The sequence below is a fragment of the Nannobrachium achirus genome (assembly GCF_963921795.1).
Source record: "Nannobrachium achirus genome assembly, chromosome: 10".
In the NCBI taxonomy this organism is placed as follows: Eukaryota; Metazoa; Chordata; class Actinopteri; order Myctophiformes; family Myctophidae; genus Nannobrachium; species Nannobrachium achirus.
The window spans coordinates 7,339,115-7,476,622 of record NC_137819.1 but is presented as its reverse complement, the minus strand read 5'-3'; the positions used below and the strand labels follow the sequence as shown (position 1 = coordinate 7,476,622).

Here is a 137,508-nt window from a genome sequence, read left to right as displayed (position 1 = left end):
CTTACAAAGCTGCATAAAGCAGCCTTGTTACCGCTGACCTTGAGGTATTTCCTGTAGTTGGGAACATTGGCTAGTTTTGTCAATGTGTTCGGTGAGCTTAATAAAAGCTTTGTCATAGATACTGGTCTTCTGTTCTGATTCTTTTTTTCGTCTGGCAGCTGCTATATTTAGTTCAGAGATGTAGTGTTTCAGGCAGCTTTTATGATATTTGGCATCATATGCAAAGAGATCCGGATAGGAGAGCATCCGTAGATTTACAACTTCATCAAGCCTTTCTGATGCTGCATGAAGGACCTTGTCTCGGGTACTCTGACCTGTACCAGTCATAATAGCTGTCAGAGGTTCTGGTCTTGATCTGTCTCTCCCACAAATAAAACAATCCCTTCGTATATCAAACGATATTGTATCAACCCTACTCAGTCTTCCTGATGAGACTGATGCAGGTGCACTCTCACTTTCAACATCTGTAACTTGTTGCTCACTGATATTGGTCTTACTGGAGTACTTTGCTCTACATGATACATGATATGATACCTTTATTTTGAATGAAAGTATATCATCTGTATATGGAGACAGAGTTTTGTGAACATCATCATTTCTCTGTTGAGCAACATTTAGAATACGTTGAAGGCCTTCTGCTGTGGGCTTTTTTACATAAGGATCTTGTTTCTTCCCTTTTTCTAAATGTTTACCACAGATGATACAACAATTTGGATCCACTGTTTGTAGGCCTACATCACTCTCCATTCTGGAAAAAGTGGAAAAAAGGGGGGAAAAACAAACACACTTCAGAATTTTTACAATATATATGTTGTTGGCAACTTGCACTATTTACAGTAGTGTTACCAGTGATACAAATTAAGGCACTGTTCTATTTTGGTGAAACAGTCCATTGTGAATGTATATGCTAATACACTGGTTCCCAAACACTGCTGGGACCCATTTAAGAAGATGTGAAAACAGCAGATCTACAAGCTCACAACACGGCGCGAAGCGAAACGTTGTGAGCTTGTAGTTCTGCTGTTTTCACAAGTTTGGGTCCTGGGCAAATGTCTAATTTCTCTTTTGGGTCACAAGCTTCCGAACGGCAACATGACTGGTGTCTTGCACGCGCACCTTCGCGCGCGTGCAAGACACCAGTCATGTTGCCATACCTTAGCAACAGGGTATGGAAGCTGCATAGACCTGCCATACCCAATTGACGCCTATTGATTTATTGATTTTGTACTATTTTTAATACTATACTATAATATTCAATCAATCAATCAAAACTGATTTGTCTGGTTTCTCCAACACTCTGAGACTCCTAGATTGGATCCCTCATATACTCTGCACACCCCATAACCCAAACTGCACATACTGTAATTCGGAGCACATTATGTTCGAACGGGCAAAGACTAGTTTCATTCTAATTATGTCATTTCTAACTTCCTCCCTCCGCCCCTCCACTCTCTCGTTGTATCTGTGTCTATCTCCCTTCCTCATCCTCCAGGAGTTGAAGGCCAGTGATGAGAACATATTCAGAGAGCTAATGACTTTAATAGATGACACCACAAGGGGTCGCCCAGAAACCTGCACGCAGTGGAGTGACAGTCTCAGCCAGGAGGTAGGCCCCTATAATAACACTTAACTGTCTGGCGCAGTAACATCAAACTGTTTCAAAACAAGCCACAACTTAACTTTGGCTGTGCTTGTTTACAAGTGATATAGAGTCAGTCTAACATTTGATTCTGTGGTCCGTTAGCTAAAGTATGTCACTTGTACCATAGGAACAATGATTTCATAACTAAGGAGTCACAACTTAACAGTACACATGCACATGCATGTGCGGGAGTATATTATCACATTAATCAAAGTGGGCTTGAATGCTCTCTCTGCATCGGTGTGTGTGTGTGTGTGTGTGTGTGTGTGTGTGTGTGTGTGTGTGTGTGTGTGTGTGTGTGTGTGTGTGTGTGTGTGTGTGTGTGTGTGTGTGTGTGTGTGTGTGTGTGTGTCTCTCTCTCTCACTATTAAATCTTCATTTATCAATCTGAAACAGAAACCAACGCAGATTTGAATACAGAATTTGGGGTATGGGTGGGTTCAAAGTGTGTGAGGGGAATCACTCACGGTCTTTAAAGCACTAATATAGACAAGGCAGAATTTCTGAAAATGTGCTTGTATAAAGTCCCGAAGGCATTTTGCGAATATTTATTATATACAACTGTTCTAGGGGTATTAAGGGATGCTGAATCCAAATTTGCTGTATATAATGCTCAAATATGTTCCTAAATGGCTCAAAATTGAGAAATCCAACATGGCCGCCACTGCAAGGCTGAAATCTATTTAAGTGAAAATCTTTTTGACTAAACAAGGTAGAAACTTGAACTAAATGTGTTTTTCTAGGTTAGCCTACATGGGGAATTTGAAATTCTATCCTGATTTTAGATCAGACGTGAATAATTGTCTTGAAATTCATACATGTATAGCAGAAAAGGTTCGTTATTGATGCATAATTCGTCAAACAGAAACAAAAGCAGGATTAACCATGGTTTTATTCATCAAAACTCTTTTGATTTCGATTTTTCTATCAACAAGTCATATATGCAAATTATATATAGTCCTTAATATGAAGGTAGGCTACATTAATTTAGCCTATTTGCAGTGATCAATATTTCGAGCAGATCTCATAGGTATCTTGCAGCTGCATGCATCCAATTCCACTTTTCCTGAATAGAATAGAATGGATTATATATATTATTGTATAATATAATATAATATAATATAAATATAATATAATATATTTTACCATATCAATACAAGTAAATGTACATGGAAATACTTCTTACTGTAAACCTTACTGTGGCAGCTTATTCACAGTCTTCCTCAGTGTTCCGGCAAGTGTTGAGTTGCATGCTTCCATACATGCCATATGACTCTTTATGGATAGAATAGAAGAGAAGGGGATACAACGTTTATAGCCAGCACAAGTACATCAGGGTAGGGTTCATCAATCTGTCAACATATAAGAGTCTAGAGTATGCAGTCTAGTAGGCTGATATTCTCTAAAATTATCAAATCCCATTAGTACAATCTATTATACATACATACCTGCAGCTGCAGCGTTGGCTGAGGCACTCCTTTGTACACCCACATGAAGTGAACTCCCTGCAGGCTTTGGGCATAGGTGGCAGACAGAGTAGCCGTGGCACTAACTGGCCTTCCTTGATCATCCATCCCATTTCCTCCACTGGAGGAAGATCAGGGTGTGGCAGGTGAGCTTGATTCCTTATATAGTAAGGGCACCTGACAGGTGACCAGCTTCGCAGCGAGTCGTCCACAGAAGCCTACATACGCTGCCTGCACCTTGGATGTCGCTGCATAGAGTGTCAGTGGAATGCATAAAATTATGTTTTACATTTCTGTAAAATGTTTGTATTGCTCCCCCTTCATTCAATTATACCTAAGACATGAATCATAAATCCGTAAGATGTATGATTCGTGTCCTACCTGAGAGTACACAATGCCTCGTAGTGTGAAGCGTTTGTGCTTGTAGATCGACTTTTTTCTCTAGTTTAAATCATTTTTAAAATGATAACTACAAAACAAACTGTTTTGCACATACAAGATTTCCACCCAAAAACAACAATTTGTATAATTGCAGTGGACTGCTGGGATGGCCCTGACGGACCAGTCATCTACCACGGAGGGACCCGCACATCTAGAATCCAGTTTGCAGACGTGGTCAAAGCCATCAGCGAGCATGCCTTCATCACCTCAAAGTTAGTGTCAGAATAAATCTCAACTTCTGATATCGTCACCACCACCGATCTTCGCCCTCAAGCACGTGTGCGGACACACGCACACGCACACACACACACACACACACACACACACACACACACGCACACACACACACACACACACACACACACACACACACACACACACACACTAAAGACTTGTTTATTGTCATTCTTATGTTGTACCACAGTTACCCAGTGATCCTGTCCATAGAGCAGCACTGTAACACAAAGCAACAGTCTCAGATGGCTGCTGTCTGTAAGGAGGTGTTCGGAGAGAAGCTGCCGACTGAACCTGTGGAAATAAAGGCTGAACAACTTCCGTCTCCAACACAACTCATGGGCAAGATTATCATCAAGGTACAGTCTCATTGGCCACAGCACCTTGCACCATTCGTCTTGGTGTGTTAATTCTGTGGTTTTATTTTGAACTCAATTCTTGGATTAGCAGTTCAAAAGGAATATACTGTAGACAGACTCTGTAGCGACAATGGAGATACCAGAGGTACCGTACACACTCACACTCACAGTCTCTCTTTCTCTCTCACACACGCACGCACGCACACACACTCACTCCCACGTCTCTCACAGCCAGTCAGTCACAAACAGGAAAAACACAAGCTTCGAAAGCCACAACGGTGACCTGGCAATAGATAACAATAGCAGCAAATACATTCTATTCTATTCTATTCTATTCTATTCTATTCTATTCTATTCTATTCTATTCTAATGTTCTGTTGTCTTTCAGCACAAGAAACTAAATGAGTCCAAGAAGGAAGACAAGGATACTGAAGAGCAGGTGCTGTAAAACAGTGATCTTTCATCACCTCTGAACCCCAAAGTATTTAAACTCCTGGCTTCATTCAGTTCAGTTGTCATCACCTTTCCTACAGTAAAGGTGACGAGTCTTTAGTAAGGTGGATGGAATACATTCGTATTTTTAGACTAAAATGAATGACTTGGTCTCTCAAATCCAGCCCAGAAATCCAACATTGCTCAGTGTGAAAACTGAGTTTGTGAGATTTAGTCTGGCTGTTCAACACTTTCCCACTTAAAGGGAAATATATAATGAGCATTTCTATTCTGGTGTTATGATCTCTTGCAGCACATCTCATGCACCAGGGAGACTGGGACGCAAGCAAGGATGTTACACAAACAGGGCGACCTGCATATCTGGGATCCCATAGACCAGGTACTGTAAAACAATGGCCTCAATGACTGTTTTCATCAGCACATACTGTACAGTATAGTCCTTACTTAGCCAGGTGGATGGAATCAACTATTATGTGCAAGTAGGTTATTGGATGCTCAGATGATGGTTTGTCAAACATAATAAAATATCATATACCGGTACAAATTAAGATATTTCTGGTTGCAGGAAGATTACTGCAGGTCCATTTGCACTGCTGTAGCATCCAGGATTTAGATATAAACATGTCCTGTATTGATTGATTGATTTATACTTTATTATCAGTTTGCAAAAAAAAAGAAAAGGAAAGCACTGGAAAGTACAGTTCAATAGAAGGTCTGCAAAGAGGAAACCCAAACCCAAGAAAGCACTATGGCTTGTTTCCATGGGGGTCCTTTGTACTCAATTCATAGAAAATCTAAAATTAACTGTAATGAATTAAAAGTAAGTTGTGTAACTAAAGTGTGCAATGCAAGGACTGACTTCACCCTGGTGCTTGTGCAGAGAAAACGGGGATTGCTGTAGTCACAGACATTAGTAGGTGACCAACTCTGGCGTAACTAGCAATCAATAGCATGAAAATAGACAATCTAAAATTAGACTTGTACAGTGATGTTAATAGGTTTTTAATGTAATGAGTCCCGGGACCCCAGAAGAGTTTTTCGGATGAGTCCCAGGGATATTTTATGGGTCCCAAAAAAATTCAACGCCGCGGAGATGGGTATCGTTCACCTCTGAATCGATACGATACCTTTTTCGATACCTGGGAATCGATACGATACCTTTTTCGATACCGTTTTCGATACTTTTTTATGTATTATTATTATTATTACTACCCTTATTATTACCATTATTATTATTATTATTAACTTTTTTCTATAGGCTATTTTACACACCACAATAGGTTATTAAGGCCGTCTAAAGACTGAGCTTGTAGATCGGCTATTTTCAAAATGTTTGCCTATTTCTTATATTTATTTTACAATTTGGCTAATGTTTGAACTTAGAACTAGGATTTCTAAATACACTAGGCTACAGACACGCATTTAATTATATTTATATCACTGGGACCCCAATTTATATTAGGCCTACATTTTAAAAAACTAGAGTAGGCCTACAAATGGAACAGGTCCATTTGGTTCCATTTGTTCACCGAGTAACAGACCCATTAAGTTTCCAAAAGATTCCCTTTTACTTTGCTATTAGCAATATAAAACGTTTTTATATTCAGCAAAATGTCAGTAATGGTATTGTCTGCCTCTCATTATTGTCAAGGAAGAAAGTACCGCATGTCGCTGCCTTGCTTAAGTTTCATCAAGGCAAAAAAAAGCACCCTAAGGGGGTCATTACATGAGGTCGATTTTTTTGTAGACGATAGTTTTTACTATTGATTCGGCCATTTTGACACACGGAGACGCGGTTTCATGACCCTAACCGATACTTTTCCGAATTCGGCTCTGAAAGTGCATTTCTTCATGCACTTCATGATTAATTCTTCATGCACCGCGCCACATCACAGACGCAGCGGACTTCAGGTAATGAGTGAGTTATTGTAATATGCTGAGTCTTGCTGACAGACAGACAGACAGACAGACAGACAGACAGACAGACAGACAGACAGACAGAATAAACATAACTGTCCAGTCAGTCAGAAACCATCACAAAAACTTCCTCCATATCCTCGCTCCCTCTCCTCCAGTCAAAGAAATCATGTCGCTTTTTTCTCTCCAGTGCGTCTAGCCTCCTCTTAAGGCACGCATGTTGCTTCCAAACTAGGCAATTTACTTAAAGCCATAACGGAAGGCTATGATTGTGACTTCCAGTGAAATAACAGACTGCCAGTGGCGTATGGCGTCAGTTCATTAATTTATTCCGTTAGTTTATTTTGCAACGGCGACGGCACATCATCCTCCATTGCGCCGCATCCCAGTGCAGTGCGTCAGTTCAGTAAGAGCTAAGGTATGGCAACATGACTGTTGTCTGGTCTTGCACGTGCAAGGCACGCATGCAAGACAGTCATGTTGCCAATACTTAGCAACAGGCATGATGAATGTATTTTAAGAAGTACATTTTATTATTTTCCCTTGTAATCAAGGTATGGTAGACTACCATACCCATATGTGCCTCTGTAGGCTATACTCCGTTAGTTGCCTCGCATGGTGCGTTATACTTCTGTGTTGCAGCTAGAAGACAGAACTCACTTAATATAGCCCATCCCCGTAGATAATGTCCAGAAATATGCTCCATAGGCTATAAATGTTCCGACCTTCATCTTCCAGGTGACTTTTGTTGGTGTTTCACTTCACCTGCTAAAAACCTCCTTTTGCGGGACTCATTGAATATGCGAACAGATGATAATAATATGGATTTGGGAGCATAGCCTAATTACAAAGCATGTCTCATTAAAAACAATATAGGCCTATATTTTATAGTTGAAGGGTAAATACACAGTATAGGCCTATGTAGGCTGGGAACATGACACATTTTGCTTGAATTCATGCGTTGTCAACTTGTAGTATAAACACAGAAAAACGAACCAACAACAAGGTGTAAACGCGACGTTTTTTGGGTAATAAATCCAAAACGAGACCGGCAGCGTTTCCAATCGTCCTGGTATAAAGACCCCCTTAGACACACACCAAAAGTTGTGTGTGCGGGGGAAAGAGGAGGGGCAGCCACCGTTGCACAGAAATCACTTTCACTTTCAGCTTATGACAAACGGCAGCTTTTAATCAATGCACAAGGATTTAAGGACATTATATTTATAATGATTACAAGAACATTCACTACCTGTAGCTATGGAGTAGGCCTACTCCGTTGGAACCTACTCTGTTGGAACGGAAATAAACTTGTACGTGCTGTTAGACAGACAGTTGGCTCCTCTCCTCTCCGCAGGTTTAATAGGAAGCAAAGACAGACACCACGGTTTGATTTGATCATTGCGTAGTCAATTATGAAGGGATTTCAAAAATTTAAACGTCTCCATATTGCTTGGGAAGTCTACTTAGCAGAACATCGCGGCCTTTGCGATTCGCTAATCGCTAATGTTTTTCTTTTACCGCGATGCGGTAAATTATGGATTAATAATGGAGGCGCGTCCCCGGGACCCCAGAAACAAGACGTGAATGCGTCTCTGGGCGACATGAACGCGTATTTGACGCGGGACGCGCACGTAATGACATCACTGCTTGTAAATTGCAATGTTCAATGTAACGTGTTGAGGCTGTCACTTGGCCACATTGTGTTAGAGAGGAAGTAAAAACTTGGCAGTTGGCACCATGCCCTAAATATACACATTTTTAACCGTAATGTGCAACAGGCCTATGTAGGGGGAAGGTACATTGTTTATAGCGAGCATCATTACATTATCACCAAGGATTTCAACATTTACTGTGTACCTATCTTTATGTTTCATAAAAAAAAATCACCAATAGCAATAAGACTGCTTCACGATCAACTAGAATGCAGACTGATGCGTATTGTAGCGTAGTGTAGTTAGTGTATTGTCTTGTCGATCCCATACGCCGGACGGACAGCCTGTGCCCAATGGCTAGTTAGTAGTTCCATAGCATTGTGGAGTCAGTGGGTCAGATTAAGGGTTCACAAAAATAACATAGCCCAGCTGGCAGCGTGCACAAGACATTTGATTCCGACCAGTGTGGTGGTTTGCAAGAATATTTGCAGACAGCTAATCTTGCAAGCTCTATACGAGCACAATTGGTTTGGGGGAGGGAAGGGTGATCTTTTTTCACTGACTGAACTCCTACAGGCTCTACTCGTCTCTGTTCAACACTGTGGCTCCTCTGGGTGGGGGCTTCTCTCTGACAATAACCACTAAATTGGGAGAAAATAATTGTAGCAAATACTGTATATTTAAAACCTTGAATAGAAAGAAATATCTTTTTGCTTTTATGCAGCTTTTTCTTTTAACATATTGACATCAAATCTGGACTGAAATGTTACGACCACAGTTCTACTCAGGGATTCATTATAGCTCTTTCTTGTTGCAGCTCTTTCTTGTTTCAAATATCTTTTAATTATTTTTTTTATTTTCAATAATAGTCACCAATAAGAAGACAGTAAAACAGTGGAAATTTCAAACACAAGAAAAGGAAAAAGACACATGCAAACCTCCACTCTTTCACTTCATTTCTTAGTAATCTTTTAATGTTCCAACGGTGGGTTATCATTCATTCACAGCATCATATACTACTAAAGTATGGGTTTCTCTTGCAGCTGTTGTAGTCGGGTGAAGGGGTTTAAGAAATCTATAGAAAGTGGGCAGTGAAGCCAAAACAGTTTGATAATAACCACAGCAATAACAGAATGAAACAAGTGAGGCTTCTGTATTTCCTCTGCAGCGGTGGAACACACACTACTGTATCATCTCAAATGGAAAACTGTATTATGCAGAGGAGGAGGACAAACAGGAAGACCCCAGAGAGGTAAAGCAGTGAGGGAAATATCTCATCTTTCATCATATTGGATCAATTATCAAAGATCTTTTCTTCACAGCAAATTCCTGAGTGTCTGTTTAATTGTTACGCTTTCAGAGTAAAACTAAAACACCATCCTCCTTCCTATCTCGTATACATTTCAGCGCCACCACTCGGAGCCGTGGTTCCACGGCCGCGTACCAGAGGGCAGGCAGAGGGCTGACGGCTGAGAGGCTGCTCCACAAGTCTGGTGGCAGAGATGGAACCTTCTTGGTCCGAGAGAGTGACATATCTGTCTCAGACTACACTCTCTCATTCTGGTACCAAGTCTGCACAATAACATATTTCATCAACAAACAGGGCCATATTAATGCCAAACTGGGCCCTATAGGCACAGGCCGATTATTTGTGTTCATACATGTTCCCATAGGCGCAGTGGGCGTGTCCATCACTGTCGTATTCACTCTGGTCCAGAGGGATACAACCTGGCGCCTAAACGCTACTTCCCAGACATCTACACTCTGATCCAGCATTATCAAGACATCCCCATGTTGTACCCAGAGTTCCAACTGTGTCTCACAGATGCCATGCCTCAGTCTGATCCTCATCTGAAAGAGGGGTAAGTCTTACGTAACCACACGCACATGAACTGGCAACGAAGGCAATTGCGTTGGCTACTCTTTATTGTCTCCACCAGCCGAAGGCATGGGGGAGAGTATGTTTTCCCCTCCGTCCGTCCGTGTGTCCGTCCGTGCGTCCGTCCGTCCGTGCATCCTCGCAGTTTGTGAGCACCTAATCTCAGTCGCCGTTGGCCCGGACGCTGCCAAAGTGAGCACACACACTCCCTGGATGCCAATCTAGAACCTCTGCCCTAAACTTTTCAAATGGGCCTTTTCTAGCGCCACCTAGTGGCCGATGTTCGCAAAACACATTTCGGTGCACTACTCTTACAGATTTTGGCCAAAAATCCTACAAATCGGTGGGCAGTATCTCGACAGTCATGTGATCGACACGGATCTGTCCGATTTTGCATATTCCATCCTGATTGGCTAAGATTGGCTTCCAAAGTTTGTAGGATTGAGCCGTTTTGAACAAAATGCCTCAAATCCCAAACGCAAAGTGCAATCATCATGAAATCGCGCACACACGTTCCCACTAGGCCGAGGAAGAAATGCCACTTATTTTTTTTTAAATCAGCCTCATGGTGGCGCTATAACAGGCCGATTTGTGGTTTTACCTATAACTCCACCGATCAGTTTCAAACTTTGTAAGCGCACTCCCTAGAGAGGCTAAGGATAAACCTTTGCCCTGCATTTTTCACATCAGCCTTTTATAGCGCCACCTTTGGGCCGACTTATGTAAAACACATTTTTGGATATTACTCCTTGAGATTTTATCCAAAAATCATGCAAATCGGTACACAGTTTCTCTATAGTCATGTGATCAAGTCCGATCCGTCTGATATTTCATATTCCATCCTTATTGGCTAATATTAGCTTCCAAAGTTTGCAGGATTGCTCCGTTTTTTAACAAAATGCCTCAAATCATCAACGCAGCTTGCGATTACCGTGACATTTGCCACACATATTCCCACTAGGTCAAGGAACAAATGCTACCTTTTTAACATTGGCCTGTTATAGCGCCACCAGCAGGTAGACTTTAGCAAAACACATTTTTGGAACACAATGCTTCAAATCATGCATGCAGCGTCCGATTGCCATGAAAGATCTAAGGTGAAGAACATATGCCACCCTTTTTACATTGGCCTATTATACAGTAGCACCACCAGGACGCCTGGCCTGGTGGAGACCTGTGCTCGGAAGAGCACTGCTTCTAGTTTGCTCATCAGCTGATGTGGTGGGTGTTGGGGTGGGTGGGTGAGGGTGAGAAAGCTATCTGTGTAAGAATGTATCTGTATCCCTGTCCTGTATGTATGTATGTCTGCTGTTCATATTTTTGTCTCCACCAGCCGAAGGCTGAGGGAGAGTATGTTTTCCCCTCTGTCCGTCCGTCCGTCCGTCCGTCCGTGCGTGCGTGCGTCCGTGCGTGCGTCCGTGCGTCCTCGCAGTTTGTGAGCAGCTAATCTCAGTCACCCTTGTCCTGATCGCTGCCAAACTGAGCACACACACTCCCTGGATGCCAATCTAGAACCTCTGCCCCACATTTTTCAAATCAGCCTCATGGTGGCGCTATAACAGGCCGATTTGTGTGGCCTGGTTGTTACCAGCTAATCTCCGGCGCCGTTGGCCCGATCGCTGCCAAACTGAGCACACACACTCCCTGGATGCTAATTCAGAACCTCTGCCCCACATTCTTTAAATCAGCCTCATGGTGGCGCTATAACAGGCCCATTTGTGTGGCCTGGTGGAGACCTGTGCTCGGAAGAGCACTGCTTCTAGTTTTTGTATGTCATGTTCCTATGGGTCCCTCTTGAAAATGAGATGCTAAAATCTTACAAATCTTACAAACTGATCTACACACGCACGCACGCACGCACGCACGCACGCACTCACTCCCCACCAGTGACTCATTTTCATCACACATAAACTCTCACATGCAAAACCTCATATCTCTGCTGTCGGGCCGAAACGTCCTAACTCCAAAATGTAAATTTTCGGGAAAATGAGCTCAATTGGAGTTATATTATATTGACCGAAGGGCTTTTTACTACTTCTCATTGGTTGGTTCAATATTATTTTAACCAACACTCAGATGTAAAGGGTGTTCAATAGCCCTGATTCAAAAACGTAAAAAATCGAGTTAAGAGGTTTTGGCCAGACAGTGACGATATAGGATAATATAACAGTCATACACACTCTCGCATACAAAACTGTATTTAGTGTTTCTGGTTTTGCAGTTGGTTCTACAGTAACCTTACCTGAGCAGAGGCCAGGCGGAGGAATACCTGATGACAATCCCCAGAGATGGAGCTTTCCTCATCAGACAGAGGGAGGGAGAGACAGACTCCTTCGCCATCACCTTCAGGTACAGTCAGTGGTACATTATTATGACACAATACATTCAACCCCGAGAACCTTTTGACTCTGTCAGTAGATGACACACATTCACAGTGTGTGCAGCTCATACTATACTATACTGTACTATATAACCTATTTAAATCCCTTTTCAGCTGGCCTTTAATTTATTGGAATCTCCTCCCAGTACAAAAAATAACTTTTTAAAATACCTTTAACCACTTAAGCTCTATTCAATTCCATACAATATGTTGGATATTCAAAAAATAGCTGATCTATAAGCTTACAACACATTGCATTGTGAGCGATCTTCTAAAAATGTTGCAAAGTTTGGGGACATTTTCGCCTGTAATGACATGCCCAAAATATTACCTTATTGTATTGATGTACTGTATGTATTACCTTGCTTATTGAAAGTCGCTATCTGGATTAAGAGCATCTGCTAAATGCCTAAACTGTAAAATAGGTACCATGCATGCCATGGTTAAGGTGGTTAAATATCACCACTAGAACCGTAACTAACCATAAGTTACAGTTAGAGTTATATTCAAGTCATATTTCTACTCTTGTTGCTGGTTGTCCCTCAGAGGAGAAGCTATCCAGAAAGAGGACACCATTTACCGCCTGGGCTCCACCATGGAGTTTGACAGTCTGGTGGAGCTGGTCTAATATTTCAGGAAAAGGCCACTGTACCGCGAAACCAAACTACGTTACCCAGTCACCCCTGCACTGGTGGAGCGCTTCAGCACGGTAAGTGGAGTATGCAGGAGGAGGGAGGATGCATGCTAGACACAGTTTGAGGAACTACTTGGCCTATTTCTCACCTAAATGCATTAGTCATTTAAAAACAAGCTGCTAGAGATGATTATCGGGTGTAACTTCTCCTTCTTGTCTGTGTGAACTCCCCAGCCGGGCACAGCTGCTCATACACATTATAGCTGTCATAACACATTATAAAGCAATCGTAAAACACTATAAACTTTCATAATGATTTATAAGGTCAAGTTTCATAAAAAAGGGAAATAAGCTGTATGTGAACTCCCCTGCGGGGCACAGCTGTTCACATTGAATAGTGGAGCTCTCGCACAACTTACTATTTTATTAATTTATTATGAATTTCACTCATAATAACTCAGGCACTCACATTTTATTGCATTTGGGCAAATGTCCGCACTGCAGACCTCTCACCCACAACTGCTGATGTGAATTCATTCAGTGTAACTCTGTCTCTGTAGGAGAAGGACTGTGCTTCTCTCTATGACACAGCATACTGTATGTGGCCCCCGATGAGTCCGAGCCGTCAATGGTATGTACACAACAGTGACTGATGGTGCTGCACCATGCACTTAATTATACATTTCTATACTCCTCTATACTTTCGCTAACGATGAGTGTGTGTGTGTGTGTGTGTGTGTGTGTGTGTGTGTGTGTGTGTGTGTGTGTGTGTGTGTGTGTGTGTGTGTTTGTGTGTGTGTGTGTGCCGTGTTCTAGTCTCCAAATACTTTCAGAGCCCTGTACTCCTATCAGGCCCAGAGGTCAGATGAGCTCAGCTTCAGGAAATGAGATCTGATACACAACGTGTCCAAAGACACTGAAGGATGGTGAGGCCTCACATACCGTACTCACACAGCAAAACACTATATTCCAGTAGTACTGAGATCTTTTCAAAGTCTTTGCTGACCATGTCATGATGCTTGCGCATCTTGACTGCTCGACCTCTGAGTCAAGGTTTCACCCTTGCCCAATTGTAAAATTTAAGTTAAATATTTAAAAAATTACAAAACATATGTGAAAGATTGGTGTCTTAGCGGCCTACTAACATCGCACACAAAAGTTTTGGCATCGATCGTTCCGGCAGTTTGTGAGACTCACAGAACACTCACAAAGTACAATATAGGCGGCCCGCCTGCCTACTGCAGAGACATGGCATGAAAATAAACGCATGAAGATGTCGGACATCCTCACTGCCAATACCTTATTATCTTGACATGAGTTGCTCTTCATGTGCTGGCAGAGCGTCCGTCACTTCAGAGCAGCACCAGTATAGTCTGAGACCAATGTCATTTTCAGGTTTCTGATCGGGTCAGGAGCTGAAATACCTTGACGTCATGTTGTAGTTTAAAGGACAACTCCGCCCTAAATCACTTCTAGTCTCATTTTCCTACTTATATTGATCCAAAATGACTGTCCATGGGGTCTATTAGGCAGAAATGCCCCTGTTGTCCAGTGGAACAACAGGGGCCCCCAGCGGAACCCAGCAGCCCTCATAGCATAGAGTGGAGCCTATTATACGCCTATCGCTTTTACACTATTTGTTGTGGTCAAAGGTATTTTTATTTTTCATGAATGTGGTACTAGTTGTCATTTCTAACACATCCATGTCCCACACAAGCCATCACACTCTGCTAAACAGATGTTATGCTTTTATGTGTTTTGCCAAGTCCCGGAAAAGATTTGATTGGCACTTGTGCCGAATGCTCACCCCAAAACATTATTTATGAGATTGTGGTGGCTTGAGTGGGACAACCAAAGCTTGGATGTGTTTGTAATGACAACTAGTAACACATTCATGAAAAAGAAAATCACTGTTGTTGACCCCAACAAACAGTGTAAAAGCGATAAGCTTATAGGGTCCACTCTATGCTATGACAGCTGCTGCGTTTTGCTGGGGAAACTGGACAACAGGGGAATTTTTGCCTAATAGACCCCATGGACGTTAATTTGGGATTAATATAAGTAGGAAAATGAGCCTAGAAGTGATTTAGGGCGGAGTTGTCCTTTAATGTTGTAGTCATCAGGCGAACCACTCCCATCGAACTACGTAAAGGAAGTGTCCAACAATGCCATGTCTGAGACTAAACAAAAGGTATACTGTACATTGGAACTTAATTGATAGATTGATATGAATTTAACTACACCCGCCTTAACCTCTTAAGCCCAATTTTATATTTTGTTGATCTACAATCTCACAATGTGTTACATCACGACACATAAGCCTGTAACAAACATATTGACATGTTTGTGCTGTGTAATTAAACCAGGAAGATGATAACCCACTGAGTACGCTCTGTCAAGGTGTGGTGGACATCACTAAGTGTAAGGTCCAACGTGTACCCAACTGTGAGTATCTGTCTCAGTATGTCATACATATTACTGTATGAACATTATCTACATTATGTCCATTCCTTCCTTCCTTCCTTCCTTCTCTCTCCAGTGAAGAACAGGAAGGATCATGTGATGACTCTGCAGGACTTGGAGAATGACAGTCTGCAGTTTGACTTGGCAGCAGACTCAGTGGAGGAGCTTTATGAATGGTACCAGTCTGGTACCATTCCTATGAGCAGCAGCTAATACGTGAAAATGAGGCTAGTATTTAATATCATTCCTATGACCAGCAGTTAATATGTGAACATGAAGCTAGTATTTATCATTCCTATGACCAACAGTTAATATGTGTAGTATATGTGGCTAGTATTACATATCCTATCATTTGTGGCATTTTTGCTGACATTTGAATTCACATGTTTTTGCGTCTTTATATTGATTTTAGCCAAACGGTGGAATGAACTCCCCATTGCGATTATAACTGCAGACTCCCTCCATGCCTTCTGCCGTAATCTGAAGACTCACCTCTTCAGACTCCACCTTAGCCCATAGCACTTACTGTAGCACTTGCCATAGCCTTGATGACCTTGCAGGTTTATGCAAAGGCTTAATGTAATTAGATAGCATGTTATGTAGACCAGGAACGTGCAGAGAATGTTAGAGAGGCAGGGGCTGACATTTCTAAAAGGGCCTTGTGGTGAAAATATCGAAAATAGCAGACCTCCAATCTCACAACTCAGCGCGACGCGTTGTGAGCTTGGAGGTCGGCTATTTTCGGTGTTTGATACCACCTGAACTAAGCATAATCAAGTCAATACTGGAGATTTTGCGTAATGGCATGGATTTCTAGAGGGCAATTCTTTCAGCATAAGATGCTGCATTCAAGTTCATGAGAGTTTGGAGAAGGCAATTCTCTTGAATGCTGCCTTCAGGTATGGCATGGAAAGAGGGCATTTGCATTTCTTTCACCATAGTAAAAACTGCATTCATGGTCTGGAGAGGGCACCTTTTAAAGACGTATAAAAGGGCAGGGGCTCAAGCCCCCTTTGATGTCTATGTGTGCACGTGCCTGATGTAGACTGACCTGCAGGCTGGAACGCCATTGTTGACATGGCATCCTATAGTGTGTCAAATTGATTTACTGATTACTGATGTTTTGGTTATTCTACTGTTAGACAGATAGATAATCCTAGATTAATATTTCTATGCATTTTTATGTTTTGCCAATAATGCTCATTATGTATTTGTAGCCTACTTAGTCATTTTGACAGTAGGCTAATATAGCTAATATAGACTTTTAATATATTGTCACTGTCGGGCAGAAACCTTGTATCTCCAAGTTTCAAATTTGTATGTTTTTTTTTCGCGAAGTAAAGCCCTGCTTCATCATACAGGACTGACGCACAAAAGTAGTGTAAAAAAAGCAGATCTACAAGCACACAACGCCTCGCGGTGCGGTGCTTGTAGATCGGCTGTTTTCACTAGTTTAGTTCATTTTGTAAATAATAAATACAAAACGAAGTTTTGGACATACAAGGTTTCCACCCGACAAAGACGATATATAAGGCTTTTATATATTTTTTGCGGCTCCAGACAGATTTGTTTTTAGTTTCTTTGGTCCAATATGTCTCTTTCAACATTTTGGGTTGCCGACCCCTGGTTTAGGTGGTCGGACCAAAGGGAGTTCGAACCAAGGACATGTTACCGTCTGGCCACACATGGGAACAGCTGGAGAACCTGGCCCAGGACCGGGATGCCTGGAGAGCTCTTGTTCGTGGCCTATATGCCCAAAGTTGGGTGATAGGCGCAAGTAAGTAAGTAATAGATCCTTCCTGCTTGCTTGGGGGATGAATAGAATCTTGACCGTCAGGTCAAAATGTGTGTCAGACCCTGTGTCTAGGTGAGACATGAGCTATGAGGCTTTGACAGGATCTAAATGTCTAAAAGAGCACGGAGACAAAATACAGCCACCCCAATTGTATAAGTCAACATACTCTATTCTACAATACAGATTAGACAAAATGTAAGTTACATTGTGAGAGAGAAGAGAAGTACAAATCGTCATGTTTCCCACTCAAAACCTTCTGTCTCTGCACATTTATCAGCAAGTTAACACCCGCAAGCTGTGACAAGGCCGTCAAACAGACAAACAGACCAGTAACACTGTCTGTGACAGATGTTTTCAACTGGAGGAGATGCTGAGGTCAGCACTGTGAGAGAGGCGGGCTGCTGTGTGTGTTTGTGTGTGCACGCGTGCGTGCGTAGTTTGCAGGCAATGCCCGGTGCGAATTGACGCGTTTTTACCTCTTTATATTGATTTTGTCCAAACGGTGGAATGAACTCCCCATTGCAATTATAACTGCAGACTCCCTCCCTGTCTTCCGCCGTAGTCTGAAGACTCACCTCTTCAGACTCAACTCTTCAGACTCAACTCTTCAGACTCCACCTTAGCCCATAGCACTTACTGTAGCACTTTCATGCTATAGCCTTGATGACCTTGCAGGTTTATGCAAAGGCTTAATGTAATTAGATAGCATGTTATGTAGACAAGGGACGTGCAGAGAATGTTAGAGAGGCAGGGGTTGACATTTCTAAAAGGGCCTTGTGGTAAAAATATTGAAAATAGCAGACCTCCAATCTCACAACGCAGCGCGACGCGTTGTGAGCTTGGAGGTCGGCTATTTTCGGTGTTTGATACCACACTGAACTGAGCATAATCAAGTCAATACTGGAGATTTTGCGTAATGGCATGGATTTCTAGAGGGCAATTCTTTTAGCATAAGATGCTGCATTCAAGTTCATGAGAGTTTGGAGAAGGCAATTCTCTTGAATGCTGCCTTCAGGTATGGCATGGAAAGAGGGCATCCCATAGTGTGTCAAATTGATTTACTGATTACTGATGTTTTGGTTATTCTACTGTTAGACAGATAGATAATCCTAGATTAATATTTCTATGCATTTTTATGTATTGCCAATAATGCTCATTATGTATTTGTAGCCTACTTAGTCATTTTGACAGTAGGCTAATATAGCTAATATAGACTTTCAATATATTGTCACTGTCGGGCAGAAACCTTGTATCTCCAAGTTTCAAATTTGTATTTTTTTTTTTTTTTTTTCGCAAAGTAAAGCCCTGCTTCATCATACAGGACTGACGCACAAAAGTAGTGAAAACAGCAGATCTACAAGCACACAACGCTTCACGGTGCAAGGCGTTGTGTGCTTGTAGATCGGCTGTTTTCACTAGTTTAGTTCATTTTGTAAATAATAAATACAAAACGAAGTTTTGGACATACAAGGTTTCCACCCGACAAAGAGACGATATACCAGTATAAGGCTTTTATATTTTTTTGCTCCAGACAGATTTGTTTTTAGTTTCTTTGGTCCAATATGTCTCTTTCAACATTTTGGGTTGCCGACCCCTGGTTTAGGTGGTCGGACCAAAGGGAGTTCGAACCAAAGACATGTTACCGTCTGGCCACACATGGGAACAGCTGGAGAACCTGGCCCAGGACCGGGATGCCTGGAGAGCTCTTGTTCGTGGCCTATATGCCCAAAGTTGGGTGATAGGCGCAAGTAAGTAAGTAATAGATCCTTCCTGCTTGCTTGGGGGATGAATAGAATCTTGACCGTCAGGTCAAAATGTGTGTCAGACCCCTAGGTGAGACATGAGCTATGAGGCTTTGACAGGATCTAAATGTCTAAAAGAGCAGGGAGACAAAATACAGCCACCCCAATTGTATAAGTCAACATACTCTATTCTACAATACAGATTAGACAAAATGTAAGTTACATTGTGAGAGAGAGGAGAAGTACAAATCGTCATGTTTCCCACTCAAAACCTTCTGTCTCTGCACATTTATCAGCAAGTTAACACCCGCAAGCTGTGACAAGGCCGTCAAACAGACAAACAGACCAGTAACACTGTCTGTGACCGCTGTTTTCAACTGGAGGAGATGCTGAGGTCAGCACTGTGAGAGAGGCGGGCTGCTGTGTGTGTTTGTGTGTGCGCGCATGCGTGCGTGTGTGTGTGTGTTTGTGTGTGTGTGTGTGTGTGTGTGTGTATAAAAAAAAACTTTCGACTTTCCCACAAGAGAAGAGAAGACTCAAGAGAACGCACGGCTGTATCGATACAGCGGCAGCAGGTGAGAATTTAAACCATTTTCAAATATTCAAGATCACTGTGTTTTAAAAAAAAATGTATATAAGCCTATTTGTGACGTGACGACATTAAAAATGATCACTGTACACCAGGGGTCGGCAACCTTTTTGACATGAAGTGCCATGTTTTTATTGTCTTCATAGTCAGAGTGCCATATCAACATCAGGTTTAATTATGTCGCCATTTCCAACATATTTTGATTGTCAATCAAATATTTCCAACCGATTTCTTTTCTTCTTCTGAAAAAAATTCTTTCAAATTGGAACATTGTAAGGATCATTCGATGGAGCGATAACCCACCTATCTCCTAAACCCCCTACCCAGTCAGAGTTCAGAGTTTTGAATGAATGTGGAATTATCTGCAGGATGTTATTACGTACAGATGTATTTTAATTTACTACATTTCTTTAATACATTTTATTTTGCACCAAATATCCTCTCTCTCACTCTTGTGCCAGTGTGCCAGTGTTTACCCTCCTCTGTGCCACCCGTGCCCAGGGGCGTCACACCAAATTCTGGGCCCTGGGTACAAGGATTCACTGTGGGCCCCCCATGAATGTTAACTATTGAAAAATAGCAGATATACAAGCTCACAGCGCGGCACCGAGTGCCGCGCTGCGAGCTTGTAGATCTGTAGTTTTGAAAAATCGTGAAAATGTGTGCCAAGAAACCTATGTTTCCATGTCAGTGATGCTCAAACTTTTTCATGTGAAGGACCCCCATCTCAAAATATTTAGTTCCAGGGACCCCCCAGTAGCAAAATTTGAGTTACAAATGTTCACTTAAAAAATACATATATTCAAAGATTTACGCACATTTTCACGACTTTTCAAATATAGCAGATCTACAAGCTCGCAGCGCGGCACTCGGTGCCGCGCTGTGAGCTTGTATATCTGCTATTTTTCAATAGCTAAAGTTACTAGGGCCCCTCCACCTTGGGCCCTGGTAACTCAGTCCCACTTTCCTACCCCTTGTGACGCCCCTGCCCGTGCCCATGGTTGTCTACCCCTGCTGTACACTAGAAGTGAGCATACACAGCCAATGCCAGACGAAAAAATATTCTTTCATATCGCCAGAAAAAAAAAGATCCAAAATGTTTATAACAATATATTACTATTGACATAAAACCTGTGTTTTTTTATTTTATTTTTTGTTATTTTGAGTACGTCACGATACCATTTGACTTAGGCCAAAAAAATGCCTATTTTGGTCCAAGTCACTATCTTGAAATAGGTCATTATAAAGGGTCGGGAATAGCATGATCCTGTTTATAGGTGATTTTACCAGAGATGGTCTATGGCATGAGGAGCTGAGCTGATTTAGGCTAAAATACAATTTTCCTCAGAAAATGACTTAGGCCACACCACACCTCTGATCAGTGGTTTGACTCATGTCACCCATGTAAATGACCTTGTCTCATTTCACCCATGTAAATGGCCTTTTAGAATGGTATGTCATATTATTACGGTATATGCCAGTGGTTCTCTTCCAGTGGTTCTCCCCCCCCCCCCCCCCCCCCCACCCTGACGTGCACTAAGAGTTGAGGCAGTACATTTTGTATAACACGGTTCTATTTTGCTATTTTCACAATTTCTGCCTTAATATTTGACAATTTGGCCACGTTGTGACGTGTTGTGAGCTTGTAGATTTGCTATTTTTGGTGAAGAGAGTTGGTGTGGAAAAAGAACACACCAAGTACAGTACAACTCAGGTCCAATTCACAAAGTCTGGAGGGCCTAAGTGGTTAAACTGAAGTGATATTGATGAATTCCAAATAGTATAGTATTCTGCGGCACCCTAGGGTGCCACGGGAAACCCTGGGTTATGTCCTTCATTTCCTATCATGTTACTTGACAAATGTGTTCATGGCAAAGACTTGGGGCCCTATTTTCGTCCGTGCTAAACCCCTTGTCCCTAAACCCCTTTTCCTTTTTTACTGTTTTGAAAAACATTTGAAAATACTTAGGAGTCCACTAATACTAGTGGTTCTCAAATGTTTTATTTTCAAGGACTCCCATAACACTGAGAGTGGACATTTGTACACTCTCAGAGTTACAGACCTGTAAGGGTCCATTTGGTTCCATTTGTACACTCTCAGAGTTACAGACCTGTAAGGGTCCATTTGGTTCCATTTGTGCACTCTCAGAGTTACAGACCTGTAACAAAAACAAACTACGTATTCATATCACAATGCATAAATAAATTAAGTAAACACCACAACTGCATCCATTCAACTGACAATGACCTGCCAAACACTTTACAGCTCACAATTATTTAATTCAAGAGAACAGATCAATTTCAGCTACTAAACCCCAACTGGACATGACATTCTGAAGCAGATACAAGGCATAATCTTATCAATACATTTTAAACAAAGCAAGTGGCTTTAAATAAAGAAGTAATCAGAAATAATACTGCTAGGTTTAGGCATTTGGCTCCATTTGTACACTCATTGTTACAGAGGGCTATCTCTTTATGTTTATTGTCTTCTCATTTTATTTGTGGCAAAAACATATTTTTTTTACAGAAATTTCCACCACAAGCCAACATGGTGATGACCCCTGTACTTGACTATTAACGCCTTAAGCCCTATCTATACTTCGTTGTACGGCAGTGTCGCACCGCAAAAATAGCTGGTTTGCGAGCTCACACCACCCTATGAGCTTGTAGATATGCTAATTTCACTTCTTTTTTCGTGTTTTTTTTTTCCTTCTTTTTTTTGCCTATTCATGACCAAAATAGGGAAGCCAAGTTGACTGTGGTTAAGGTTGTTGGAAGTTAGAAGAGTTAGACGAACCTTTACTGAGGATGCAAATAATATCCAGGGCACCAGCAGACCCTCCCCCCCCCATCGAACCCTACCCTCAACAGCAGGCTTTTCCTTCAGGCATAATGTGGGACAGCTACTAGTCCTGAGGCCAGGTGCAGCATGATACTACCAGTAAGAAACCTAAGACTAAAATATATATATATATATATATATATATATACACATATATATACACACACACACACACACACACACACACACACACACACACACACACACACACACACACACACACACACACACACACACACAGTATATATAAATATATATATATATATATATATATATATATATATATATATATATATATATATGTGTGTGTGTATATGTCCATACCCACACATACATGCATATACCTACATGTAAACATACACGTACATGCATGCCCCTACACACCCACAGTCCCACACACATGAGAGAATGAAATAACAAGGCAAAAAGAAAAATAATAATCATATTAACCATCTATGACATCTGACATCATACATAAAATCCCTTTTATGCCCATATACGGATATCCCTGTCTGTAGAACCAGCCACACAGATATGGGCTGTCTTGGCCATCTGTCTTGGCCATACATGGATTCTGTTAGTGTGGTATGTGGCCGATGTCTCCAATCCACATATGGGCATTCTCATATGAAGTCCTGTTAGATATGGACGTAATATTGATGACCATCAGGGATCTCCATATAAGGGCATAAAGGGGATTATGTTAGTGTGGTTCCCCTGTCATCTCAGTGATGTCAGAGTGTCAAACCAAGCGTTAGAGGTGACACAGAGAAAATATGTGACCGTTTTCATACTAAACTGCGACCTATGGTCGCAATTATACAGAAGAGCATTAAAACCTTTGCAATTAGAAATGCACATCTGACCCGGATCGCTAGCCTTGCGGTCCTGGCACCTTTAGGCTCATGAGTGCAGTTCCCGATGACCTTTGCTGTGTGTCTCTCCCCTCTCTCCCCCTCTATCTTGTCTACCTTCACTTAAAAAAAATCGATCAATAAATGCAAAAAGCCCCAAATAAATCTTGCCGTTAATCGAAAGTGGTCAATCATTCACGTAAAATAGATCTACAACGTCACGTTGCCATCTGTTGTGATGATCTCAACTAAGAAATTTGGTGCAGCAGGAAAAAAGGAAGGGACCAAGTATTGACCCCTGGGGGACGCCGTCAATGAAATGTATAGGGTTTAAAAGGTTAATCTGATTATACGTCGCAATATATGAAAGTAGAAAAGCATATCTTTACTAATCTCTTTTTGCCTCCCCCTTCTCATCATGTCTTACTCTTTCTGTCTTCATCCTTCAGTCTCTCCCTCTCTCCTGACCTCCTCCTCCTGCGTGCAGCAGAGATGGCGGCTTATCGGGGCCAGCAGGAGAACCTGACAGAAGAAGAGATCATGGAGTACCTGGAGAAGGGTACAAAGATGGTCGTGTTACACCAGAACAAGAAACCAGAGTCTCTCACTGTGATGGTGATCAAGGAGACCAGACAGGTGGCCAGGAGACTCACCCCAGACGAAGAAGTTCCGGAGAAGTTCCGCGTGTTCCGTGAGTAGGCCTACAGCGTAAACATGTGTGGCTCAGGGATGCTATATATATTTTTTATATCTTAACCCATTTAGACCTGGAAAGCATCTGTGTCACTTTAGATTTTAACCACTTTATCCATTATTTTATACAGCTTTTCAAAAATAGCGATATACAAGCATCGACAAGACAAACAGACACCAGACCTGACGAACATTTGTAACTCAAATCTTTGCTTCTGGGGGTCCCTGCAAAAACATAGTTTGTGATGTGTGTCCGCGGCCAAATTCATATAACAACTCATTCATAGAAACCATATAAGCATAAGGATTTCAAAAGACATTTGTAGAATCAGCCACAGGTTTTAAATTGGAAAATCTTGAATGGGGAAAAGATACAAATTCACTGCAAATCTTTTCTCTAAACATACGGTACATATATATATATATATATATATATATATATATATATATATATCATCTTGTTTCACATCGTCTTCCTGTTTCAGTCGACGTGTTTGAGATCAGGGAGATTCGTCCAGGAAAGAACTCAAAAGACTTTGAAGACAGCAGGGAAAAAACCAAGGGATGGAATGAAGACAAATGTTTCACAATCCTCTATGGCTCAGAGTTTGTACTGAACACACTGAGTATTAGAGGTGGGTATACTTTAGGCTACATCCTTAAATGTACTACCATAGTACAGTAGAGAGAGAGATGAAACTGTCATGCAGACATCAAAACCTGCTTTTTAAAATTATTTTATTTGTTTGATCTTCATCAGGGCAGGGCTTTACATTTTTGCTAACCTATTAATTTGATTATGAAATGCTGGTGAAATATCTGTGATTTTTGCAGCCCTTTCGCTGGAGGATGCTGACAAATGGGTGAAGGGACTGGAGTTACTGAGACGAAAGACACTGGAGGCCCCTACTCCACTCATCATAGAGAGGTAAGGAGACACTGGAGGCCCCTACTCCACTCATCATAGAGAGGTAAGGAGACACTGGAGGCCCCTACTCCACTCATCATAGAGAGGTAAGGAGACACTGGTGGCCCCTACTCCACTCATCATAGAGAGGTAAAGAGATAGAGGTCCCTACTGCACTCATCATAGAGAGGTAAAGAGGCACTGGTGGCAGGGACATGCTGGGCCCCTGATTCAGCCCGGGAAAAAGAGTTGGAGAGGCCCTCATTTTTTTATTTATTTTTTTATATTTCGTCGTTGTCGGGTGGAAACCTTGTACGTCCAAAACCGTTTGTTTTGTATTTATCATTTTAAAAATTATTTAAACTAGTGAAAACAGCCGATCTACAAGCACACAACGCATTGCACCGCAAGGCGTTGTGTGCTTGTAGATCTGCTGTTTTCACTACTTTTGTGCGATGGCCTTGCCCTTGTATGATGAAGCAGGGCTTTGCTTTGCGATAAATAAATTACAAATTTGAAACTTGGAGATGGTTTCTGCCCGACAGTGACGATTTTCTTTGTTGGCCGCCCAGCCCCCAAAATGGAACGAAGGCCGACATTTTATTTTATTTTTTTTCCCCAATGGCCAGCACGTCCCTGACTGGTGGCCCCTACTCCACTCATCATAAAGAGGTACTTGTGTACACATGCTAATGCTAGTGAACATGCAATGAATGCCATGGTTATCTTACCAAACACTTACTGTAATTCTGTATCTCTAGCTGGTTGTGGAAACAGATGTATTCTGTCAGCAAGACCAAGAAGGACAGGTAGGGTATCATGTTTTGTCTCTGACATACCAGCATCTATCAATACATGTCATTGTCTAGTCCAGTGGTTCTCAACCTTTTTTGTCTCAGGTCGCCCCTGTAAATAACTTTTTCATCCAAGGCACAGCTGAATTACACTGTTATTTTAGAGAACCTTACATTTATGTTTATTATTGTTATGGTACGTAAATATGTAAAGCTTTCCCCCTAAGATACAGTATGTGTCATGAAGACATTTGAGAGAATAGTAGTTTGAAAATTGAAAATAATGTCATACTTGACGTTTAACCACATTCAACTCCAGCATCCCTATTCTGGGTGGAAAACAGAACACATACAGAGAGACAGAGACAGAGAGACAGAAACAGAGGGCAACACCTCACTCCAGGGGGCCACATTGCATATACCGTCGAAGATCTGCGACACATTTGAGCTTGTAGATCAGCTATTTTGCTTTATTTGAAATGGAATCATGAAGTATTTTAAGCATTTTTTTTATTGGAATCCTGAAGACATTTATCATTTAATTTCCAATGCATTTATATGTTCTGGACATAAAAAAGACAATAACTTAATACTAGTCATTAAAAGCAATTAAAGCAGGTCATGTTTGCATGTTTGGAATTGTAACAGCTTAAATCAATAATATATCAGTATCCTGATATTAACCTGTGGGCCACATTAAGTGAAGGTGGGGGCCGCATGTGGCTACCGGGCTGCCAGTTGCCCATGTATGGTATAGAGAGACAGAAACAGATTGACATACATACAGAGACAGATAGCAACGATCGAAGTGATTGGTCCTCTCTAAAGCTCATTAATAATTAATTAATTTATGTCTGCGTCTCAGTGGAAACCTGCCTACCAGTGATGTCATCGGTAGGCAGGTTTGGTCATTTCAAACATTATTATTTTTGAGCGGTGCTGGCCGCTCCAAGGATATGTGACTTTTTTCATAATAAATATTTTGTCACTGTCGGGCAGAAACCTTGTACCTCCAAGATTCAAATTTGTATGTTTTTTTTAATCTTTGTAAATTAAAGCCCTACATCATACAAAAGTGTTGCACAAATGTAGTGAAAATAGCAGATCTACAAGCACACAATGCCTTGTGCTGCATGCTTGTAGATTGGCTATTTTCAATAGTATGTTTTGGACATACAAGGTTACCACCCGACAACGACGATTTGATACACTGTCCATGTGTATAGCATGACCCCTAACGCAAGGTGTCTAAGCCGTCAGATAGACAGATATACAGATAAGGCTGGATGATATTAGGATAACCTTCGATATTTGATAACGTTGTTGAATACCTCGATATCGATATTACTCGCGATAGTAAAAACAATTGCATTATATCGTTTTTAATGTTTTTCTGCTTTTGGTCCACTGCCTGCCTAACCCAGATAATGAATAGCATATCCATGCATGCACACTGCACAGTACACATAGAATAAAGACATTAAATGCCTTATTTCCATTTTCCAACAATGGTTTTATTGAAATAACCCCACCTGGTTATAGATGGACTGCTTTTTTGCATACATACACCAATAGCTCATTTCAAGCCGTCTTCGTCGGTATGTATACCTCACATGTTGATACCTCAATGAAGGTACATTTTCGATATATTGCTCAGCATATACAGACCATGACAAAGGGGCCATATACGACAGAGCTCAGCCATAGAATAGAATATTTAAATTCAGTCTCTTCCTTCTTACTAGAGCTGCAGGTTATTAACAAAACATGTCTGTCACGCTACAGCATCAGCTTGAAGGAGCTGAAGTCACTGTGCCCTCAGCTGAACTACAAGGTCCCTGACGTAAAGTTCCTCAAACGTCAATTCCAGGTATGGTCTTCCTTGTCTTAAACTTGATGATTTTTCACTTAGGATTATTCATAGAATAACAGAAAAACGATTACCCTATAATCCCGCAAGGCCAAGTGTAGCTTTTTGGCAACATTTTTATTTTATCAAAAAGAATTGTTTAAATAATTAGTTTCCTGTTCTTTTTTCACATTAACATCACCATTGGATCCTATTGTTTAGTTTTACAATGCCATTGGCCACGATATTTGCATATAGCGGTAAATAACCCCCACAGAGGCTGACATTCACACCCCCCACAGAGGCCGACATTCCAAAGTCTAGACGAACAACATCTCACTTTTTCACTGAAGCTATCCCTCGCAAAAACATAAGTAAAATGTCTGTAGTAATTTTTTTGGTGATCATTAGAATGTCTAGAACATGTACATATGTTATTATTGTGAAAAATATCCCCAAAATGTAAATTAGATGATTTATGGCTATAAAACCTTACAACATTTTTTTCAAACATTATATTTTCCTCTGATTAGGATTTCTACAACACCATCTGATTAAAAAATAAAAAAATAAATATTGTCAAGTAGAAATTAATTCAGGTCTTGCGGGGATAAAGAGGAGAAATGACTGTCCTCATACCGTACAAGAGAAAGTACAAAAGACATATAGACCTACTATCAATTACACACCCCATATAGCCTCGAATTCATGGCGATTTTTATGTTTTTGTCACATTCCTGAGCCAATCCTTTTTAAATGTTGATCTTCAATAGGAGACTCAGTGGAGGGCTCTATTTTGATTGTCTTAAGTACCAACTCTTATGCCTTAACTTAAAGGCCTGTCCATACTGTCTCCAACCACCAAACTTTTCTTCTGAAAGTTCGGGTCAACAAAAGTTCGGTGGTCGGACAGTTTACAGTTACAGTTTAGGCATTTAGCAGACGCTTTTAATCCAAAGCGACTTACAATAAGCAGATAACATCACAATAATAAACAAGATAATATGTCAGAACATCAACAATATAACAAATGCAAATGGATATTTATCTAGAAAAAACACAGTATAATCAAAGTTCTAAAAACCTAAAGACAAAAAACTAATGCTAACTAGCTTCATGTATGGTCACTGACTTTTCTGTAGTGCTATGGGTTTAGGTGGAGTCTGAAAAGGTGAGTCTTCAGTCCACGGCGAAAGCTAGCGAGTGAGTCCGTCGTTCTAAGTGCGACAGGGAGTTTATTCCACAACTTGGGGGCCAGGAGGGCAAACTGTCTCGGACGAGTGGATTTTTGCCCTGGAGTTTTTAGCGAGGGTTCTGTCAGCATCCCTGTGTTGGCTGATCTAAGTGAGCGGGTGGGGGTGTAGGGGTTGATCAGGTTTTGGAGGTATGGAGGAGCCATACCTTTGGCTGCTTTGAAGGTCAGCATCAGTGTTTTGTATTCAGTGCGGGCCGCAACCGGGAGCCAGTGGAGGCTGCGGAGAAGGGGAGAGACATGTGAGAACTTAGGCTGGTTGAAGACCAGTCGTGCCGCGGCATTTTGGATCAGTTGGAGAGGTTTAAGTGCACATGCCGGGAGACCAGTGAGGAGAGAGTTACAATAGTCAAGCTTTGATATGACAGATGTCTGAATGAGGAGCTGGGCTGCCTCCTGGGTGAGGAAGGGTCTGACCTTACGGATGTTATAGAGTGTGAACCTACAGGACCGGGTGACTGATGCAATGTGTGCCTTGAATGATAGCTGGCTGTCCAGGACCACACCAAGGTTTCTAGCAGTAGGAACTGAAGTCACCAATGCATTATCTATGGAAATAGTGAGATCTTGCATGGGGCAAGACTTAGCTGGGAAGAAGAGTAGCTCTGTCTTGTCCGGGTTCAGCTTAAGGTGGTGGGCTGACATCCACTGTGAGATGTCGGCCAGACATGCAGCAATGCGTTCTTCCACCTGGGTGGCAGAAGGGGGGAAGGACAAAAACAGTTGAGTGTCATCAGCGTAGCAGTGATAGGATAGATTGTGAGCAGATATTACAGCACCAAGGGATTTGGTGTACAGGGAGAAAAGCAGAGGGCCAAGTACGGATCCCTGGGGGACTCCCGTGTGGAGGGTTCGGGGGGATGAAAGCAAACCTTTCCATGAGACCTGGTAGGTCCGGTCCGACAGGTAGGAGGCAAACCACTTTAGTGCCGTCCCGGTGATGCCTAGGTCAGCAAGGGTGTCCAGGAGCAGCTGGTGATTCACTGTGTCGAATGCTGCTGATAGATCCAGAAGAATCAGGACTGCAGAGTGGGAGGCCGCCTGGGCAGCATGGAGTGCTTCTGTGACTGCTAGGAGTGCCGTTTCTGTAGAATGGGCCGGTTTAAAACCTGACTGGTTGGGATCCAGCAGGTTGTTCTGTGAGAGATGGAGAGAAAGCTGGTTAGAGACCACACGTTCAAGGGTTTTTGAAAGAAATGAGAGGAGGGATACCGGTCTGTAGTTCTTGACGTCCGAGGGGTCAAGAGTTGGTTTTTTGAGGAGTGGTGATACTCTGGCTGCCTTGAAGGCAGCTGGGACACAGCCTGAGGTTACAGAACTGTTGATGATGGCGGTTATGAAGGGGAGTAGGTCAGGTGCGATCGTCTGGAAGAGTGGAGAAGGGATTGGATCCAGGGCACAGGTGGTAGGTCTAGAGGAAGTCACTAGTTTTATGACGTCATCTGCAGAGAGAGGGGAGAAGGAGGACAGACATGTTATGTTAGGGATACAATTCTGTGTGTTAGAACCTGTATTCTGGGGGAGATGGGAGAATGAACTACTGATATCATCAACCTTCTTTTCAAAGTAGGTGACAAAATCATCCGCTGAGAGGGATGACGGAGGGGGGGGAGGAGGGGGTTTGAGGAGAGTTGAGAAGGTGCTAAACAGTTTCCTAGGGTTTGAGGTACATGATTGAATCTTTGTGTGGTAGAATGATGATTTTGCAGTGGAGAGTGCGACTGAGAAACCTGACAGGAGTCCATGGAAGTGAGCTAGGTCCTCTGGTCGCTTCGACTTGTGCCACTTCCTCTCTGCCGCCCTGAGAGGTGTTCGCTCAGTTCTGAGGGTTTCAGATAGCCACGGAGCCGGTGGATTTGAGCGTGCTGGCCTGGTCGAGAGAGGGCAGTGCCGATCGAACGCTGAGGAGACAGAGGAGAGAAAGGAAGAGGTTAGAGTGTCAGGAGGGAGAGAGGGAATGGCATCTGGGGTTGGGAGGGAGGAGAGGATGGAGGAGGAGAGAGTTGAGGGATCCAGGGTCTTCAGGTTGCGTCGTGTGGTGACAGTCCGAGGGTGGGTCTGTTTAGATCTGCGGATAGAGAGGGAGAGGGAGAAGGTTATGAAGCAGTGATCTGAGTATTTCATAGGGGTAACAGTAAGGTTAGATGGGGAGCAGGCTCGGGAGAACACAAGGTCCAATACATTCCCTGCCTTATGGGTGGGAGGGGAAGGGGTAAGGGACAGGTCAAATGACGACAATAGGGATGTAACGGGAAGACGCTTCTCTGCAGTTGGTAGGTTGAAATCACCCAGTAGGATCAGCGGTGTTCCGTCCTCAGGAAATGAGCTGATCAGAGAGTCCAGTTCTTCCAGAAAATCCCCGAGGGTCCCTGGGGGGCGATAAAGTACAATGATGGTGAGAGGTACAGGTTGTGTTATTGAAATAGCATGACATTCAAATGTGGACAGAGCAAGGTGAGTGAGGTTTAACACACGGGCATCCCATTTGGGAGCCATTAGAATACCGGTGCCACCCCCCGTACAGCCCGTTAGGCGGGGACTGTGTGTAAATTTATGAGCCACCGAAAGGGCAGCAGGAGTCGCCGTGTTTTCTGGGGCTATCCAGGTTTCAGTCAGAGCAAGAAACTGACGGAGACAGTATGACCAGGCCTATAAGTTAAGGCATAAGAGCTGGTACTTAAGACAATCAAAATACAGCTTTGAGTCTGCCGGTCATCAAATTATTGTCTCATCAATGCAACAAAAACAAAACAATACGTCACTTTTTTGGGTGAACTACTCCTTCAGTGCACATCTCTGTGACTTTCTTACGGTTTCTGTTGATTGGGATGTGAGATTCAGACTACAATAAATGGGAAATTGTGTTGATATGTATCGATAAAAAAATAAACAGTTGGGCATATTGTATTCAACGATAGCTTTAAGACAAGATCACACATGTTCACGCCTACAAGCAGACAGAAGTCTCACGTTGGTCAAAAAGAAAGTCTGGACGCTTGATCAATCTATTGTAAACCTTTTTGCATGTAACTGTGCTGTATGTGCAATTGTGCATATCGTGTATGAAAACTCTTTTGTTTCCCCCCTGTTGCTTTCACAGGTAGTGAGAGCAACAAAAGACAAGATAAATTGTGAGCAGTTTCACATGGTGTACAACCTCATCATGTTTGAAGAACAGAAAAGGGTGAGGGAGTGCTGCTGTTTTAAGAAAACACTGAACATTCCAATTCTTCTTAAACACTGAACATTCCAATTCCTCTTGCCATGCCATGCCATGTATCATTAACTCTATCATTCTTCCATCTCAGATCCTTGAGGAGTTTAAATTCATCAAGGGGTAAGCCTCTCATAATAAATGCAGATTTATTTTGTGGTTTTCAATTGCTTTGCAAGTTTAATAGTTTTACCTTGGGGCTATTAGGATAGTTGTACCTTATAATTCTTATTTTTGAACACAGAATATTTCATTATATTTATCTCGATTGGACATGTTGATATCATATATTGTGTCCATGGTGGTCTCACTGTATAATGTGTATATTGGATCTTCTCTGTCTTGCAGCACGAATTATCCTGTTTATCCTGAATCTGAAGTTTTGCTCCGTGACTTCCAAGCGTTTCTACATCAGCAGAGGGTAAAGGAACCATCTGTTCTGTTGTATTTAAACCCTATACTTATATTTGACTGGATTCCCAAGGGCTCACTTTTTTTGGGCCAAATTTAGCCTAGGGTGGTACCTGGCAGACATATGAGACAGCCGTTCTCCCAATCTCTCTCTCTCTCTCTCTCTCTCTCTCACTCTCTCTCTCTCTCTCTCTCTCTCTCTCTCTCTCTCTCTCTCTCTCTCTCGTTGTTTCCTTTCCTCTCTCATCCTCAGGAGTCGTGGGCCGGTGATGATGACAAAGTCAGAGAGAAAACCCAAGAAAGACCCAGGAAAGACCTGACTGTCAGTGAGGTGATTTATTTTGTATTAACTTTCTTTTTGTATTCACTTTTTTTTATTGCTGTGTGTGTGTGTGTGTGTGTGTGTGTGTGTGTGTGTGTGTGTGTGTGTGTGTGTGTGTGTGTGTGTGTGTGTGTGTGTGTGTGTGTGTGTGTGTGTGTGTGTGTGTGTGTGTGTGTGTGTGTGCGCGTGCGTGCGTGCGTGCGTGCGTGCGTGTGTGTGCGTGCGCGTGTGCATGTGCGTGTGTGTTTGTTAAAGACATGGTAACTCATAAATCTTATCATGGACAACATTAGTGAGGACCAATTATGAAGATGAAAAACTGGGTGTAGTGCTCATTTTAGAGGCCTGTCCCCTTGAATTTATAGGACCGTGGATAAATGCAATAAGGCAAAGAAGAGAAACTTTCTCTGTCCGTGAATGGTTGTCTACCTCTTTCTGTCTGTCTCTGTCTCTCTCTCAAGCACTGTCAAAGTTGACTCCAGTCTTCTCTATCACTCACAGTTCTTAAGTTTCCTGTTTTCCAAGGAGAACTCCATTTGGGACGAGAAGTTCTCAGAGATCAACAACCAGGGCATGAACAAACCTCTGTCTCATTACTGGATAAACTCCTCGCACAACACGTCAGTACAGACGTCACACACACACACACGCACGCACGTACACACACACGTACACGCACACACAAATCCTAGACATATTATACGGTACAGTTTCCTTTTTATGAGAAATTATTGAGAAATCTAACCTCAATTGAACATGTCTGTCTTCAAGGTACCTGACAGGTGACCAGTTTGCCAGCAAGTCGTCCACAGAAGCCTACGTACGCTGCCTGCGCCTCGGATGTCGCTGCATAGAGTGTCAGTGGAAGGGTTAAAATACAGTATCAGGAAATCGTTTTGTGTTTCTCTCCCGGTGTACAGTTATATCTACCAGCCAGTAACATGAATTAACAAACAATTAAAGCTGAAATCAGTAAGACTGATTTGAACAGGTATATCCCCAGTATATTTCAAGGTATAGTTCCCCAGTATATTTCAGTGCCTCCCCCCCACCCCCCGCCCCCCCCGCTGCACAGAGGCAGCCAGACAGAAATATCAGCTTCAGGCAATGCCTGCCCTATGCTAATGAACAACAAAATCCCTGTTGAAATTCCTGTTTCTTGTGAAAAATAATTGCTGGAAAACTTGCAAACACTGTCACTCTCTATTTTAACATGACAGAGTCAAATGTCATTTTTATTTATACCAACAATACCAACAATGCCTTGCCGATGTCAGTCGAACTTTGGCTCGGCCTAGGACTTCGGCGCTGGGGTCCTGCGCTTGCGAATGACGTCGCACAGTATGGCCGAAAACAGCAGACCTACTAGCTCACAACGCACAAACTACAAATGGAACAAAATGATTCCATTTGTACACTCTCAGAGTTACAGACCCATAAGGGGCCATTTGGAACCGCCTCAAGGTCACTTTGAGACCCACTAGTGTACAGTATAACAGAGTGTGTTTCCAGTGAGCCAACATGCACATACAAGGGAAATCGCGCTCTTTCGAACGACCATCATTTCGACCGGAGGGTTAGCGACTCACTCCACGGAGGTTAGGGTTAGGGTGAGGGTTAGAGTCGGGTGTCGAAAAGATGAGATGTAGTAACAGCGACACGCTCCCGCACATACATCATCAGCAGCACCCTGACTTGACCAGAATGGAACAGAGCCTTTGTTACTATTGGTAATCTGAGTCCCCAGAAGTTCTTAGTATCATTGGTAACACCTTTCATGGAAGTAAGGAAGAGGCTAATTATTTTTCCAACATGGCTGCTGTGCATAAGGCCCATTGAGTTCATTTGAGCAACTGGCCCGGCAGGAGTCACCACATCGAACCCTTATCTTTGTGGTGTGGTGCAGTAACTTTACCCCTGTGCCATGCTCACAACCTGCATGCTGATATAAAATGTATTTATGCTTCCAAATATGTTTTTTTGTGACCGAAGGTCGCATTATACCCTGAAAAACCTTGTCGCTTGTCTGACCTCTGTCCGTCCGTACAGGTAGTGATGTCAGTGTGATGTCACGTGTTTTTCAGTACAGGAAGTGATGTCACGTGACATCACTTTTATGCCCATATATGAGTCATTCTGTACCACATCACTGTGACTCACTGTCACTCTGTGCCACATCACTGCTCTGAAGCTGATTGCATGGCAAAGCGAAAGTTGATCACAGTGATGTGGTACAGAATTACTCATATATGGGCATAAAAGGGATGTCACGTGACATTGTACAGAAAATGGAGGCCGAAAATGAGAATGTTAGGTTACCCCCTTATGCCCATATATGGTGATCCACAGGCATCAAACCAAGGCCCTAACTCACCAAGGCCCTGCTTGCTTTTTATGCCCATATTGTATGTATATGGATACATATTATTATTAATAAAGGATAAAATAAAATAAAAAGTTCATATATGGTCATTCCCAGAATTGGCGTGAGGTCGCATGTCACCCTGAGGTCGCAAGTCACCCTGAGGTGTCTTACTAGTATACTAGACATTGGATTGCATGATTTGAAGTATCCTTTGTATAATTGCAGTGGACTGCTGGAATGGCCCTGGTGTGGAGCCAGTCATCTACCATGGACACACCCCCACGTCTAGAATCCAGTTTGCAGATGTGGTCAGAGCCATCAACGAGCATGCCTTCATCACCTCACAGTTGGTGTCAGAATAAGCCTCTCTCAACTTCAGATATTGTCACCAGTACACTGGAAACAATAATAAGCCCCTTGGACTTTTTGTGTTATCCTTCTAGCATAACCTTTGAACATATACTACCTGTACGTTAACACACTTGTTAATAAAGTAATCAGTCATTCAATGAAACCACCATTCATTGCCCCCTAGGGGTACACATAGGTACTACAAGGGGTAGCCTACTTGAGGGAAAATGGAAAATGTATTTTACTGTTTTGTTTAATGATAAAACATTGACTTATGTATGTGAACGTGCTGCTCCATAAAGCTTTAAACCACATTAAGTACGAATTATTGTTATTGAATAGATTAGAATAGAAAACAGGCTACTTACTTTTATTTTCAATATATTGACATAAAAACTGGACTTTTGATGTCAGTATTTTCTTGTCAAAATGTTGTCGATTAAAGGGGTTACTTGGATTCAGCAATCAGGAAAAGAACCACTGCTCTAACACATGCCTGTGGGCGCACACGCATGCGCACACACACATGCGCGCGCGCACACACACACTAAATAATTGGTTGTTGTTATTCTTATGTCATACCACAGTTACCCAGTGATCCTGTCCATTGAGCAGCACTGCGGCGAAGAGCAGCAGTCTCAGATGGCTAAGATCTTTAAGGAGGAGTTCGGGGAGAAGCTGCTGACCGAACCTGTGGAAGAAAATGCCAAACAACTTCCCTCTCCAACACAACTCATGGACAAGATTATCATCAAGGTACACAGTCTATCTCAGTTTAAGCCTGGGATCAATACCATTTTCGGGTTTCCGATCCGGTCGGGAGTGGAAATAACTTTTTGTAGTTTTTACGTATTTTTTTAGTCAGGTGGCCGGAACCACCGGTGCCGTGCACCTCCAGAATGATTCCCCTGTAACTTGTAGCGCGACTAGTGAGAATAAACAAATTGATTTGCATTATGTGGGGAACAAAAACAATGCAACGCCAACCGGAACTAACCACCGGAACCACAGCTTTTTTAGAACAAGTTTAGAACGGGGAGTAACAATAAACACTAGCCATGGGGAAAATGGAAAATAATCTTAGTAATAGTGATGTGGTGCGAGAGTGCGGTCTAGCCAACACCAACTCAGGACTCCTGGATTGCTGTCCTCCACTGCTCCACACTCTCCTATCCACCTGGTGTTGTTAGCTACGCTGTCACGTCGCAGTGCTTCAATACGTAGGTGGTGCGCTTCTTGCCGTTCCTGATTTATATCGTGATTCTTAATAATACTGCAATTTCCTCCCACCCTCAGGTTACTTTTTATACTATTTATACTATACTATTTTAAACGACTAAGCAATATAAACAATGAAAAGTTGAATGATACAACCAGATAATGTCAGTCAGTCTTTCCGACATGAAAAAAAAAAGATTCAGTACTTAAAATCGGAAAAAAATGTGGCATTTTAAATTGCGATATTTGAGTGAATCGGTTATTTATTTCCCACTCCTCCTAACATACACACGCACGCACACAGGAAAGCACAAGATTCTCTACCCCAACTCCTGTCATGGTGGCCTAGTGGCAAGAGTTAACAGTAAAACCAAAGAACTTGTGATGTTCTGTGTTTGTCTTGCAGCACAAGACAAAGAAGGAAGACGACAGTGGCTCAGCAGCATCCGCCTCCCAGCAACACTCGGCTGCACGTCAGCAAGGCGCTGAGGCCCATGAGGAGGTTGGTGCCTTGCAAAATCCCCTGGCTTCATTTTGTACCTGTTCTGCTGTATTTAGTCCAGGGGTAGGCAACCTAGGCACGGGTGCCAACATTGGCACAGGGTGAGGGTGATCACTGGCACACTGGCATATATGTGAAAGAGAGTTGTGAAAGTTAAGTCCTAACTCTGGCTTGGAAGGGAGTGTGAGAGAAGTTATTGCCACATGCAATGGCAAAACACTTATTGTAATCCGCCATACATAGTTAATAAAAATAATAATGATGCTCATTGTGAAAACTGAGTGTGGCTCTGGGAGTTTTTAAGTTGGCTTTGCGACAACTGCGCCCACTTGCTTATGGTGTGCATTTTGAGTACTTGATGTAGAAAGGGGGTCTAAAATCTCTCTATGTCTGTTGTTCTCTTGCAGGACAACACAAAGAGCATGAAGACTGGTAACCTGCATATCTGGGATCCCATAGAAGAGGTACTGCATAGCACGGCTCGGGACCCATCTCACTGGCTCATTTGTATGGGCCTTAAGTAACTCTACGTTTTTGACGGTCACTTATCTCCGATTAGGGAGTCTTACTGGTTTTCACAGTACAAAATGTTGAGAACCACTGCGCTAACGAAGTGAAACAAGTGCATTTTCTGTCTATGCATTTTAATCTGTGTTGGATTTTCTTTGCAGCGGTGGAACACACACTACTGCATCATCTCAAATCAAAAACTGTATTATGCAGAGGAGGAGGACCAACCGGAAGACCCCAGAGAGGTAAACTTTCATCATAATTTGACTTTTTGGGTATCAGCACTATACATCTGATTTGTCCTGATTTCTTTTTACCACCATAAAAAAGGGCAGATCTACAAGCCCACAATGCGTTATAGGGCTTAAGTGTTTAAATAAATACATTCAAGTAAGATATTCTCAAAAAGAAACTTTACTCAAATCTGTCACTTTTTGAAAAAAAAGAAAAAGAAAGTCAAAATTGATAAGTCGGCATCGGACTCCAAATTCTGGCATTTGTCGGGCTGTACTTTCATCATAAGTTCAATTAGCAATTGTCTTTTCTTCACAGCAAATTCCAGAGTGCTTGTTTAATTGCTACCGAAGGTCGCAGTTTACTATGAAAAAACGTCACAGCTTGTTCATGTTCGCCCGTTGTTTTACGGTCTATGGGTTTGTCGCTCGGTCTGATATCACTGTGATGTCAGGGGAACCACTCTAACAGAATGAGTTTGCCACTCTGCTCTGACATCATTCTCTGGCTTCACTGTGAAGTCACACTAACAGAATCCATTTCATGCCCATATATTTAGTTCCCTGATGTCATCAATATTAATGATGCCCTGTGATGCCAGGGGGAACAAATACCTTTTATGCCCATATATGGAGATGCCAGGGGAACAAATCACTTTTATGCCTATGGGGCTTTTAAGCCGTGACATCATTTTGTAGTCAGACCTCCAAACAGATTTATTATCAATATCTGTCCCTCGCTATTTCAACAGATCCGAAACAAAAATATCGACTAAAGTATTAATTCTACCACTTTCCTTTCAACAACAAAGAGAAGAAAAATTAGTAAATAGTAAAAATAGTAAAAAGATTCACGGAAACTGGGGGCAAAAGTTCTCCTCTGCTTACAAAATGATGTCAGACTTAACAGCCCCATAGAGATCCCTGATGTCCACATCACTATGGCGCTTGTCGCACTGAGGTGTCTTACTAGTTATTATATACTGTATGTATAATTATAGTAAATCATCTGTGTTGCACTTATACTGACGCAATGATCCATCCTAAACCCTTCTTATTCCACACATCTTCTTTCACAAACCAGTTCAACTTCTTATTTTCTTATTTCCCTTATTTCACCTCCCGTTCACGTCTTGCCATTATCCCCTCCTCCTTTCTATGTCTTACCTAAATTTCAGCGCCACCATTCGGAGCCGTGGTTCCACGGCCGTGTACCAAACGGCAGGCAGAGGGCTGAGAGGCTGCTCCATGAGTTAAGTGGCAGAGATGGAACCTTCTTGGTCCGAGAGAGTGAAACATCTGTCAGAGACTGCAGTCTCTCCTTCTGGTACTATGTCTACTTGATTCATTTTTATAGTGTAACTTGAACTGAATATTAAGGAGTGCACGCTGATATGATATGTTTACCAAACAACATGAATCCAGGTACAATGTACAATTTAGCAGGCGCTCTTAATCCAGAGCGGTTTACAATAAGCAAGATACATCAACATCAATACATCAATGCATAGAAATAGCAACCTTGGTAGACCAAACACCTATTCAGTAAAAACTTTCTTTAAAAACCCAGAAAAAAAGGTTACAACTTTTTAATTTACTAAACATTATGGCTTATTAGCAGAAAATAACCTGTGCAGGCTGTGTTACCAATGGTGTATATAATAAGTAGTTTGGGAGGGGCTTATTGTCGGTATCAGCCAATAACATGTGGGAGTTTGTCCCCGCTACACTGTTAAAAACATTACACGTGAGCTACTTAATAAAACTAGAAAATATTGTTCCTTCGAAACAATTGTGGGCTCGCTTCAAGCCAGAAAACAATGCCTATAAAAGTACAAAATGTCAAGATCGCAGGCAGTGCTCACTTTGACGTTACTGACGTCAAAGATTGGTCCATTTTGTTCCAAAAATGTGTTGTGCAAAAGTTGACCCGCTGGTGGCGCTATAACAGGCCAATGTAAGAAGGGTGGTATCTGTTCCTTGACCTATTGGGAATGTGCTTGCAAGATTTCACGCACATTGCAGGCTGTGTTCATGATTTGAGGTGTTTTTGGCTTTGGCCACTTTATCGCTGCTTGCAGCTATATTTATTATTATTATTATTATTATTTGTGCGTGTGCACTTCATAGTTACATTAGATAAAGGTCCTTAGATTGTGTGTAGAATGTTTCATGCAAATTCCTAAAAAAATCCTAACGGGTTTAAGCGTTTCACAAACTGCTCAAAATGATATAGCGCCCCCCTTTGGCCAATTGGAGTAAGATTGGTTTTAGTGATATTTGGACTAACACTACATTTTTGCCAAATGCCATGAACATGTTACTTTGCATGTATGATTTAGAGGCAGAAGAATAATTTGCATAAAACTGCAATATTCATTGAATTATTAAAAAAGCATGTTTCAATTTAAAAAAAAAATCCGATCTGACAGATCTTTAGATATTGGTCCAAAGTTCATGTAAAAAAAGTTTTGTGGACGTGACGCGAAAATTCCAAATAAAAGCGGGTTTAAGCGTTTTACAAACTGCTCAAAATGGCGGAAAATCTAAGGGCGGAGCTTACTTAACAAAGACACAGATGTCTTCCGCTTGAGTCAAAGCACGCGTGTAAGCAAGTTGCATGTCTTCAAACAAAACGAGGCATGACTTATGCCCCTTTAAAGTTTGAATTTTCAAACGCTTCGTATAGCGCCCCCCCCCTTTGGCCGATTGGAATAAAATTGGTTTCAGTGATACTTTGACTAACCCTCTACATCTTTGCCAAATGCCATGAATGTGTAACTTTGCATGTATGATTTAGAGGCCGAAGAATAATTTGCATAAAACCGCAATAACGATTGAATTATTAAAAAAAAATATTTCACTTTGAAAGAAATCCGACCAGCCAGTTTGACCGTATAGGTCCAAAGTTCATGTGAAAAAAAGTTTTGTGCGCGTAACGCAAAAATCCCAGGAGGAGATAGATTTTTACAGTTTTTCATATAATTCAAAATTCTGGGGGATCTAAAGGTCAGAGGTTAAAAGTCAGAGCGTAAAAGTTGTTCGGCATGAGGAGACGCATACGTGTATACAGGTTTCATGGCTGTACCTCAAACAGAGCATGAGCTCTATCTGTTCAAAGTTCGCACTTTCGAAGGCTTCCTACAGCGCCACCATTTGGCCGATTGCTGTAAAAAATAATAGAACACTTCGCCACTGTAAGCTGAACACATTGATGTTTTTATTTTCATTTTCTGTCTAAGTATGTAGGAGTAGAAAGGAACCGAAGTTTTGAGGAGATCTGTTGACTGACTGACTGCTATGCCTGCCTGATAGATAAATAATGACAATATCTAAAGTGTGCTCGCCTTACAGGCGAGCCCACAATGATGGCAACTATTTACAATCAATTTAGTCGGGGGATATCTTAAAAAGTCCTGGAATAAATTCCTTACCAAAACATTTCTTCACCAATGTGTTTGTAAAGGTGTCTAGTAACACATCTCACAAAGACTGAAATTCAGTTTCCCTAGGAAAATCTTTGACAGCTAGGGCAATTCTGGGTCTCATTCACTCACTACACACTACTATACGGGAAAAAATCACTCCCAAAAATATGCTTTAAGTGGGATGTGAGGGGTCTAACTAGGTGTTTTTAATTATTCTGAATCCATTGCAAGCATTTGTTTTGCACAAAAAAACATTAATTGGGCTAAAAACAGCCCATAAAATGATGGTTTAGTGATGAGTCATCACTTTTCACAGTGGTATGGGGATCCATTTCTAGCCCAAGGAATGTTTTTGGTGCAAAACAAAAGCTTGCAATGGATTCAGAATAATTAAAAACACCTAGTTAGACCCCTCGCATCCCACTTAAAGCATATTTATTGGGAGTGATTTTTCCCCCTATAGTGTATATAGTGAGTGAATGAGACCCAGAATTACCCTAGCTGTCAAAGATTTTCCTAGGGAAACTGAATTTCAGTCTTGGTGAGATGTGTTACTAGACACCTTTACAAACACATTGGTGAAGATTTTTTTTGGTAAGGAATTTATTCCAGGATTTGACACTATTTCTAAAGATATCCCCCGACTAATTTCATTGAGTAAATATTATTGGCTTGTAATTACGTAAATATAACTCATATTAGATCATTTAATGTAATGCATTTAATATGAGTAATTTAAACTGAAAATAACTACATTAACACTTAAGCAAAAATATTGTGATCATACTAATCAAAAATATTGAGTTAACCTACCTCTGTGAGTAGTACTAATACAATTTAAGTTAGTTCAACACATTTAACAGTTTTACTGCCAGATTTATTATTTATTTATTGGGGCTGGTGCCAGCAAAAAGCAGCTTACCTTTGCAATGTTATAGAAAAAGATCTATTGATTATTTCCAAACGATTTTTTTTCATTGGACCTATTATATGTTTACTTAGCCAAGCTGGCGGCAGAGGGCAGCCTTATGCAAACAATGGATGTGAAATGGCCCTCCCCTATTTCCGTTGTTCAGAGCATAGACGTGCATAATCTAGATCAGGTCCACAGAGAACAGCCAGGAAGTGAATTGGACATCATTGATGTTTACGTGTGGTGGAGATTTGAAAGCAGCATTACGGGAGATGTTTTTACTGTACACACCCGCGCAACCCCTCATCAGCTTACAGTCATCAAACAAGGTAAAAGAACGAGCGTTCGTATTGGCTTTGAGCCGCGTTCAGAATTGGGACGAGCGTTAACTTTCGAAGCGGTAAAATAGTTAATATTTAAACTAACATAAAAGCTAAAATTGGAATGATACAGAAAAGATTAGCATGGTTCAATGAAGAGATGGACGTGCTAATCTCCTCTGAATCATTCTAATTTGACTAATGTCAATTGTCAACAGCATTATAAGAATAGTTACTAATCTGTCTGTATTAATCCAATTTGGGAAATGTCAACATTATTGAACATAATTATGTTCAATTTCTATACAATAATGTGAGCATTATATAATTGGAACATTACATAGAAGATTAGCATGGCCAGCTCCCAGTACATGCCAATGTACCAGACGACGCACCCAAGCCTAACTGGCGCCATGATACTCATCCGCTGAGTTGGCGGTGTCCGGGATCTATCTATCTATCCCACGGACTCGTGCTCCAAAGGCAAGAGCTCTACTGACTGAGCTACCTGGACACATCACTGGTGTGATGAGGGAATTGAATTAGTATGTGTGTCTGATATGTTACATTTATTTGTGTTCATATATCCATAGGCGCAGTGGGCGTGTCCATCACTGTCGTATTCAATCTGGTCCAGAGGGCTACAACTTAACGTCTCAACGCCACTTCTCAGACATCTACACTCTGATCCAGCATTATCAAGACATCCCCATGGTGTACCCAGAGTTCCAACTGTGTCTCACAGATGCCATGCCTCAGCCTGACCCACACCTGAAAGAGGGGTAAGTCAAACAGTAGTTAACCGCACGCACAGGCCATGGTGAGTCCGGCTTTGTCGAGCTTCTACAGTATACGGTCGCTTCACCCATTTTTTACTCTGTAAAGCTGCTATGTGACATTAAAGCTGACTCTGATTCTGGTTTGACAGTTGGTTCTACAGTGACCTGAGCAGAGGCCAGGCGGAGGAATACCTGATGACAATCCCCAGAGATGGAGCTTTCCTCATCAGACAGAAAGAGGGAGAGCCAGTCTCCTTCGCCATCACCTTCAGGTACAGTCAGTAAGGCCTCCACATGTGGCGAGGTTAAAAAGTATTAAAAATAGAAGTTGCCAACAACGCCACCTGGAGGTTATGAGCCCAGGAACTCACTTAAAATCTCAATAATTTACAAAAGGCAAACAGGTTCTTTAAAACAGGGTTGAGCAGAGTTAAAAACAACAAACCAAGGCTTACAAAATACAAGGTTTATTACAACAAATCACAAGTGTATTAAAACAATGAACCAGCTTCTTGACTTCCCATTAGTGTAAAATCCCATGTAGTGCGTTTAAAAAGGCAACAGTCCTTCAGTCTCCCCCAGACTCTCAACAGGTCTCCTTTATGGGGTCAAACAAAAATAATCCAAATCAGTTTACACCGTTTTACAAATTATACACACCATCCACAATCACTGCACACAAATAATAAGAACTCAAGTAGTTTTAAAAAGTAAAAGTAATAAAAACATGCAATGATCTATAAAAACGTGCAAATCAAAGTTAAGACAGTGTTTCGATGACTTGATTAAATGTCCCAAATGGAGCCCTTTCAGTGAGCAATACCACTAACTAGAAGAAGTGCTCTTCCGAGCACATGTCTCCACCAGGCCACGCGTCCTGGTGGTGCTATAATAGGCAAATGTAAAAAGGGTGGCATGTGTTCTTCACCAATCTTAGACCTTTCATGGCGCCACCATGAGGCTGATTTGAACATTTTGTAGTGTAATTTCTTCCTTGGCCTTTTGCGAATGTGCGTGCACAATTTCATTACAATTGCACGCTGTGTTTGATTTGAGGCATTTTGTTCGAAACGGATCAATCCTGCAAAGTTTGGAGGCCAATCTTAGCCAATCAGGATGGAATGTTAAATATGGGTCAGATCCGTCTTGATCATATGACTGTAGAGATACTGTGTACTGATTTGTGTTAATTGTGGGTAAAATCTGAAGGAGTAATATCTAAAAATGTGTCTTACATAAGTCGGTCTCCTGGTGGCGCTATATAAAAGGCTGATGTGAAAAATGCAAGGAAATGTTTTTTCCTTGGCCTATAGGGAGTGCGCTTACAAAGTTTGAAACTGATCGGTGGAGTTATAGGTAAAACCACAAATTGGCCTGCCACCATGAGGCTGATTTCCGAAATTTGATGTGGCATTTCTTCCTCGTCCTAGTGGGAACGTGTGTGTGCGATTGCGTGATAATTGCACTCTGCGTTTGTGATTTGAGGCATTGTGTCCAAAATGGACCAATCTTACAAACTTTGAAAGCCAATATCAGCCAATCAGGATGGAATATGGACAATCAGACAGATCTGTGTCGATCAAATGACTGTAGAGATACTGTCTACCGATTTGCGTGATTTTTGGACAAAATCTGTAGGAGTAGTGTACAGAAATGTGTTTTGCAAACATCGGCCTCATGGTGGCGCTAGAACAGGGCCATCTGAAAAATGTGGGCCAGAGGTTCTGAATTGGCATCCAGGGAGTGTGTGTGCTCATTTTGGCAGCGACCGGGCCAACGGCGCCGGAGATTAGCAGTACATCAACTTGGAGGACGGACGGACGGACGCACGGACGCACGCACGGACAGGGGCGAAAACATACTCTCCCTCAGCCTTCGGCTGGTGGAGACAATTAAAAGGATAACACTAAAATGACAAAAATTACTAAAAACAGCACAGCAAGCACCGAATGTAGATTGCAGAGTCATAGAGGGGCACTTAGCTCGTAAGAGGGGCAAGTCTTGACTTGGCCCCTCTGCTGAGTTGATTTGGCTTCCCCTCTTTCACTCTGGTCGCCCATCCTGGGGAAATGGCACCACCGCTGCCGTCTTTTTAAAATATATATATTTTTCAACAGGATTTAAAATGAGCTAAATCTGGGAAAAATATTAAACCCTAGTCTGTGATGAATCTGATGATGATCCAGCCAGGGACTGTGAATAGAACTTTCTGTTAGTAAAATCCATCAAAAGTACTGTACAACACAACGGAAAACTATTGCGACGTGACCGCAAGTTAACTTGTGGTTATAACGACACGTTGAGGGACAGTTGTTTACTAAATGGTTTTTGGATGTCAATGTGCCTGTTTTCAGCTGTTTTTTTGTGTCATGACTCCATGGTTTTCGCCCGAACCCGAAATGCTTCTATAGTTTAGCTTTTAATTTAGCTGGTGGTGGATAAAGCTTTCCCTCCTCTTTCTGCTGCCGTGCTGCGGGTGTTGTGTTGTAACTTGATCTGACATAATCGCTGTGTGCTATATGGGTAGCGGGGGTGGGCCATGGGGCGGGTGCACAGATCGGTGAACCAATAGGATATCCCGGTTGTTTTCAGCAGATAATTTGAATCCGCCCCTCTAGACCAAAATCAGCCTGCCATAGGGCAGGCTAGTGGTATATATTATTATGCCATAATGCATTCAACCCTGAGAACCTTTTGAGTCAGTAGATGACACACATTGACAGTGTGTGTAGCTCATAGAACTATAACCCTCTTAATTGATATGGATCTCCTCCCACTACAAAGCTGAACTCTTCTAATACGATCCCTCAGGTCTTCTAGTGCTGACCTGCTCGAAGTGCCTAGAATGACATACAACAAAATACAGTGAAACAGCATTCTGCTTCTACGGGCTGGCGGCTTATAATACTGTGTAAGACTCTGTGGACAGCTCTAACGCACAGCTCATTACCTATGTCCGCCAGGCCGAAAAGGCATGTCCGAGCCCGAGACTATGATTTCGCCCCTGTCCATCCATCTGTCAGTTCGTCAGTCCATCAGTGTGTGTGTCCTTCTGTCTGTTTGTGGACAGCTAATCTCCGGCACAGATGGCAGCAAAACCGTGCAAACACACTCCCTGGGTGGCAGAGCTGAACCTCTGCCCCCAATTTTTCACATGGGCCTGTTATAGCGCCACCAGGAGGTGGATTTGTGCAAAACACATTTTTGGTCATTGCTCCTACAGATTTTTTATAAAAATCATACAAATCTGTACACAGTATCTCTATAGTCATTAAACAAAACGGGTCTGTCCGATTTTTCATATTGCCCTTCATTTTTCAGATCTTCTTTTAGTCCAGTCATTTTAGGGTTAGACCTAGAACAAATTGCAATAGTAGCAAACTCAACTGATTTTGTATCCTCATTATGTCCTTAGTGAGGGAAAAAAAGTCCCAAGGAATCCCACCGGGGCAAAGTTTTGAAAACGACCTATCTACCTTCACTTACTATACACTACAATATAAAGGAAAAAATTACTGGAAAAAAATCTGCTTTAAGTGGGATATGAGGGGTCAAACTAGGGCTTTTTAATTATTCTGAATCCATTGCAAGCATTTGTTTTGCATGAAAAACATTCCTTGGGCTAAAAACGGACCCCAAAAGACTGAAAATTGATGAAAATTGATGAAAATTCACATTTGAGTGGCCATTTCTGGCCCAAGGAATGTTTTTCGTGCAAAACAAATGATTGCAATGGATTCAGAATAATTAAAAACCCCTAGTTTGACCCCTCATATCCCACTTAAAGCAGATTTTTTTTCAGTATTTTTTTCCTTTATATTGTAGTGTATAGTAAGTGAAGGTAGATAGGTCGTTTTCAAAACTTTGCCCCGGTGGGATTCCTTGGGACTTTTTTTTCCCTCACTAAGGACATATTGAGGATACAAAATCAGTTGAGTTTGCTACTATTGCAATTTGTTCCAGGTTTGGCCTAATTTTGGCCTAAAATGACTGGACTATTTTTATAGTGCCACCAGGAGGCCAACTTATGTAAAACACATTCTTTGCTATTACTCCATCAGATTTTCCCCAACAATCACGCAAATCACTACACAGAATCTCTATAGTCATGTGATCAAGATGTCTGATATATCACACATATTCCCACTGGGTCAAAGAACACATGCCACCCTTTTCACATTGGCCTATTATAGCGCCACCAATACACCTGACCTGGCGGAGACCTGTGCTCGGAAGTGCATTGTTTCTAGTTATTATTATTTTTTGCATCGTATTGAAGCTTTGAATTCATGGTGATTTTTCTTGTTTTTGTTACATTCCTAAAAATGTTTCCTCACTCACTTGTCCCTCAGAGGAGAAGCTAAGGTGAAACACTGTCGCATCCAGAAAGAGGACACCATTTACCGCCTGGGCTCCACCATGGAGTTTGACAGCCTGGTGGAGCTGGTCAACTATTTCAGGAAAAAGCCACTGTACCGCAAAACCAAACTACGTTACCCAGTCACCCCTGAGCTGGTGGAGCGCTTCAGCAAGGTGAGAGAGCATGCAGGTGTGCAGGGAGGGAAGACACTCAGACACGCCCACTAACTAACTGCTTGTATAACTCTGTCTCTGTAGGAGAAGGAATGTGCTTCTCTCTATGGCGACAACTTATATGTGGACCCCAATGAGACCAAGGCTGATCCATCCATGGTATGTACACAACAGTGACTGCTTATTAATTATGTGTATGTATTCTCCTCTATTCTTTTTCCTTAATGATAGATGGTGTGTGTGTGTGTGTGTGTGTGTGTGTGTGTGTGTGTGTGTGTGTGTGTGTGTGTGTGTGTGTGTGTGTGTGTGTGTGTGTGTGTGTGTGGGTGCGTGCGTGCGTGCGTGCGTGTGTTTGCGTTCTAGACTCCAAATACTTTCAGAGCCCTGTACTCCTACCAGGCCAAGAATCCAGATGAGCTCAGCTTCAGTGTAGGAGATCTGATACACAACATGTCCAAAGACACTGGATTTGAAGGATGGTGAGGCCATCCTACACATGACACAGTATAGCACTGTATTCCAGTATAAGTACCAAAACTTTTTTATAGATCTTTGCTGACCATGTCATCATGATGCTTGACTGTTGTACACGGCTGTTTATTCTGCAGTGATGCTCGACCTCTTGAGTTAGTTGCCTGCGTCTTGTGACAGTTGTGTATAACGTGACTACAGGCGATAACAACAGTTCAGATGTTCCATTAACCATGATAGTTTGTTATCATTGAGCCAGGTGCAGATCATATTGAGTTCAGAGCTAAATGCCTTTTCAACCTGCAATTTGTCCCTGTCATAGGAGAGCCGAGTATCCGCGAACAGGAACAGATTGTGAGCTTGTAGATCAGCTATTCTCGGTTATCAGTCATTTTAAGATAAAAGTGTATTTGAAGTGATCAACCAGCATTATAATGTTTAGAAACATCTTCCATAAACATGAATGGTTTCAGAAATGTCATAAAAAGCAAAGGTTAACCCCTCAGATCTGTGATTTCTGTTTGGCTGTTGAACAGCAGCAACATAGGTTTGGAATGATAATACCTAAACATCACCATTAAACTTTCAGTCATGATATTATGGGTGTGTTCGGAAATGCTCACTCAACGCACTGGTGTGCCATGTTGTCGTTTGTTTATTCAGTGCACTCAGTGTGGTATCGTTCGAATATCCAGTGCGCTGCTCCCCCCCCCCCCCCCCCCCCAATTGGAGTAGGAATAACAAAATGCACTATTTGCGTCTTGATTGGTCCTTTGGGCTTTATTGTTACACACACATCAACAGTAAACTAACAGCAGGTAGGCCACTGTTATGAATTAAATTACCTTTCAATAGCAACGTTACGTTAGTAACTGCTGCTTTTCAGAAGGTTCTCCTTCAGAGTTCAGAGTGAAAAAGCACACCACTACCTCTTAACTGGTCGTTCGTAAATAAGCCACACTGAATGCACTCACTACACTGGGCACACATTTCCGAACGCACCCTTTATTTTGCTTTATTCCATTCACACGCCTCTCTACTCTCCTACTCTCTGCAGGTGGAAAGGGGACTGTCACGGAAAGCTGCAGCGTTTTTTCCCATCGGCCTACGCACAGAAGGTATACATTAGAACTTTTCATTTTCTTTTTTTAATTATTCAATTTCTTTTTAAGCAACCTTCATTTGATGTAATGTGTGCTGTGTGGTGCAACAGGAACAGGACAACCCCTTGGGTACGCGCTGCAAAGGTGTGGTCGACATCACAAAGTGCAAGGTCCAGAGCGATAAGCAAGGTAATACATCAGTACATCCACATCAATACATCAAATGGAAAGAAATAGTAGGCAAATCTAAGAAAACAGGCAGACCGAGCACTTATTCAGTAAACTTAATCACAAATTATAATGTAAAAATGTAAAATGCGATCCAAATTACTTGTGGTCATTGTGGTTATTTCTTCAGCTTCAAAGTTAGTATTTTTTTATTGGATTGTGTTTACACAACGTCCTGAGACCAACCAAACCGCTGTTTTGACCTCACAGGCACCCTTACTTGTCAAACCGACCCCTCCCTCCCCTCCCTTTCTAGCCTCTCCTCTCCCTGCTCTGGTGCAGAGCAGAAGTCGTTTGACAAGTAAGGGTGCCTGTGAGGTCAAAACAGCGGTTTGGTTGGTCTCAGGACGTTGTGTAAACACAATCAAATAAAAAAATACTAACTTTGAAGCTGAAGAAATAACCGCACTAGTATAAAGTCTATCTACTCTGTTAGTTATGAGAGGGCCCGCAAAATCTAGCAACAAGGGCAGCCAAAATCTAGCAACAGGGGCAGCTATGAAAAAAATCGACTAAAGCAGGTATAAAGGGGTATGATAAAAGACAGATTTAACCCTATACTATGTGTTTTGGTCTGGATAAAACCAGACGCTCCAAACCTTCAGAGTATGACTCTCTCCTTGCCAGTATCTCTCAGTAACATGGCATGATTCATAGCAGCCCGTGGTTTATGGGGAATAGCAATGATTGCTTTATTTTTTGTGTAACCACTCAAACGCACACTGCGCCGTCACCATAGAGAGTTTAGGTTTAAATGAATATATTTCATTTGTGATGATGGCTGGTGTGGTGTCAACTCAACTCATGTAGGCTGCGAGCTTACTTTACGGAATAAATGGTAATGGTTCCACAGTGAACCAAAATGCTGCTGGGCTTGCGTGTGTGCGTGCGTGTGTGGTCTGTGTGGGACGCGGACATGGGAGTGAACTTGAAGCGTGCAAAGTAAACTCTTCTATTGGCTTTTCTTTTGTTGTTAGGTCGTATTCGGGTTGTTCTAGACATAAAATCGGGGCGCTACGGGAATAATTAAGGGCGTGTTATTTAAATTCACCCGGCATGCTGGGATCATATGTACGCCAGGTAGCATTATTTCATAAATGCCACTGCAACGTTGGCCCACACAAATTTGAGAAAGAAAATAGGCTGCTTTTTACACTCCATTGATAAATGAGGGCCTTTAGTTTTTAAAAGTGGACATATTTGCTTTTCCTCAATTCATTCCTTCCTTCCTTCCTTCCTTCCTTCTCTCTCCAGTGAAGAACGGGAAGGATCATGTGATGACTCTGCAGGACTTGAAGAATAACAGTCTGCAGTTTGACTTGGCAGCAGACTCAGTGGAGGAGCTTTATGAATGGTACAATGCGGCCTGGTCCCATTCTGATGACTTTCAGATCAACCAGCAGTTACCACACAAACCAGAGGCTAGTATTTTATTTTACACCATGCACAAATACACCCATGTACTGACGTCCACAATCACAACACCAGAGGGAGCTCCTCTAATGACGTTCAACCCAGATGTGGCTCAAACAAGGGGTTAAATTTGTTCTACTGCTATGCCACACACATGTGAAATGCCCTACTGTACCAACGGTCTTAAAAAAAAGTCTCTCTCCTTCAAAACCGCTCTAAAAGAGCACTTACTGGTGGCTGCAATTCTGAACTGGCCCCTGTAAGAAATCAAAGCCTATACCACCCCCTGACTGAAATGTACTTTCCTGTGGTTGTTTTTGCAAACTGTTAATAAAGTAATCAATCCATCAATCCATCAAGTAGCAAGTCTGTTTGATGACATAATGTATCATTAGGGGGAAAGATTGACATAATTGGCATAAATGTAAGGCGCTGTAAAGTAATGTAATTCAGGGGTGCTGTGGATGAAAAATAGGGGGGGCACTATATGCAAAAGGTTTAATCATAAATTGCAGAAACATGATTTTACCGATCTTCACCAGATTAGGTACACATGATCTCGGGAGCGATGTGACAGTGAGTGTAAAACGGGTTACAGATATACAGTAATGCATACACAACTAGAATGAGGGGCTTATTTTAACAAACAAATATGACAATCAACTGAAGTATATTTTAGACTATGAGTTTAACTATTTCTCAACCGTGTTGCTTGGAGAGAAGATAAGCAGAGAGGCAGGCAATTGCAGGCAGGCAGGAACGCAGACGGAGCAGAGATGGTTCAGAGTTTCCAGCCAGGTTTGTTTATTGTAGGATGCGTGAAGCCATGGTACAGAGCCAACCATCGGCCCTTCGGCGTCCGGCGGAGAAGACCCCAAATACATTATTTTGCTCAGTCTTTATACATTTCTAAGACACATTCTGTCGTTCTATTGGTCCAGACCTCCAGACATGTTGATTAGATTGGCATCTCCTCAATACACTTGTGGCCTTGTGGCAGATGGCCCTGTTGACTGTAAACAACCTATCAATAGCTAATCAGAGCAGGTGACATTCTACAGTACAGAAAGACAGGGACCTGTGACTTTGCCCCACCCAGGAGCCCTGGGGGGTGAATGTAAATAAGCTCCCTTTGTTGCAGCAAGAGACAGACCTGATTGAGTTAACCAGCCTCCTGTTTCACTGCTGACAAATGTACAGATACAGTACACAATATGTGAATATGGTTTCATAATATACGACACAACCTCACATTTTAACATGTTTAGGGGCCACTATTGACAGGGTGCCACAGATGCGAGAAGTTTAACCATAAACGCTTCTACTTTTCCTTGCAGATTCCTCTGGTCCCGACAACTGTGGCCAAAACTTGCACCGTAACGTATTCATATCGTATCTGTAATGTAAACTGTAATTCATGTTGTACATTAATTGGTCATCTGTTATTGATTCCAATGTAGTGATCCTGTTCACAGTTTTTTGTTTTGTGTATTCCTATTCTTATTTAAATATCATGTTTTCCTTTCAACAGAACAAAGGAAAATCAAGTTTGAAGGAAAAGTTTAGTCGACTTAAAGGTAGTGTCAGACGAAGTCATGGCAGTGTTGAGGTGATTTAGTTTTTATTGAGCTGCTTTTTATTTCCTCATTGCATGTTGCTAGTATGCAGTATATCTTTCTCTATGCAGTTTCATGCAGCTGTCAGAGCTGTTTTAATTACAGGAAGTGATTGCTTTTGTTCTCTCCAATTTCAGACCGTTTCCAGTGATATGTCGGGTCTGGCGGTCTATTGTCAGTCCCGGGGATCCAAGGGATTGGATTGGGAGAAATTTGGTAAAGCACACGCAAGCATGCACACACACACACACACACACACACACACACACACACACACACACACACACACACACACACACACACACACACACACACACACACACAAAGCAGACTTACTATAAGAAAGGACAGCACAATGTATTACATCATAGGTATGCCGACGAACTAAACCGAACCTTAACTATAACCCTAACCTCAGTAAAAATATGCCTAAACCTAACCCTAGCCTCAGTAACCGTGACGTGGGTGATTATCTATCCTGCCGACGCTGGTGAGTATCTAACCTGCCGACGCGGGTGATTATCTAACCTGCCGACGCGGGTGATTATCTAACCTGCCGACGCTACTTGGAACAACGGACCGGCGGAACAATGAGCGGACCCCCTAGGATGATAGGTAAACCAAGAACCTATCATCGGTCTAACAGTAGAATAACTAAGGTATCATTACTGTATAACACCCAATTAATTTTATTACTGCAATCTGATAAATATGATGATGGCATTCAATGGAAGGCTTTTTTTTGGTAAATAAAACACAAAATAGACATGACTTGAGCAATCTGAACCTGAGACAATGGCAGAAAATGAACTCTCAAAGCCATGACTCTGTGGCTTAACTTTTACTCAGTAGTGGAAAAGTAAAGGTTGCAATACTGCAATGAAGAGCTAGCCTACTCTGTTACAAGTAGAAGTCCTGTATTCAACATTTACTCGAGTAAAATAATAAGTATTGGTATCAAATGTATTGTTTTGGTATGAAAGCCAGCATTCTTAATCCTATATCATACAAAACAAACCGTGTGTAAATTGGTCCAGAACTCACGAGTTGGGTTGCTTTTCATGGGGAAATCTCGCTTTTGTGAACGACCATCATTTCGACCGGAGGGTTAGCGACTCACTCCACGGAGGTTAAGGTGAGGGTTAGAGTCGCGTGTCGAAAAGATGAGATGTAGTAACACCGACACGCTCCCGCTTTTCATGGCTCAATAAGTTTGGTTTATACTTCGATGTATGGCGGTATCACGCATCCAACATTGGCGATCTGCAAGCCCAGTTGTGTGCTTGTAAATCGCAGATACCGTCGTTCGTCGAAGCATAAATCAGTATAGACATAACAGGCATAGAAGGAGGAAGGGAAGCTCACCAGTTGTAATGAGCTGCAGCAGTCAGTGCAGTATAGGGTTGCCAACTCAAATAAGGGACACTTCGGCGGTCTGCCAAAAATGAGGGGGTTTTGGGGGGGTAAAAAACCCTGAAATGCATAGAAAACAGCATTTTGGCTATAACCCACAATACAAACACAACATGGCTTACATACCTGCATTAGGCTACTACATCACTACAGTTTTTGTTGTTCTGCTGTTATTTTATATATACCACTGCATTGTCTGGGCTCGCTTAGTTGGCAGACAAGATAGGCTACTGTAGTGCTCCCAGGAATACCATCCCATGGCTTATTTTCTGCTTGCTTGCCTGTCTTTTCTCCTTGTTGGTTATCATGGATTCATGTCTGTTTGTACACAATCTTATGTCACACGTGTTTTTAAGACATTAAATAATGTTCTGAGATGAGTACTGTCGCTCGCTCACACACAGGCAACTTGTGGACTGAACCTACAGCCTATGGGATTGATGACTGGTGTGTTCACTGTGTTGCCAAATTTTGCGAGAGGAATAAGCAACCAGATCTATGAAAACAAGGCTTAAATAAGTGAATATAGGCCACGTGAGGTCTTTAAACCTATATACGTTGGATATTTGAAAGTGGCCGAGCCGATCTATAAGCTCACCACCGCATCCACCATTATTTAGCCTACAAGCAACTTTCCATAAAAACAAGCTCAACGTGGCTTATAATAATCAGACATGGCAACACTCACCATGCGTTGTTCCTCCACTATGCAGTCAGTCAGTCACTGAGACTAGTAGGGTCTCATCTTGGTGCATCCAACGGTATGCAAGAATGAAGACCTATGCTTCACATGAGCGTCACATATTGTGAAAACAAATCCCCCCTATGTTTTTATTACATTTTTTGTGCCCCGGGCCACAAGTGGCCGCTAGAGTGCCAGAAATCTCTCTATAGACCTTCGCTCTAGTTTCCGTCGACACTGTCCCAAGTGCCTTGGGATTTCACTCCAGCCAATGCTATGTGGGACGAGAGGAGGAAGCTAGCTGACACGTAGCCAAAATGCTAACCCCTTTAGAAGCCCGATCTAAAGCTATTTCAGTCGCAAAAAACTTTCTCTTTGGGTCTGGGAACACAATCCGGAGAAAATCCTGTCTAAAGATGTGATTTATTATTGGAGTGGGCGGCGCGATGCGGCCGTTAGCGCGACTACGGCCCGTGTATGGCCGAGTGTTGGCCCGGACCATGGATGGACGTTTAGACCGGGGCTTCGTTGAGGCCTCCGATTAAATAATTAATTTTATTAAATATCCCGGACTACTTCGGGATAGGCACCCCGGAATACGTCGCGCCGCCGACAGTATAGATTGAGGTTTTTTTGGGGGGCTCTAAACTTTATTTTAAACCATTTTCAATGGAGTAAATCGTGGGACCATCTAGCGTCTCTCGTTGGTAAGCGCTGGACGAGCAAGGACCACCCACGTTGCTCCAAGCAGCTCGGGGTAAGTAAAATAGCAAATAAAATATTGTATTGGATTGAAATAAAGCCAAACTTGTTCGGGATAGGCACAAAAAGGGTTAATAAATATATATAAATATCAGTAGCGAGGGAATCCCGGGACCCCCCCCAAAGGAGCGGTGGTCCGCGATAGGCACCGCGGGTGGTTGGCCGCCCTGCGTCGCCGGCGGCCGTCCCTCGCCGCCGGCGACGGACCCCGCAGGGCGGCCAACACACAGACCTCCGCTGCCCTTGCCGCCGGACCCCCGCTGTGGTCGCCCCATGGTCGCCCCCCCCCCCCCCCCCCCCCCCCCCCGCTGTGGGGGGGGGGGGGGGGGGGGGCTCTCGCGGACCACCGCTCCTCTGGGGGTTCCCCAGGATTCCCTCGCCACTGATATTTATTATTAAAAGTTATTTTTTAATTATTAAGAAACATTTTATTTTTCTGGAATGGTATTTTACAGGTTTCAATAAAGGTTTGAAGAGGAATTTTCTGCAATAAGAATTAATGCAATACTGATATTTATTATTACAATTTAGCTTTCATTAAAGAAACATTTTTGTATAGTTTCAGTGTTCGATAAAGCTTATTCAAAGCCAAAAGCCAATCACAACATCGTACTGCCGATTGCAGAAAACGGAAGTGACGTAGGCGAGAAAATATGGCAAGCCCATCTGGAACGTACACCGGTTTGGGAACCACTGCCCTATAGATCATATTAATCAAGAACAATCTAACAACAAATAGTTAATATGATGGTGGAGCAAGCACTGCACAGATAGCAAGTCGTTGTACACAGTAAGGTTGCAACCTAACTTACCTTGAATATCGTTACCATGGATGTAGCCCTTCTATTTAATCATTTTGGGGATGTTGATGTTGTCATCTGCCCATTTGTCGATTTGGTCAAAAGAAATCATATTTTCAGCTCATATTTTGGGACCATCGCTCCATTGTTCACAATGGTTTGTAATGCAGGCTGGCTGCTATCCCAGGAAGTCATGTGATCCAAGATGGCCGCGGTGTGAATATGGTCTATAGGATCCCAGGTCAACAATGACCTGGCATCAGTATACTGTAACATGCTATCTAAATTACATTTTTGCCTTTGCATAAGCCTGCAAGGTGGTTGAGGCCAGGGCAAGTGCCATGGGCTAAGGTGGAGTCTGACACATATATGGTCTCATTCACAGTAGTGACAAATGACACCCACAAAGAGGTCCGCTCCTTCTCAGAGAGTGCGATTCCAGGGAATCCAGGCCTCCTGCAGAGAAAGTCCAAAGACCTAGAAAAGGTCCAGAAAGGCTTCCTACAGTACAACCACACAGGGCTGAGTAGGACCTACCCTAGAGGAGATCGTGTGGACTCCTCCAACTATGACCCTTACCCTAAGTGGGCCGCTGGCTGTCACATGGTGGCGCTGAACTTCCAGACTGCAGGTCAGTGCATGGGCTCTTATCCACTCAGGCCAGGGGTCTGTAAACATAGACGGACGTACACGGACAAATGTGTCCGTGTACGTCCGTCTATGTTTCATGTTTGCTCGTGCAGTATGTTTACGTGTTGGTATGTACATGTCTCAATGTGTATAGTCCACAGTTGTGAATTGTTTTAAACTGCAAATAAAGTATTCTATCTGCCTGTCTCTCTGTCTCTATCTCATATTTATCTATCGTATGTCTAGATAAACCCACCCAGCTAAACAGCGCCCTCTTCAGTCTGAATAAACCCACCCAGCTAAACAGCGCCCTCTTCAGTCTGAATGCATGCACAGGATATGTTCTGCAGCCGGAGTTGATGCGTAAAGATTACAAACCCAAACCTAACCCCCAGGATGAAAAGGTGGTCAAGCATGTCATCATCATCAAGGTAGGTGCTCCCCACGGAAGTACTCACGGACAGGGGCTGTTGTCAATATGATTTTTTTTTAGTTAATTTAAAGGAATTATGACATGCTGTTTTACCAATCATAAAAGACTTTGTCCTGGTCCTGGTTTATTAAAATGCTGAAAACTCGTCGTTAATCGTTAAGCAAACAGCCGTCAGTGACGGGGCCCCACCCATTTCACTGAACTCTTTGGATCCCATGGCGACGCGTCTACGCAGCAGACGTAGTAGACGCTACGTGGAAAAGTAGCCTCTGCCGTTGTAGAGACGGCCGCGACGGCGGCAGGTTTAATTTATATCGAGCGCTGATAATTTCCGGTTACCGTTGTCATCTGCCGTAGCAGCTAGCCCAACGCTTAAATAGCCTATTCTGCGACTGCTCCCCCCTGCAGGTGCTTGGAGCCCGGCACCTTCCCAAGCTGAACCGAAACATCACCTGCCCTTTCGTAGAGATCGAATTGTGTGGACACGGACTGGCTGACCTCAATTCGAGGAACTTCAAGACTGTCGTCTTTCGTAAGTTTGCGGGAATGTTTGGAAGAATGGCGTGTTTAAAGGGAAGGTTGTATGTATGTGACGTAAGAGAGAGGCAGCGAGAGGGAGAGGAGAAGGGAGGAAGACAGTGAGAGGGCGGGGTGTGAGAATGAGGGAGGGAGAAAGCCTAGTTAATAAAACAAAGAGTCTGGTGATGATGACTGATGATGCAGAAAAATCTCTGCTGTATTTTATAGAACTACTTACTGCATAATTGTTTATTAGCACAACGCCTTTTGCCGTAGCTTCATCAGGTGCTATACATGTATAGCACGCTACATGCGTTATCGTTTTCAGCTTGTTTTAGAATGAGGCTGCTTTAATTTTGAAGAATGTTTTACTTCCATTTTGGTGTGTGTTTCCCAGCTGATAACGGTCTGAATCCAGTGTGGGAGGCTTCTACAGAGTTTGACGTGTTTGAGCCAGAGCTGACCTTCCTACGTTTTGTGGTCAGTGAAGAGGACATGTTCTCTGACCCTTACTTCCTCGCTCAGGCCACCTTTCCTTTAAGAGGCCTCCGCACAGGTAGGACACGGACACACACACACACACACACACACACACACACACACACACACACACACACACACACACACACACACACACACACACACACACACACACACACACACACAAACAATTAGCTCTATGCACAGCAGCCATATTGGAAAGGAATTGGAACTCTTCCTTACTCGTGACTTCCTGGGATAGCAGCCTGCATTACAAACCACTGTGAACAATTGAGCGATGGTCCCAAAATATGAGTTCTGTTCAACCAATTTCTTTTGACCAAATCGACAAATGGGCAGATGACAACATCAACATCACCAAAAAGATTAAATAGAAGGGTATACATCCACAATATTCATGGTAGTTAGGTTGCAGTGTTATTCTGTACAAAGACATGCTATTAGTGCAGACTAATGCCTGCTCTGCCATCATAGTTAATATTACTGTATCGTGATTTTTGCATATTAATCAGAAACAATCTAACAACAAATAGTTAATGGAGCAAGCACTGCACAGATAGCAAGTATTTGTACACAGTAAGGTTGCAACCTAACTACCATGAATATTGTGGATGTACCCTTCTATTTAATCCTTTTGGGGATTAGCGGGGGCAGATAAATGCATTTTTGCACTAAAATACTTCAGAAGTGGAAAGAAACCTAAAACTTTTCACAAGTACTCCTTAGGGGTTGTTCCTATGATAAAACACATTAGACACTGAAAAATCAAAATGGCTGCCATGTTTCCAAGATGGCTGCCTCTGAACAGTACGCCAGCCAGTTAATGTCCGATTTTCATAATATTAGAGTTGTTTTGTAGGTTTTAAAACATCCTGAGTTCATTTATTACACTTTTAAAGCAGCCAGAATAACTTTTCTGACTTTTGGTTGGGGTCTTTCCTCACCTGGGACCCCCCAAACAGACCCCTGAGCCTATCTCAGTAATCGCATTGCTCCTGCTCCAGAGCAATGTTAAATTAGATCATAACTGAAGCATTAAAGTTGTTGTAACTGGGCTCTGAAAGCAAAAATTAGTAGTAGCAAATACCCAGGGGTCTTCCACAGGGGGTCCGGGACCCCGAGGGGGTCCTCAGAGTTACTACAGGGGGCCTGCCGAATCTTGATGGGGAAGTTCTTTTCTTTTTTTTAACTGTTTTAATTAGTATTCTCAGTATTATTTATTACATTTTTGTGTTAGACAGACAGGTTCACAGGTGTTACTGCAGGGATTGCAAGAATTAAGGTATTGCAAAATCTCACTTTGGGCGCGCAGTCTAACATGTCCATTTATTACGCTGCACCCACATTGACAACACAACACACACACACCTCTTTGTTATCATCACCCCAAAAAAACCCGCACCCTATCCTCTTAAAGAGCTCACGGTCAATTGTACACAAAGAAATTCACTATTCATGTCCTCCCTAATAGTGTTGACAGTTTCCACTATAGCATTTGCAGGGAGGAGAGTGCAAGGCAGGTTATTGTTTGAGCAGCTGCACCGTCCCTTGTAACCTGCTTTGCAGCCACATTTGATGAGCTCAAGTACTGCCTTTGCAGCAGGGAGGGCAAGAAACCTGACTGTTCATACCCTCCACTCTCTGAATTCCATCTATTTTTTTCAATTGATGGAAGCTCAGGGCAATGTGTCAGGTATGACAAAGTAGGCATCATAATAGGATACCTTCATCAAGGGACATGATTTTGAGGAAGTGCAAAGCACTGCAAACACATGAAGAGGCTGATACCCCGATTCCTTATCAAGTCCTTGCCTCCGGTACAAAAAAAGGAAATTTATATATTCGAGTGAGTTCAAGTTATTGGATGTTACAAATGTCAAGGGTTCCTTTGCGTACATAGTTTTTCAGGTGCTGACTGGGGAGTAACATTTGTTGGAATCACCAAAAAGACATCAATGCCTACTTGATGATGATGATGATGACCAAGCCATTAACTGCTTCAAGGACCTTGGCAAGGTCATTGGCCATTCCTCTTGAGCTTATAAATGATGAGCTTCCATCAACATTGCAGTCGGAACATTTTGCATGCCATGTTTACAGTTCAAAAGGTCCAACAACCCTGGGATTACTCAGATGGGAACTATTTCTGTCAAAGAACTTGGAGGGTGAGATGCTACCTCCAACTCGTGCTGCACTGCTACCACATTACCTCCGCGCCAACTCTGTCACAATGCAGGATAAATCATACCTGACCATACCATACCCTGTGCTTCCACCAATCGAAGAAAATAGAGGAATTCAGAGAGTGGAGGGTATATTCCAGTCAGGTTTCTTGCTCTCCCTGCTCCAAAGGCAGTACTTGAGCTCATCAAATGTGTCTGCAAAGCAGGTTGTAAGGGACGGTGCAGCTGCTCAAATAACCTGCCTTTCACTCTATGCTATGGTGGAGACTGTGTCAACACTATTAGGTTGGACATTGAAGATGATGATGATGAAGACGAATATATTCTGCATGTCTGAAATTACTGTATTGTAGTGAATCTCTTTGGGCGTAATTGACCATGGGCTCTAATAAGGTGAGGGTTTTGGGGTGACAATAACAAAGAGGTGTGTGTGTGTGTGTGTGTGTGTGTGTGTGTGTGTGTGTGTGTGTGTGTGTGTGTGTGTGTGTGTGTGTGTGTGTGTGTGTGTGCGTGCGTGCGTGCGTGCGTGCGTGCGTGCGTGCGTGCGTGCGGTCAGTGTGAGTGCAGTGCAATAAATGGAAATGTTGTTCTGCGCCCAAAGTGAAAAGTTGCAATACCTTCATTATTGCAATCCCTGCAGTAACAGCTGTCAACCATAACTGTTTAACATTTTTTTTTTATAAATAATACTGAGAATACTAATAAACCATCAAAGTACAATACATAAAACCAGGATACATAAAAACATTCGAAGTTTCAAAAAAAAAAATTGAGATTTGGCAGGCCCCCTGTAGTAGCTCTGAGGATCCCCCCAGGGGTCCCTGACCCCCCGTGGAAGACCTCTGTTATTTGCTACTAGTCATTTTTTATTTCAGAGCATATTTCAGATCTAATTTAACATTGTTCTGGAGCAGGAGCAGAGCGATTACTGAAATAGGCTCAGGGGTCTGTCTGGGGGGTCCCAGGTGAGGAAAGACCCCAACCAAAAGTCAGAAAGGTTATTCTGGCTGCTTTAAAAGTGTAATAAATGAACTCAGGATGTTTTAAAACCTACAAAACAACTTTAATATTATGAAAATTCGATATTAACTGGCTGGCGTCCTGTAAAACATATCCGAAAAGGCGGCCATCTTTAAAACTGGCGGCCATTTTGAAAATTAAGTGTCTAATGTGATTTTTCTAAAGAATGACCCAAGAGGTACACTCTGTAAAATTTTGGTGCTTCTTTCCAGAACTGAAGTATTGTTCTCCTTAACTGCCCCGCTAGATGTTGATGTTGTCATCTGCCCATTTGTCAATTTGGTCAAAAGAAATTGGTTGAATAGAACTCATATTTTGGGACCATCGCTCCATTGTTCACATTAGTTTGTAATGCAAGCTGCTATCCCAGGAAGTCATGTGATCCAAGATGGCCGCGGTGTGAATATGGTCTATATCAGCACCCTGACTCTGTTTGACCAGAATGGAACAGAGCAATTAGTATCATTGGTAACACCTGGGAAGGCATTAAGGAAGAGGACCGATTTCTTTATGGCTGCTGTGCCACTCTGGTACAGCGTGTTTATTGTTTCATGTTATTGACAGGTTATCGTTCAGTGCCGCTGAAGAATGGCTACAGTGAAAGCTTAGAGCTGGCCTCTCTGTTGGTCCACATCGACATAACCCCCGACCTTGAAGCGGCACGGACTCAGCCTTGTACAGTAAGTTACAGTTTGATATAAAACAAAAAACGACGCGTCAACTGCGTCGTGGGCACTGGGAGACATCCAAGAGTTTGACTTGTGGGCACGTTGTGGACTTGTGGGCATCCAATGTGTTTTAAAATTGATATAGTAACTATTTAGCAAAGAAATTAAACGTGTCAATAGTGAATGTTTTTAAGGGAAAAATCTACCAAATACATGGACATAATATTTCAACACATGGACAAACCCTCACCTTGACATGAACACAGAGATTACACACGTTTATCGATAGACCAAGAGTAGCTATATGGAATGGAAAAGTAATTAAACCCATCTTTTTCATTTTCCTTCTTAAAATTGCTAAATATAAGGCACAAATACGTTTTGTAGTTTCCTGACAATCAATTATTTGCACTGCAAAACGATTCGATACTGATTATGTGCATTGTAAAACGATACAGATACGATACAAAGCCAAAACGGTACGATATATGCATTTGCATATTGATATAGTAGATCATTGCAAATTAAAAACGATTTTTCGATTCAGTTACTATATGGTTACACTCCTACGTGGCGCCCTCACGCCTGCAAACACACTGGAAAATCACATACCAACAACAACACCAAGCAGCCTTCTCCTCCGCTGTGTGCAGTTCTAGTGGTTTATAAACATTTTAACCACTTCTTGGTTCTCAACCTTTTTAGTCCTTTTCAGACCCCTCCAAAATAATCCTATTGGATTTGAGGTTTAGAACTGGGGACCCCCCACCCTAACATTCACTTGGAATTGTAGGAGTTGAGGCATTATTTTGTTTGACTCGTTTCCTCAGATAAATATTATTAAAATACTAGACTTTTGAGGCGATCAAGCTGAGGCAGTGGGTCAAGTAGTGGAATAGCCTAAAGTACCATAATATTACCAAATAGTAATTACCATTCTGCGTATTAAAAGCCCAGTGGCGAAGTGTGCTATTATTTTTTACAGCAATCGGCCAAATGGTGGCGCTGTAGGAAGCCTTCAAAAGTGTGAACTTTGAACAGATAGAGCTCATGCTCTGTTTGAGGTACAGCCATGGAACCTGTATACACGTATGCGTCTCCTCATGCCGAACAACTTTTACGCTCTGACTTTTAACCTCTGACCTTTAGATCCCCCAGAATTTGGAATTATATGAAAAACAGTAAAAATCTATCTCCTCCTGGGATTTTTGCATTACGCGCACAAAACTTTTTTCACATGAACTTTGGACCAATACGGTCAAACTGTCTGGTCGGATTTCTTTTAAAGTGAAATATATTTTTTTAATAATTCAATCAATATTGCGGTTTTATGCAAATTATTCTTCGGCCTCTAAATCATACATGCAAAGTTACACGTTCATGGCATTTGGCAAAGATGTAGAGGGTTAGTCAAAGTATCACTGAAACCAATTTTATTCCAATCGGCCAAAGGGGGGCGCTATACGAAGTGTTTGAAAATTCAAACTTTAAACGGGCATAAGTCATGCCTCGTTTCGTTTGAAGACATGCAACTTGCTTACACGCGTGCTTTGACTCAAGCGGAAGACATCTGTGTCTTTGTTAAGAAAGCTCCGCCCTTAGATCTTCCGCCATTTTGAGCAGTTTGTAAAACGCTTAAACCCGCTTTTATTCTGGAATTTTCGCGTCACGTCCACAAAACTTTTTTTACATGAACTTCGGACCAATATCTAAAGATCTGTCAGATCTGATAAAAAAAAATTGAAACATGCTTTTTTAATAATTCAATGAATATTGCAGTTTTATGCAAATTATTCTTCTGCCTCTAAATCATACATGCAAAGTAACATGTTCATGGCATTTGGCAAAGATGTAGAGTGTTAGTCCAAATATCACTAAAACCAATCTTACTCCAATTGGCCAAAGGGGGGCGCTATATCATTTTGAGCAGTTTGTGAAACGCTTAAATCCGTTTTTAGCAATTTGCATGAAACATTCTACACACAATCTAAGGACCTTTATCTAATATGCCTATGAAGTGCACACACACAAAAAAAAAAAAAAAAAAAAATATAGCTGCAAGCAGCGATAAAGTGGCCAAAGCCAAAAACACCTCAAATCATGAACACAGCCTGCAATGTGCGTGAAATTCCCAATAGGTCAAGGAACAGATACCACCCTTCTTACATTGGCCTGTTATAGCGCCACCAGCGGGTCAACTTTTGCGCAAACACATTTTTGGAACAAAATGGACCAATCTTTGACGTCAGTAACGTCAAAGAGAGCACTGCCTGCGATCTTGACATTTTGTACTTTTATAGCCATTGTTTTCTGGCTTGAAGCGAGCCCACAATTGTTTCGAAGGAACAATATTTTCTAGTTTGCTATTTATTCCTATATCTCCACACTGGCCTGGGAACGCTTCGGTATACTCCCGGAAGGAGTGGAGGAAGTTGCTCAGGATAGGGAACTCTGGAAATCCCAGTTGGAACTGTTACCCCCGCGACCCGATTCCGGATATGCGGTTGAAGATGGATGGATGGATGGATGGATTCCATACTGATTAGGTTTGGTGTAAGTGTCGTGTGTGTCAGAGGTTGCATTATAATATCACTGCAAAGCTCTCTCTCTCTTTGTCCCTCTTTCTCTTGAGCTGCATTTTATGGATGAAAAGGTGCTATATAAATAAGGTTTATTATTATTATTATTAAATAAAGTTGTATTATTATTCTGTCTCCCTCCCTCTCTCTCACAAACATACATGCTGCGTCACTGGCGTGGCTGCTGTTAGGTTCTAACTTTAAGTTACACCTATTTCCTGTTAATAATAACCTGTGTAAAATGCGCTGCATTGGGTGGTAAACGAGAGACACTTTATTGTGAAGGTAAGACCGGAAGATACTGGCAAGTTATTGCCAGTTGGGAGTTTGTTGGGAGTTTGTCCTATTTCAGAAAGAGAGAGAGATGCACGCGGTAGCCTAGGCTGATTGCTGATTTTTGGTGCCGTACAGCAGGGTTTCCCAAAGTGGGTGCCGTCTAGGGGTGCCTCAGAATAATTTGATAATATTTGGAATTCATCAATATTACTACATCAATATCGCTTCAGAAGGTTTAACCACTTAAACCCTCTATGCTTAGTAAAACAGACCTGATCTGGACTTCCCCCAGAACAGGGATGCTGAATGGTATCGTATCACCATGAATGAACCAATATCGTCCATGTATCGTGATGCGTATCGTTGTTAAAATGTATCGTTAAACTCCTAGTGCCACGTGATCACAACATCCCGGTATCGGGTAGGTAACTGAATTGGGTAGGCTCCCAACTCCGGTGTAACAGTGTGGCAGGTGATCAGTCCTAGCTAGGGATGTGAATCTCGACCACTGAGGCGATACGATACGGACCTCGATACACTGCCAGCGATACGATATAATTGCGATACATTGAAATCCTGCCGATACGATACATCGCAATCCACCCCTGTTCCCGATACGATGCGATACGATTCACGATTCACCACGATTCAAGCCCAAATCTCCAAATTTACAAAACATGGCGACTAAAAATGTATGAAATTTAAATTCAAGGCAATTTATTGTTTCACTGTATGTACTAGGCTCTGGCTAACAACCCAACATAGGCCTATAGTATTCTGGGAGAACACAAAGCTGCTGGCTATTGTAGAATTGTTTCATAACTAATCATAATGGAAGGCCTATGTCATTATTAGTAGGCCTATTATGTCTTCAACTGGGAGTCAGGGACCCCAATCCAGGGTTATTACAGGGGGCCTGCCAAATATTTGTGTGATACAGTAGGCTATAATACCTAGCCTACAGCGAGGGTCCCTGCTTGATCTCTGTCTGAGCTAAGGGGTCCTTGAGCTCACAGCGCGTTGCATCCACGACGCATTGTGAGCTTGTAGGTCTGCTATTTTAGTTGCGACACCCTTGTACTGCGATGTATAAATTAGGCTTCTCTCCCAGAGCAGAACTAGCAGCAGAGGAAGTGAGAGAGTTGCTTGCATCAACAGTTGCTGTTGTACAAGTTGTAGAACAGTGACAAATACTTTGTTTTAAACGCAAGCAGTAGTCCTACAACACCCAGCAACATTGTTGTTGTGTGTGTGCAGTTAATATAGCGCAGAAGATGATCTCAATCAATTGTCCGTCGGAGATTCGCTAAGAAACGGCTGTTGATTACATATCACTCGATCAGCCTGTGCTACTCTGTGACAACAATCAGCGCAGCGGACTTGGATGTTATAAAGCTAAGTACTGTACAACTAATCTTGCATCTTTTTAACCCGTGGGGCTGTTAGTTTGTCAGTGTTGATTCACTCGCATTTCGCTTCACTGTCTGTCTCCCTAGTTGCCTGCATGCAGAGTGCAGATGTTGTCCGTCTGTCCGAGTCGCAGCTCGCGTTAAAGACTGGCTTTTGGGGAGGGGGTTGAACGGCTGATGATGGTGCATTCATGGCGCCTCGGAAACACAGGATAGAATGAAATACTATATGGAAGAACCGATACAATCGCGGAATTTACCGATCCAGACACTCACGGTACGATCCATCACGATTTCGGCCGACTATTGTACCGGTACACACTGAATGAACCGATTCAACCGTATCGCGGACGTTTGTATCGCGATTACGATCCGTACCGGTATATCTTCGCATCCCTAGCCAATGAACTGCTGCAAGACTAGTCAGTCGGTTGGTGCATCGAGGATGGGCGTTTGGGATTGTAAGTAAGGATGTATGTCGCTGGACGTTCTGAGTATACAGGCACCACTCTTTTTAACTAACATGCCTTAATGAGCTATTGGATACTCTCAATTTCCCCGGGAGATTAATAAGGTATCTGTGTCTGTCTGTCTGAAAGACAGACATGGCTAATAAAAAACTAGAAAGTTCTGGGAAATTGCAAGAATGGGGTTACTCTATAAAGGTGACGTCACCAAGAATGCTGCTTCCTCATTGGCTAAAAGTTACTTGATTGCTGCTTCCTCATTGGCCAAAAGTTACTCTATAAAGTTAGTAGAGAACAATAGTGTGTTGCCTATAGCAACATGCACACTAATTAGAAAAGTGTGCTCCTCGGAGCACAGATCTCCACCAGGCCGGTTTGCCTACCCAGTGCTGTCTGTCATGGAGTGCAGCTGTCAGGACATGTCTGATGAAGCTGTGGGGGAAAATAAACTCCTCCCAGAGTGGACAGGGAAACAGGTGGGAAACTGCAAAACGTGTGACATCATGGCTCATTTGTAGCATTGGTGGTGCCTTTGGCTCTGTTGTTTAGAGGCCCCTGAATGTCATCGTATTTAAATCTGGGGTAGATGGGATGATGCATTCATGATTTCAGACATGTAAAAGACCTTTGTAAAAGAGACCCCTTCTGCAAACCGTGGAAGCCAATTCTAGACGGTTGGAATAGGATAAGAAAAATCTGTAAGAAACATTTTCATCACATGACTCCATAGTAGAAAAATGTTGACACATTTATGCGTGTTTCTTCGCATGTCGGGACAAAAGCTGCGTCCTAACAAACCGAACCAGTTTGTGCTCTGTCAGGAGAACGGTGAGCAGCACGACCAGTAAACATCCCGCTCCCACGGCCACGTGGACCAGCCTCAACAGCCATCCGCTGCCGTCGTGGCAAAACAGACCCTCGGAGACGGCGGTGACGGCTGTTCCGACTCCGAGCACCAGGAGCAGGGCCGGGCCGGGCCGCAGGCCCCGCAGGGGCCTCCACCGACTCCCCCGGAAGTAGCGGTGGATGTAGACCAGGCTGTGCAGGATCCGGAGGCCCACGTTGAGACAGTTGGCCAGGATGAAGCCGAGGCCTCCCGCCCACCGGGTCAGAACGTAGGAGAGCGACAGGAAGGAGCCGGACAGGCCCAGCATCACCAGGTTGTACCGCTCCACCTCCTCCTGGCTCATGGCGGCGAACACGAAGCACTCGCTCACGCCGTTGACCGCCAGCAGGAGCACGTAGCCGCAGTAGCATCGCAGCAGAGCGGGCCCCGCCCCGCCGCTCAGCAGGGCGCCTCCGTAGACGTCCAGGGCCAGGCGGGAGTACGCGTAGCCAAACGCCGGGACGATCAGGCCGATCACGAGCACCAGCTTCAGCAGGCACTCCAGCACCTCCGCCGCGACGGCGACCTCCTCCTGCTTCTGCGCCTTGACGTTGCGTCCTCTCACGAGCACTTTGGCGAAGAACACGTAGAAGCTGTCCTCGATGGGCTGGAAGACGAAGCGGGCCACCGCAGAGCCCAGGTTGTTGACGATGTCGTAGACGCCCTGGTCCCCGAAGCTGAGGACACTCAGAAAGGTCATGACGTAGCGCTCGCCCTCCGTCAGGATCTGCTTCAGGAAGGACTGCTTGAAGAAGCTCCACGTCAGCCTGGCCATCGTCCGGTCGATCAGGGGCTCCCCTTTGTTTCTGCGCGGCAGCAAGTCTCTGACGTTGTGCACGGGAAAGAGCTTCTTGTTGGCGCTGTCGGAGCCCAGGAACCATATAAAGTAGACGGCGTAGCACAACACCAGGAACCCCGTGTACGCAAACTGGGCAGCGGCGAAGATATAAAGCCCCCACTCAGGAGCGGTAAACACCAGAACCACGGTCAGGACGCACTTGGTGATCATGGCCAAGCTCTCCGCCACCACCTTCAGCTTGACGAACATGTGTATCTGGGCCAGAACGCGCAGGGGCTCCACCAGCAGCTCCTGCACGGCGGCCAAGGCAAAGATCCCCACGGCGGGGCCGTAGTACGGGATGGCCCGGGGATCCGGGACCTCCAGGAGCCACAGCCACACGCACACCAGGAGGGAGGCCCACAGCACGCCCAGGGGCAGCGGCAGCCACAGCATGTTGATGATCCGCCTCCAGTTGTGGCTCGTCCCCGTGGCCGCGCTCGGACCGGCCCGGCGGAACGCTTCTCTGGAGAGGAAGACGATTGTGGAGTACAGCAGTGTCAGCCTGACGTTGACCACGCCAATCACCTCTTTGGACACGAACCGCAGCGTGAAGGCGTTCAGCAAGAAAGTGAGTGCGCGGAACATGAGCTGCAGCAACGCGTTGTACGATGCGTTGGTGGATGCATTCCTCAGAATGTCTTGGGCGCTCATTTTGACGCTAGTTTGATGTAGGTGTAATTCAGGTAGAGCTGGAACTGACATGTTTCAAGATCTGTTTGCTTGGAGTTGAAAATGTCTGTGAATTCACTTTTCATTCATTGGCCCATCTGGCAGACTTTATGCATAATTTATGCTCCGCCGTTTGATGGTACCACGTGCCTACAACAGACGACATAGAAACTCATAACTTATGGCGTTGTACAATGAAGTATAAATCTGTCTTTCGGGGGAATATAGGGCTGAAACCTGGACCGAATATAAAGTCATATGTCATCAATACACATCATAGATGACTGACGTCGCAGACAGGCCACCTCCGGTCCATGATGCACAGCGGCACCTTTTGAGTGGTGCTCCTGGAAAGAACTAAGCTGACAACATCTGGCTTTGTACGGGCTCTGAAACATTGAAACATTGGTCTATATCTCGCCTACATCTTGGCACAAAGTGCTCAAAGTTTGTTGTACGCCTAGGGTCTCATTGGCCAAGCTTCATGGGGTGCTTAATGAAATGAACTAAATAGCAGCACTCACTTCACACTAGGTGTGATTTCTTTTTTATTATGAAAAATTTAGCCTGCAGAAGTTCTTTTATATACGGAAGGCAGGAAGTGGTGTTGCCAATTAATTAACAAGTTAATTAATTCACACTCCCACAAGAGCCAAACTAAATGCAATATCATTGCATAAATGGTAAATAACATTGTAATAAATGGCATGGTTAATCTAAATACATTGTGTGGTTAATCCTGAGCTGAAGTATTATAATGTTTTATAACATATTTGCTTAGCCAACAAACAAATCCACCTAAAAAACGCTCACAATAACAGTATCGTAGAGAAAAAACATGGGAACTCAGATTATTGTGATATTGTGCACAAATTAGCATTTGTTGAGCTGCAAATTCAGTACCAATTAGACTTAAACCCTCTATATTAAAAGCAATATGTAAAGAGCTACACAAATCAATTCGCAATGCAAAAATAGCCGATCTACGAGCTCACAACGCGTTGCAACGTGACACATTGTGAGCTCATAGATCGGCTATCTTTGGCGAACGTTCCCCCCAGAATAGCGAAGCTGGGGGTTCAAGTGGTTAACAAAAAGTGGCATTTAAAGATTTAAGCATATTTTGATTTATCGCGATTATTTTTGGCACAATAATCGTGACATGTAATGTTCATATCGCCCCATGCATAGTAACATCTTGGCACGAGGCGCACCCATGCCGGCAGACCATAGCTTAGCTTCATGCTCCTGCATGAGCGAGCGTTATGACCTCCAGTATTATTCCCTGCTTTGCAAAAAAGATCTCAGCATTTCCTCCAGGATTCATCTCACTGTTCTCTACTCTCCAACTCTCTGCAGGTGGAAAGGGGACTGTCACAGAGAGCTCCAGCTGCTCTTCCCATCGGCCCACATAGAGGAAGTGTCCAACAACGCCATGGCAGCAGCAGGTATATTATGTATTCTACCACTTTTAAAACAGTGGTAAATCAGTCAACAACCTTGAGTTGGCTCATGGACCCCGCCCACTGAAACAATTCATGATTGTAACTAAAGATCCTTTGCAAGTTATAACTGTGTTTTCTTTCATTTATATGGTAAAAGTGGTAGAAAGCAATTTACCATTCGAGGTGGTGGGTTGTTGGCTTCGCCTCGTGCCACAACCCTGAAACAGTGGTAAATCAGCCAACAACCCACTCCTTCTCATGGTAAATGGCTTACTTAGAACTTGGTACCACCTGGTAAATAAGTAGGCCGAAGTGGTTTATTGTTGGTATCAGCCCAGATGCCAGGTTGAACGTACTTTTAAGGAAATAATGCAAATCCCATCCCTGGGTTACTTGTTGTGTTTGAGTCCTTCAACATTTTATGTCCTGTCCCCCACTTTTGTTTTAGAATAAAAGAGAAGAAAAAATAAACACCACCAGTAAATTCTACCCATGAGAACATCATCACCTGCCCAGTGTGGCTGCATCTCCATCTGAGGCATCTTGTGTCCCCTTCATGATGATGATGAAATGCTATGGTAACATTTAGAACCATGTTGTAGAATCCAGAATATTTTACATTTAAAAGGTGCTGTAAGCTTTTTGTCTTGTTTGTGTTAAAGTAAGCATTAATTAGCTCTACTGTATATTCTAATAGTAATCATTGCTATAGTATTTGAGTATATAAGCTCAGTAATAGGAGTATCTCTGTCTCTTCCGTGCTTTGCTAAACAGAAAATGCATTTTCATGTCGGAGTTTCATCCAATCAGGAGAGAGAACTCATATAAGATACTAGGGCTGCGAATCTTTGGGTATCCCATGATTCGATTCAGAATCGATTCTTGGGGTCACGATTCACGATTTTTTTCGATTCTTTCAAATCCAAACGATTATTTTCCGATTTAAAAACGACTCTCCATTCAAAACGATTCTCTATTCAATTCATATATCAGGATCTACTCCAGTCTGCTGGCATGAAAGCAGAGTACATTTAAGTAGCTTTTATAATTGTAAAGGTTTTATCAACTTATTGCAATAATGTAAACACACAAAGGTAAATCCAAGACATGTCTGATTTCATGCTTGCACACATTTTTTAACTTGTACAAACAAATCATAATATCTAATAAATAATATCTAATCATTTTTGGAAAATGAGAATCGATTATGAATCTTGCCATGTTAGAAACACGATTCGAATTCGAATCGATTGTATCCTGCACCCTTATAAGATACAGGATTTAAAATGTGGAAGTGATGTCCAGTGATGATACAAATAAATGAGCAGACTAAATTGAAACTGGAACTCTATAAATGTGAAGCTTATAATTATAAATTGGTTCTCTCTTTTTATGTTTATTATAGAGGGGAGACCATTGTTTCTGAACAAACTATACTATAGTAATGATGATTAGGTCTACTATCAGAATAGTGAGTTGCATGTACAGTACAGTACAGTATGCCACTGTCACTTGCTGTCAATCGATGTCTGATTCTGGTCTACAGAGAACAATTATTAATACGTTTTTATCAGGTTTTTCTCAGCACTTATATCGTAGGAAGGGAGATATTTCACAGATCAGAAGTTGCTGTATATCCTGTTCTGAATCTGCATTGATAATAATAATAATGTGTCTGTTTAACCCAGGGGTGTCCATACTTTTTTTAAAGAGGGCCACATTGGAAATGTTAAAACACCCAAGGGCCGACTCTATCTCCTGACGTAATGTGCTTTCGGTCGGACCATAACAAAGTCACATATACAGTATATGCATCGCATTTAATCGATTTTATTCAACTATCATCATCATCAATATTTAATATCAATAGTCTTTTGTCATGCAGGTGTCTGCTCCGAACAAAACAAAAATAACTCTGGCTTATTTCACATTACCAAATGTAACCAGACAAATTATAGTCTAAATATTGGTGGGCCATTTATAATACAATTTAGGAATGAAGCCGCGGGCTGCATTATATGTGTCATCGGGCAGCATTTGGCCCCCGGGCCGCACTTTGGACAGCCTTGGTTTAACCTGTCATATATTTTCTTTTTCATCTTTTTTTTAATTAATATTTGTTTTGGGGAATTAAATGCAATGGTACAAACGTTGTTGTATTGTACCACATTGTACGTATTCTTGAAGATATAGATTTAAAATATAGTAGACTGTAAGTGATCGTTGTTGTCGACAATTAATTGAATAAAACAGATCTAAGTAAGGATAACAAATGTAACTAAAAGAGAAAAAGATTTAGACAAAAAAGAGAATGAGAAAGTTAAAAGGGAGAACAAAAAGCGGGAAAAAATGAAGAAAGAGAAAGGGATTTCATTATCTTTTCAATAAAGAATGCTTGTGGTAACTTTTATATTGCATTGTTTCATTACCCATTTGTCTTTCTTTGTTTATCAAGTTGTCACTATATGCCTATAATGTCACTTGATGGTGACATATTAGGCTATTGAGAAGGGAAAAAAAGATCTCACCATCTGGTATGCCAATAGATGTGGACATTCCAATTTAACCACTAGAGCCAAGTGATATATGGCTGTTCAGATAGAGTATAACCCCGGGCCCAAATCCAACTGCCAAGTGAACAGTCAGTCTCCATTAAATGGAGTGGTTTAATAGATGATTATTGCTTTAGATGTAGATATTAGCCTCGTAAAATAGCCTCCAATGGAAGTCTACATTTTCATTTGCCTCCTACTATTTCAGGAGGAGGCTGGTTTACGAGGCTAGTAGGATATCATATGCACTGATTTCAAAGCTATTGAAATACACAAAATATGGACGTGACCTTTGCTTTGGTGATAATTAAATACAAATAGTTTTTGTTCCATGAGTGTGAGCATTGTTACATCCACAAGAGGGCAGCAGTGGTCTAGGTGTAGGATCTGCTTTAGTTTGTGCCATGGTTGGTTTGTAGCTCTGCTATTTTCAAAAGGTTTGTATAGGTTTGTATATGCCTACATTTGGGACTTTCTGCACAGTACCTACTTTTACTTTTAGTAGCCTACTTAAGATATATATATATGTCACGGTTAGATAGAGAAACGGTGAGATAGAGAAACGGGGCGGAACAAGCGGTCGCCACAACAACGTCCTCCAGGCGGCGCGAAGGCCAGCGGACCTTGGTCCTGCTCTTCGCCCCCGAGCGCCGCAGGCGCGAGTGGCCGCGAAGAGCGGGCCAGGGCCGCGCGCGCGAGTTACGAAGCCGTGGTGAATGCAATCGTTATATTTAGCCCACGATAAACGCCCTGTCCAAGTGACTACAATGGAGCTAATGGCTAAGCTAGGCTAAGCTAGGCTAGGCTAGGCTAGGCTAGGCTAGGCTAGGCTAGGCTAGGCTAGTAAATAAAGAAAGAGAGTCGCAAACGAGTGACGTCAGCGCCTTCACTATTGAATGGCTGCGTCGCCATCTGGTGGTGATTAGTGTGTGGTGAACTACAAAACGAGCGCGCTTACCACAGTCTCACTGAGTTACCCAAAATGACTGTAATATATATATATATATATATATATATATGAAAACAAATGACTTTGAATACTAGTATACTATTTGAAATTATTATTATCACCTGCACCTTTTTTCATTCAAATCTGCTGCAGATCATTCCATCTATATTGACATTTCTCTATTATCTTGATCATAGACTGAATGTTCAATATACAGTAGGCCTGTGTGCACACATACACAGACATCTATTAAACTGGGAAAGGATTTGGTTGAGTTTTCTTTGAAAAAGTGAAAAAGTGTTTTTAATGCTTTTATTTAAAAAACTAGACCAGGTCAACCTGGTTGTGCCAGACCCCCTGTCTGTCATCATCATTTATGACATCATGCCTTTTGTAGGCATGTCATCATCATATACCCTTTATATAGAAAAGGGACAGACCGACATTTGCTTATGTAGGCCTACCCATTTCATGGGTCTGGCAACCATTTCATGGGTCTGGCAAAAATACATCTGTAAGTACTACAGCTAATAATTCTCAGGACAAAGATTTTGAATTTGCAAATTAGACAATTAATCTAGATTTAGCAGGCGCAATTTACAGTAAGCAACCAGTCCCTGAATATCAGGGACCTGTGTGTCCACAGGTGAAGAGTCCCAGTTTAACTTCCTCTTAACTTCCCGCGCCAACAGTTCTCTCTGTGCACCAATCAGGCTTCTGCTCCACTTTGACTGACACATTGCACTCCTCGGACAGAGGAGAGGCTTTGCAGCACAGACCTGAGGGACTGTCTTTCTTCAGGATGGATTCAACAGAAAAAGAACTGCTGAACTTCACCTCACATCTACTGTTAACAGCTTTGCAGGCTGCATCTTTAGGAAAGTGAAGAGTTGTGTAGTGGTCTGGTGATGATGGTGGTGGTGGTGGCGGCGTGGTCATCATCATGCGTGTGTTGACAAGCAGACTCTGATGTTGTTCTCCACCGATTTTGTCTGCACATATCCAAATGATTCCAGTCTGTTCTTCAACTGCAGGGAAAAAAAGAAAAATATGTTAAATTTCAAATGAGGTCTTGAATAAAGTCAACTTTATATTTGATATCAAACGGGCATTTCCCTAGGGATGTATTTAGGGTACGTCTCACTGAGAAAAAGCTATACGGGCAGATTAAGGACCAGCTGGAGGATTATACTGTGTATCCACACTGGCCTCGCAATGTTGCCTGGGAATGGGTAATGGTTAAACGATTAGTGGTATTTTGTGTTTTCTTACCTGACTAAAAGTGAGCATCTTTTCTGGAGCGTCTTGTAAGACGAAGGCGACCATTGTCAAGGAGGATTTGCACTGGTTGAAACGTTCTTGCTGAGTTGCACTGGATGGATCTGGACTCATGAGCATCCTCTTGGTGGGTCAAGCAGGAGGTGAAGAGTCCCAGGTGAACTTCATCTTCAGTCCAACTGTTCTCTCTGTGGACCAGTTAGACTTCTGCTCCACTTTGACTGACACACTGGACTCCTCTGACAGAGGAGAGGCTTTGCAGCACAGACCAGAGGGACTTTGTTTCTTCAGGATGGAGTCAACAGAGAAAGAACTGAACTTCGCCTCACATCTACTGTTAACAGCTGTGCCGGCGTCAGGAGAGTAGAAAGTTGTGTAGTGGTCTGGTGGTGGTGGTTTGTTCATCATCTCCTTTCTCCCCATGGAGGACAACTCTGGGAACCACTCCAGAACTCCTTTGAGGTGACGACGCACCATCTTTTCTGTTATTTTACTGTGATCAAGTCTCCAGTTGTTCCTTGGGTCCACTGGGCTCACCTGAACCTGAAAATGAAAGCAACGTCAGTATTTGACTAAGCTTTGTGAAAGTTCAGATATTTACAGATTACATTTTTATTAGTGAAATGCTTATTTGAGGAGTTGTAATTACCTTGACAAAACATGTGTTGGATGACAAACAGAATCGGATGTTGTTCTCAAAGGTTTTTGTCCTCATGGACCCAAATGCTATCAGTCTGTCCATCAACTGGAGAAAAAAAAAGAAATCAAGTTACAAATTAGGTCTGACATACTGTAAGTTAACATTACATTTGATTATGACATGTAAACTGTTAACAGCAGCATTGTCGGTTTCTTACCTGACTAGAGGTGAGCATCCTGTCTGGAGAGTCTTGTAGGACGAAGGCGATCATTGCCAAGTGGGTTTTGCACTTGTTGAAACTTTCTTGTGGTGAGACAGGTGAGGTCCAAGACAGGTGAGATAGGTGAGTTCCAAGGTTTCCAGACATCTTGTTTGCTGTAGATAGAATGAAGTCCCAGACACAGAGCAGTGGTTTGAGAACTTCTCTCAGTCAGTAGCTTGTGCTGAATGAGCAGATGTCCAGGTCTCTGGATATAAACCCTGTTGGAACAATAGGACATTAGAAGGTGTGAATTCCTGGGTTAATGAGGGACCTTTTCAGGATGAGCTATGATGGTCCAGGGCGGAGTCACAATAACAATAGACCATCTCAAATCCTCTGGAGGTACATCTGCAACCTTCGTGTTTATATTTGAACATATTGACAGGTAGAAGTAGAATAATATTCTGAAATATCAATTAGATGGGAAAATCTGTAGATTACTTTGACTTTATTTGTTTAATTGAGATGTACAGTACAGCACATATTGATGATTACAATGAACTATATAGTACTTACTATGTAAAGCTGCTGTGAGGCTTGAGTTGCAAGCCCCCCTCTTTTATTTCCAATACTATATAGCACTTTTCTATTCTGACTGTCCCACTCATTCCATAAAGGTCATACACTAATCATTGATGAATGTCTAAGTGTGTTCTCTACCCTGTGGGTTATCTTGTGAAACATTACTACAGTATGGTCTTAGTTTTAAGACGGCCTCATGCCGTGAGGCGTTGTGAGCTTGCCTGACTGTTGAGTTGCAAGCCTCCCTCTTTTATTTCCAATTAACTACATATCACTATCATTGATTAATGTCTAATTGTGTTCTCTACCCTGTGGTGTATCTTGTGAACTACAGTAGGGTCTTAGTTTTAATTAAATACTACTGTAATGTAATGTACTGTACTGTACTATACATAATACATTGACTTCATTGAATGGTCCATTAGCTAGAGTCCTGGATGAGGTGATAATCACTGGAATGTGTGGACCATTGTTTCATGACATTACTGCTATTAATTAGATATGCATATTATGCACATTACCTACACAGGTATATTATGCACATCACCTGCATTGATAGGCTAAGCTAACACACATTCCAGTTAATGTGTTCATAGAACAATGTTCCACACATTCCAGTGATTATCACCTCATCCAGGACTCACAGTGTTTGTGAAGCTAATGGGCCATTCAATGAAGTCAACACATTTATTATACATTAAATGTCCAGGGGTGCAGTTTGGTAATTGGTAAACTGCATGCAATCATGTTAAAAACCACAAACCAACCTTTGACGTGTATTCATATATGACTGTATGGACTTTATGAATGGAATGAGTGGGTTCTGTGGGACAGTCAGAATGAAAATGTGCTTTATAGTTAATCTGGAAAAAATATATACAATGTTTAGACCGTTGATGTCATTACTCTCAATAGGATATTTGAATAAGGACGTTTGAATACAATAAAAAATGGAAAAGAAAATAAGTTACAATGAAAACAATGTGGTAGTTTGTTCCAGATATGTAGTGCAGTAAAAAAATGGTGCATGATATCGTCACATGATCATAAATGTATTTTATATTGCTTTTTAAACCAACTGAGATATATAGGCCGTGTAATTCATCGAATCTGTAATACATTTTAATCTTCATGTGAGAGTAGGCTGTATTTAATTCTGTTAATATTTCTGTTAGCATTCAGCACTTAATAGGACTATATGAGTATGACTACACATGTGCAGTTTAGCAATTACCAAACACACCCCTGGACATGAGCAACTGCACTTTCGAAAAATGTGCAAGGTTTAATAAACAAACACCTTTAGTGTCTTATGCTGCATTCACACTGAGAGAAGCCAAGCTAATGGTTGGCTTGGTAATTCAATGTAATCTGAAACCATCTTTAAATTACCAAGCCAACCATTAGCTTGGCTTTTCTGTATGTGAATGAGGCATTAGTATGTATGTATGATATATATGATTTTGATGAAGCCACAGGAGAAACTGCAGTTTGAAAGACTCTTTACTAATTGATTGACATGAATAAGAGGTGAAACTCCCTGGAATGTGAACAAAGTTCGTGAAAAGAGCCTCACCACATTCCTGTGTTTCAGGACTCACACCTGCATACCAATAGACACACATGAATAAAATCATTTAGACTTAGTCATATATTGGCTTATCAATGTTCAGCAGTTCAAGAGGTGTGCATTTGATGCAGTTATTGTGCAATGCGTCAAATATTTTCCGTAAACTAAAGCCCTGTTCACCATACAAGACTGTGCAGATCTACAAGCACACAACGTTTAGATCATTTTTAAATTGATAAATACAAAACAAACGGTTTTGGACAATTGGACAATTCCACCCGACAACGACAATTAGCAGTAATGTCTCAGTTGAATGAGACATTACTGCATATAATTATACATCACTGAGAGTCTTCATTGCTTTTAAGAAGACATCAAATTTATCTTTAACATGTACTTAGTGTCCAGTGATAATTCATGTGGGAGGGCAGGGACGTGCTGGGCCCCTGATTCAGCCCGGGAAAAAGAGTTGGAGAGGCCCTCATTGCGCACTATAGAGAGAGATCTCTCTCTATAGCGCTGCTGCTACTCAACGATTTGTGACCACTTTTTGTGGTCACATGTTCAGATACTGGATTCTGATTGGCTTAAAACAGTGGTAAATCAGTCAACAACCTTGAGTTGGCTCATGGACCCCGCCCACTGAAACAATTCATGATTGTAACTAAAGATCCTTGCAAGTTATAACTGTGTTTTCTTTCATTTATATTGTAAAAGTGGTAGAAAAGCAATTTACCATTCGAGGTGGTGGGTTGTTGGCTTCGCCTCGTGCCACAACCCTGAAACAGTGGTAAATCAGCCAACAACCCACTCCTTCTCGTGGTAAATGGCTTACTTAGAACTTGGTACCACCTGGTAAATAAGTAGGCCAAAGTGGTTTATTGTTGGTATCAGCCCAGATGCCAGGTTGAACGTTCTTTTAAGGAAATAATGCAAATCCCATCCCTGGGTTACTTGTTGTGTTTGAGTCCTTCAACATTTTAAGTCCTGTCCCCCACTTTTGTTTTAGAATAAAAGAGAAGAAAAAATAAACACCACCAGTAAATTCTACCCATGAGAACATCATCACCTGCCCAGTGTGGCTGCATCTCCATCTGAGGCATCTTGTGTCCCCTTCATGATGATGATGAAATGCTATGGTAACATTTAGAACCATGTTGTAGAATCCAGAATATTTTACATTTAAAAGGTGCTGTAAGCTTTTTGTCTTGTTTGTGTTAAAGTAAGCATTAATTAGCTCTACTGTATATTCTAATAGTAATAGGAGTATCTCTGTCTCTTCCGTGCTTTGCTAAACAGAAAATGCATTTTCATGTCGGAGTTTCATCCAATCAGGAGAGAGAACTCATATAAGATACTAGGGCTGCGAATCTTTGGGTATCCCATGATTCGATTCAGAATTGATTCTTGGGGTCACGATTCGCGATTTTTTTTCGATTCTTTCAAATCCAAACGATTATTTTCCGATTTAAAAACGACTCTCCATTCAAAACGATTCTCTATTCAATTCATATATCAGGATCTACTCCAGTCTGCTGGCATGAAAGCAGAGTACATTTAAGTAGCTTTTATAATTGTAAAGGTTTTATCAACTTATTGCAATAATGTAAACACACAAAGGTAAATCCAAGACATGTCTGATTTCATGCTTGCACACATTTTTTAACTTGTACAAACAAATCATAATATCTAATAAATAATATCTAATCATTTTTGGAAAATGAGAATCGATTATGAATCTTGCCATGTTAGAAACACGATTCGAATTCGAATCGATTTTATCCTGCACCCCTATAAGATACAGGATTTAAAATGTGGAAGTGATGTCCAGTGATGATACAAATAAATGAGCAGACTAAATTGAAACTGGAACTCTATAAATGTGAAGCTTATAATTATAAATTGGTTCTCTCTTTTTATGTTTATTATAGAGGGGAGACCATTGTTTCTGAACAAACTATACTATAGTAATGATGATTAGGTCTACTATCAGAATAGTGAGTTGCATGTACAGTACAGTACAGTACAGTATGCCACTGTCACTTGCTGTCAATAGATGTCTGATTCTGGTCTACAGAGAACAATTATTAATACGTTTTTATCAGGTTTTTCTCAGCACTTATATCGTAGGAAGGGAGATATTTCACAGATCAGAAGTTGCTGTATATCCTGTTCTGAATCTGCATTGATAATAATAATAATGTGTCTGTTTAACCCAGGGGTGTCCATACTTTTTTTAAAGAGGGCCACATTGGAAATGTTAAAACACCCAAGGGCCGACTCTATCTCATGGATAGAGCCTGCGATCATAGGTTCAGTCAGTTATACCCGAGGGGTCAATGCGGTTGCATTCAGTTCTGGTACAACACTACTACGCCAGTCTTGCGTCACAGGTGACGTGGCAGTCAGCTGATCATTGCCAACCTACTTAAAGCCTGTTCAGTTGTCTCTTCCTCCTGCCTTGCTGATTGGCAGCTGGCACTTGCTTGCCAAGTTGCCATGCCTCATGGTGTGAGGCTGTTTGCTGTGCCTAGCTGGCTGGGTGTTACTGGTTGTTCTGCTGCTTATTGTTGCTTAAATCATGTTCTTGGCTGCTAAGCTAAGAAGCCGTGACTTGGCCAGGTTGTATGGAAAAAATGTTGGGATTGTTTGATTCTGGTAATCGCTGCTGAATTCTAATTATTGCTTCAAGGTTCATGTTGTCATTGCTAATGTTGCTGGTGCCCAGTTGCCCATTCTGCAGTGCTACAGTCTAATGTGGCAGTCGTTTGTTGCTAAAGCTAATTTAAATGTGCTGTGGGCTTTGCTAACGTTGCTAAAGTTAAGCTCAGGAACAGTGGTTGATTGTGGTTGTTATTCTTGTCAGGTTCAAGTTTCATAATTATGAGGATATCATTCCCTCTGGGCTTTGGGAACTTAACCATGTCATTGGTTAGCTGTTCAAGCAACTGTTGGTACTAGCATTGCCGGGCTGCCGGCAGAAAGAGAAGGGAAACTTGTGTATATTGTGGGTTGTTTGTTTATTTCTCACCTTGTTGTTCCATATATTTTATTGAACTGTTTAGCGTTAGCAAGTCGGGTCGTTGCTAAAGTTAGCTCAGAAACCATAGGATTCATCAGGATCAGTGGCTTGTTTGCTAATAGTCTCTGCAGCCATGAGCAATAGCTCATTCCATTCAGTCAGCGTTAGCCAGGAGCTCTCTGCTGTTGATGTAGAGACTGCCAGCTTATACTTGTGTAGTATTTAACAACCCACACGTTGAGCATCCAGCTAGCCAGCGTGAGTTCGCCTCCTAGTAAGGTCATGCTGCGAGACATGCTGCGCATACTGAGCTATGGGTAACGTAGTTCGCTATCTTTCAAACCTCTGCGTTGTTGTTTTTCAGTCTATGGTGTGTTAAGGGGTCTCTACACGAAATAGCCTACTTCCAACAGCTCCAAACTGCTGCCGGTTGTAGTCTGCTGGCATTAGCTGGCAAACTTGGCATAAAAGTCCGGCGACGAACTTTGATTGCATTCATGTGGCAGACACTGCGTGACAGTGTTGCCATGTCTGCTCATTATAAGCGACTTGGTATTGTATTCCTGTGAGGTCTCTAGCTGTGGGTTTCCTTGTTTGGGCTTGGTTCTGGAGGGTAGTTGCTTATTTGGCTCGCTTCATCATTTGTTTTAATTATTTATTAGGAATAGCTTAAGTTATAGAGCTCAAGTGGCGAAACTTTGGGCATAGACTGGTCGCTTGTTTCACTCACAGAATCTGGCAACGGAGATATTCGTTGTGCAGCTTGTTTTAAATGATTTCGTCTCTGTGGGCTGTATTATTGCTTAATGCTTATGTCTCACCTCGGGTTTATATGTTTAATGTATTGTGAAGCCCAAATGCAGTCATGCACTATCTGGCCGTCATGCCAGGCCAGCGCTTATCTTATGTCGATGAGTGGCCGATGTTTTCAAAGTGCTAGTAGTGCTACATCGTAGCTTCAGCTAAAGTGTCCTGCGGCTTCATAGATCATCGTAGTGCTGCTGCTGGTTACTGTAAAAGACAAAGTTCCCGTGAAATGATTTTCTAAAGCTCATTAATCGCTTCCCTTGAGAAGTCTTATAAAGGATGTCTGTCCGTGTTGGCTCTGGATAAAGGATCGCCGCAAGCTCATAGCATAGTGGTTTATGTGCGAGCATTGTTTGCTTCCGCAATCACAAGCTGTCTGACCTATGACGTCATCAGTTGAACTTGCTGGTGCTTTCTGGGAATCGTAGTCTATGCTCTAAATGCACTGGAGTATTGTGCATGCATTCGGTAGCTGTGGCTTTTCATGATTTCCAGGAGTGGAAAGGTGCTCACATTTTGTACTTAAGTGGAAGTATCGGTGCTGCACTGTGGATGTACTCCGTTGCAAGGAGACGTCCAGGATTCAAAATGTACTTGAGTAAAAGTACGGAAGTATTGGCATGAAAGTGTACTTGGGGTACCAAAAGTAAAAGTCTAAATGCTTGAAAATTGCGACGTGTTGTGAGCCAAGGTATAAAATAGGGCTAAGTGGGTTAATGTGTGTTTTGTATATTGTAATTTACACCTGCAAGTAACTAGAGTTTTCAAATAAATGTAGTGGAGTAAAAGTACAATATTTGAATCCAAGGTGTAGTGGAGTAGAAGTTAAAGTATTGGAAATTAGAAATACTCAAGTAAGTACAAATACCTCAAGAGCGTGCTTAGGTACAGTACTTAAGTGGATGTGCTTAGTTACTTGCACCACTGATGATTTCCCTATTCCAAATGGTTGGGGCACTTGGTGGGGGAGCTAATGCTAGCAGTCAGGTTGTTGGTTCATGCCAAGCTAGCTTCCATTTATTTCGGTGCTTGATGTGATAGCTTCTCCGGTGTTGGCTAGTAGCCTTCATGTTTGTCTTCGGATAATCAAGTTAATAATCCTCTCAATTGAGCTGGTATCAAACTCTGCCCTGCGCTCAGTTCAGGTAGCCTACTTGGGTGAATTAATTCTATATTCACAAATGGATAAATAACGAATTACTAAAATAAATAATTCACAAAGTAATTTTAAATAGATAATGGATACATTTAAATGGATATTAAAAAATTACATTTAAGTACATTTATATATTATGGCTATATATACATATATATATATATATATATTTATTATAAAAAATTAAATAAATAAAAAGGAAAATGCGTCGTCATCACCCAGTAGGTTAAGATGCAATGTGCATCAGGTATGCCAATACTGCTTAATGTTTTTAAGTGGTAGGTTATGATACCATGGTGCATCAGGTACACCATGGTGTATGAGGTAAATGTTGGGTTTAAGACGCCAATGGCGCATCAGGTATGCCAATGGGCATAAGGTTAAATGGTATTTAAGATGCCAATGGTGCATAAGGTTAAACGTTAAGATGCCATGGTGCAGCAGGCATGCTAATGTGCATAAGCTTAAATGTTAAGATGCAATAGCGCATCAGTTATGCCATGGTGCATACGATTTACACGGTAGGTTTAGCATAGCATGGGTAATTCACTAAGTAGGATATTTTCTCTATATCAGAATTCTCACCGGGTAAGTGTTTTTGCCGACTGCTCATTTAGATATCCTGCTCAGGCAGGTCTCCCAACATCGTCATCAGAACGGGTTCGCTTGGTTGCCATCATAGATGTTCTGCTCGGGCAGGTCTCTCAACATCGACTGAGAACGGGTTCGCTGGTTGCATCATTTAGTGCTAATCATGGACATCACTCCGTCTTGGTCAGGAGTTGTCAGGATGAGTATGTTCAGTTACTGTTATGCTTACCATGAAAAGCCGGTTGACAGTGGATGTCATGTACCGGTATGTGCGACAAGCCATTCAGAAGTAAACTCCATTGCATGTTACTTACGGAGAGGTGCTCCATTAATAGTCAAGATATAAAAGTCTGTCACGCTGGCTGGAGATGTTGCTGTCTAAATGGGTCGGCGTCAGATCATCGAATGGATGATTATGCGTAGAGTGTTTTAGGAAGGTGTTATCTGGTGGTGATAGGATGATAGTTATATTTATTTTCATTAATCACTGTTCAGTAAAAGCATGGTTAGTACTCGTTGGTTCCAATCTTAGATCTATTCACTCTAATCAATCTTAATGTATTCTTTTATCCAAACTGTCAGCGGAACTGATATGTTAAATATTATCTCAACTTATCAGAATTTAATGAGTTCAAGTGTTGTAATTTAGCTTGAGCGGTTCAAGCAGTATTACTAAATATATGGTGGTAGCTGGGGGAAATCGCGTGCATCAGAGTTACGTTCACTTAAGTCCTAATGCTCCTCTATTCTGGCATTAGAGGGATGGCTGTTGGTGTGGGCAACTAAAGTTATGCCTTAGCGATCCCAGATGGTTGTCGCTGTGTTGGGGGAGAAGTTGGGATCGGCGTAGTATTAGAGGGGAGCTTCACCCCTCATTGAAGGCTCATAAGCTTGCATTCGTCACTGTGTCTCCTAAGAGCAGTGGGACGTCACTGTGTCTCTTAGGAGCAGTGCCTGGCTTACATAGATTTCCACATTATGTTCGTATATCCTAGCAGGATCCAGAAATGCTAGCTGCATTTCGTCACTGTGTCTCCTAAGGAGCAGGGGGATATCTGCTAGGATGACACACGGCTTGTTGCGTCAGCTCACATAGATTTTTCCACATAATGTTAGTATGTCTTATCAGGATCCAGGATGCCAGCTTGCATTCGTCTCTGTGTCTCCATTAGGAGCAGTGGGATATCTGCTAAGACGTGCATGGCTGGTTGCGCCAGTTCACATAGATTTTTCCACATAATGTTAGTATGTCTCAGCTGGATCCAGGATGCTAGCTGCATTCGTCACTGCACCTCCAAGGAGGAGCAGTGGGATATCCGCGGAGATGTCACACGGCTGGTTGCGCCATCTCAAATAGTTCTCCCACATAATGTTAGTATATCCTAGCAGGATCTAGAAATGCTAGCTGCATTTCGGCACTGTCTCCATGCGGAGCAGTGGGATATCAGCTAGGGTGCCAAACGGCGTGGTGTGCCTGGCTCACATAGATTTTACACATAATGTTAGTATATCCTAGCAGGATCCAGAAATGCTAGCTGCACTTCGTCACTGTGTCTCCGTCAAGGAGCAGTGGGACATCTGCTAGGATGAATCGGTAGAGTAATTTCCCGTAGGGCGTTCTTGGTTCTGCGTGTTGGGGGTGTTTATATATATTTATATCTCCCTGCTACTAATGGTTATTGATGTTCTTCTGTGCTGCGCTGAGCAGGGAGAGCAGAGCCTGACGCCAAAATAAATGTGACATATACACACTTGCATTACTCATTCATAATAATAATAAACATTGTTTCAATCCTTATCGTGGGTTATCTGACTGAAATGGATAGAGCCTGCGATCATAGGTTCAGTCAGTTATACCCGAGGGGTCAATGCGGTTGCATTCAGTTCTGGTACAACACTACTACGCCAGTCTTGCGTCACAGGTGACGTGGCAGTCAGCTGATCATTGCCAACCTACTTAAAGCCTGTTCAGTTGTCTCTTCCTCCTGCCTTGCTGATTGGCAGCTGGCACTTGCTTGCCCCCACCGCCTCCCCAGCACCACCAGTAGGCTCTGCTGTTAATTCTGTTCCCCATGGGGGGTGTTTATATATATTTATATCTCCCTGCTACTAATGGTTATTGATGTTCTTCTGTGCTGCGCTGAGCAGGGAGAGCAGAGCCTGACGCCAAAATAAATGTGACATATACACACTTGCATTACTCATTCATAATAATAATAAACATTGTTTCAATCCTTATCGTGGGTTATCTGACTGAACTGACGTAATGTGCTTTCGGTCGGACCATAACAAAGTCACATATACAGTATATGCATCGCATTTAATCGATTTTATTCAACTATCATCATCATCAATATTTAATATCAATAGTCTTTTGTCATGCAGGTGTCTGCTCCGAACAAAACAAAAATAACTCTGGCTTATTTCACATTACCAAATGTAACCAGACAAATTATAGTCTAAATATTGGTGGGCCATTTATAATACAATTTAGGAATGAAGCCGCGGGCTGCATTATATGTGTCATCGGGCAGCATTTGGCCCCCGGGCCGCACTTTGGACAGCCTTGGTTTAACCTGTCATATATTTTCTTTTTCATCTTTTTTTTAATTAATATTTGTTTTGGGGAATTAAATGCAATGGTACAAACGTTGTTGTATTGTACCACATTGTACGTATTCTTGAAGATATAGATTTAAAATATAGTAGACTGTAAGTGATCGTTGTTGTCGACAATTAATTGAATAAAACAGATCTAAGTAAGGATAACAAATGTAACTAAAAGAGAAAAAGATTTAGACAAAAAAGAGAATGAGAAAGTTAAAAGGGAGAACAAAAAGCGGGAAAAAATGAAGAAAGAGAAAGGGATTTCATTATCTTTTCAATAAAGAATGCTTGTGGTAACTTTTATATTGCATTGTTTCATTACCCATTTGTCTTTCTTTGTTTATCAAGTTGTCACTATATGCCTATAATGTCACTTGATGGTGACATATTAGGCTATTGAGAAGGGAAAAAAAGATCTCACCATCTGGTATGCCAATAGATGTGGACATTCCAATTTAACCACTAGAGCCAAGTGATATATGGCTGTTCAGATAGAGTATAACCCCGGGCCCAAATCCAACTGCCAAGTGAACAGTCAGTCTCCATTAAATGGAGTGGTTTAATAGATGATTATTGCTTTAGATGTAGATATTAGCCTTGTAAAACAGCCTCCCCCGGAAGTCTACATTTTCATTTGCTTCCTACTATTTCAGGAGGAGGCTGGTTTACGAGACTAGTAGGATATCATATGCACTGATTTCAAAGCTATTGAAATACACAAAATATGGACGTGACCTTTGCTTTGGTGATAATTAAATACAAATAGTTTTTGTTCCATGAGTGTGAGCATTGTTACATCCACAAGAGGGCAGCAGTGGTCTAGGTTTAGGATCTGCTTTAGTTTGTGCCAAGGTTGGCTGTGGAAGTAGTGGAATGTAACTGAGTACTAGGCTACTCAATTACAGTATTTAAGTACATTTTTGAGGTACATTTTACTTTACCTGATTATTTTATTTGCAATTTTAAACACTTTTACTCCACTACATACATCTCAGAAACAAATAATGTAGGCCTACTTTACTAAACTACAATCTAAACTACTATCTTTTGAAAACTGTATGTATGTATGTATGTATGTATGTATGTATGTATGTATGTATGTATGTATGTATGTATGCATGCATGCATGCATGCATGCATGCATGTATGTATGCATGCATGCAAATGACTTTAGCTATGGCCTATGGCACTCTGAAGGGCAGTGTGCACCCTCTGAATACTAGTATACTATTTGAAATTATTATCACCTGCATCTTTTTTCATTCAAATCTGCTGCAGATCATTCCATCTATATTGACATTTCTCTATTATCTTGATCATAGACTGAATGTTCAATATACAGTAGGTCTGTGTGCACACATACACAGACATCTATTAAACTGGGAAAGGATTTGGTTGAGTTTTCTTTGAAAAAGTGAAAAAGTGTTTTCAATGCTTTTATTTAAAAAAATTACATCTGTAAGTACTACAGCTAATAATTCTCCGGACAAAAATTTTGAACTTGCAAATTAGACATTTACTCTAGATTTAGCAGGCGCAATTTACAGTAAGCAACCAGTCCCTGAATATCAGGGACGTGTGTGTCCACAGGTGAAGAGTCCCAGTTTAACTTCCTCTTCGCGCCAACAGTTCTCTCTGTGCACCAATCAGGCTTCTGCTCCACTTTGACTGACACATTGCACTCCTCTGACAGAGGAGAGGCTTTGCAGCTCAGACCCGAGGGACTGTCTTTCTTCAGGATGGATTCAACAGAGAAAGAACTGCTGAACTTCACCTCACATCTACTGTTAACAGCTTTGCAGGCTGCATCTTTAGGAAAGTGGAGAGTTGTGTAGTGGTCTGGTGATGGTGGTGGTGGTGGTGGCGGCGTGGTCATCATCTCCTTTCTCACTGAAGTCAACTCAGGGAACCACCCCAGAATTCCTTCGAAGTGACGACGCACCATCTTTTCCGTTATTTTGCTGTGATCAAGTTTCCAGTAGTTAGATGAGGACACTGGGCTCAATGAAATCTGAAAATGAAAGAACACTGCTGTTAGAATTAAGTTTGATGAGAGTATGGGTAAATCATATATTTTTAATACCATATGGAATTATCATTTCAAGGAATTTATATATTTACCTTGACAAAACATGCGTGTGTTGACAAGCAGACTCTGATGTTGTTCTCCGCAGATTTTGTCTGCACATATCCAAATGATTCCAGTCTGTTCTTCAACTGCAGGGGAAAAAAGAAAAATAAGTTAAATTTCAAATGAGGTCTTGAATAAAGTCAACTTTACATTGGATATCAAGTGGGGATTTCCCTAGGGATGTATTTAGGGTACGTCTCACTGAGAGAAAGCTACGGGCAGATTAAGGACCAGATGGAGGATTATACTGTGTATCCACACTGGCCTCGCAATGTTGCCTGGGAATGGGTAATAGTTAAACGATTAGTGGTATTTTGTGTTTTCTTACCTGACTAAAAGTGAGCATCTTTTCTGGAGCGTCTTGTAAGACGAAGGCGACCATTGCCAAGGAGGATTTGCACTGGTTGAAACGTTCTTGCTGAGTTGCACTGGATGGATCTGGACTCATGAGCATCCTCTTGGCGGGTCTAGCAGCAGGTGAAGAGTCCCAGGTGAACTCCATCTTCAGTCCAGCCGTTCTCTCTTTCTTCAGGATGGAGTCAACAGCTGAGTAGAGAGTTGTGTAGTGGTCTGGTGGTGGTGGTTTGTTCATCATCTCCTTTCTCCCTATAGAGGACAACTCTGGGAACCACTCCAGAACTCCTTTGAGGTGACGACGCACCATCTTTTCTGTTATTTTGCTGTGATCAAGTCTCCAGTTGTTCCTTGGGTCCACTGGGCTCAAGCGAACCTGAAAATGAAAGCACAGTATAACGTCAGTATTTGACTAAGCTTTGTGAAAGTTCAGATATTTACAGATTACATTTTTATTAGTGAAATGCTTATTTGAGGAATTATAATTACCTTGACAAAACATGTGTTGGATGACAAACATAATCGGATGTTGCTCTCAAAGGTTTTTGTCCTCATGGACCCAAATGCTATCAGTCTGTCCATCAACTGGAGAAAATATAAATAAATCAAGTTACAAATTAGGTCTGAAATACTTTAAGTTATTACATTTGATTATGACATGTAAACTGTTAACAGCAGCATTGTCTGTTTCTTACCTGACTAGAGGTGAGCATCCTGTCTGGAGAGTCTTGTAGGACAAAGGCGATCATTGCCAAGTGGGTTTTGCACTTGTTGAAACTTTCTTGTGGTGAGACAGGTGAGGTCCAAGACAGGTGAGTTCCAAGGTTTCCAGACATCTTGTTTGCTGCAGATAGAATGAAGTCCCAGACACAGAGCAGTGGTTTGAGAACTTCACTCAGTCAGTAGCTTGTGCTGAATGAGCAGATGTCCAGGTCTCTGGATATAAACCCTGTTGGAACAATAGGACATTAGAAGGTGTGCATTCCTGGGTTGAGGGACCTTTTCAGGATGAGCTATGATGGTCCAGGGCGGAGTCAATGATCACAATAACAATAGACCATGTCAGATATATTGAACATATTGACAGGTAGAAGTAGAATAATATTCGGAAATATCAATTAGATTGAACAATCTGTAGATTACTTTGACTTTATTTGTTTAATTGAGATGTACAGTACAGCACATATTGACGATTACAATGAACTATATAGTACTTACTATGTAAAGATATCATGGTAAAAAGGACATCACCGTCTAAACATTTGTGCTGCTGTGAGGCTTGAGTTGCAAGCCTCCCTCTTTTATTTCCAATACTATATAGCACTTTTCTATTCTGACTGTCCCACTCATTCAATAAAGTTCATACACTAATCATATAAGTGTGTTCTCTACCCTGTGGTGTATCTTGTGAAACATTACTACAGTATGGTCTTAGTTTTAAATTAATACTACTGTACTCAGTGATGGGCAAGCTACTTGGAAAATATAGTAAGCTACAATAGTAGTTACTCTTGATTAAATATAGCTCAACTACACTACAAGATATCCCCAGAGAAATGAAGCAAGTTACACTACAAGCTACAGGGCAAAAGTAGCTAGCTACATCAACACTACTTTCTTTTTATTCTTTTTCAAGAACAACTTTCCACCAAACAAATGGGCAGGCAAAAAATGCTCAGTTTGATTTTTTATTATAAAACAGACTGAAACTGGAAACCCTCTGTCTGGCTTTAAATTAAATTGGGGACACCAATGACTGGTCTATTTATTTATTCATTTATTTATTTTGTAACTGTACTGTACTGTTTTGTACTGTACTGTGTACATAATAATTTGACTTCATTGAATGGTCCGTTAGCTTCACCCAACCCTGAGAGTCCTGGATGAGGTGATAATCACTCAGTCACTGTATACAATAATACATTGACTTCATTGAATGGTCCATTAGCTAGAGTCCTATTAGGATGAGGTGATAATCGCTGGAATGTGTGGGCCATTGTTTCACGACATTACTGCAATTAATTAGATATGCATATTATGCACATTACCTACACAGGTATATTATGCACATCACCTGCATTGATAAGCTAACACACATTCCAGTTAATGTGTTCATAGAACAATGGTCCACACATTCCAGTTATTATCACCTCATCCAGGACTCACAGTGTTTATGAAGCTAATGGGCCATTCAATGAAGTCAACACATTTATTATACATTAAATGTCCAGGTGTGCCGTTTGGTAATTGGTAAACTGCACATCCAATCATGTTAAAAACCACAAACCAACCTTTGACGTGCAGTCATAAAGGACTGTATGGACTTTATGAATGGAATGAGTGGGTTCTGTGACTGTGGGACAGTCAGAATGAAAATGTGCTTTATAGTTAATCTGGAAAAAAGATATACAATGTTTATACTGTGATGTCATTACTCTCCTTAATAGGATATTTGAATAAGGACGTTTGAATGCAATAAAAAACGGAAAAGAAAATAAGTTACAATGAAAACAATGTGGTAGTTTGTGGTAGGTGCATGATATTGTCACATGATCATAAATGTATTTTATATTGCTTTTTAAACCAACTGAGATACAGGCCTTGTAATTCATCTAATCTGTAATACATTCTAATCTTCATGTGAGAGTAGGCTGTATTTAATTATGTTAATATTTCTGTTAGAATTCAGTACTTAATAGGCCTATATGAGTATGACTACACATGTGCAGTTTAACAATTACCAAACGCACAATGGGCATGGGCAACTGCACTTTTGAAAATGTGCAATGTTTAATAAACAAACACCTTTAGTGTCTTATGCTGCATTCACACTGAGAGAAGCCAAGCTAATGGTTGGCTTGGTAATTCAATGTAATCTCTATGCAAACCATCTTTAAAAAAGTCCAAGCTTTTTTTCCAGCTTGGAAATGTTAAAAGCTGGTTTGCATAGAGATTACATTGAATTACCAAGCCAACCATTAGCTTGGCTTTTCTGTATGTGAATGAGGCATTAGTATGTATGTATGATACATTTTGATGAAGCCACAGCAGTTTGAAAGACTATTTACTAATTGACATGAATAAGAGGTGAAACTCCCTGGAATGTGAACAAAGTTCATGAAAAGAGCCTCACCACATTCCTGTGTTTCAGGACTCACACATACATGCCAATAGACACACATAAATAAATCATTCAGACTTAGTCATACATTAGCTTATCAATGTTCAGCAGTTCAAGAGGTGTGCAGATGATGCGCACATACAACTGTGCAGGTAATGTGCAATGTGTCAAATATTTTCCGTAAACTAAAGCCCTGCTTCACCATACAAGACTGCGCACAAGACTAGTGAAAATAGCAGATCTACAAGCACACAACGTTTAGATCATTTTTAAAATGATAAATACAAAACAAACGGTTTTGAACAATTGGACAATTCCACCCGACAACGACAATATGCATTTCTAATAAATTAGCAGTACACAATTTGCAGTACACAATATGACTTGAGAGTTCATTCAATATATACTTTGCTTTATCTATGACCATGAATCCATTTCCCCCATCTACACAAAATCTTTCAAAAAAGTAAAAATAAATAAATAAAAATACAAATCTACAAGCTCACAATGCATTGCAACTTGACACTCTGTGACCTTGTAGATTAGTTATTTTATCAGAATCATATGACAGAAATGAGCAGCTATAATTTCATGGGGGATAATCAACTGGAATGATTTAGAGATTAGTTTGGGACTGTGAAATGTAGAGCAACTTATAGATATTGAACCATCTATGTATTACCAGTAAGACTCCCTAATCGGGAGATAAGCTATCTCCACAAATAGGCCAAAAGTTTGTTTTACCAATTATCAAGACATACGGGCAGTTGACAGTTTGCCATGGTTACTCATTGAAGTTGAATCTCCATATATGGAGATAACCTACGCATCACACTAAGTCTGACCTCACCAGCCCATATTTGGGCATGAGCAACTTATGTCTCCATATATGGAGATATGATGACATCACACAGTCCTCAGCCGATGATGTGGCGTGATGTCATACAATACACAAACGAGCCCTACAGTATAAAGGGGCAATTCTTGCCAGGAAATAAGCATTTCTTCGACTCAGACCTTATCGCCAGGGTTGGCTTATAGCAGCTGTCGGTAGGACCATATATGGATTCTGTTAGTGTGGATCTCCTAACAGGGCATCATCTGGGAGACAATCCCTTTTATGCCCATATATGGAGATCCCTAACAGAATCCCTTTCATGCCCATATATGGAGATCCCTAACAGAATCCCTTTTATGCCCATATATGGAGATCCCTAACAGAATCCCTTTTATGCCCATATATGGAGATCCCTAACAGAATCCCTTTTATGCCCATATATGGAGATCCCTAACAGAATCCCTTTTATGCCCATATATGGAGATCCCTAACAGAATCCCTTGTATGCCCATATATGGAGATCCCTAACAGAATCCCTTTTATGCCCATATATGGAGATCCCTAACAGAATCCCTTTTATGCCCATATATTATGGAGAAATCCCTGCTCTGAGTATCTGACATCAGTGTGATGTCACCTGTTTATGCCCATATATGGAGATCCCTGCTCTGCGTATCTGGTTGCTATGGTAAACAGTTGGTTGCTAGGGTAAAAAAACATGGTTGCTATGGTAAACAGTTGGTTGCTAGGGTAAACAGTTGGTTGCTAGGGTAAAACCATGGTTGCTTAGGTGGTTGCTAACGTACACTAACAGACCAGCAACAACAGACTGTTGCCACAGCAACGTACACAAAGGTTTGTGTACACATGTGGTGTGATGTCATACTGATGCGGAGATATGAGCAGGGCAAAGGTGTGACGTGTGACGTGTGACGGACGGACGGACGGACGGACGGACGGACGGACGGACGGCCGGTGGAGGTTTTCATAGTAAACTGCTCCCTGACGGTCGCAATAAAGACCAACCTGAATAACTACATTATTAAAAGTCAGGCACAGGCTTTAAGAAATAAAAGCCCTATATAACATTTAACACGTTTAACATCCCGATATGTTGAAAATGTTCATAATATAACAAATCAACTTTAATTGTTGAGAATCCATCCATTTTACATTTAGCTGTTAATGTCGAAGATGTTTATAATGTTGTCAAATGTCAAATGATAGTCATTGACATGTGTCTAAAGAGTTAAACCCAAAGTTACATAACTTCTTTCTGACCACCATGTTGTCCAGGATACAGTAGTAAAATAGTGTGTGTGCAGGTGATGATCACTACATGCAAAACCCGCCCTTATTGAATGAACATGAACCACTAAAATGAAACATATGCTGTTTATTTAAACACCAACAGAAGATCTGATGATGGTGGATGTATTTTACAAATATATTTTTAGGTTTGGCATTTTACATTTTAGTCATTTATCACATCAGACATAATCTTTTACAGTAAGGGTTAGGGTTAGGGTAGGGTTAACCTTTTAACCTTTACACAAGACTGCATTTTGCCATTTAGTCATATCGTTCTGGGTTGCATAATTTCAATTCAATTCAGTTCTAAACTGAATCCAGTTTCTGTTAAAGTTCCAGAGGAACTGTTGAAAAGGGTTGGTTGTTATTGTGGTCATTGGCTCCACCCTTGCCATCATAGCTCATCTGAAATGAAAAGGTCCCTCATTAACCCAGGAATTCACACCTTCTTAATGTCCTATTGTTCCAACAGGGTTTATATCCAGAGACCTGGACATCTGCTCATTCAGCACAAGCTACTGACTGAGAGAACTTCTCAAACCACTGCTCTGTGTCTGGGACTTCATTCTACAGCAAATATACAAGATGTCTGAAAACCACGGACCTCACCTGTCTCACAGAGTCATTTCACATTGCAAAACCTACTTGGCAATGATCGCGTTCACCCTACAACACTCTCCAGACAAGATGCTCACCTTTACTCAAGTAAGTAACAGTCAGACAATACTGTAACATATTATTACAGTAAAACATTTATTCAGTATTGCATATTTGACCTAAACATGTATTGTCTTATTTCATATCTCATTTGTAAATTCCATTGTTGTTTTTTTTCAGTTGGTGGACAGACTGGAAGGATTTGCTTCTGCGTGGACAAAATCTTTTGAGAACAACATTAAATCATGTTTGTCAGCCTACAAATGTTTTGTCAAGGTAATCCTTCTCATAAGAATTATTTGTTGATACAATTTCAAACCAGGGGACCATATTCACCTGGACACCCAATAAGCCTAATCAAATTCTGACAATGTAGTTTGTTTATTTTGTTTTATTTTCAGGTTACAAATAGCCTGGAGGCAGATGCTACATGGAACTACAAACCCGACTGTTGGAAACTCGATCATAGTAAAATAACAGACAAGATGGTGCATCGTCACTTCAGTGGTCTTCTGGAGTGGTTCCCTGAGCTGATACATAGAAAGGAGATGATGACCACTCCGCCATCACCAGACCACTACACAACTCTCCACTTTTCTGAAGACGAAGCCTGCAAAGCTGTTAACAGTAGATGTGAGGTGAAGTTCAGCAGTTCTTTCTCCATTGAATCCATCCTGAAGAAAGACAGTCCCTCTGGTCTGTGCTGCAAAGCCTCTCCTCTGTCAGAGGAGTCCAAAGTGGAACAGAAGGCTAATTGGTCCACAGAGAGAACTGTTGGACTGAAGAGGAAGTTCACCTGGGACTCTTCACCTGTGGACACACACCCTGTTCAATGTACACGTGACAGTTACACCATCAGCACAACAGGGGGCAGCAGCACAGACCATGGACTCACTGGTAATGATGCTGCTAGACCCATCAAGAGGAAGAGGATGATCCTGATGACCCCGCCAAGTCAGCAAGAAAAGTTCAACCATTGCAAAACCTACCTGGCAATGATCGCCTTCATCCTACAAGACGCCCCAGCAAAGATGCTCACATTTAGTCAGGTAAGAAACACAATCCTACACATTTAACATTTTAAAACATTTTACATTGAATGTAAAGTTGTCTCATTTCAGGCCTGATTTGTAATATCACTTCTTCTTTTCTCCAGGTGATGGGCAGGCTGGAAGCATTTGGGTTGGGGAGGACGAAATCCTTTGAGAACAACATCAGAGTCTGTTTGTCAACCAACAAATGTTTTGTCAAGGTGAACATAAATTCCTCTATAATTATGATATTTCAATGGTGAAATTGTAATGACGACTCATCTCAGTAAGCATACTCAAATTATAAACAACAATTATTTCTTTCTTTTTGCAGATTCCATTGGACACGGATTGTCTCTGGAACTACTGGAAAGTCGATCATAGCAAAATAACACAAAAGATTTTGCGTCGTCACTTCGCAGGAATTCAGGAGTGGTTCCCTGAGTTGACCTTAGTAAAAAAGCAGAGTTTGACCACACCACCATCAGATCACCACACAACTCTCCACTTCCCTGAATATACAGCATCTCAATCTGTTAACAGTAGATGTGAGGTGAAGTTCAGCTGTTCTTTCTCCATTGAATCCATCCTGAATACAGACAATTGACAGTTCTCTGAAAAGGGGGATTCAAAGAGGAGAAAACGCACTGGTGATGATGATGCAACAGAAGACATTTAGCACTGTTCCTTATTTTTATACACTTTTGCCAAATATGGACTCATATATTTGACCATGATAGTTATCATATTTTTCTCTAAGAGTTATTGTATTTTTCTACACATTGAAGATGTTGAGTTTTATTTTATTAATAAAAGCCCTGAAACCTGTTTTCTGTTAATTTCTTTTTCTCTCTCAAACCGTATTCAACGAAATTATTATCAAATCCTTTATACTACCTTTACAATACCATGACATCGTGGGGAGACAGTAGTGACTCCAAAGTCAGATATGTCCCTCCCCAGAATCTATTTAGGACTAGGAGTCAACTGGAGTCAATAAGAATGTTAATTGTGACCGTAGGTCGCATATTACGATGAAAACCGGCACATCCTGTCCGTCAGTAAGTCAGTGAGGGTCAGTGGGTAACGCCTCAATGTCTATAACTGGCCTCTTGTGACATCACATTGTTGACTGAATGACAAAGACAGCCTATTCTGGATATAGCTGACCTGTTCTGACATCACAGTGATGACCAGCTCAGCAGAAGGGTATTATGTCAAAGCACCCATGTGTATGCACCCATGGTTGCTTCTCGCCCTTAGGGTGTCTTACTGGTTTAATATAATTTGAAATCATTCCGACGCAAACACAATGCTTTTTTTCCTTCTATAAAATATAGATTTGTGACTAGGGAGTGCTGCTCGATAGGCCTATAAAAAGATAATAGATATGTAATAACCAGGTAATTCATTGAGGGGTATGGTATGATATGGCAGTGTTGGTGCTTTACGCAGTATACAGTATAAGAACATGTATATGGGTATATACAATCTAGGCTTGTGTGTGCGCTGGTGTATAAGCATGAAGTAGTGTTATATAACTAGGGAATAATTATTATTTATTTTTTATTGTTCATTCACTTTGGACTTTTTTAACTGTTGAGTCCACATGCAGAAAGGATGGGCAAAAATAAGGCTGAAGAAGAGTGAGAGTGAGAGTAGGTTGACTTTCATTTTGTTTATAGTTCTGTTAGAATTCAGTTCTTAATATAGGCCTATTTGACTACAGGGGTCTTCAACGTTTTCAGTCCAAGGACCCCTTAGTTGAGAGAGAGAGATGAGGCAGGGACCCCCACAACCTTTTCAGAGATGCCATAGTTCCATTGTTCGACAGCACAATCATCAGTGTATTTTGGATTCATATCAATTTGTGTTTTCAGATATTTAACTGCTTGAACTGTGAATACTTGACCTCTCACTCTGTACTTAGTCTGCTCTTTTTCCCCTCTACACCAAGCCTCTTTGCTGAAAATAGCTGATCTACAAGCTCACAACGCCTCGCAGCATGAGGCATTGTGAGCTTGGCTGACTGAGTTGCAAGCCTCCCTCTTTTATTTCCAATTAACTATATAGCACTTTTCTATTCTGACTGTCCCACTCATTCCATAAAGTTCATACACTAATCATTGATTAATGTCTAATTGTGTTCTCTACCCTGTGGTGTATCTTGTGAACTACAGTAGGGTCTTAGTTTTAATTAAAATACTACTGTAATGTACTGTACTGTACTATACATATTACATTGACTTCATTGAATGGTCCATTAGCTAGAGTCCTGGATGAGGTGATAATCACTGGAATGTGTGGACCATTGTTTCATGACATTACTGCTATTAATTAGATATGCATATTATGCACATTACATGCACAGGTACATTATGCACATCACCTGCATTGATAGGCTAAGCTAACACACATTCCAGTGATTATCACCTCATCCAGGACTCACAGTGTTTGTGAAGCTAATGGGCCATTCAATTAAGTCAACACATTTATTATACATTAAATGTCCAGGGGTGCCGTTTGGTAATTGGTAAACTGCACATCCAATTATGTGAAAAACCACAAACCAACCTTTGACATGTAGTCATATACTGTATGGACTTTATGAATGGAATGAGTGGGTTCTGTGGGATAGTCAGAATGAAAATGTGCTTTATAGTTAATTGGAAAAAAGATATACAATGTTTAGACTGTGATGTCATTACTCTCCTTAATAGGATATTTGAATAAGGACGTTTTAATGCAATAAAAACGGAAAAGAAAATACAATGAAAACAATGTGGTAGTTTGTTCCAGATATGTAATGCAGTAAAAAAGGTGCATGATATCATCACATGATCATAAATGTATTTTATATTGCTTTTTAAACCAACTGAGATATCATTTCCAAAAAAAAAATCCAAGCTTTTTTTTCCAGCTTGGAAATGTTAAAAGGTGGATTGCATAGAGATTACATTGAATTACCAAGCCAACCATTAGCTTGGCTTTTCTGTATGTGAATGAGGCATTAGTATGTATGTATGATACATTTTCATGAAGCCACAGGAGAAACTGCAGTTTGAAAGACTATTTACTAATTGGCATGAATAAGAGGTGAAACTCCCTGGAATGTGAACAAAGTTTCGTGAAAAGAGCCTCACCACATTCCTGTGTTTCAGGACTCACACATGCATACCAATAGACACACACACACACACACACACACACACACACATATATATATATATATATATATATATGTATATATATATATATGGGTCAGTGACGTGACGCCCCAAAAAACATGTTTTTTAAAAAACTTTAAATAGCAGGCATAAAAATTATTTACTTTTTTTCTGCTCACTCTCAACTTTATGGAAACACATTTTGTTTTTAGATATTTTATTGGAATCAGACTTTATTGAGCAGTTTGTTGTACTTGTGCCTAAAACCGTCATCTGGTGTGACATGACAATAATTGTTCATAAAATGAAAATGGAGTACACCTTTCTTAAGTTACTCACTTTATCAAAGTCCTTTATCATAACTAACCTGTGATCCACTATAGTTTTGTGAAAATTAATTGAATCTGTATATTTTTTTCATAATCAACACTCTGTGTGAGGCCCATGTTGTCGATCTTTCAACATATTTTAATTTTATTCTGACAATAAAGGTATGATTTCTCACTATTTGGAATGTCACACCAGATGACTTAGTGTCACACCAGATGACCATATCTTCATGTGTCAAAGCAAACTGTGTTTTAACCTACCTATTAGTGAGTACTGAACTTTACTGATTGATTAAACAATTACCCAGGAAAAACAGCAACAGTAAAATTGCTTTACATTAAATAACATGGCCTTAATATTTCTGAACAGGATAGTATTGTTGGGCCTTAACATAGGATAACAAAGAATTGTAGTAGTAGATGGATGATGAGGATGTGCACAGGAATGCTACGCACACCTAAGTCTTCTGCCGGCCCACGGCAGAAGGATCTTAAAGAGACAATAAGGTGCATAGCCACACTGGGAGCCAAGGCAACATTTTATTAACACCAATTATTGGAAACAACTCAGCATTCAGGTGTATTACTTTTTTCCGAAGTCTCCTGAACTTGAACACAGCATTTTGAGTTGAACAAATTTATTTACGAATCATGTCGTTACACCACATCTCCACTAGCTAAAGAGTGCTGGGTTGTGCAACTCCGAAAATAGCTGATCTACAAGCTCTCGCAGCACAATGCGTTGAGAGCTTGTAGATCAGCTATTTTCGCTATGTTTGTCTCGGGTCCTACCTTACCTCATTGTCCAGTCCAGTGAGTGAAAGTACAAAAGTATTAGATTAGATTAGAATAGACATTTAGACTGCATTGTACATCAGCCAGTCACATTTGGTGAGGGTATCTAGACATTTAGACTGTATTGTACATCAGCCAGTCACATTTGGTGAGGGTAGCAAACCGTTTGCCCTGTTGCGGTTCTGCTATGCCACAGACAACTTCCTGCTCTTTGTAGAAAATGCAGTCTCGCCCCTTTGACCAGACAAAACCATTTTTCATTTTTCCAAGTTGATTCATGCAGTTTATCTCTAGCCCCTCCTTATTAATGGTAACAATCTGCCCCACATATGGCTTTCCCTCATATTTGATTATGACAAACTGTCCTTGTGTGTATTCATCTGAGGAGGTGTCTGAATCCTCAGCTTGGGCCTCTCCAATAGATGCACTTGTGTCCAGCACCTGAGTAGAAGACCTTCAGGAGGAGACATTTAAATGTAATTTATTTGTCAGGTAGATTGTTTTTAGTAGTAAAATGTAATTACTAGCAAGTCCTCAAGTTTGCCAAGTATGTTATACTCACTGAGCTCCGGAAGCTGTTTTGGGCCTGCAGCTGACCTGGGAAGGGGGCAGTTCCGCAGATGGGCCACCACTTAGTTAAGGAAGAAAAGGAATGAATGGATGACATAAGTTACTTTATTGTCATTAAACAGGTACAATTACAGGTATCATAAAATTGGCAAAGAGAATGATTTAGTTATACTTACTCATCACTTGTCTTGTCACCTGGCACCTCAGCCCTGGAGACTTGGTCGAACTGTAATTTCCGTGGGTTGTGACAGGTGCAGATCTGAGGAAACTGGCAGAAACAACTCAGGTCTCTGTAAACTATCTTTCCCGGGAAGATAGAAAGAACCTGGTGCGTAGTGCTGATGCCAATCACTGGACGCACTGATGGAGGGACCATTTCATCCATGTTGGATATCTTCTCTTCTTCGATCCACATGACAGTGACTTTTTCAGAGGACTTCTGTAAATACTCACACAGATCCCTCGGTGTTTGTAGGTCACTGCCTCCGAGGACATACATGTCTGCCTTACGCTTCAGCACCCCTCCCACACCATCAGGTGCGCCCTTTCCATGGGAACGCTCTGAAAAGTTCCAGGTGACCCTCTTGAATCCCCATGTATAAGGAATGCTGCTCATGAGGAAGCAGTTTGTGCGATTCCGGTACTGGGTTGCTGGCCCATCACTGAGGACATGCAGGGTGTCAATTGCATTGTCTTGTTTTCCTCGGAAATCATCAATAACTGGCTTGATGTGTGCCCACACAGCACGCTCATCATGGCGTAAGGACTGTGAAATGGTGGCATAGCACTGGGAGCCACTGACTGAGTAGGCAACTCCGGTATGCACTGTTGCCTGCTGCCTATTGCCACCAAAATGAAACGCCTGAATCTCTGTGTTTAGTTTACATGCATAGTTCTCAGAAAAGTCTATATGCAAGACCATTTCATTGGGTTGGATGCTCTCCTTGATGTGTCTGAACTGCTTCACCAGATGAAGCCAGTTGAGCTGATGACTTGCAATCGCACTGAGCCTCTGGTTGAACACATCAGTGAGTCCAAATTAATCAATTTATTTGAATTGTGCTAAATCTATAACTAGTAGTCCTACTTTTTTTCCTTCTTTTTTTTTGTTTTGCTGTATCCAAGTAAGGATAAGAACAGCTATGGTTTTGTTTAAATGCCCTTCCTCCATATCCATTCATTCATCACTATACAGTATGTTTGTGTATTTTGGAAATAATAAAATCACATTTTCTGTACCACCCATTTTCTGTTGTCAAGTGTCTTATATTAACTGCTTATAACGGATAGTTATTATAAAGTGTTACCACAATATAAGGTTTAGGTTTCTGTGAAGGGGTTTCTGCTCTGTCTGATGAATTTGCTGTATCACCGAATGAAGCTAAATTAAATTATGTAAAAATGTTTAAAACGTTGTTTTAAACATGTTAAAATGTTTTAAATGGACAAAAGAAACATGGGACTTGTTATTTATTGTTATGTCTGTAGGAAAATACAGTATATATCATCTGGTGTGACAATCAAGTCATCTGGCGTGACAAGCAGATATGTCACACCAGATGACGAAGTGTCACACCAGATGACGTTTTCTGCATTTAGGACTACCTTGAGGCTACCAGGTACACATTAGCATGCTAACAACATGCTAGCTATAAAAAAACAACCTAGATTTACATGTAATTATGACCAAAGTTTCAAATAACTTTTGCTTTATTAATGAAAAAGGTGTCACACCAGATGACATCCAGAAGTGCCACACTTGTCAAAGTTTCAACAAGATGGCATTTCATGAAAATGTTAAAATCATAACTCACCTCAGACACCTGTCTTGCAGTTGTGCTGGGAGTGCTGAATAGCCTTACAGAAGAAGGACCTCTCTAGCCCAGTAGGTGTCCAAATTATTGCCTGTTTAATTTTTCCAAACTAGTGTCACACCAGATGATTTTGGTTTGGGGGACAAAATCTTTTTGATCAGAAATGACTGAAAACATTATTATTTGCCTAAATTCATTTTTAAATGAATTTTAGCAATTCTTTTTCTTAGTTTTATTCAAGTTCCCACTTTGAGAAACAAGGTCGGGACAGTCACACCAGATGACATTTACCATGTTTGGTTGAAGATTCTGAAGAAATGAGGAATGAAATGTTTTAATCTTGAGTAAGTTCACATAAAGCTTAATGTCCTGCACAATATTCAGAAGGTTTTTGACAAATATATTTTTTATTTATACATGTTTGACACCGAGGACAGCGAAAACGCTACGTCACGTCACCCACCCATATATATATATATATATATATATAATTTAGTCATACATTAGCTTATCAATGTTCAGCAGTTCAAGAGGAGTGCAGATGATGCGCACAAACAACTGTGCATGTAATGTGCAATGTGTCAAATATGAATCCACTTCCCCTATCTACACAAAATCTTTCAAAAAAAATAACAAATAAATAAAAATACAAATCTACAAGCTCACAATGCATTGCAACTTGACACACTGTGACCTTGTAGATTAGTTATTCTATCCGAATGTTCACCTCTTATGACAGAAATGAGCAGCTATAATTTCATGGGGGATAATCAACTGGAATGATTTAGAGATTACTTTGGGACTGTGAAATGTAGAGCAACTTATAGATATTGAACCATCTATGTATTATAAAGACCAACCTGAATAACTACATTATTATTATTATTAAAGTCAGACACAGGCTTTAAGAAATAAAAGCCCTATATAACATTTAACACGTTTAACATCCCGATATGTTGAAAATGTTCATAATATAACAAATGATAGTCATTGACATGTGTCTAAAGAGTTAAACCCAACGTTACATAACTTCTTTATGACCACCATGTTGTCCAGGATACAGTAGTAAATTAGTGTGTGTGCAGGTGATGATGACTACATGCAAAACCTGCCCTTATTGAATGAACATGAACCACAAAAATTAAACATATGCTGTTTATTTAAACACCAACAGAAGATCTGATGATGGTGGATGTATTTTACAAATATTTCTAGGTTTGGCATATTACAATTTAGTCATTTATCACATCAGACATAATCATTTACAGTAAGCAAGCTAACCACAACTATAGGATCAACATATTAACCACCTTTCTAAATAATTACAGTAAATAACATTTTAACCTTTACACAAGACTGCATTTTGCCATTTAGTCATATTGTTCTGGGTTAAATAATTTCAATTCAATTCAATTCTAAACTGAATCCAGTTTATGTTAAAGTTGCAGAGGAGCTGTTGAAAAGGGTTGGTTGTTATTGTGGCCATCATAGCTCATCTGAAATGAAAAGGTCCCTCATTAACCCAGGAATTCACACCTTCTAATGTCCTATTGTTCCAACAGGGTTTATATCCAGAGACCTGGACATCTGCTCATTCAGCACAAGCTACTGACTGAGAGAACTTCTCAAACCACTGCTCTGTGTCTGGGACTTCATTCTACAGCAAAGATACAAGATGTCTGAAAACCACGGACCTCGCCTGTCTCACAGAGTCATTTCACATTGCAAAACCTACTTGGCAATGATCGCGTTCACCCTACAACACTCTCCAGACAAGATGCTCACCTTTACTCAAGTAAGTAACAGTCAGACAATACTATAACCTATTATTACAGTAAAACATTAATTCAGTATCGCATATTTTACCTAAACACGTATTGTCTTATTTCATATCTCATTTGTAAATTCCATTGTTTTTTTTTTCAGTTGGTGGACAGACTGGAAGGATTTGCTTCTGCGTGGACAAAATCTTTTGAGAACAACATTAAATCATGTTTGTCAGCCTACAAATGTTTTGTCAAGGTAAATCCTTCTCATAAGAATTATTTGTTGATACAATTTCAAACCAGGGGACCATATTCACCTGGACACCCAATAAGCCTAATCAAATTCTGACAATGCAGTTTGTTTATTTTGTTTTATTTTCAGGTTACTAATACCCTGGAGGCAGATGCTACATGGAACTACAAGCCAGACTGTTGGAAACTCGATCATAGTAAAATAACAGACAAGATGGTGCATCGTCACTTCAGTGGTCTTCTGGAGTGGTTCCCTGAGCTGATACATAGAAAGGAGATGATGACCACTCCGCCATCACCAGACCACTACACAACTCTCCACTCTCCTGAAGATGCAGCCTGCAAAGCTGTTAACAGTAGATGTGAGGTGAAGTTCAGCAGTTCTTTCTCCATTGAATCCATCCTGAAGAAAGACAGTCCCTCTGGTCTGTGCTGCAAAGCCTCTCCTCTGTCAGAGGAGTCCAAAATGGAAAAGAAGGCTAATTGGTCCACAGAGAGGACTGTTGGACTGAAGAGGAAGTTCACCTGGGACTCACCTGTGGACACACACCCTGTTCAATGTACAGGTGACAGTTACACCATTAGCACAACAGGGGGCAGCATCACAGACTATGGACTCACTGGTAATGATGCTGCTAGACCCACCAAGAGGAAGAGGATGATCCTGATGACCCCGCCAAGTCAGCAAGAAAAGTTCAACCATTGCAAAACCTACCTGGCAATGATCGCCTTCATCCTACAAGACGCCCCAGCAAAGATGCTCACATTTAGTCAGGTAAGAAACACAATCCTACACATTTAACCTTTTAAAACATGTTATATTGAATGTAAAGTTGTCTCATTTCAGGCCTGATTTGTAATATCACTTCTTCTTTTCTCCAGGTGATGGGCAGGCTGGAAGCATTTGGGTTGGGGAGGACGAAATCCTTTGAGAACAACATCAGAGTCTGTTTGTCAACCAACAAATGTTTTGTCAAGGTAAATATAAATTCCTCTATAATTATAATATTTCAATCGTGAAATTGTAATGACTACTCATCTCAGTAAGCATACTCAAATTATAAACAACAATTATTTCTTTCTTTTTGCAGATTCCATTGGAAACGGATTGTCTCTGGAACTACTGGAAAGTCGATCATAGTAAAATAACACAAAAGATTTTGCGTCGTCACTTCGCAGGAATTCAGGGGTGGTTCCCTGAGTTGACCTTAGTAAAAAAGCAGAGTTTGACCACACCACCATCAGATCACCACACAACTCTCCACTCCCCTGAATATACAGCATCTCAATCTGTTAACAGTAGATGTGAGGTGAAGTTCAGCTGTTCTTTCTCCATTGAATCCATCCTGAATACAGACAGTTGACAGTTCTCTGAAAAGGGGGATTCAAAGAGGAGAAAACTCACTGGTTATGATGATGATGATGATGATGCAACAACAGAAGACATTTAGCACTGTTCCTTATTTTTATACACTTTTGCCAAATATGGACTCATATATTTGACCATGATAGTTATCATATTTTTCTGTAAGAATTATTGTCTGTATTTTTCTACACATTGAAGATGTTGAGTTTATTTTTTAATAAAAGCCTTGAAACCTGTTTTGCGTTAATTTCTTTTTTTCTCTTAAACCGTATTCAACAAAATTAGTTTCAAATCCTTTATACTACCTTTATTGCGACCGTAGGTCGCACTTACTACAGAAAGCTGCTCGAGGTGTCCGTCTGTCCGTCCGTCCGTCCGTCCGTCCGTCACACACGTCACACGTCACACTTTTGCCCTGCTCATATCTCCGCAACCGTTGCCCCGATCCATGCCAGATTTTGCACACACACTCCTTACCTGCCAAACTACAACCTCCAAGGACCCCCGGAGCTCCAGGGACCCCCAGCTCCCTCGGGGACCCCCAAGTGTAAAAAATGAGCACATGTGCAAAAATTACCAAATGACCACCCAACGGGGCTGCTCACGGGGCATTCCCGGGGACCACCCACTCCTGGTGCTCCAGAACGGATGCAAAAGTGGTGGCGCCCCCAGTGGAGGACCCCCTGCCACTGCAGCTCACATAAAATGCCGTAACTCGGGCTAGGAGCGACCGGGAGAGCCGGGGCCGGTACCTATTCGTCCGCCTTGGCGGCGCGGAGACCCCACCCCTCATTTCTCACATGGCCCTCTAGCGCCACCATGAGGCCGATTCAGATTTTGCCCTAAAATCACAAAAATCACTACACAGTATGTCTACACTCATGTCATCAACATGCTCAGGAAGATTTTGGAAAAACACATTTTTGCTCTATTTGTGGAGATAAGTGACCTACGGTCGCTTATCTCCCGATTAGGGAGTCTTACTGGTAATACCATGAAATCATGGGGGGACGATAGTGACTCCAAAGTCAGATATGTCCCTCCCCAGAATCTATTTAGGACTAGGAGTCAACTGGAGTCGATAAGAATGTTAATTGTGACCGTAGGTCACATATTACGATGAAAGGTATATAATATATATTAGAACTTGAACCACTTGGTAAATAAGTAGGCAGAAGTGGTTTATTGTCGGTATCAGCCCAGATGCCAGGTTGAATGTTTTTTTAAGGAAATAATGCAAATCCCATCCCTGGGTTACTTGTTGTGTTTGAGTCCTTCAACATTTTAAGTCCTGTCCCCCACTTTTGTTTTAGAATAAAAGAGAAGAAAAAATGAACACCACCAGTAAATTCTACCCATGAGATCATCACCTGCCTAGTATATAAGCTCAGTAATAGGAGTATCTCTGTCTCTTCTGTGCTTTGCTAAACAGAAAATGCATTTTCATGTCGGAGTTTCATCCAATCAGGAGAGAGAACTCATATAAGAATCTACGAATCTTTGTGTATCCCATGATTCGATTCAAATCCAAACAATTATTTTCCAATTTAAAAACGACTCTCTATTCAAAACGATTCTCTATTCAATTTAGATTTTGCTACATTTAAGTAGCTTTTATAATTGTAAAGGTTTTATCAACTTATTGCAATAATGTAAACACACAAATGTAAATCCAGGACATGTCTGATTACATGCTTGCACACATTTTTTAACTTAATATCTAATAAATTATCGTAATAAAAAAACATAATAAAAAGATCATAAAATAAAAATCATAATATCTAATAAATAATATCTAATCATTTTTGGAAAATGAGAATCGATTATGAATCTTGCCATGTTAGAAATACGATTCGAATTCGAATCGATTTTTATCCTGCACCCCTATAGGATTTAAAATGTGGACGTGATGTCCAGTGATGATACAAATAAAAGAGCAGACTAAATTGAAACTGGAACTCTATAAATGTGAAGCTTATAATTATAAATGGGTTCTCTCTCTTTTTATGTTTATTATAGAGGGGAGACCATTGTTTCTGAACAAACTATACTATAGTATTGATGATTAGGTCTACTATCAGAATAGTGAGTTGCATGTAGGCCTACAGTACAGTACAGTATGCCACTGTCACTTGCTGTCAATCGATGTCTGATGGTCTACAGAAAACAATTATTAATATGTGTCCTGCTCTGAATCTGCATTGATAATAACAATGTGTCTGTTAACATGTCATATTTTCTTTTTCATCTTTTTTAAAATTAATATTTGTATTTGGGAAATAAATGCAATGGTACAAAGGTTGTACCACATTGTACGTATTCTTGAAGATGTAAGACTGTGTACCACATTGTACGTATTCTTGAAGATGTAAGACTGTAAGTGATCGTTGTTGTCGACAATTAATTAAATAAAACCGATCTAAGTAAGGATAACAAATGTACCAGCTGGTGCTGGTGCTGGTCTTACTGCTGGTCTTGTGCTGGTTTTTCTAGCAGGGGTGTGCTTCTCCGTATGGCCGTCCTGTGTATCTAAAATAGCAGACATACAAGCTCACAGCGCTGCGCGCTGACGTGCTGATATTTTCAATGCGCGTAACCATTGTACTGAGAATATAGAGTAGACTGATCTAATGCGCACAGCGCAGCATGAAGCAGCAGCGGTGAGCTCCGCTGTCTCACTCACAGAACATGATACAAATTTAAAATTATGATAGGTTTTAATGGTTGTAGCTTAACTGCTTTAGACAAATAATTATGTGAATAATAAGATTAAATGATAAAATAGCCTAAGAGGCATTTTCCCAGCCGGCCACGGTGGCCGGTGGACTTTATAATTACCGGCCAATTAAACATTTAACGGGCCAATGGCCGGTAAATACCGGCTAACGGAATCTCTGAGATATATATATAGTCATTTGTGAAAACAAATGACTTTAGCTATGGCCTATGGCAGTCTGAAGGGTGCACCCTCTGAATACTAGTATACTATTTGAAATTATTATTATCACCTGCACCTTTTTCATTCAAATCTGCTGCAGATCATTCCATCTATATTGAATTTCTCTATTATCTTGATCATAGACTGAATATTCAATATACAGTAGGCCTGTGTGCACACATACACAGACATCTATTAAACTGGGAAAGGATTTGGTTGAGTTTTCTTTGAAAAAGTGAAAAAGTGTTTTCAATGCTTTTATTTAAAAAAAAAAATACATCTGTACAGTAAGTACTAAAGCTAACAATTCTCCGGACAAAATGTTGAATTTACAAATTAGACATTTACTCTAGATTTAGCAGGCGCAATTTACAGTAAGCAACCAGTCCCTGAATATCAGGGACGTGTGTGTCCACAGGTGAAGAGTCCCAGTTTAACTTCCTCTTCGCGCCAACAGTTCTCTCTGTGCACCAATCAGGCTTCTGCTCCACTTTGACTGACACATTGCACTCCTCTGACAGAGGAGAGGCTTTGCAGCACAGACCAGAGGGACTGTCTTTCTTCAGGATGGATTCAACTGAAGAACTGCTGAACTTCTCCTCACATCTACTGTTAACAGCTTTGCAGGCTGCATCTTTAGGAAAGTGGAGAGTTGTGTAGTGGTCTGGTGATGGTGGTGGTGGTGGCGTGGTCATCATCTCCTTTCTCACTGAGGTCAACTCAGGGAACCACCCCAGAATTCCTTCGAAGTGACGACGCACCATCTTTTCCGTTATTTTGCTGTGATCAAGTTTCCAGTAGTTAGATGAGGACACTGGACTCAATGAAATCTGAAAATGAAAGAACACTGCTGTTAGAATTAAGTTTGATGAGAGTATGGGTAAATCATATATTTTTAATACCATATGGAATTATCATTTCAAGGAATTTATATATTTACCTTGACAAAACATGCGTGTGTTGACAAGCAGACTCTGATGTTGTTCTCCGCAGATTTTGTCTGCACATATCCAAATGATTCCAGTCTGTTCTTTAACTGCAGGGGGAAAAAGAAAAATAAGTTAAATTTCAAATGAGGTCTTGAATAAAGTCAACTTTACATTGGATATCAAGTGGGGATTTCCCTAGGGATGTATTTAGGGTACGTCTCACTGAGAGAAAGCTACGGGCAGATTAAGGACCAGATGGAGGATTATACTGTGTATCCACACTGGCCTCGCAATGTTGCCTGGGGATGGGTAATGGTTAAACGATTAGTGGTATTTTGTGTTTTCTTACCTGGCGAAAGGTGAGCATCTTTTCTGGAGCGTCTTGTAAAACGAAGGCGACCATTGCCAAGGAGGATTTGCACTGGTTGAAAAGTTCTTGCTGAGTAGCATTGGATTGAGCAGGACTCATGAACATCCTCTTGGTGGGTCTAGCAGGAGGTGAAGAGTCCCCGGTGAACTTCATCTTCAGTCCAACCGTTCTCTCTGTGGACCAGTTAGACTTCTGCTCCACTTTGACTGACACACTGGACTCCTCTGACAGAGGAGAGGCTTTGCAGCACAGACCAGATGGACTGTCTTTCTTCAGGATGGAGTCAACAGCTGAGTAGAGAGTTGTGTAGTGGTCTGGTGGTGGTGGTTTGTTCATCATCTCCTTTCTCCCTATGGAGGACAACTCTGGGAACCACTCCAGAACTCCTTTGAGGTGACGACGCACCATATTTTCTGTTATTTTACTGTGATCAAGTCTCCAGTTGTTCCTTGGGTCCACTGGGCTCAAGCGAACCTGAAAATGAAAGCACAGTATAACGTCAGTATTTGACTAAGCTTTGTGAAAGTTCAGATATTTACAGATTACGTTTTTATTAGTGAAATGCTTATTTGATGAGGTATAATTACCTTGACAAAACATGTGTTGGATGACAAACATAATCGGATGTTGTGCTCAAAGGTTTTTGTCCTCATGGACCCAAATGCTATCAGTATGTCCATCAACTGGAGAAAAAAATAAAGAAATCAAGTTACAAATTAGGTCTGAAATACTTTAAGTTATTACATTTGATTATGACATGTAAACTGTTAACAGCAGCATTGTCTGTTTCTTACCTGACTAGAGGTGAGCATCCTGTCTGGAGAGTCTTGTAGGACGAAGGCGATCATTGCCAAGTGGGTTTTACACTTGTTGAAACTTTCTTGTGGTGAGACAGGTGAGGTCCAAGACAGGTGAGTTCCAAGGTTTCCAGACATCTTGTTTGCTGTAGATAGAATCAAGTCCCAGACACAGAGCAGAGGTTTGAGAACTTCTCTCAGTCAGTAGCTTGTGCTGAATGAGCAGATGTCCAGGTCTCTGGATATAAACCCTGTTGGAACAATAGGACATTAGAAGGTGTGAATTCCTGGGTTAATGAGGGACCTTTTCTGGATGAGCTATGATGGTTTAGGGCGGAGTCAATGATCACAATAACCAGGCCCGGATTTATATGACATGAGGCCCCTGGGCAAGGGGAAATAAAGAGGCCCTCGTGCGCACGCAAAAATTCCACCTCCGGTCCACCTGACCACACCGTGACCTCACCTCCGGACCGGCCCATGCATAATGTGACTGTGTGCAGAGGCGTAATTTGACCAATATCTAGGGTGTTGCAAGGAATTAAGTGTATCCACCCGCCCGTAGGGCGGGTGCAAATTTTTGGGGGTTTTACCTGTTTTTGGGTGCTTTTTATATAAATTTCGGGTGTTTATTCCCCACACAACAGTTTAACAAGGAGCTGCAGATAGCTGTTACTATTTATTTAGCATGCAGCGAAACACACACACACGCGGATACAGAATTGGAGTTTGCGTGCATGTGTGTAGCTATATATGTGTGTGGAAAGTACCGGATACATAGAGTGGGCAGGCTTTAGACTGCACTAAGTTTTCAGAGCAGCTATATGCAGAGCGGCCAGCAGAGCAGAAGCTCTCAATAATAAAACAAAATGTACTGTAACTAAACACAAATATCACTTTATTTGGATTGCAATACTTAAAATTTCATCATTAAATTAACTCATTCAGGGTCTTTTCAAAATGGCTTCCAAGTTCCACACCGCCTCCCTCTCCATAGACTTCCATGTAATTCATAGTGCACGGATCATGCACGCCCATGCCTAGATAATGCACCACGTGTGTGCACACTGTTCACAGCTTTCAAACAAAAAAATCCGAGTGGAAATCCGTTCAGGCATTCATGAGCTAGCAGCCATTATGTTTTCTTGAAATGTAAACACACATGGCTGCCATGTTTGAAAGATGGGGTTGGTATGGGGGTTAAACATGGAATTTCGCGATTGCGATCATGCCTACTAAATTTTTTGGGGTCCAAAAAAATATTTATTTTTTTTTGAAAAAAAAAAAAAAAAAAAAAAATTGAGGCCCCCCTCCCCTGAGGCCCCTGGGCGCGTGCCCACCCTAGCCCAATGGTAAGTCCGGCCCTGACAATAACAATAGACCATGTCAGATATATTGAACATATTGACAGGTAGAAGTAGAATAATATTCTGAAATATCAATTAGATTGAACAATCTGTAGATTACTTTGACTTAATTTGTTTAATTGAGATGTACAGTAAGCACATATTGACGATTACAATGAACTAGTACTTACTATGTAAAGATGTAAAGATATCATGGTAAAAAGGACATCACCGTCTAAACATTTGTGCTGCTGTGAGGCTTGAGTTGCAAGCCTCCCTCTTTTATTTCCAATACTATATAGCACTTTTCTATTCTGACTGTCCCACTCATTCAATAAAGTTCATACACTAATCATTGATGAATGTCTAAGTATGTTCTCTACCATGTGGTGTATCTTGTGAAACATTACTACAGTATGGTCTTAGTTTTAAATGAATACTACTGTACTCAGTGATGGGCAAGCTACTTGGAAAATATAGTAAGATATCCACAGAGAAATGAAGCAAGTTACACTACAAGCTACAGGGCAAAAGTAGCTAGCTACATCAACACTACTTTCTTTTTATTCTTTTTCAAGAACAACTTTCCACCAAACAAATGGGCAGGCAAAAAATGCTCAGTTTGATTTTTTATTATAAAACAGACTGAAACTGGAAACCCCCTGTCTGGCTTTAAATTAAATTGGGGACACCAATGACTGGTCTATTTATTTATTTATTCATTTATTTATTTTGTAACTGTACTGTACTGTTTTGTACTGTACTGTGTACATAATAATTTGACTTCATTGAATAGTCCTGGATGAGGTGATAATCACTCAGTCACTGTATACAATAATACATTGACTTCATTGAATGGTCCATTAGCTAGAGTCCTATTAGGATGAGGTGATAATCGCTGGAATGTGTGGGCCATTGTTTCACGACATTACTGCAATTAATTAGATATGCATATTATGCACATTACCTACACAGGTATAGTATGCACATCACCTGCATTGATAGGCTAAGCTAACACACATTCCAGTTAATGTGTTCATAGAACAATGGTCCACACATTCCAGTGATTATCACCTCATCCAGGACTCACAGTGTTTGTGAAGCTAATGGGCCATTCAATGAAGTCAACACATTTATTATACATTAAATGTCCAGGTGTATCATAGGACTGTATGGACTTTATGAATGGAATGAGTGGGTTCTGTGGGACAGTCAGAATGACAATTTGCTTTATAGTTAATCTGGAAAAAAGATATACAATGTTTAGACTGTGGTGTCATTACTCTCCTTAATAGGATATTTGAATAAGGACGTTTGAATGCAATAAGAAACAGAAAAGAAAATAAGTTACAATGAAAACAATGTGGTAGTTTGTTCCAGATATGTAGTGCAGTAAAAAAAAAAGGTGCATGATATCGTCACATGATCATAAATGTATTTTATGTTGCTTTTTAAACCAACTGAGATATAGGCCTTGTAATTCATCGAATCTGTAATACATTCTAATCTTCAGAGAGTAGGCTGTATTTAATTCTGTTAATATTTCTGTTAGAATTCAGTACTTAATAGGCCTTTAATAAACAAACACCTTTAGTGTCTTATGCTGCATTCACACTGAGAGAAGCCAAGCTAATGGTTGGCTTGGTAATTCAATGTAATCTCTATGCAAACCATCTTTCAAAAAATCTTTTTTTCCAGCTTGGAAATGTTAAAAGCTGGTTTGCATAGAGATTACATTGAATTACCAAGCCAACCATTAAGCTTGGCTTTTCTGTATGTGAATGAGGCATTAGTATGTATGTATGATACATTTTGATGAAGCCACAGGAGAAACTGCAGTTTGAAAGACTATTTACAAATTGACATGAATAAGAGGTGAAACTCCCTGGAATGTGAACAAAGTTTGTGAAAAGAGCCTCACCACATTCCTGTGTTTCAGGACTCACACATGCATACCAATAGACACACATAAATAAATCATTTAGACTTAGTCATACATTAGCTTATCAATGTTCAGCAGTTCTAGAGGTCTGCAGATGATGCGCACAAACAACTGTGTAGGTAATGTGCATATCATCACTTTGAAATATTTTCTGTAAACTAAAGCCCCGCTTCACCATACAAGACTGTACACAAGACTAGTGAAAATAGCAGATCTACAAGCACATAAAGTTTAGATCAAAACAAAACTGTTTTGGACAATTCCACCCGGCAACGACAATATGCATTTATTTCTAATAAATTAGCAGTAATGTCTCAGTTGAATGTGCAAAGTAGTCCAGCATATATTATACATCACTGAGAGTTGTCATTGCTTTTAAGAAGACATCACATTTATGTTTAACATGGCTGTACTTAGTGTCCAGTGATAATTAATGGGGGGGAAACAATGTACAGTACACACAAGACTACTTTGCAGTGTTGTAAAGAACACAATTTGACTTGAGATTTCATATACTTTGCTTTTATCTATGATTTATCTATGACCATGGATCCACTTTCCCCCATCTACACAAAATCTTTCAAAAAAAGTAAAAATAATTAAATAAAAATACAAATCTAGACGCTCACAATGCATTGAAACTTGACACACTGTGACATTGTTGATGAGTTTATCAGAATGTTCACCTCTTATGTCATGTTCAGAAAAGAGCAGATATAATTTCATGGGGGATAATCAACTGGAATGATTTAGAGATTAGTGTGGGACTGTGAAATATAGAGGAACTTATAGATATTGAACCATCTATGTATTATAAAGACCAACCTGAATAACTATATTATTAAAAGTCAGACACAGGCTTTAAGAAATAAAAGCCCTATATAACATTTAACACGTTTAACATCCCGATATGTTGAAAATGTTCATAATATAACAAATCAACTTTAATTGTTGAGAATCCATACATTTTACATTTAGCTGTTAATGTCGAAGATGTTTATAATGTTGTCAAAATGTCAAATGATAGTCATTGACATGTGTCTAAAGAGTTAAACCCAAAGTTACATAACTTCTTTCTGACCACCATGTTGTCCAGGATACAGTAGTAAAATAGTGTGTGTGCAGGTGATGATGACTACATGCAAAACCTGCCCTTATTGAATGAACATGAACCACTAAAATGAAACATATGCTGTTTATTTAAACACCAACAGAAGATCTGATGATGGTGGATGTATTTTACAAATATATTTTTAGGTTTGGCATTTTACATTTTAGTCATTTATCACATCAGACATAATCATTTACAGTAAGCGAGCTAAATACAACTATAGGATCAACACATTAACCACCTTTCTAAATAATTACAGTAAATAACATTTTTTTAACCTTTACACAAGACTGCATTTTGCCATTTAGTCATATCGTTCAGGGTTGCATAATTTCAATTCAATTCAGTTCTAAACTGAATCCAGTTTCTGTTAAAGTTCCAGAGGAACTGTTGAAAAGGGTTGGTTGTTATTGTGGCCATCATAGCTCATCTGAAATGAAAAGGTCCCTCATTAACCCAGGAATTCACACCTTCTAATGTCCTATTGTTCCAACAGGGTTTATATCCAGAGACCTGGACATCTGCTCATTCAGCACAAGCTACTGACTGAGAGAACTTCTCAAACCACTGCTCTGTGTCTGGGACTTCATTCTACAGCAAATATACAAGATGTCTGAAAAGCACGGACCTCACCTGTCTCACAGAGTCATTTCACATTGCAAAACCTACTTGGCAATGATCGCGTTCACCCTACAACACTCTCCAGACAAGATGCTCACCTTTACTCATGTAAGTAACAGTCAGACAATACTGTAACATATTATTACAGTAAAACATTTATTCAGTATTGCATATTTGACCTAAACATGTATTGTCTTATTTCATATCTCATTTGTAAATTCCATTGTTGTTGTTTTTTTCAGTTGGTGGACAGACTGGAAGGATTTGCTTCTGCGTGGACGAAATCTTTTGAGAACAACATTAAATCATGTTTGTCAGCATACAAATGTTTTGTCAAGGTAAATATAAATCCTTCTCATAAGAATTATTTGTTGATACAATTTCAAACCAGGGGACCATATTCACCTGGACACCCAATAAGCCTAATCAAATTCTGACAATGCAGTTTGTTTATTTTGTTTTATTTTCAGGTTACAAATAGCCTGGAGGCAGATGCTACATGGAACTACAAACCCGACTGTTGGAAACTCGATCATAGTAAAATAACAGACAAAGATGGTGCATCGTCACTTCAGTGGTCTTCTGGAGTGGTTCCCTGAGCTGATACATAGAAAGGAGATGATGACCACTCCGCCATCACCAGACCACTACACAACTCTCCACTCTTCTGAAGACGAAGCCTGCAAAGCTGTTAACAGTTGATGTGAGGTGAAGTTCAGCAGTTCTTTCTCTATTGAATCCATCCTGAAGAAAGACAGTCCCTCTGGTCTGTGCTGCAAAGCCTCTACTCTGTCAGAGGAGTCCAAAGTGGAACAGAAGGCGAATTGGTCCACAGAGAGAACTTTTGGACTGAAGAGGAAGTTCACCTGGGACTCTTCACCTGTGGACACACACCCTGTTCAATGTACACGTGACAGTTACACCATCAGCACAACAGGGGGCAGCAGCACAGACCATGGACTCACTGGTAATGATGCTGCTAGACCCATCAAGAGGAAGAGGATGATCCTGATGACCCCGCCAAGTCAGCAAGAAAAGTTCAACCATTGCAAAACCTACCTGGCAATGATCGCCTTCATCCTACAAGACGCCCCAGCAAAGATGCTCACATTTAGTCAGGTAAGAAACACAATCCTACACATTTAACATTTTAAAACATTTTACATTGAATATAAAGTTGTCTCATTTCAGGCCTGATTTGTAATATCACTTCTTCTTTTCTCCAGGTGATGGGCAGGCTGGAAGCATTTGGGTTGGGGAGGACGAAATCCTTTGAGAACAACATCAGAGTCTGTTTGTCAACCAACAAATGTTTTGTCAAGGTAAACATAAATTCCTCTATAATTATGATATTTCAATGGTGAAATTGTAATGACTACTCATCTCAGTAAGCATACTCAAATTATAAACAACAATTATTTATTTCTTTTTGCAGATTCCATTGGACACGGATTGTCTCTGGAACTACTGGAAAGTCGATCATAGCAAAATAACACAAAAGATTTCGCGTCGTCACTTCGCAGGAATTCAGGGGTGGTTCCCTGAGTTGACCTTAGTAAAAAAGCAGAGTTTGACCACACCACCATCAGATCACCACACAACTCTCCACTCCCCTGAATATACAGCATCTCAATCTGTTAACAGTAGATGTGAGGTGAAGTTCAGCTGTTCTTTCTCCATTGAATCCATCCTGAATACAGACAGTTGACAGTTCTCTGAAAAGGGGGATTCAAAGAGGAGAAAACTCACTGGTTATGATGATGATGATGATGATGATGCAACAACAGAAGACATTTAGCACTGTTCCTTATTTTTATACACTTTTGCCAAATATGGACTCATATATTTGACCATGATAGTTATCATATTTTTCTGTAAGAATTATTGTCTGTATTTTTCTACACATTGAAGATGTTGAGTTTATTTTTTAATAAAAGCTGAAACCTGTTTTGCGTTAATTTCTTTTTTTCTCTTAAACCGTATTCAACAAAATTAGTTTCAAATCCTTTATACTACCTTTATAATACCATGAAATCATGGGGGGACGATAGTGACTCCAAAGTCAGATATGTCCCTCCCCAGAATCTATTTAGGACTAGGAGTCAACTGGAGTCAATAAGAATGTTAATTGTGACCGTAGGTCGCATATTACGATGAAAGGTATATAATATATATTAGAACTTGAACCACTTGGTAAATAAGTAGGCAGAAGTGGTTTATTGTCGGTATCAGCCCAGATGCCAGGTTGAATGTTTTTTTAAGGAAATAATGCAAATCCCATCCCTGGGTTACTTGTTGTGTTTGAGTCCTTCAACATTTTAAGTCCTGTCCCCCACTTTTGTTTTAGAATAAAAGAGAAGAAAAAATGAACACCACCAGTAAATTCTACAGCCATTTTTGACATTTTGAAAGATGTGTTTGTTATGGGGCTAAACATGCAATTTCGCAATTGCGATCATGCCTAATACATTTGAGGCATTTTTAGAATTTTTTAGAAATAACTCGTGAAACTCGTGCCTTGGCAGTCAATGAGTTAACTCATTGACTGCCAAGGCACGAGTTTCACGAGTTATTTCTAAAAAATTCTAAAAATGCCTCAAATGTATTAGGCATGATCGCAATTGCGAAATTGCATGTTTAGCCCCATTGCAACTTGACACACTGTGACCTTGTAGATTAGTTATTCTATCCGAATGTTCACCTCTTATGACAGAAATGAGCAGCTATAATTTCATGGGGGATAATCAACTGCAATGATTTAGAGATTACTTTGGGACTGTGAAATGTAGAGCAATTTATAGATATTGAACCATCTATGTATTATAAAGACCAACCTGAATAACTACATTATTATTATTATTAAAGTCAGACACAGGCTTTAAGAAATAAAAGCCCTATATAACATTTAACACGTTTAACATCCCGATATGTTGAAAATGTTCATAATATAACAAATGATAGTCATTGACATGTGTCTAAAGAGTTAAACCCAACGTTACATAACTTCTTTATGACCACCATGTTGTCCAGGATACAGTAGTAAATTAGTGTGTGTGCAGGTGATGATGACTACATGCAAAACCTGCCCTTATTGAATGAACATGAACCACAAAAATGAAACATATGCTGTTTATTTAAACACCAACAGAAGATCTGATGATGGTGGATGTATTTTACAAATATTTCTAGGTTTGGCATATTACAATTTAGTCATTTATCACATCAGACATAATCATTTACAGTAAGCAAGCTAACCACAACTATAGGATCAACATATTAACCACCTTTCTAAATAATTACAGTAAATAACATTTTAACCTTTACACAAGACTGCATTTTGCCATTTAGTCATATTGTTCTGGGTTAAATAATTTCAATTCTAAACTGAATCCAGTTTATGTTAAAGTTGCAGAGGAGCTGTTGAAAAGGGTTGGTTGTTATTGTGGCCATCATAGCTCATCTGAAATGAAAAGGTCCCTCATTAACCCAGGAATTCACACCTTCTAATGTCCTATTGTTCCAACAGGGTTTATATCCAGAGACCTGGACATCTGCTCATTCAGCACAAGCTACTGACTGAGAGAACTTCTCAAACCACTGCTCTGTGTCTGGGACTTCATTCTACAGCAAAGATACAAGATGTCTGAAAACCACGGACCTCACCTGTCTCACAGAGTCATTTCACATTGCAAAACCTACTTGGCAATGATCGCGTTCACCCTACAACACTCTCCAGACAAGATGCTCACCTTTACTCAAGTAAGTAACAGTCAGACAATACTATAACCTATTATTACAGTAAAACATTAATTCAGTATCGCATATTTTACCTAAACACGTATTGTCTTATTTCATATCTCATTTGTAAATTCCATTGTTTTTTTTTTTCAGTTGGTGGACAGACTGGAAGGATTTGCTTCTGCGTGGACACAATCTTTTGAGAACAACATTAAATCATGTTTGTCAGCCTACAAATGTTTTGTCAAGGTAAATCCTTCTCATAAGAATTATTTGTTGATACAATTTCAAACCAGGGGACCATATTCACCTGGACACCCAATAAGCTTAATCAAATTCTGACAATGCAGTTTGTTTATTTTGTTTTATTTTCAGGTTACAAATAGCCTGGAGGCAGATCCTACATGGAACTACAAGCCCGACTGTTGGAAACTCGATCATAGTAAAATAACAGACAAGATGGTGCATCGTCACTTCAGTGGTCTTCTGGAGTGGTTCCCTGAGCTGATACATAGAAAGGAGATGATGACCACACCACCATCACCAGACCACTACACAACTCTCCACTCTTCTGAAGACGAAGCCTGCAAAGCTGTTAACAGTAGATGTGAGGTGAAGTTCAGCAGTTCTTTCTCCATTGAATCCATCCTGAAGAAAGACAGTCCCTCTGGTCTGTGCTGCAAAGCCTCTCCTCTGTCAGAGGAGTCCAAAGTGGAACAGAAGGCTAATTGGTCCACAGAGAGAACTGTTGGACTGAAGAGGAAGTTCACCTGGGACTCTTCACCTGTGGACACACACCCTGTTCAATGTACAGGTGACCGTTACACCATCAGCACAACAGGGGGCAACAGCACAGACCATGGACTCACTGGTAATGATGCTGCTAGACCCATCAAGAGGAAGAGGATGATCCTGATGACCCCACCAAGTCAGCAAGAAAAGTTCAACCATTGCAAAACCTACCTGGCAATGATCGCCTTCATCCTACAAGACGCCCCAGCAAAGATGCTCACATTTAGTCAGGTAAGAAACACAATCCTACACATTTAACATTTTAAAACGTTATATTTTTTACATTTTAAAACGTTATATTGAATGTAAAGTTGTCTCATTTCAGGCCTGATTTGTAATATCACTTCTTCTTTTCTCCAGGTGATGGGCAGGCTGGAAGCATTTGGGTTGGGGAGGACGAAATCCTTTGAGAACAACATCAGAGTCTGTTTGTCAACCAACAAATGCTTTGTCAAGGTAAATATAAATTCCTCTATAATTATGATATTTCAATGGTGAAATTGTAACGACTACTCATCTCAGTAGGCATACTCAAATTATAAACAACAATTATTTATTTCTTTTTGCAGATTCCATTGGACACGGATTGTCTCTGGAACTACTGGAAAGTCGATCATAGCAAAATAACACAAAAGATTTTGCGTCGTCACTTCGCAGGAATTCAGGGGTGGTTCCCTGAGTTGACCTTAGTAAAAAAGCAGAGTTTGACCACACCACCATCAGATCACCACACAACTCTCCACTTCCCTGAATATACAGCATCTCAATCTGTTAACAGTAGATGTGAGGTGAAGTTCAGCTGTTCTTTCTCCATTGAATCCATCCTGAATACAGACAATTGACAGTTCTCTGAAAAGGGGGATTCAAGGAGGAGAAAACTCACTGGTGATGATGATGCAACAGAAGACATTTAGCACTGTTCCTTATTTTTATACACTTTTGCCAAATGTGGACTCATATATTTGACCATGATAGTTATCATATTTTTCTCTAAGAGTTATTGCCTGTATTTTTCTACACATTGAAGATGTTGAGTTTTATTTTATTAATAAAAGCCCTGAAACCTGTTTTCTGTTAATTTCTTTTTTTCTCTCAAACCGTATTCAACGAAATTATTATCAAATCCTTTATACTACCTTTATAATACCATGACATCGTGGTGAGACAGTAGTGACTCCAAAGTCAGATATGTCCCTCCCCAGAATCTATTTAGGACTAGGAGTCAACTGGAGTCAATAAGAATGTTAATTGTGACCGTAGGTCGCATATTACAATGAAAACCGGCACATCCTGTCCGTCAGTAAGTCAGTGAGGGTCAGTGGGTAACGCCTCAATGTCTATAACTGGCCTGTTGTGACATCACATTGTTAACTGAATGACAAATACAGCCTATTCTGGATATAGCTGACCTGTTCTGACATGGTGACCAGCTCAGCAGAAGGGTATTATGTCAAAGCACCCATGTGTATGCACCCATGGTTGCTTCTCGCCCTTAGGGTGTCTTACTGGTTTAATATAATTTGAAATCATTCCCACGCAAACACAATGCTTTTTTTTCCTTCTATAAAATATAGATTTGTGACTAGGGAGTGCGGTTTGCTCGATAGGCCTATAAAAAGATAATAGATATGTAATAACCAGGTAATTCATTGAGGGGTATGATATGGCAGTGTTGGTGCTTTACGCAGTATACAGTATAAGAACATGTATATGGGTATCTCCTGACGTAATGTGCTTTTGGTCGGACCATAACAAAGTCACATATACAGTATATGCATCGCATTTAATCGATTTTATTCAACTATCATCATCATCAATATTTAATATCAATAGTCTTTTGTCATGCAGGTGTCTGCTCTGAACAAAACATAAATAACTCTGGCTTGTTTCAAATTACCAAATGTAACCAGACAAATTATAGTCTACTTTGGGAAAATATTGGTGGGCCATTTATAATACAATTTAGGAATGAAGCCCCCGGGCCGCACTTTGGACAGCTTGGTTTAACCTGTCATATTTTCTTTTTCATCTTTTTTAAATCAATATTTGTTTTGGGGAATTAAATGCAATGGTACAAAGGTTGTTGTACTGTACCACATTGTACGTACTCTTGAAGATATAGATTTAAAATATAGTAGACTGTAAGTGATCGTTGTTGTCGACATTATTTTCATGAACAGAGTCAATAAAGAATGCCTGTGGTAACTTTTATGTTGCATTGTTTCATTACCCATTTGTCTTTCTTTGTTTACCAAGTTGTCACTATATGCCTATAATGTCACTTGATGGTGACATATTAGGCTATTGAGAAGGGGAAAAAATGATCTCATCCTCTGGTATGCCAATAGATGTGGACATTCCAATTTAACCACTAGAGCCAAGTGATATATGGCTGTTCAGATAGAGTATAACCCCGGGCCCAAATCCAACTGCCAAGTGAACAGTCAGTCTCCATTAAATGGAGTGGTTTAAGATGATTATTGCTTTAGATGTAGATATTAGCCTCGTAAAACAGCCTCGAGCTCCCCGGAAGTCTACATTTTCATTTGCTTCCTACTATTTCAGGAGGAGGCTGGTTTACGAGACTAGTAGGATATCATATGCACTGATTTCAAAGCTATTGAAATACACAACATATGGACGTGACCTTTGCTTTGGTCATAATTAAATACAAATAGTTTTTCTTCCATGAGTGTGAGCATTGTTATATCCACAAGAGGGCAGCAGTGGTCTAGGTTTAGGATCTGCTTTAGTTTGTGCCAAGGTTGGCTGTGGAAGTAGTGGAAAGTAACTGAGTACTAGGCTACTCAATTACAGTATTTAAGTACATTTTTGAGGTGCATTTTACTTTTATTTACAATTTTAAACACTTTTACTCCACTACATACATCTCAGAAACAAATAATGTAGGCCTACTTTACTAAACTACAATCTAAACTACAATCTTTTGAAAACGAGTTACTTTATGGATTTAGAAGTATTATTACGAAGCATGCATTAACCACTTCAGCGCTAATTACACTTTGGCTGTGTTTACAGCTTGTAGCTCTGCTATTTTCAAAAGGTTTGTATAGGTTTGTATATGCCTACATTTGGGACTTTCTGCACAGTACCTACTTTTACTTTTAGTAGCCTACTTAAGATATATATATATATGTGTGTGAAAACAAATGACTTTAGCTATGGCCTATGGCACTCTGTAGGGCGCACCCTCTGAATACTAGTATACTATTTGAAATTATTATTATCACCTGCATCTTTTTTCATTCAAATCTGCTGCAGATCATTCCATCTGTATTGACATTTCTCTATTATCTTGATCATAGAGACTGAATTTTCAATATACTGTAGGCCTGTGTGCACACATACACAGACATCTACTAGTAAGACACCTGAGGGTGGAATGCGACCTCAGGGTGATATGCGACCTCGCCCTAAAGGGCGAGGTCGCGCCAATTCTTGACTATCTAGCCAACCACATCGTTTCTCTGGCGATTCTAGTTGTTATCATTCTGGGGGGAGTTTGTTCATGTTTTTGTGAGGGTATCAACCCTAGGAGACACGGGGAGAACATGCAAACTCCACACAGAAAGGCCCTATCGCCAACCCCACCTAGGGTGTGAGCGATAGGGCCTAAACATGGAGATGTGGAGAACACTATATATGGAGATAGTCCAGTCCATCATGTCATATGGGACTACCGTCATAGACAGTAGCCATTGTTAGGCCGGAGTCAATGGCTGTCTGTCTGACTGTCTGTACAGGAAGTGATGTCACATGACATACTTTTTATGCCCATATATGAGTCATTCTGTACCACATCTCCATGTTTAGGCCAAACAGGTTCGCTCCATTTCTCCATGTATAGGTCCAAATGACCAACGTCAAGCTTGACAAGGAGGATACCGCACATTGTACCTCATCCACCATTTCTTCTCTCTCCTTTTGGTATCTTTATCCTCCTCCTCCTTTTTTTCTTTTTTATTCTTCTCTTTTTTTCACAGCCGGCCCCATATTTACTTTAGAAAATATATATTAAATTCTAAGAACGTTTCGAGTACCAGTTTGATACAAGAGCGAATAAGCGCTACACTTCTGGAATCCTGTGCGTTGACTTACTACTACTTACTACTAAGTCGGATCCAGGCCTAATAACTTTATCTAGCCGCCCCCGTTGCCACCTCCTTTTCTTTTCTGAGACACATTGTACCTCATCCACCCTTTCTTCTCTCTCCTTTTGGTATCTTTATCCTTCTCCTCCTTTTTTTGTCTTTCTTAGTCTTGTGTATCCTTCTCTTTTGGCTACTGTCTATGACGGTAGTCCCATATGACATGATGGACTGGACTATCTCCATATATAGTGTTATCCACATTTTGTGTAGCCGCCCTGTACAGGAAGTGATGTCACAACTCGCTGACATCACACTGACATCACAGGGGTACGGAAGGACACTCAAGCGACACGGTTCTTCAGAGTATATGTGACCTTCGGTCGCAATTAAACTGGGAAAAGATTTGGTTGAGTTTTCTTTGAAAAAGTGAAAAAGTGTTTTCAATGCTTTTATTAAAAAAAATACATCTTTAAGTACTACAGCTAACAATTCTCCGGACGAAAATGTTGAATTTACAAATAAGACATTTACTCTAGATTTAGCAGGCGCAATTTACAGTAAGCAACCAGTCCCTGGATATCAGGGACCTGTGCGTCCACAGGTGAAGAGTCCCAGTTTAACTTCCTCTTTGTGCCAACAGTTCTCTCTGTGCACCAATCAGGCTTCTGCTCCACTTTGACTGACACATTGCACTCCTCTGACAGAGGAGGGGCTTTGCAGCACAGGCCAGAGGGACTGTCTTTCTTCAGGATGGATTCAACTGAAGAACTGCTGAACTTCACTTCACATCTACTGTTAACAGCTTTGCAGGCTGCATCTTTAGGAGAGTGGAGAGTTGTGTAGTGGTCTGGTGATGGTGGTGGCGTGGTCATCATCTCCTTTCTCACTGAGGTCAACTCAGGGAACCACCCCAGAATTCCTTCAAAGTGACGACGCACCATCTTTTCCGTTATTTTGCTGTGATCAAGTTTCCAGTAGTTAGATGAGGACACTGGGCTCAATGAAATCTGAAAATGAAAGAACACTGCTGTTAGAATTAAGTTTGATGATAGTATGGGTAAATCATATATTTTTAATACCATATGGAATTATCCTTTTCAAGGAATTTATATATTTACCTTGACAAAACATGCGTGTGTTGACAAGCAGACTCTGATGTTGTTCTCTGCAGATTTTGTCTGCACATATCCAAATGAGTCCAGTCTGTTCTTCAACTGCAGGGAAAAAAATAAAAATAAGTTAAATTTCAAATGAGGTCTTGAATAAAGTCAACTTTACATTGGATATCAAGTGGGGATTTCCCTAGGGATGTATTTAGGGTACGTCTCACTGAGAGAAAGCTACAGGCAGATTAAGGACCAGATGGAGGATTATACTGTGTATCCACACTGGCCTCGTAATGTTGCCTGGGAATGGGTAATGGTTAAACGGTTAGTGGTATTTTGTGTTTTCTTACCTGACGAAAGGTGAGCATCTTTTCTGGAGCGTCTTGTAAGACGAAGGCGACCATTGCCAAGGAGGATTTGCACTGGTTGAAAAGTTCTTGCTGAGTAGCATTGGATTGAGCAGGACTCATGAACATCTTCTTGGTGGGTCTAGCAGCAGGTGAAGAGTCCCCGGTGAACTTCATCTTCAGTCCAACCGTTCTCTCTGTGGACCAGTTAGACTTCTGCTCCACTTTGACTGACACACTGGACTCCTCTGACAGAGGAGAGGCTTTGCAGCACAGACCAGATGGACTGTCTTTCTTCAGGATGGAGTCAACAGCTGAGTAGAGAGTTGTGTAGTGGTCTGGTGGTGGTGGTTTGTTCATCATCTCCTTTCTCCCTATGGAGGACAACTCTGGGAACCACTCCAGAACTCCTTTGAGGTGACGACGCACCATCTTTTCTGTTATTTTACTGTGATCAAGTCTCCAGTTGTTCCTTGGGTCCACTGGGCTCAAGCGAACCTGAAAATGAAAGCACAGTATAACGTCAGTATTTGACTAAGCTTTGTGAAAGTTCAGATATTTACAGATTACGTTTTTATTAGTGAAATGCTTATTTGAGGAGTTATAATTACCTTGACAAAACATGTGTTGGATGACAAACATAATCGGATGTTGTGCTCAAAGGTTTTTGTCCTCATGGACCCAAATGCTATCAGTATGTCCATCAACTGGAGAAAAAAAGAAAGAAATCAAGTTACAAATTAGGTCTGAAATACTTTAAGTTATTACATTTGATTATGACATGTAAACTGTTAACAGCAGCATTGTCTGTTTCTTACCTGACTAGAGGTGAGCATCCTGTCTGGAGAGTCTTGTAGGACAAAGGCGATCATTGCCAAGTGGGTTTTGCACTTGTTGAAACTTTCTTGTGGTGAGACAGGCGAGGTCCAAGACAGGTGAGTTCCAAGGTTTCCAGACATCTTGTTTGCTGTAGATAGAATGAAGTCCCAGACACAGAGCAGTGGTTTGAGAACTTCTCTCAGTCAGTAGCTTGTGCTGAATGAGCAGATGTCCAGGTCTCTGGATATAAACCCTGTTGGAACAATAGGACATTAGAAGGTGTGAATTCCTGGGTTAATGAGGGACCTTTTCAGGATGAGCTATGATGGTCCAGGGTGGAGTCAATGATCACAATAACAATAGACCGTGTCAGATCCTCTGGAGGTACATCTGCAACCTTCGTGTTTATATTTGAACATATTGACAGGTAGAAGTAGAATAATATTCTGAAATATCAATTAGATGGAAATCTGTAGATTACTTTGACTGCATTTGTTTAATGTAGATGTACAGTACAGCACATATTGATGATTACAATGAACTATATAGCACTTACTATGTAGAGATGTAAAGACATCATGGTAAAAAGGACAGCAGTCTAAACATTTGTGCTGCTGTGAGGCTTGAGTTGCAAGCCTCCCTCTTTTATTTCCAATACTATATAGCACTTTTCTATTCTGACTGTCCCACTCATTCCATAAAGTTCATACACTAATCATTGATGAATGTCTAAGTGTGTTCTCTACCCTGTGGTGTATCTTGTGAAACATTATTACAGTATGGTCTTAGTTTTAAATTAATACTACTGTACTGTACTGTACTGTGCTTTACTGTACTGTACTGTGTACATAATAAATTGACTTCATTGAATGGTCCGTTAGCTTCACACGCCCTGAGAGTCCTGGATGAGGTGATTATCATTGGAATGTGTGGACCATTGTTTCATGACATTACTGTTATTAATTAGATATGCATATCATGCACATTACCTACACAGGTATCACCTGCAAGGATAAGCTAGGCAGTATAAAACAATGGTCCACACATTCCAGTGATTATCACCTCACCCAGGACTCACAGTAGTGTTTGTGAAGCTAATGGGCCATTCAGTGAAGTCAACACATTTATTATACATTAAATGTCCAGGGGTGCCGTTTGGTAATTGGTAAACTGCACATGCAATCATGTTAAAAATCACAAACTAACCTTTGACATGTAGTCATATAGGACTGTATGGACTTTATGAATGGAATGAGTGGGTTCTGTGGGACAGTCAGAACAGAGATGTGCGTTATAGTTAATTGGAAAAAAGATACACAATGTTTAGACTGTGATGTCTTTACTCTTCTTAATAGGATATTTGAATACGTTTGATGCAATAAAAAAACAGAAAAGAAAATAAGTTACAATGAAAAAAAATGGTAGTTTGTTCCAGATATGTGGTGCAGGAAAAAAACTAACAGAAAACAGACATTTCACAGATGACCTGGGAGGTCTGTATGGTGCATCATATCACCACAAGATCATAAATGTATTTTACATAATATTTTGGAGCCAGTGTAAGGATTGAAGAACTGCAGTGATGCACCACTTTCTTGGTGTTAGTAAGGAGAAGCATTATGCAGTCATCTGACAACGTGTTATGGAGACCTGTAAAGACAATGTTACACTACAAGTGAACTGAGATATACTGTTATTCATCTAATCTGTAATACATTATAATCTTCATGTGAGAGTAGTTTGAATTTAATTTTGTTAGAAATCAGTTCTTAATATATAGGCCTATTTGACTACATCTGGGGTCTTCAACGTTTTCAGGCCAAGGTTGAGAGAGAGATGAGGCAGGGACCCCCACAACCTTTTCAGAGGTTCCATTATTCGACAGCACAATCATCAGTGTATTTTGGATTCATATCAATTTGTGTTTTCAGATACTTAACTGCTTAAACTGTCAATACTTGACCTTGCACTCTGTACTTAGTCTGCTCTTTTCCCCCTCTACACCAAACCTCTTTGCTGAAAATAGCCGATCCACAAGCTCACAACGCCTCGCAGCATGAGGCATTGTGAGCTTGGATGACTGTTGAGTTGCAAGCCTCCCTCTTTTATTTCCAATTAACTATATAGCATGTTTCTATTCTGACTGTCCCACTCATTCCATAAAGTTCATACACTAATCATTGATTAATGTCTAATTGTGTTCTCTACCCTGTGGTGTATCTTGTGAACTACAGTAGGGTCTTAGTTTTAATTAAATACTACTGTACTGTACTGTACTGCACTGTACTGTACTATACATAATACATTGACTTCATTGAATGGTCCATTAGCTTCACACGCCCTGAGAGTCCTGGATGAGGTGATAATCACTGGAATGTGTGGACCATTGTTTCATGACATTACTGCTATTAATTAGATATGCACATTATGCACATCACCTGCATTGATAGGCTAAGCTAACACACATTCCAGTTAATGTGTTCATAGAACAATGGTCCACACATTCCAGTGATTATCACCTCATCCAGGACTCAGTGTTTGTGAAGCTAATGGGCCATTCAATGAAGTCAACACATTTATCATACATTAAATGTCCAGGGGTGCCGTTTGGTAATTGGTAAACTGCACATGCAATCATGTTAAAAACCACAAACCAACCTTTGACGTGTAGTCATATAGGACTGTATGGACTTTATGAATGGAATAAGTGGGTTCTGTGGGACCGTCAGAATGAAAATGTTCTGTATACTTAATTGGAAAAAAGATATACAATGTTTAGACTGTGATGTCATTACTCTCCTTAATAGGATATTTGAATAAGGACGTTTGAATGCAATAAAAACGGAAAAGAAAATACAATGAAAACAATGTGGTAGTTTGTTCCAGATATGTAATGCAGTAAAAAAAAGGTGCATGATATCTTCACATGATCATAAATGTATTTTATATTGCTTTTTAAACCAACTGAGCTATAATTTCCAAAAAAAAAAGATCCAAGCTTTTTTTTCAGCTTGGAAATGTTAAAAGCTGGATTGCATAGAGATTACATTGAATTACCAAGCCAACCATTAGCTTGGCTTTTCTGTATGTGAATGAGGCATTAGTATGTATGTATGATACATTTTGATGAAGCCACAGGAGAAACTGCAGTTTGAAAGACTATTTACTAATTGACATGAATAAGAGGTGAAACTCCCCTGGAATGTGAACAAAGTTCTTGAAAAGAGCCTCGCCACATTCCTGTGGTTGAGGACTCACACATGCATACCAATAGAGACACACACATATATTTATATATATTATTTATACTTAGTCATACATTAGCTTATCAATGTTCAGCAGTTCAAACAACTGTGCAGGTAATGTGTCAAATATGAATCCACTTCCCCCATCTACACAAAATCTTTCAAAAAAGTAAACAAATAAATAAAAATACAAATCTACAAGCTCACAATGCATTGCAACTTGACACACTGTGACCTTGTAGATTAGTTATTTTATCAGAATGTTCACCTCTTATGACAGAAATGAGCAGCTATAATTTCATGGGGGATAATCAACTGGAATGATTTAGAGATTAGTTTGGGACTGTGAAATGTAGAGCAACTTATAGATATTGAACCATATATGTATTATAAAGACCAACCTGAATAACTACATTATTAACAGTCAGACACAGGCTTTAAGAAATAAAAGCCCTAACACGTTTAACATCCTGATATGTTGAAAATGTTCATAATATAACAAATCAACTTTAAGTGTTGAGAATCCATCCATTTTACATTTAGCTGTTAATGTCGAAGATGTTTATAATGTTGTCAAAATGTCAAATGGTAGTCATTGACATGTGTCTAAAGAGTTAAACCCAAAGTTACATAACTTCTTTCCGACAACCATGTTGTCCAGGATACAGTAGTAAATTAGTGTGTGTGCAGGTGATGATCACTACATGCAAAACATGCCCTTATTGAATGAACATGAACCACTAAAATGAAACATTTGCTGTTTATTTAAACACCAACAGAAGATATGATGATGGTGGATGTATTTTACAAATACTGTATATTTTTAGGTTTGGGCATTTTACAATTTAGTCATTTATCACATCAGACATAATAATTTACAGTAAGCAAGCTAAACACAACCATAATAGGATCAACATATTAACCACCTTTCTAAATAATTACAGTAAATAACATTTTAACCTTTACACAAGACTGCATTTTGCCATTTAGTCATATTGTTCTGGGTTGCATAAATAATGTCAATTCAATTCAGTTCTAAACTGAATCCAGTTTCTGTTAAAGTTGCAGAGGAGCTGTTGAAAAGGGTTGGTTGTTATTGTGGTCATTGACTCCACCCTGGCCATCATAGCTCATCTGAAATGAAAAGGTCCCTCATTAACTCAGAATCTATTTAGGACTAGGAGTCAACTGGAGTCAATAAGAATGTTAATTGTGACCGTAGGTCGCATATTACGATGAAAGGTATATAATATATATTAGAACTTGAACCACTTGGTAAATAAGTAGGCAGAAGTGGTTTATTGTCGGTATCAGCCCAGATGCCAGGTTGAATGTTTTTTTAAGGAAATAATGCAAATCCCATCCCTGGGTTACTTGTTGTGTTTGAGTCCTTCAACATTTTAAGTCCTGTCCCCCACTTTTGTTTTAGAATAAAAGAGAAGAAAAAATGAACACCACCAGTAAATTCTACAGCCATTTTTGACATTTTGAAAGATGTGTTTGTTATGGGGCTAAACATGCAATTTCGCAATTGCGATCATGCCTAATACATTTGAGGCATTTTTAGAATTTTTTAGAAATAACTCGTGAAACTCGTGCCTTGGCAGTCAATGAGTTAACTCATTGACTGCCAAGGCACGAGTTTCACGAGTTATTTCTAAAAAATTCTAAAAATGCCTCAAATGTATTAGGCATGATCGCAATTGCGAAATTGCATGTTTAGCCCCATTGCAACTTGACACACTGTGACCTTGTAGATTAGTTATTCTATCCGAATGTTCACCTCTTATGACAGAAATGAGCAGCTATAATTTCATGGGGGATAATCAACTGCAATGATTTAGAGATTACTTTGGGACTGTGAAATGTAGAGCAATTTATAGATATTGAACCATCTATGTATTATAAAGACCAACCTGAATAACTACATTATTATTATTATTAAAGTCAGACACAGGCTTTAAGAAATAAAAGCCCTATATAACATTTAACACGTTTAACATCCCGATATGTTGAAAATGTTCATAATATAACAAATGATAGTCATTGACATGTGTCTAAAGAGTTAAACCCAACGTTACATAACTTCTTTATGACCACCATGTTGTCCAGGATACAGTAGTAAATTAGTGTGTGTGCAGGTGATGATGACTACATGCAAAACCTGCCCTTATTGAATGAACATGAACCACAAAAATGAAACATATGCTGTTTATTTAAACACCAACAGAAGATCTGATGATGGTGGATGTATTTTACAAATATTTCTAGGTTTGGCATATTACAATTTAGTCATTTATCACATCAGACATAATCATTTACAGTAAGCAAGCTAACCACAACTATAGGATCAACATATTAACCACCTTTCTAAATAATTACAGTAAATAACATTTTAACCTTTACACAAGACTGCATTTTGCCATTTAGTCATATTGTTCTGGGTTAAATAATTTCAATTCTAAACTGAATCCAGTTTATGTTAAAGTTGCAGAGGAGCTGTTGAAAAGGGTTGGTTGTTATTGTGGCCATCATAGCTCATCTGAAATGAAAAGGTCCCTCATTAACCCAGGAATTCACACCTTCTAATGTCCTATTGTTCCAACAGGGTTTATATCCAGAGACCTGGACATCTGCTCATTCAGCACAAGCTACTGACTGAGAGAACTTCTCAAACCACTGCTCTGTGTCTGGGACTTCATTCTACAGCAAAGATACAAGATGTCTGAAAACCACGGACCTCACCTGTCTCACAGAGTCATTTCACATTGCAAAACCTACTTGGCAATGATCGCGTTCACCCTACAACACTCTCCAGACAAGATGCTCACCTTTACTCAAGTAAGTAACAGTCAGACAATACTATAACCTATTATTACAGTAAAACATTAATTCAGTATCGCATATTTTACCTAAACACGTATTGTCTTATTTCATATCTCATTTGTAAATTCCATTGTTTTTTTTTTCAGTTGGTGGACAGACTGGAAGGATTTGCTTCTGCGTGGACAAAATCTTTTGAGAACAACATTAAATCATGTTTGTCAGCCTACAAATGTTTTGTCAAGGTAAATCCTTCTCATAAGAATTATTTGTTGATACAATTTCAAACCAGGGGACCATATTCACCTGGACACCCAATAAGCTTAATCAAATTCTGACAATGCAGTTTGTTTATTTTGTTTTATTTTCAGGTTACAAATAGCCTGGAGGCAGATCCTACATGGAACTACAAGCCCGACTGTTGGAAACTCGATCATAGTAAAATAACAGACAAGATGGTGCATCGTCACTTCAGTGGTCTTCTGGAGTGGTTCCCTGAGCTGATACATAGAAAGGAGATGATGACCACACCACCACCAGACCACTACACAACTCTCCACTCTTCTGAAGACGAAGCCTGCAAAGCTGTTAACAGTAGATGTGAGGTGAAGTTCAGCAGTTCTTTCTCCATTGAATCCATCCTGAAGAAAGACAGTCCCTCTGGTCTGTGCTGCAAAGCCTCTCCTCTGTCAGAGGAGTCCAAAGTGGAACAGAAGGCTAATTGGTCCACAGAGAGAACTGTTGGACTGAAGAGGAAGTTCACCTGGGACTCTTCACCTGTGGACACACACCCTGTTCAATGTACAGGTGACCGTTACACCATCAGCACAACAGGGGGCAACAGCACAGACCATGGACTCACTGGTAATGATGCTGCTAGACCCATCAAGAGGAAGAGGATGATCCTGATGACCCCACCAAGTCAGCAAGAAAAGTTCAACCATTGCAAAACCTACCTGGCAATGATCGCCTTCATCCTACAAGACGCCCCAGCAAAGATGCTCACATTTAGTCAGGTAAGAAACACAATCCTACACATTTAACATTTTAAAACGTTATATTTTTTACATTTTAAAACGTTATATTGAATGTAAAGTTGTCTCATTTCAGGCCTGATTTGTAATATCACTTCTTCTTTTCTCCAGGTGATGGGCAGGCTGGAAGCATTTGGGTTGGGGAGGACGAAATCCTTTGAGAACAACATCAGAGTCTGTTTGTCAACCAACAAATGCTTTGTCAAGGTAAATATAAATTCCTCTATAATTATGATATTTCAATGGTGAAATTGTAACGACTACTCATCTCAGTAGGCATACTCAAATTATAAACAACAATTATTTATTTCTTTTTGCAGATTCCATTGGACACGGATTGTCTCTGGAACTACTGGAAAGTCGATCATAGCAAAATAACACAAAAGATTTTGCGTCGTCACTTCGCAGGAATTCAGGGGTGGTTCCCTGAGTTGACCTTAGTAAAAAAGCAGAGTTTGACCACACCACCATCAGATCACCACACAACTCTCCACTTCCCTGAATATACAGCATCTCAATCTGTTAACAGTAGATGTGAGGTGAAGTTCAGCTGTTCTTTCTCCATTGAATCCATCCTGAATACAGACAATTGACAGTTCTCTGAAAAGGGGGATTCAAGGAGGAGAAAACTCACTGGTGATGATGATGCAACAGAAGACATTTAGCACTGTTCCTTATTTTTATACACTTTTGCCAAATGTGGACTCATATATTTGACCATGATAGTTATCATATTTTTCTCTAAGAGTTATTGCCTGTATTTTTCTACACATTGAAGATGTTGAGTTTTATTTTATTAATAAAAGCCCTGAAACCTGTTTTCTGTTAATTTCTTTTTTTCTCTCAAACCGTATTCAACGAAATTATTATCAAATCCTTTATACTACCTTTATAATACCATGACATCGTGGTGAGACAGTAGTGACTCCAAAGTCAGATATGTCCCTCCCCAGAATCTATTTAGGACTAGGAGTCAACTGGAGTCAATAAGAATGTTAATTGTGACCGTAGGTCGCATATTACAATGAAAACCGGCACATCCTGTCCGTCAGTAAGTCAGTGAGGGTCAGTGGGTAACGCCTCAATGTCTATAACTGGCCTGTTGTGACATCACATTGTTAACTGAATGACAAATACAGCCTATTCTGGATATAGCTGACCTGTTCTGACATGGTGACCAGCTCAGCAGAAGGGTATTATGTCAAAGCACCCATGTGTATGCACCCATGGTTGCTTCTCGCCCTTAGGGTGTCTTACTGGTTTAATATAATTTGAAATCATTCCCACGCAAACACAATGCTTTTTTTTCCTTCTATAAAATATAGATTTGTGACTAGGGAGTGCGGTTTGCTCGATAGGCCTATAAAAAGATAATAGATATGTAATAACCAGGTAATTCATTGAGGGGTATGATATGGCAGTGTTGGTGCTTTACGCAGTATACAGTATAAGAACATGTATATGGGTATCTCCTGACGTAATGTGCTTTTGGTCGGACCATAACAAAGTCACATATACAGTATATGCATCGCATTTAATCGATTTTATTCAACTATCATCATCATCAATATTTAATATCAATAGTCTTTTGTCATGCAGGTGTCTGCTCTGAACAAAACATAAATAACTCTGGCTTGTTTCAAATTACCAAATGTAACCAGACAAATTATAGTCTACTTTGGGAAAATATTGGTGGGCCATTTATAATACAATTTAGGAATGAAGCCCCCGGGCCGCACTTTGGACAGCTTGGTTTAACCTGTCATATTTTCTTTTTCATCTTTTTTAAATCAATATTTGTTTTGGGGAATTAAATGCAATGGTACAAAGGTTGTTGTACTGTACCACATTGTACGTACTCTTGAAGATATAGATTTAAAATATAGTAGACTGTAAGTGATCGTTGTTGTCGACATTATTTTCATGAACAGAGTCAATAAAGAATGCCTGTGGTAACTTTTATGTTGCATTGTTTCATTACCCATTTGTCTTTCTTTGTTTACCAAGTTGTCACTATATGCCTATAATGTCACTTGATGGTGACATATTAGGCTATTGAGAAGGGGAAAAAATGATCTCATCCTCTGGTATGCCAATAGATGTGGACATTCCAATTTAACCACTAGAGCCAAGTGATATATGGCTGTTCAGATAGAGTATAACCCCGGGCCCAAATCCAACTGCCAAGTGAACAGTCAGTCTCCATTAAATGGAGTGGTTTAAGATGATTATTGCTTTAGATGTAGATATTAGCCTCGTAAAACAGCCTCGAGCTCCCCGGAAGTCTACATTTTCATTTGCTTCCTACTATTTCAGGAGGAGGCTGGTTTACGAGACTAGTAGGATATCATATGCACTGATTTCAAAGCTATTGAAATACACAACATATGGACGTGACCTTTGCTTTGGTCATAATTAAATACAAATAGTTTTTCTTCCATGAGTGTGAGCATTGTTATATCCACAAGAGGGCAGCAGTGGTCTAGGTTTAGGATCTGCTTTAGTTTGTGCCAAGGTTGGCTGTGGAAGTAGTGGAAAGTAACTGAGTACTAGGCTACTCAATTACAGTATTTAAGTACATTTTTGAGGTGCATTTTACTTTTATTTACAATTTTAAACACTTTTACTCCACTACATACATCTCAGAAACAAATAATGTAGGCCTACTTTACTAAACTACAATCTAAACTACAATCTTTTGAAAACGAGTTACTTTATGGATTTAGAAGTATTATTACGAAGCATGCATTAACCACTTCAGCGCTAATTACACTTTGGCTGTGTTTACAGCTTGTAGCTCTGCTATTTTCAAAAGGTTTGTATAGGTTTGTATATGCCTACATTTGGGACTTTCTGCACAGTACCTACTTTTACTTTTAGTAGCCTACTTAAGATATATATATATATGTGTGTGAAAACAAATGACTTTAGCTATGGCCTATGGCACTCTGTAGGGCGCACCCTCTGAATACTAGTATACTATTTGAAATTATTATTATCACCTGCATCTTTTTTCATTCAAATCTG

At 40.8% G+C, this 137,508-nt stretch overlaps 2 protein-coding genes across 2 annotated transcripts; one reads left to right on the top strand and one right to left on the bottom strand.

The window, feature by feature from the left end:
- Positions 1-18,951: 18,951 nt before the first annotated feature.
- LOC308292378 (1-phosphatidylinositol 4,5-bisphosphate phosphodiesterase gamma-2-like) lies at positions 18,952-62,414 on the top strand (the record flags this gene model as incomplete). Its single annotated transcript, XM_080734691.1, has 31 exons — positions 18,952-19,063; positions 23,833-24,036; positions 24,524-24,673; positions 24,873-24,966; positions 25,707-25,754; positions 27,525-27,609; positions 31,941-32,024; positions 32,149-32,177; positions 32,403-32,475; positions 32,719-32,796; positions 33,289-33,407; positions 33,559-33,644; positions 35,378-35,498; positions 36,091-36,259; positions 37,128-37,223; positions 37,631-37,687; positions 37,895-37,978; positions 39,145-39,293; positions 43,221-43,409; positions 43,556-43,678; positions 47,759-47,939; positions 48,024-48,098; positions 48,339-48,418; positions 49,468-49,528; positions 49,624-49,702; positions 50,996-51,166; positions 56,813-57,058; positions 57,304-57,488; positions 57,899-58,022; positions 58,407-58,565; positions 62,278-62,414. 31 exons carry the CDS (start codon positions 18,952-18,954, stop codon positions 62,412-62,414), a joined length of 3,648 nt encoding a protein of 1,215 aa, XP_080590817.1.
- Positions 62,415-67,861: 5,447 nt separating this feature from the next.
- Positions 67,862-69,490, bottom strand: LOC308292377 (man(5)GlcNAc(2)-PP-dolichol translocation protein RFT1-like; the record flags this gene model as incomplete). Its single annotated transcript, XM_080734690.1, has 1 exon — positions 67,862-69,490. One exon carries the CDS (start codon positions 69,488-69,490, stop codon positions 67,862-67,864), a length of 1,629 nt encoding a protein of 542 aa, XP_080590816.1.
- Positions 69,491-137,508: the final 68,018 nt, after the last annotated feature.